Source organism: Oryctolagus cuniculus, chromosome 18, assembly GCF_051225735.1.
Source record: "Oryctolagus cuniculus isolate XC-2025 breed Fujian yellow rabbit chromosome 18, ASM5122573v1, whole genome shotgun sequence".
NCBI lineage: Eukaryota > Metazoa > Chordata > Mammalia > Lagomorpha > Leporidae > Oryctolagus > Oryctolagus cuniculus.
The window spans coordinates 51,452,093-51,588,137 of record NC_142884.1 but is presented as its reverse complement, the minus strand read 5'-3'; the positions used below and the strand labels follow the sequence as shown (position 1 = coordinate 51,588,137).

General features: G+C 58.7%; 5 protein-coding genes and 1 long non-coding RNA gene across 10 annotated transcripts in view; 3 read left to right on the top strand and 3 right to left on the bottom strand.

Moving 5' to 3' along the window:
• The window catches only part of MMP15 (matrix metallopeptidase 15), a 16,826-nt gene extending 4,206 nt beyond the window's left edge, over positions 1-12,620 (bottom strand). Inside the window, exons 1-6 of the mRNA XM_002711548.6 lie at positions 11,887-12,620; positions 3,627-3,775; positions 2,960-3,088; positions 1,670-1,977; positions 1,186-1,347; positions 185-438 (exon numbers count right to left, since the gene is read on the bottom strand). Coding sequence (XP_002711594.1) covers positions 185-438; positions 1,186-1,347; positions 1,670-1,977; positions 2,960-3,088; positions 3,627-3,775; positions 11,887-12,027 — 1,143 coding nt within the window. The 5' untranslated portion in view covers positions 12,028-12,620. The remainder of the gene's footprint in view (positions 1-184; positions 439-1,185; positions 1,348-1,669; positions 1,978-2,959; positions 3,089-3,626; positions 3,776-11,886) is intronic.
• Positions 12,621-17,801: 5,181 nt separating this feature from the next.
• Positions 17,802-33,075, bottom strand: USB1 (U6 snRNA biogenesis phosphodiesterase 1). Of its 2 annotated transcripts, none has more exons than XM_008257349.5 (7): positions 32,855-33,075; positions 31,939-32,117; positions 26,622-26,805; positions 23,641-23,694; positions 21,736-21,841; positions 19,636-19,719; positions 17,802-18,798 (listed from the first exon to the last, which is right to left on the bottom strand). In XM_008257349.5, exons 1-7 carry the CDS (start codon positions 32,956-32,958, stop codon positions 18,694-18,696), a joined length of 816 nt encoding a protein of 271 aa, XP_008255571.4. In that variant the 5' UTR covers positions 32,959-33,075; the 3' UTR covers positions 17,802-18,693. The 2 variants fall into 2 exon arrangements, with proteins under 2 accessions (XP_008255571.4, XP_002711593.4); XM_002711547.6 differs by having other exon boundaries at positions 31,957-32,117; positions 32,855-33,067.
• A 459-nt stretch (positions 33,076-33,534) lies between these two features.
• ZNF319 (zinc finger protein 319) lies at positions 33,535-39,309 on the top strand. The gene is made up of 2 exons (XM_051846820.3): positions 33,535-33,857; positions 35,597-39,309. Exon 2 carries the CDS (start codon positions 35,835-35,837, stop codon positions 37,569-37,571), a length of 1,737 nt encoding a protein of 578 aa, XP_051702780.1. The 5' UTR covers positions 33,535-33,857; positions 35,597-35,834; the 3' UTR covers positions 37,572-39,309.
• Positions 39,310-46,418: 7,109 nt separating this feature from the next.
• On the bottom strand, positions 46,419-54,750 carry SPMIP8 (sperm microtubule inner protein 8). The gene is made up of 7 exons (XM_002711545.6): positions 54,387-54,750; positions 48,841-48,902; positions 48,434-48,608; positions 48,097-48,158; positions 47,826-47,890; positions 47,552-47,584; positions 46,419-46,666 (listed from the first exon to the last, which is right to left on the bottom strand). The coding sequence occupies exons 1-7, from the start codon at positions 54,607-54,609 to the stop codon at positions 46,636-46,638; spliced, it is 651 nt and encodes a 216-aa protein (XP_002711591.3). The 5' UTR covers positions 54,610-54,750; the 3' UTR covers positions 46,419-46,635.
• Positions 54,751-60,736: 5,986 nt separating this feature from the next.
• On the top strand, positions 60,737-126,084 carry CNGB1 (cyclic nucleotide gated channel subunit beta 1). 4 transcript variants are annotated; one of them, XM_051846819.3, is made up of 32 exons: positions 60,737-62,345; positions 64,328-64,397; positions 64,644-64,716; positions 65,375-65,477; positions 65,576-65,618; positions 65,813-65,858; positions 67,646-67,721; positions 67,969-68,014; positions 68,312-68,471; positions 69,087-69,162; positions 70,796-70,832; positions 75,921-76,080; positions 76,970-77,059; positions 82,973-83,060; positions 83,624-83,660; positions 90,680-90,866; positions 96,786-96,893; positions 99,507-99,664; positions 100,658-100,813; positions 101,699-101,907; positions 102,713-102,763; positions 103,196-103,282; positions 104,946-105,010; positions 105,818-105,940; positions 109,697-109,838; positions 110,387-110,546; positions 111,671-111,768; positions 111,844-111,927; positions 114,616-114,734; positions 114,835-114,981; positions 120,596-120,812; positions 122,689-126,084. In XM_051846819.3, exons 1-32 carry the CDS (start codon positions 62,193-62,195, stop codon positions 122,965-122,967), a joined length of 3,648 nt encoding a protein of 1,215 aa, XP_051702779.3. In that variant the 5' UTR covers positions 60,737-62,192; the 3' UTR covers positions 122,968-126,084. The 4 variants fall into 4 exon arrangements, with proteins under 4 accessions (XP_051702779.3, XP_089175847.1, XP_089175848.1 ...); XM_089319721.1 differs by lacking the exons at positions 60,737-62,345; positions 64,328-64,397; positions 64,644-64,716; ... (8 more) ...; positions 75,921-76,080; positions 76,970-77,059 and adding exons at positions 80,055-80,286; positions 85,591-85,858; XM_089319722.1 differs by lacking the exons at positions 60,737-62,345; positions 64,328-64,397; positions 64,644-64,716; ... (10 more) ...; positions 120,596-120,812; positions 122,689-126,084 and adding exons at positions 80,055-80,286; positions 85,591-85,858 and having other exon boundaries at positions 114,835-114,985.
• Positions 126,085-129,483: 3,399 nt separating this feature from the next.
• On the top strand, positions 129,484-134,810 carry LOC149120964 (uncharacterized). Its single transcript, XR_016224630.1, has 2 exons — positions 129,484-129,777; positions 134,050-134,810. It is a non-coding gene; the product is annotated as an uncharacterized LOC149120964 (long non-coding RNA).
• Positions 134,811-136,045: the final 1,235 nt, after the last annotated feature.

Here is a 136,045-nt window from a genome sequence, read left to right as displayed (position 1 = left end):
GAGACAGATGGACAGTAGCAGGGGGATAGCCCTGGGCTGGGGGTAGGCTCCTGGGCTTGCTGTGGGACCCTGAGCCGGGCCCTGGCTTGCTTCTTCTGGGTCCAGGGTCTGCTCTGAGAGGGAGGTACAGGGTGCCCAGCAGGCGCTGGGGGTTGGGGGAGGCCAGGGCAGGGCAGGGCCAGACCTTGAACACGAACATCTCCCCGCGAAGCATGGCCACCGTGTCAAAGTCGCCATCGCAGATGTTGGGGCCATACTGGTCGGGCCGCTCTGTGGCTCGGGGCTGCGCTGGGGGCCCTGGCTTTGGGGGCCGCTCTGGCTTCCCCCGTGGAGGTGATGGCTGGGGGGGCCTAGGAGGCCGGTGGTCTGGACGGCCTGGTCGCCGGGCTGTCACAGTGGGGAGAGGCCGGGTGGGCTGCGGTTGACCGTCTGGGGTGCCTGCAGAGAGGTGGGGAACAAGAAGAGAGGGGGCAGCTCAGGGACCTGGCCAGGATGGCTGGTGCCCCACTCAGAACCCTGGGACCCCCAGCCTGGAGAGACCTGTGCCCAGTGGCAGGCCTGATTGTCCATGATGCTCAGGGGACCTAAGTGCTGCTCCACACACAGCCTGTCCACGGCCTCCCCTCACTGGGCCTGGGTTACTCTGCCTCTCAGGGACACGCCCTAAGGGGACGCCACCTGCTCAGGGCTCTGGCACCTCACGTCTCCAACTTGGCCCCAGGTATTAGCACAGAGAGGGGTGTCTGCCAAGGGCCCAGCTGGGTGGGCACTGCTAGCCCCTGGGAGGGCCTGGTCACAGCACAGGCCCCCTCGACACCTCAACTGGGGGCTTTCTCGGGTGGGGCCTGGCCCAGGGGAGTGACCTGCCTGAAAGTCACTGGGAAGTGAAAAACCAGACAGGGAAGAGCCCGTGACAGGCGGGGGCTTGGAGGAGATGGGTCCTGGGTCCCCCAGGGTCCCCTTGGTCTGAAGAGAAAGGAGGGCCCCAGGCTGTTCCAATGAGGGCTGAGTTCGGGGTGCGTCAGCCAGCCCTGGGTTTGACTTCTAGCAACAATGGTGTGGGCAAGTCACTGGGCCTCCGTGGGCCTCAGTTTCCGCATCTGGAGAATGGGGCTGCATCGAACCCTGCCTGGTCCTGCTGAGTCCAGAGCAGGCAGGCGGGGCGCGCTGGGGCAGCCCACTCACCATACAGCTGCTGGATGCCGCGGAGGTCGTCCTCGGGCAGCTGGAAGTTGTCCGTGTCCATCCACTGGTAGAACGGCGCCATGATGGCACTGGGGTTGCTCGAGTGCTCCAGCCCCAGTGCGTGGCCCAGCTCGTGCACTGCCACCAAGAACAGGCTGTTCCCTGCAGTGGGGGTCGGGCAGCGGGGTCAGCACTGGCTGGTCCCGAGATCCAGCCACCAAACAGCCTGCTCCTGCTTCATTCTTGGAAGAAGAGGCTGAACTGCGCTGACTTCTGGCCTCCATTTTCCCATCTGAGAAATGGGTACGGCGACCCCTTCCCTTTCAAGTGCCCTTAGAGATGGGGAGACAACAGACAGAGGGCAAGTGCTATCCTCTGGAGACCTGCGCAGGGAAGCTGTCCCCTGCCAACTCAGCTGCATGGATGGGGTACACCCGGCTCCGGGTCTGCCTGCCCCACCTCCACCCTGGCTGGCCGTTCTCACCATGCAGGTCAGTGCTGGAGGAGGTCCAGGGCTCATCGGCGTCGAAGTGGGTGTCCCCGCCCAGGCCGGGGCCGGGGAAGTACGCGTGGGCCAGGAAGCCCCCAGTGCCATCGAAGGGTGAGCTGTCACCATGGAAGCCGGAGGCGAACAGCACCATGATGTCGGCCTCCCTCTGGCGCCGCAGCCGGATGTCCTCGTAGGGCACCTCCTGGAAGACCAGGGGCGTGGCCTGCTCCCACACGCGGAAGGCCCTGCGCACGGCCTCCATCGAGTGGTACCAGCCCAGCTTCTCTGTGTAGTTCTGGATGCTGCGGGATGGGACGGGAGACAGACAAGTGAGTGGGCTCCCGGCAGGATGCACTGTTAGCGCACTCTGGTGCCGTGAGGACTTCGGCTGGGCAAACCCAGGGAGGTGCTAAGGTACCGAGAACTGGGCTGGCCTTGTGGTTTTAAGAAAGACACCAGGTCAGTAACGGTGCAGGTGCTGCGTGGCTGGCGGACGGCCCAGGACGTGGGACGTAAATAGCTGAGGGCCGGGAAACATGGGCCACGCACTTCTGAGCCCTGGGGCCAGGGTCGGGAAGACCCGAGGTCAAGTTGCTTGATCTTGGGCAAATGACTTAGTCTCTCCAGATTTGTTTCTCCATCTGCAAAGTGGGAAAACGGGGGGAGGGGTGGGACTTTCTTCCGGGGTCCTACGATGCTCGCATGGAGTAAATCAGGAGGAACACACAGCCCAGAGGCTGCACCTGCTCTGGTGCCCTGGGCCTGCAGTCACCCATACAGATCGGACAAAGCCAGGACTGGCTCCCAGGGGCTGGGTGGACCAGGGGTTCACTCCGGGGACTCAGGGCTAAGCCATCATGGGAGCTGCACTTCCTTGGCAGACGGCGCTTCTCCATGTAGTTCTGAAGGGGAGCCCTTGGAGACCGCCACACAGCTCCAGGGGTCCCACTAAAGGCGTCAGCGGGGAGGAAGGTGCCCAGACTATGGTTTCTGCGGGCCACTTGCTGCCTTCCTGCACCCCAGACCTGCTCTGCCCTTGACCTTGATGGTGTAGGAGCCCATCTGGACTGGGTGAGGCCGGCCCTGGGTGCCTGGCGGGTGGGAGGCAGGAAGAACAGAGTGGAAGCAGCTCGAAGGGGCCCGACCCTGTCTAGAGGGAGACTGGCTGGAGCGTGTGCGGTCCCATCAGCCAGGGAGCAGGTGGGGGTGTCCAGGCTGGGACAGGAAGCCTGAGGGGCTGAGCCGGTAGAGAGAGGGGAGTCGCCTCCCCCCGCAGCCGCCTACCTGAACGTCAGGTGGTTGTTGCTCCACTTCCTGCCGGTGAGGGCGTAGCGTTTCCGCCTCCGCCGCAGGTTGGCTTTCACGTGCACCCCGAACTGGTCCGGCACCCCACAGCGGGGCCGCTTCATCCACCTGGGGTGCGGGCACCAAAGGACGAGCTCAGGGCTTCCTGCTGCTTCTTCCAGGCAGCCCCTCTTGGCCCCTGCCTCCCAGCTGCCCCTCCTATGGAAGGCTCTCGGCTTTGGTTTCTGGTAAAACAGGCAGAGCGAGCCTGCACGGGATGAGAGCCAGCAAGTGGCTCGGCAAAGGCGAGGGCTCAGCTCACCAGCCAGCGCCCCGGAGGCCTCCAGCCCTTGCCATGTCAGGCCCCCTCGCCTCTGTAACATTCAAGGCAAGGCCTCCTTGCTAGGAATCCCATCCCGGGCTTGTGCATGCACCTCCCGTGGCAGACATCACCAATCAATCCCTAAGTCAAGCCTGGGTTCGTCCTCAGCAGCTTTCTTAACACAAGGCACAGGCAGCCACTCCGACCAATCAGAGCTGGCACGGAGGGCCAAACCGCTGGCCAGCTCTTCTCTAGGCCACTCTGTCCTGGGAGCACCATGTCCCATGCCCTCCTGAGAGCAGGCTGGGAGGCAGGCGCCCCTGGCGTCTAGGAGGGGGGACTCACGCCTTAGTCTCTTCGTCAAGCACCCCGGTGACGGGGATCCCGTAGAAGCGCTGCATCTCCGCGAGGGCCGAGGCCAGGATCTGGGCGGAGCGCAGGGTGGACATGTGGCGGCTAGGCTGGGGCAGGTAGCCGTAGAGCCGCAGCCAGTTCTGCAAAGAGGCGTGACCCTGTTAGCAGTGCAGGCACTGTGACGTCCAAACATGCCCAGCCTGCACCCGACCACTTCTCACCGCCTGGACCACCATCACCCTGCCCAGCAGCCACCACATCCTGCGGGGTGATGGGGGGGTGGGGCCTGCACCCGCACCCCTGCTTCCATCTTCCTTATTATCTGTTCTCAGCCAAGAGGCTGCCAGGACCCCAGGGCGGCTGGGCATGCTTCTGCCTCAGGGCCTTTGCACATGCTGGTTCTGCCTCACACTGTGCTCCGCCTGGGGTCTCTGCTTCAGCAGCCCCTTCCTCGAGTGCTCTGACAACATCGTGGGAGGTCCTGCTGTCTCCCATGTGGAGCCCCAACTCTTCCAAGGCCTCACAAACAGAAACACCAGCTGTTAGGACAAGAGCTGCAGATTCGTGCCCCCTCACACGGGACACCAAAATGTTAGGGAAAAAGTTGTAGAACAGAGAGGAGGCAGTGCACGAATTTACAGCCAGACCGAATTTATTCAAAGAAAATCAATCCGCAGAGGTGGGTGACCAACTGCCTGTGTGTGCAAGATGGAACACGTGGCGGAAGGTGCCGACCCCCAGGTCAGGACGGCGAGGGCGAGGGCTGGGGTGGGGGTCGGGGGCAGCAGGCGGAGGGGAATTCCAGCAACTGGGAGGGGGCATGGGAACCTGGAAAATAATGCAGGGTGGGGTATGAAGGCAATAGAGTGTGAGACCCAATTGAGTTTCAAGGGCAAGGAATACGTTCCAGTTTATCTCCTTTGGGCAATGAGGGAGGATGGCTGAGGCTTATGTCCCTGTTCCATCACCAGCCCCTTGGCACTGCCCGTAAAGACCCTAAACCTCCCGGAAGGAGTGGGTGGACGCAGGCACCCTCCCTGCTCCGAGCGCTCTGCCGCCAACTCTGGGCCTCGGAACAGAGAGCGGGGTGCTGCTGGGGTGAGATGTGAGGGTGTGCACCCTGGGACAAGCGTTTCGTTTTCCCCACCCCCAGCACTTGCCAGGCAATCTTCCCGTCTGTCCGTCCGCTTGCGGACCCTCTGCGAGCCAGGTGGGGGCCGCAGGATGTCACCTGAGGTGCCCTGACCTGCAGGGGCTCCCCCTCCTGTGCTCTTGCTGGGAGGCCCGGGGCATGCACAGAGCACAGACTTCACGTGCAGGACAGCGTGGCGGCCCCAGGCAGAGGGAGGCAGGGCTGAGTCATGGCAGTTAGGGAGACTCCACCCTGCGCACCCCATGTCCGCAGGGCCACACGGTGAGGTGGCTTCCCCCCCTTCAGGAAGGCAGTGAGCAGAGTGAGCAGAGGCCGGCGCTGCCGTGAGTCTTGGCCATACACACCTGCACCCTTCCCACATTCCTAGCCCACCCCTGCGTCTCTGCTCTCAGAGCAGCTTTGCAAGGGGAGGGCTGCACCCGAGGGCCCACGAGGCAGCGAGGCAGACGGACCCCCTGGTTGCTCTGGACTGACAGCCACATGTCAGCTGGCCAAGTCTCATCCAAGTCCCCAGACACCCGTGCACTGCCCTGGCACCCGGCCAGGCCCTCGGCGCGCACAGCTGGGAAGGTAGCTTCCCGAAGCCGCCGTGTTGCAGACTGAGACCGGGCCCCAGCTTCCAGGCGTCTGGGGACCCTGGGAAACAGCCACTGAGCAGCACGGCAGAGGTCCAGGGCTCAGAAACAAATGTCGGCTCCGGTGGCAGACAGGGCTGGGGCAGATCCAGGCCTGCCCCGTGAGGTGTGACCCGGCATGCGTGCCTGCGCCCCAGGCTGCATCAGTATGGGCGGAGACTGCACAGGAGCACCTGCCGTGCCTCACGGGGCCCTGCAGGGCTTAGTGGGAAAGTGCCCAACGAATACACAGTGACAGAGACCACAGGGGCCTGGGTGGCTGTCCCTGGAGAGGGCAGCCGGCCCTTTGCTTGACCAAAGCCGAAGAGACCTAGCTTCCCGTGTCTGCTGATCATCCAGATCCCAAAGGGGACCCAGCACAGGGCAGCTGGGGGGCCCGGGCTCCTCCCCTCAGCTCCAGCAGACCCTGGTAATGCGCTGGGCACCACCCCTGCTCTCCCCCTGGCCTCCCGCATGGAAACCTCCCCAGCAGCCGCCGTAGGAGATGGGAGGCGTGGACCCAGCACCTTTACTGGATGTGGCTTTTCCTGCAGATGCTGGGTGAGGTGGGAAGGGCGAGGCCCTGGGCTCCAACAGCTCTACTGGGAGAGGGGCCCTTGGAGGTAGGGGTGCGGCTGGGCAGGCAGGGACAGCGAGGGCACCTCTACATCGCCTATTTGCATAAGGTAAAAATATCTCAGCCAGAGTTCGCAATCAGAGGCCTCCAGGGCTGATTAGCAGCGTCTGCAGAGGCTGGGAGGGCGGGCGCGGCGGGGGCCCGGGAAGGGAGGGGGCGCCTGCCTGCAGTGAGGGTCCCAAGGGTGCCTGTGGACCCGCCCTTCACTGCCTCATCCTCTCTGCCTCCTGGTGACAAGACCCTCACAGCCACCGCTGGGTGGAGAGCCGTGGGTTGCACACTGGGGGCAGCCCTAGGGCAGTGCGGGAGAGGTAAGCAAAGCCATGGCCTTGGCTCTGACCCCAGCTCTGGATGACAAGGCGCCGCCAACCAGGCCTCCTGCCTCACTCTGGCACACACGTGCTCAGGGTGGCTGAATGCCAAGTGCCATTAAATTTGCCGGGGCAGCGGCAGCCACCACCCACAGGGCCTTGGGCTTTGTCCTTTCCCCTGGGGCCCGGAAGAAGTTCCCTGTCACCTCACTGCTGTGAGCTGCGCCAGGCTGGGGGTGGGAAAAGAGCACAGGACAGGGGGCACAGGTGGGGCTTAGGTGGCAGTGACCAAGGTCGCGACCTGCTGCTCCCCCAGTGGGGGAGGGGCTGTGTCCCAGCCCCCGCAGTGCCTACTGGTGACTCTAAGGGCTGTCCTTTCCCTCCCTGTCACCTAGTCTCCCAGGAGGGTGAGCCACACAGGGCAAGTTTATTTCTTAGGCTGGGGACCGAGGCTCAGGTTGCTAAGTGGCCGCGCAGGGCCCAGATTAGAACCAAGGCTGCTTCCTCTTGTTTGACGCCCCCGGCACCTGCAGCCCAGGGTTAGGGGGCTGCTGCAGGAGACTGCCCACTGTGGCTCTCTCAGCCACTTCTCCCTGGGCTTCAGACAAGCAGATGCGGGGGCCCAGGGAGTCAGAAACCTTCTGGCCCTCAGGACAGACACGGAAGCTAGGTCTGGCCTGGGCCAAGCTGTCCATTCCCATCTCATTTAATGCTTACAACCATGTCTGATAAAGCCATGACCATCCCCAACTCGGTTCAGAGAGGGTGAGCGGCCAGCCCGAGGCCACACGGCTGATCTGCACTAGAACCAGGGCTTGTAGGCAGTGCTACCGGGCCAGCCCGTTTCTGAACTAGCACAGGCCCCTCCTGGCCTGAGGCTGGGGACGCTGGGCTCTGGCCCTTTCCAGGAAGGGTGCCCAGCGCAGCACCAGGGGAATGTCATGCGCCCACGTCTCCGGCTGTGTCTGAGCGCCAAGCAGAGCCTCCGCTCGCCCTCCCCGGGGACTGCAGAGACAATCCCAGACAGGCAGGCCAGCGGGGAGGAGCAGCCGCCAGATCAATACTGTGCAGGCCGTGAGGGTGCGGGGGATGGGCGCAAGCCCTTATCAAACTCTGGGTCGGGCAATCTCCACTGGGCTGTTTTGCCTCTGTCACCCAAGTTCTCTGCAATCCGAGCAGCACTGGGCAGCTTTGCCCGACAAGGCACAAAAGACGTCTTGTCAGGGCCACTGGGAGGCACCCAGCCCCAGGCCTCTCAGGACTGTGGGAGGGAGGGCTCACACATCACCAGCAGCAGGGCCGTGGCCAGAGCAGGTGCTCAACGGGACGAGGTCCACGGGGGCAGAAGACCCCGCGAGAGGCAGAGCTTGGACTGTCCAGGTGCCCACCCACCAGGTGGCCCTCGGTGCCATCAGCCACCACAGCTGGGAAGGACCCAGGGGGCTGGCACCCCTGCAGCCCATCCCGCCTTGGGCAGCAGCAACAGCAAGGGCTTCCCGGGCTTGCCTGGGGCCCATCCACTGCAGATGGCTAAGGCGACCTCTCGGCCTCAGCTCGGCTCTTTCCTGTTCCCTACTCTGCAAATGGAATGACGGGACAGGCCACGCCCCCAAGCCGGACAAGGAAGCAGGGCCGGAGCAGGCCCTCCACACCATTAGACAGCATTCCTAAGACACACCTGCTTATCTGGAGCTTAGCTCTGCCTCCCACCATGGGTCTTAAAAAGACAGGGTCAGGCGGGGGCGGGGACTCGGAGGCAGGAAGGAGGCGGGTGTCCTGGGTTCCTGCCACTTCTTTACAAGGAGGTGGCTGTCCTACCCGCCCCCACACTCCTTAACCTGCAGGAAAAAACAAAGGGTCTCTTGGTCAGTGGGCGGGGTGAAAGGAGGCCTCTGTTTGCCCTGAGTTTCAGGGTTGGCCGAGGGCCAGGCCTTGGGGCCTTACCTGGAAAGTGCATGCCGATGCCAACCTGGGGCAGCCTGCAGGGCAGGCCCTCAGGGGCAATTCTGGCCCCACCCCTAACCTGCCACCTGGCTCAACCCAGCCAGGAGGCCTTTAACCCAGCGTGGGGGCGGGGAGCTTGAACTCCAGCTCTGCAACTCCCAGGCTGGGGAATCGGGTAATTCCCGTCACCCTCTTCTATCCCATGGGACGGCAGCACCTACACTCTGGGAGGTCCAAACTAGGGTTCACGGGCTCTGCTCCCGACTCCAGCTTCCTGCGAAAGCTCAAGTCAGTCGGCCGGGAGACCTGGATTGAGTTCCCGGCTCCTCCCTCTGCCTAAGGCTGGGCCTGCTGCAGGCCTCTGCTGGGAGTGATAAGAGCTCTTTCGAATAACGAACGCCCTCTCTGTCCCGGACAAAGGCTAAGCAGATCCCCACCCGCGGAACACATCTCCACGCTCCAAGGCAGAGCTGGCTGGGGCTTTGCCCCGCCACACAAGTTTTGGGATGATGTTGATGCCAACTTTGATCTGAGCTGAAAAAGCACTGAGGCCCCACAGCAAGCGCCACAGCTGGCCTCTGGCTGCAGCCAAGCTCCCAGCCGGGCAGAGGGAACACCGGATCATGGAGGAGCAGCCAGAACCCCTCGCCATGCGGGCAGGGGCTCTTCCATGCCTGTGCTGTCACCATTCTGAGTCGCCATCTGTGATCTGGGCAGGGGAGGAGGGTCTTCCCTGGGGAGGGCGGGGGTCTGGAGAGTTTCTATGTCCTTTCCTCTCCACTTGCAGGGCTGTTTTGTAAAAAGCCCCGACCTTCTTTGGGGTGGGGACAAGGAAGGTGTTTGCGTCCAGGGGTCTGGCCGAAACCTGGCTTAGACACGCAGCGTGCACAGGGCTGCTCTCTGAAAGGCGGCTGACTGGCTGGACCCCAGGGCAGCCCACACACAGGGACCTGGCAGGGGCTGGTGTGAAAGGCACGGACCAAGCAGATCCCGAGCGGACCAGCCCCGTCTGGGTCTTAATAGAGGGCCCAGAGATGCAGAGTGTAAGCAGCAAGAGGGGAACAGGAAGGAGAGAGGATTCACTCCTGTAGGTTCCGGGTGACAAGGCCCTGACATTGGCCCCCTTTTCCTCCCATGGCCGCCTCCCTCTCCAAGGAAGTGTGAGTAGAGATGGAAGCCCAGGAGACCGGGGGGTGGGGCCCAACAGTCAGACCTGCAGGTCAGGAAGAATTCAGGTTAAAAACCCCCTCACTCTGCTCAGCTGGGAACAAGGGACAAGGAAGACACGAGTCTGTTCAGGGAAGACAGGTGACGGAGCAGTGGCAGCACACCTGTGAACTCCGAGCCACCTGCACAGGGCCTGCGTGTGGAGGGGGTAGAGACAGCGGGACAGAGACCAGAAAGGGGCCGGGGCCTGTGCAGTGGCTCCAGTCCAGGATGGCTGGAGACAGGGCCAGGGCATAGTAGCTCAGCGGTGGCTGCCTCAAAGGAGAGCCCTCTCCGGGCCCAGGCCTGGCGGGTTGCAGAGGTCTGTAGGCTCCTGGCGTGTGTCAAGCTCCCCAATTCCTTAGCTTGGTGAGACCTCTGTGCTTTGCATGATGGGAGGGAGAGAGGGAGGGGAGGGGCTGGCTTCTGCTCAGTGCCAAGCTCTTGGGTGCAGTCCCAGCCAGGACCTGACCAGAGGCCTGGAGCTGCAGGGATGCCGGGGCAAATCTAGGGGAGGGAGGCTCTGACACAGGGTGCAGGCCAGCTCCAGCGGTCTCTGAGGCTGGAACGTGCAGACCCCAGACTGGGGACAGTTCTCCCACAGCCCCTTGGCAGGCAGGCTGAGGTCGCTAGTGTCTTTAGGTCCAGAGCTGGCCAGACCTGCTGAGACTCCAGCCTGTACCCCAAAGCCAGCTCCAGGAGCAAGAAGAGTTTACCTATCTCTAGCCCTGTCTCCGCTCCGGCCTCCAACACGTTCCAGAATCTCTCCCAGCCACAGCCTCACCGGAGTGTCCTCCGGGAGCAGCAGCACAGGTGCATCACAGACTCCGGAGCCGGGACACCCTGTCTGCAGCCTCGGTGCCACCGGGCTCGCTCTTCTCCCTGGAGGGTGGCGCGCAGGTGGGGTGTGTGTGACAGGACTGCAGAAACAGAGGGGGGACAGCAGGAAGCCACAGTTCCCAGAGCCCCAGCTCCAGCCAGCCAGGATGGTCCATTGATTGCTCCCGTGCAGCACCACCTTCCCTAGGCAGATTACACATGCAGGGGTGGGTCTGTGACTCGCAATTCTTGGGTATCCCGTGCCAGAATGGCACGTGAGCCCCAGCACTCGGGTCACAGGCTGAGAGGCAATGACCATGACCACCAGCAGGAGCTGACCAGCCTGTGTGATGGGAGTGGGAGGGCAGCCTCCTGCCAGGGCCTGGCTCCCTGCAGCTTGCCCTGCTGGCCAGTGAGGGAGGGCAGAGCAGGTGGGGAATGGGCTGGGGGTGTAACTCGAGCCTGGGAGGAATTCCCTGCCCTTCCTCCACGCTTTTATTAAAGTAGGGCGGGGAAGGGGCAGGCTTCCATCGGAAAAATCTCCCAGGCAGATGGGAGAGGTGGGGGAAACCACGGGGGGGGGGGGGTTTGGGAGGCAGCTCCAGGGCTGCAAATAGCAACCGTGCTCAGGCCCGCGGCCACCGGGCAGGGGCGGCTCCAGGGGGGTTCTCGCTCCCCACTCCCAGCTCAATCCTCTCTCCTCTCCGGAGCAGGGGGCAGGGGCTTCGAAAGAGAAGTAATCGAGAAGATCCTGGGAGGCAACGAATTGGCGCTAGGGGACTCCACGGCGAAGGCTGCACCGGCTCTGCGCCGGGAGGCCGAGCTTGGTCACCCCCAGGACCAATCCGGGGGGGCGGAGGGCGGGCCTTAGGGACGCGAGACGCGCTTCCAGAGAAAAGAGGCGCGGAGTCCACCCTTGGATCCAGGCTTTAGCGGAGGAAGCGCCAGGGGACACAGGGTCTCTCCTTCGGACCCCAGCTCGGGGTGGAAAGGCTTCCGCGCCGGAGGGAGACAAAGTCGCCAAGCGCCCTGGCAGCCCCAGTCTGTCGCGGCGGCGGCTCGCTCCCCTCCCCCCTCGCCGCCGGCCGCACGGTGTCAGCCAGACCCAAGGCTGCCCAGGCAGGAGCGCAGCCCGGCTCCGGCTCCGCCAGTGGTTCCCCCAGAGCCGCCCCCTCCCCACTGCCAAGAGCGCCACGCGCGCCAGCCGGGCTCTCTAGGAATCAGCTGTGCGAGAGGGCAGGAAGGAGGGGAGGCAAGAGCAGGGGGCGGCGGAAGCGGCTCCCGGGACTCAGGCTGGGGCGCGTCGGTGCTCAGCGTAGGACGGTAGAGGTGCGAGCCCTAAGACCCCCAGGGTTGGGGCAGAGGTGCGCGCAAGGGACAGCCGACAAGGGGCAGCCTGCCGGGTCTCTTGTCTTCCTCCCCCTCCTTCCTCGTCACCCCCCTAGCACCTGGGGCGGGAGAAGGGCGCGTCTCCACTCCCCCGTCTCCAGGACTACGTCTGCGGGCCTGGCTCCCCCCTCGCCCAAGCCCCAGCTCCGCGGCAAAGAGGCAGGGCGGGGGTCCTTACCTCGGCATGGACTTCTGCGTCCTCCGCCGCCGCGCCGCGGCCCAGGCAGCCCAGGAGCGCCAGGAGCAGTGGCAGCAGCCGCGGGCGCGCCACCGCCTCCCTGCAGCCGGGCCGTCCGGGTGCGCCCCGGTCGCTGCCCATGCTGTCGGTGCACAGCCCCGCACCGAGGGCGGCACGGGAGGCTCGCTCTTCGCGGGCACTCGGAAACTTGCGAAGCTCCCTGGCTCCCGGCCCGGCGGGCGCGCGGCGGACCTCTGGCTCCTGGTCCCCGCCGGAGCGGCTGAGGTCCCCACGGCAAATTCTCAAGCCTGGGGAGAATTAGGCAGGACAGGTCCGGGCGCGCGGAGCCCGCCTGCGGGAAAGAGGTCCGGCCGGAGCTGCCCGCCGCGGAGTCAGTCCCGCAGGCTCGGCGCCTAGCGCCCGGGGCCCGGCTCCTGAGAGCAAGCGCAACTCCGGAGCCTTTGTCTGGCTCAGCGCTCCGGCCGCCCGGTCCCGCGGCGCCCCCTGCGCGCCCAGCTCCCTCTGTCCATGCCCGGGGCCGGGCGCTGCCCGGAGCCCGCGCCTCCTGCGCGGGGACTCGGCTCCGCGCCGCGACCAGCAGGGCCCGGGTCGTCACGCAGTCCCGGGAGGAGGCGCAGGGAGCCAGCCGGAGCGAGCGAGCCAGAGGGCGCCCGACGTCCCCGGCGAGTTCGGCGCGGCTCCGGGCGCTCCCAGCCCTCCTCCCGGCGCGCCGCGGCCGCCGCCGCTCTTAAAGGGCCAGTGCGCGCTCGGCGCACCGAGCCGGCGGGGGTCGGGGGCGGGACCCAAGCCCAAGGTTTCCCAGCAGCAGGTGCTAGCCGCGGAGCCCCGGCAGGTGGGCGGCTCCTTTACTCCTCCCCGCGGGCGGGAAACCTCCACAGCCCACCGCGCGCCGCTCGCATCCTGGCTTCCTGGGAGCGGGTTGATCTCCGAGGCGACACTCCGCGGAGCGAGAGCGCACGGAAGGCGGGTGGTCTGCCCGCGGGGAGAAGTGAGGACTCTTCCTCTCGCAGGGTGATGGGGGGCAGGGGTGGGGGGGATACAAGCCAGAGGGGGCGTGACAGAGGGTCGGGGGAGGGATCCAGAGGTCCTGTTTCAGAACAAACTGCAAATTGGTTTGTCCCGGATTTTTTTTCCCCTTCCCAAAAGCCCCAGGTGTATTTGGCCCTTTGGTGACTGCTCAGTCACCAAGTGAGGGGACGGGCGCCTCGAGTGCACGGTGCGGCGTCCAGGACCCAGCGGGATTACATAGACACGGTTCGAACCCCGCTTCTGCTTCTTACCTGCGGCGGGGGCGGGGGCACACGAATCTTTCTGGACCTCCATTTCCTCATCGGGAAGGAGGCGGAGAGAGGCTCCCGGTGCCTGGTCTGGCACACAGTAGGTGCCCAACCTTCGGCCGCCCTTGGCTGTCCCTGAGGTGGACCGTGAGGGCCGACCCTCCCTCGAAGCCTGGAGGGCTGGACGGAAGTCTGTTCTGGGGGAACCTTCGATCGGCTCCGGTGTGGATGCACCAGGCTCGCCGGGGGGTCTGGGCCGCGCGTGCAGACCAAGGGCAGCCCGGGGGGGGGGGGGGGGGGGCTGGGGCAGGAGGACCGCAGCCTCACAGCTTCTCTGCAGCCTAGGAAGTGAGCGCTTTCTTCCCAAGGGCTGTGCTCTCTGGGGCAGGCCTGGGTGCCCCGGAGGTGGGGAGACCTGGCAGCCACCCTGGAAATGGCCAGGTGGAGAAGAGCCCTAGCAGTGGGCCTTACCTGGCAGGGTAAGGGAGGAAAGCCTGGGGTGATTGCATTCCTTCGGGCTGCCTAATTACCCACCCCCACCCCCGGGGGGGAGTCCCTCATCTGGGGAACAAGTTTCTTTTTCTAAAAAAGATTTATTTATTTGAAAGGCAGAGTTACAGAGAGGTAGAGGCAGAGAGAGAGGCCTTGTTCACTCCCTAAATAGCCTCAACAGCTGGAGCTGTGCCGATCAGAAGCCAGGAGCCAGGAGCTTCTTCCGGGTCTCCCATGCGGGTACAGGGGCCCAAGGACTTGGGCCATCCTCTGCTGCCTTCCCAGCGCATTAGCAGGGAGCTGGATGGGAAGTAGAACCGGGACTTGAACCATAAGGGATGCTGGCACTGCAGGTGGCGGCTTTACTTGCTAGGTCACAGTGCCGGCCTTGGGAACTGGTTTCTTCATTCTCTACTTTGCAATTTCCTTTTGGGACAGTGGTCTTCAGGAATGGACAACAACAGGGCTGTCTCTGGGTAACTGCGTGTACTGGGGTCGGGGGAGCATTTGGCAGAGCTGTGAGGCTGCCACTTGGAATGCAAGCACCCAGAGTGCCTGGGTTCAAGTCCTGGTCCTGGCTCTGCTCCCACTTCCAGCTTCCTGGTAACGTACCCTTGGGGAGGTAGCAGGTGATGCTTCAAGTGTTTCGGTCCCTGTAACCCAAAGTGGGAGACCCCAAATGAATTCCCAGCTCTGGCCTGGGCCTGGACAAACCCCAGCTGTTCTTGCAGGCATTTGGAGAGTGAGCCTGTGGAAGATCTCTCTTTTCTGCTGTTTTGTTTACTTAAAAAAGTTTGGGGCCCATTGTTGTGGCTTAGTGGATGAAACTGCCACCTAAGATGCCATCATTCCCTATGTGTTTGTGTCCTGGCTGCTACACTTCTGATCCAGCTCCCTGCTAATGGCCTGGGGAAAGCAGTGGAAGATCAGTCAGGAGTTTGGCTCCTACCACCCATGTGGGAGACCCGGATGAAGTTCCTGATTTCAGCCTGGCCCAACTCCGGCCATTGCGGCCACCTGGGGAATGAACCAGCTCATGGAAGATCGAGCTGTCGATCTGCCTTTCAAATCAATCTATCTTTTTTTTTTTTTTTTTTTGACAGGCAGAGTGGACAGTGAGAGAGAGACAGAGAGAAAGGTCTTCTTTTTTCCGTTGGTTCACCCCCCAATGGCCGCTGCGGCCAGCGCGCATCGACCGGTGCACCACGCTGATCCGAAGCCAGAAGCCAGGTGCTTCTCCTGGTCTCCCATGCGGGTGCAGGGCCCAAGCACTTGGGCCATCCTCCACTGCTCTCCCGGGCCACAGCAGAGAACTGGACTGGAAGAGGAGCAACCGGGACAGAATCCAGCACCCCGACTGGGACTAGAACCAGGGGTGCCGGCGCCACAGGCGGAGGATTAGCCTAGTGAGCCACGGCGCTGGCCAAATCAATCTTTAAAAAAATTAAAAACAAATTTTAAAAAGTTTGGGTTTATGGGGCTACCTAATAAAATTAGACAGGAGCACTGGAACCCCATGGGCAACATTTAAAAATTTATTTATTTGAAAGGCAGAGTTATGGAGAGGGAAAGACAGTGATCTTCCATCTACTGGTTCACTTCCCAAGCGGGTACAGCACAAAGCCAGGAGCCTGGAACTTCATCCAGGTCTCCCAGGTGGATGGCAGAGCCCCAAGCATTGGGGCCACCCTCTGCTGCTTTCCCAGGCATTAGCAGGGAGTTGGATCGGAGGTGGAGCAGCCAGGACTCGAACTGCTCATATGGGATGCTAGTGGCTTAACCCACTGCACCACAATGCCCGGCTGCCATGGCCAGCAATTTAGAGTGGGGCCATCCTGCCTTGAGGAAATATCTTCTCTGATCGGATGTTGAGACTGCCCTACAGGTGCCGAGGGGCTGCAAGGAGGGGTTGTGTATTCATGTGTCACCAGGTAGGTTGCTACCAAGCTGGCCAGCAGCCAGGCCCAAGGGGACCAGTGGGACTGAGGTGTGCCTTTCCATCATCTGGCTTTAAACATGAGCCTCGTTCTGCCAACACCCCCCAACACACACTTTCTTTCCTGGGAGTCTTTTTTTGTTTGTTTGTTTTGACAGGCAGAGTGGACAGTGAGAGAGAGACAGACAGAGAAAGGTCTTCCTTTGCCGTTGGTTCACCTTCCAATGGCCACCGTGGCCGGCGTGCTGCGGCCGGTGCACCGTGCTGATCCGATGGCAGGAGCCAGGTACTTATCCTGGTCTCCCATGGGGTGCAGGGCCCAAGCACTTGGGCCATCCTCCACTGCACTCCCTGGCCAGAGAGCTGGCCTGGAAGAGGGGCAACCGGGACAGAATCTGGTGCCCCAACCGGGATTAGAACCCTGTGTGCCGGTGCCGCAAGGCAGAGGATTAGCCTAGTGAGCCGCGGCACCAGCCATTCCTGGGAGTCTTCTAATGGCAGCCCAGACATGGCCTTTCACAGGGCGGTTTCACTCTGAGACCCTGATGTGTCAGGGACTGTACAGAACGCTCTGCATTTGAAGCCGGGTCACTGGGTTCCTGTCCCAGCCTGATTTTTTTTGGCAATCTCCAGGGAGTTATTCTCCTCTTAGGGTTTGTAAAGGAGGGTGCCAAGCCAGGTAGTAGCCAGGGTCTCTTGTTCAGTGGCCTTGCTGTGGGCTGGAACTGGGCCCAGGAGCCTCCACCCCCAGCTGCTCCTACTCCGAGCCTGAGGGCCCCTCAGGCGTGCACCAGGCCCTCCATCAAAGGTGAGGCAGGCCTTGGGACTCCTGGTGCCAAGAGAAGGAATAAAGAAACAAGCCGAGGTGGTTTCCCTCTCCCTGGAGACAAAGCTGGGGTGGTCTGGAGAGGCGCTGGGAGAGTGGGGAGTGCCAGGGGGAAAGAGGCCAAGATGCTCACTCCCCCGCCCTGCGGGAACAGCGCAGGACACGGGGCCACATGTGTGGACTGTGCTCTCCCTGGTGGGAGAACACCCCTCCAGGCGCGTCTCCACCACGCCGGCCGCGCTGTCTCCTGGGTTCTGCGGCACATCTCCTCTTTTGGAAGCATCCTGGCGCTTGTGCACGGTCAGCGGGAGTCGTGCTGAGTGTGCTGGGTGCCCGCCAGGCCCCTCCCCTGAGTAGCTCCTGCTTCCTCCACCTCCATTGAAGAGCCCGTCGTTATTGATCTTGGCCCATTTCTCCAAGTTGCCGCTGCTCTAATTCCATCCGCAACCCAGAGGGAGGCCTGGAGCCACGTCCTCCCCCCAGCCCAGACTGGCCGGGTCAGTCTTCCTGGGCTTGCTCCGGAGGTCTCTTATCATATTTGCCCTTCCCCAGCAGACAGAGTGCCCGTGTTTCAGGGCGTGCAAAGCTGGGATGGCACTTGGTCTCCGTGTACCCTGCCCGCTTCCCAACAGCCAGAGCCAGGCCGATCCCCCTCCCCGTGCCCGGTTCAAGGCCAGGTCCGCAGTGGACCTCGGTAGCGTGGGCTGCACAGCCACAGCTGGCATGCTGCTTACAGGCCAGGAGGAAGCACAGTTTGGCTTCCTCTCCCTCTCCTGGGTGACCCCAAAAGCCAAAGAACCAACTGCTTGGCAGCAGGAGTCAGCCGACCCGCATGGTGGGGGTGGGGGAACAAGGCCCCAGAGCTATTTTCCATGTCAGGAAAGGCAGAGTTGTGGGGTCACAGCAGGAGTCAGAGCGACAGACTCCCTCTCCCCCAGCTTCTACCTCAGGTCCTGGAGAGCCCAGAGCCCAAGCCTGGCCAGGTGGCAGTGTGCAGGCTGTGTGTGGGCTGCACTTGGGCAGGGGCTGAGTCCGGGGCTCAGTAGGACCTGGTCTACGCTGAACACCTGGGATGAGGGGACACTGGGAGGAGGACACGAGATGTTCTGTAAAGGACTCAATGCTAGGGCGGGAGAGGGTCTGGGTGTCTGTGCTTGCTCTGATGAGGAGGGGGCTGCCGACCCCCGCCACGCGCCCAGCTCTGGGCTCCCCGTGACGCCCCAGGAGCAGGCCTGGTGGCCTGGGTGACCTCAGCAGGACTGAGGCATCACTGATTTCCCTCGAGGCTGCCGGGAGGGCCGTGCACTGACACACAGCTGGCGCGGGCGGGGCCGAGGAGAGGCAGAAGCAGGCCAGAGCAAGGTCCAGAGGAAGAAATCCCAGGTTTTATTTGCTGAACATAATCTAAAAGTACAACATAAAACTACTTCTTCACCTGGCACCAGAAATCCTTTGTCCTGGTGAGGGCTCCCCCCCACCTGCCCCTGGGCGCCACCTGGGCCTCCCTCCACCTGCCCCCCAGACATCTGAGGCCATGGGCAGGACAGCACCGACCTGCAGCGGCGCCTCGCGGCTGCTTTGGGAGAGCCAAGGGGAAAGCCAGAGGTCACTGAGCGTTGGAGGGCTGGCTTCCAGCCACAGCCAGGCCAAAATGAAACATCTGCTCTGCTTCCCAGGCACCTGGCTGAGCCACACATTAGCGCCTCGTACCTTGGCCCTGAAGTGGCCTCTGCAGGCACGGGAGGGGGTGAGATTAAAAGTAAATAAATACAAGTGATGGACTTCAAGGAAGGGGGGTGAGGGACCCAGCAGAGCCTGCCTTGTCCAGGAATGAGCCGGTGCAGGACGGTTTTAAAAGCCCTGGTGTGAGGCCAATGGCATCAAAATGCAAACCGCTGAAGTGGGCTGGGGCAAGCTGGGAGGAACCACAATGGGGATTCTGGCAGAGTGTGGGTGGGTTGACCCAGTGACCCTCCAAATTTATTTATTTTTTTGGTATGAGCCACAGAGCAAGAATTGGGATGCTCAGGTTGCCCTCTACTGGTGATTTCTGGGAATGACCACGTACACAGCATCCAACCAGTACCCAAAAGGGCCAGGAGAGAATTGGTCCCGGCACATCTACACCTTCCGCCAGACCGGAGGCTGACTGGGGCCTCCCAGCGGGAGGCACAGAGCTCGTCCCCTGACTTCGGCCGGCTCCTTCGCCCACGGCGGCCTGCAGAGGGGCCGAGGACTCGCAAGGACACTGGGGCTCACTTCAAAGGCATCGAGAAGAACTTGTTCCCCGACTTGCAGCGCACCTGCTCGGTGAGCACACGCAGCGGCACCTCGGCGTCCTCAAACTCGTCCACGATCTCCTAAGGACAGTGAGGTGAGGGGCACCCTGGGCAGCAGGGCACTGCTCCCTCCCCCCCAGAGACCCAGGGCTCAGCAGCCCGCTGAGGGCACCCCGTCGTCTGTCTGCACAGGTGAGGACAGGGGAGCTCAGGGCCCCAAGTGACGGACAGCAGCAAGACCAGGGCAAGGACCCGGGTCTGCAGGGCCCAGAAACCGGGGCTCTTTGCCATCTCCCCCATGATCAGGCCAAGAGCGGGGTGGCTGCGTGATGGCCCACAGACTGTCTCTGGCCTTCACATGCTCTGTGTGGCTTGCAAAATGTGACAGCTGGGAGTTACACAATAGAACGTGCCTGTCTGGCTTCTCTCAGGAAACAGAAGTGCTGGCAAGGCCAGGCCCACATTCCTGTGTGGCGCGCTCCCCACTCCCTCCCCTGCCAGAGGTGGAGGATCAGTGCCACTCGCCCCTGCACACACACGGTTGGTTCTCCTCCAAGGGCACTGGTAGGAAAGCAAAACTCTCAACTACTTATCAAAATCTGACAGGCTCCGAGGGCAGGCTGTCCCTCACTTCCAAGCCCTGGGCCTGTGGGTGAGGGGCCGGGCCTGCAGGGGAGCCTGCAGCCTCCTCACAGGGCTCTAGAGCACGGCTTCTCAAACTGCACCGTGCACACCAATCCCCAGAGAGCTCGTTAACACGCACTCCAATCTGCTAGGTCTGGGGGCCGAGCCGTGCCCGTGAGGAGCTCCCACGTGATGCTGCCGGTCCAGGGCCCACACCTTGAGGAGCAAGGCAGGTGGCAGTCCAGACGTCTGGCCCACCCCTCGTGGGCCCAGGGCCCTCTCAGTCCTACCCACCTGCAGTTCCCGCAGGCACTGCCCTTCCAGCTGGACACGGGCGTCACCCACACACCAGGCCAGACTGATGTGGAAGGAAGGGTCCTGAGGAGGAAAAGTAGGGAGGCAGTGACCATCCGCATGCCATGGCCCACCCAGCTGTCACTGAGGCCAGGGGTCCCTGCCTGTAGGAGCCCAGACCTTCCACAGACCTTGGCTTGGATCTTGTAAGGGACCAAACTGTGCCCCCTGCCTCATGTGTTGAAGCCCTAAGTCCCACTGTGATAGTGTTTGGAGCTGGGCCTTGCTAGGTATGGGGGTTCGAGGAGGTCATGAAGATGCAGCTCTCGCGAGAGGATGAACCCCCTTAACAGAGGAGACAGCAGAGACTTGCACTCCCTCTCCTCCTCTTCCTCCCCCTCCCACCAGGGGAGGGCACAGCTAGAAGGGAGCTATTCACACTCAGGAAGGGCCCTCACCAGAAACCACCAGTGCTGGCAGCTTGATCTTGGACTCTGAGCTCCCAGTGTATAGACTGCTGTTGTTTAGACCACGTAGTGTGCGGCCAAAATTGACTAAGACAATGCAGTTCTCAGAGGCTCTCCTTTAACCAGCAGAGAGGGTGACTCAATCAGGATGTGGAGAACCCAGCCTCTGACTCTATTTTCTCATCTAGAACATTCCAGCAGATGCCATACTTTTCAAAACCCAAAAATGTCAAATTTTTAAGGAGTTAATAATTATCTCCATTCAAAGTCATATTTATATACATCAGCATGGTTTGAAAATCAATCAAGGGGCCAGAGTTGTGGCCTAGTGGATGAAGACACTACCTGCAATGCAGACAAGCCATATGGATGCCAGTTTGTGTCCTGGCTGCTCTACTTCTGATCCAGCTCTCTGCTAATGGGCTGGGAAAAGCAGTGGAAGATGGCCCAAGTACTTGGACCCCTGCCAGTCTCATGGGAGACCCAGAAGAAGCTCCTGGCTTTGGCCTGGCCCAGTGCTGGCCGTTGTGGCCATCTGGGGAGTGAACCAGTGGATGGAAGATCTCTGTCTCCCTCTCTGACTTTAAAACAAATATAAATCTTAAAAAATAATATCAAATAGGGCTGGCCTCGTGACACAGCTTAGGCTGCCACTTTTTTTTTTTTTGACAGGCAGAGTTAGACAATGAGAGAGAAAGACAGAGAGAAAGGTCTTCCTTCTGTTGGTTCACCCCCTAAATGGCCGCTACGGCCGGCATTGCGCCGGTCTGAGGCCGAGAGCCAGGAGTTTCTTCCTGGTCTCCCATGCAGGTGCAGGGCACAAAGACCTGGGCCATCCTCCACTGCACTCCTGGGCCACAGCAGAGCTGGATTGGAAGAGGAGCAACCGGGACAGAATCCGGCGCCCCAACCAGGACTAGAACCCGGTGTGCCGGCGCCGCAGGTGGAGGATTAGCCTAGTGAGCTGCGGCGCTGGCCTAAGCTGTCACTTGTAATGTCGGCATCCCATATCCAGGTGCCAGCCGAGTTCTGGCTGCTCCTCTTCCGATCCAGTCCCCCCTGTTGTGCCTAGGAAGGCCGTGGAAGATGGCCCGAGTAGCTGGGCCCTTGCACTCACATGGGAGACCTGGATGGAGCTCCAGGCTCCTGGCTTCAGCCTGGCCCCGCCTCAGCTGTTGAGACCATTGGGAAGTGAACCAGCAGATGGTTCTCTCTCTTTTGCTGTCTCTCTCTCCCCCTCTCTTTCACTCTTTCAAATAAATAAATCTTTTAAAAAAATCAAGTAAAACCAGTGACACCTGAAGTTCTTGTAGTGCCAGGGGGAGGGCAGTGAAGCCACCATCCTCCGGGAGTCAGTTTTACTGAGAAATAACAGGAACGGCAACTTTTAAAAAACACCAACCACAGACACCTCACGCAGAAGGCGCACACCTCGGGCACAGTTAGCTACGGCACAGATTTCCGGGGGCACTGGGCTGGGGTGGGCAGCAGCGGACCACACCTCCAATCGCTCGCCGCCCGGGCTGTGTGTGCTCGGCAGGTGCAGGTGCAGGCGGCCATTTGGGGCTTTGCTCTCCTGGGAGCTGCTAGAAGGATGGCTTCGTTCCCGTTACAGAGAAGAACCCGTCATTACCTGGTAGAAAGTGGTGAGGTCAAATTCCTCCATGACTCTGTCCACCTCGGACACCAGGTCCAGGAGCTGGGCGTGGCCCGAGGTGACCTCGAGCCCAACAAAGGTCCTGAGGAGAGGCAGACACGGAGTCAAAGGGACATGAGGAGCAGCTCTGGGACGCCAACCGCCTGCAGACAGAAACCTGGCGGCCCAGCGCTGGGCTCCCACCTCCCGGGACTCCCCCTGCCCTGCCAGCCATGCCACCTTGTGGGGAGCAACTTGGACTAGACTAAGTTACTGGAATTAAGACTTATTCTATGCATTTGCTCTCCCACAATATGGCGCTGAGAAGGGAGAAACAGCTTCTACACAGCTGCCTCCAGTTCAACCAATAAACTGTAGGACCTGCTCCTGATTGGAGGAGAGCAGCGTGCTCGGCGTGTGGGTAGCAGAGTTGGGATTGGTGGAAGAGGACTATAAAGGAGGAGAGAGACAACATGCACCAGGAACATCTAAGGGGAACATCTATCTGAAGGAACACCTGTGCAGCCCCCGAGAGAGCCGGCCGGCGGTGTGCCGCTCCCCCGCGGAAGTGGGGAATGTGGCAGGGGGAACCGCCCTTCCACGGAGGTGGAAGGGACGGTAGCCAACCCGGGAAGGACCAGCAGCCAACCCGGGAAGGACCGGTAGCCAACCCGGGAAGAACCAGCAGCAAACCGGGTAGGGCCGAGCAGACAAAAGAACAGCGCAGGGTCCTGTGTCGTTCCTCCACGAAGACGGGGAGCGACATAATGGTGCCGTGACTCGGATAGAAAACCTAGGCAGGGTTTAGTGTCGTTCCTCCATGAAGAGGGGGAGTGACACCACCTGTCTTCACGCTTCCTCCCCCACTCCCTTAGGGGATGCCTCCGTGCCCAGGGCCAAGAGTCCGGACCGCCCCTTGCCCGGCGCGCAGCCACGCTCGCTCTCAGCTTGAAGAACCCTCCCCTGGGCCCACGTGCTGAGGCAGCCCCCATCTCCTTCTTGGTAAACCCACGGACAAAGGTGACTCATCCAGCTGACTCTGCTTCCTCAGCACCAGGTTTAGCCTGGCCGGAAGTGCTCTTGTCAAAGCCCTCGAGGCCACGCGTGAGCTACCCTTGCTCCATCCCCAGGCGCTTGCTGGGCCCCTCGGTCACCCCAAACTCTTTGCTGCCTTGCAGTCACTTCCTCTGCCTGTCCTCTGCTCCAAGGCTCCCGCGTGGCTCCTTGCTGTGCTCAGGAAGCACGGCCATTGAATGCCGTCCCCAGGCTCTTCCCCGGCGCCCCCCGGGGCACCCACACTGATGACCTGTCGCTTCACACTGTAACTGTTAACACTCCATCTGCTTGCTCGAGATCCGGCTCCGCACACCACGTAAAGAGAACCATGCGGCCCCTTCCACTGTGAGTCTGGCAGTGAGCACCTGGCGCGAACACATCAGCTCGGCCCGCAGGGGGCGCCTGAGCCCTGGGCTTGGCGTGGCTCAGTGAGCAGATGAGACAAGGGCACTGGCTGTGAGGACTTGACAATGACAACTTCTTCCTGTATTCTAACACTCCAGTGTGTTTAGCTTTTCAAAGCCCGGTGGGGTCACACGAGCCTGAGAACCGGCCAGCGCCTGGTGAACGAGGGGAGGTGTGTAGTGGTGAGGACCTCGGGCTGCGGGCGGGCTCCGCGGGGCAGGTTTCCAACCTGCTCAGGCCTTTCCCCCATGCCAAGATGGCGCTCTCAGCTGCTGGGCCTCCCACTCCTCAGTTATTTCTTCTTAATGAAAGGTTCAGGTTTGGGAATGGCTGCCTTGAGTTGTTTCAAAACAAACAGAAAACTGGGACAAACAAGCCCCAAAGCAAAGCACCCCTTCATCTCTGCCCTGAAGAATCTTCTGGAAGGACTGGGGAACCTACCTGGTTTTCTCTTGATTGGTATAAATCTTTACCCGGTTGGCAGTAAAGAAGAATCTGAAATTTATTTAAAAAGATCACAGATCAGGAAAAATAAGAAAAAACATAGAGTTTATGTTGCTAGTATAACAACAATATAATTGACACATTTTGTTCTTACTATCATCACCCTATTAATCCAAGTGGGAAGTTGAATCTCAAAATATCCGTCTCAGAGCTGCACCAGACCCTGAAATCACCCTGCTCAGGCAACACAAGGCACCATCCTGAAGCCAGCGACCATCCTGCTTTAACAACGGGTTCCAATAAACAGTTGGAAACCACTTTACTGACAAGAACCAGGAAAGTCTTGTCCATCAAGCAGGCGACAACAGGTCATCTAAGGGCCAATTCATTCCTTTTGGGTTAAAAAAAGTCTAAGCGACACTTCCTGTGCTGAGGGCTGAGCTGAGCTCTGCACAAGTCAGCTGTGGAATCCTTCCACACCCTTGGGAGGCAGGAATGGCAACTGTGCCCATTTTACAGACAAAGAAACTGAGGCTTGCTGAGGCTGAACTGGGTGAACTAGGATCTAAACCTCAAGTCTGCCTGATTCCAAAGCCCTTGCTCTTACGTGTGCTTTCTAGCAAACAGAAGTGGGTTCTGTGGCTGTGAAGTTGGGGCAGGGTGGGGGGCATTTGGCACCGTGGTTAAGATGCCACATGGGATGCCTGGGTTTGAGTTCTAGCTCAGCTTCTCACTGAAGTAGACCCTGGGAAGCGGCAGACGATGGCTCAAGTGGCTGGGTCCCTGCCACCCGCGTGGGACGCCTGGACTGCGTCCCGGGCTCCCAGCCTCAGCCTGGGCGAACTGTGGCTTTTGAGAGCATTTGGGGAGTGAACTTGTGGATGGGAGAACTCTGTGTCTCTGCCTTTCAAACAAATTAAAATATGAAAAAGGGAGGTATTTATAACATAAAAAAACAGAAAAAGAGATTGGGGCAAACACACACACCCACCCACCCACCCACCTTCAGCTCAGGTACAGGCGCAGCCAGGTAAGTGCTGTGTCTAGGACACAAGAGATCTCGAGGGCCAGACCTCCCAGCCTCCAGGCCCAGGGGCCCAACTGTCCCACTGAAGAGGACTCCAGCCTGGCCACACTCAGGACACAGGGCAGGAAACACTGCACCAGCAGCTCTGCTCAGAGGGCACTGACCGGGGGCCTGGGTGAGCAAGGAAACAAGCCACATGTGTGCCCCATGGAACCAGCAGTTCTTGTAAGGGCCTTTGGGCAGGTTCCAGAGGGCTGGCAAGCACCAGCATGCAGGAAAGCCCAAAGCTGTGGCTTCCCACCAGGGTCCAAGTTCACTCATGGTCTTCTCAGTACTTGAGCAAGGAGCCTGTCGATCTTTCTTTTTTCTAAATTTTTATTTATTTGAAAGGCAGAGAGACAGAAAGAATCAGCCAGCCAGCCAGCGAGAGAACTTCCACCTGCTAGTTCACTCCCCAGTGCTCACAGCAGCGGGTGCTGGGCAGGAGCTTGCAACTCTGTCCAGTCTCCCACGTGAGTGGCAGGGCCCCAAGCACCCAAGTCAGCCCTGCTGCCTCCTCCAATGTGCATTGGCAGGGAGCTGGAATCAGAGGCAGAGCCGGGATCCAAACCCAGACACTGTGATATGGGATGTGGCTGTTCCAAGCAGCTTCTTAGCAGCTGTGCACCCCCCCCCCCTTATTCTGACCCTAAGTGATGCTGCTGCTAGTGCAGCTGCCGGTCCACCCGTCCAGGGCAGAGAGCCCCAGCAGGAGGCGGACAGTGGAGCAGGGTGGCTTCCCAGGCTTCTGGGAGGGACCACCACCACCGCCCAGAGGGCTCTAAGGAGGGTGCGCTCCGGGTGCCCTCGTTCCTGCTCGGTCCCTCCACAAGCATCCCCTGGATGCCTCCAGGGAGCAGAGCACCTGGAAGAAGCTGTGTGGTAACCCAGAGAACCACGGGTGTAGCCTGGAGGAACCTGGGCTCTGGAGGGGGCACAGGCACAGAGCGATGGGAGCGCAGGATGAGGGAAAGGCGCACCGGGGCCCCACAGCTGCAGGACCCATGGGGGCCGCCGGGGAGATGGCGCGTGGCAAGCCCAGCAGGAAAGGCATTTCTGGCGGGGCAGGAGGGGTGTGACCACGAGGAGGGGAAAGGAAATCCGGAAGTGCGGTCCAATTCTGACCTCCCCCACGCGCCCTCGCAAGCTCCGAGGCAGCCAGGACCCCACCAGGACCCCTATACCACCATGAAATAAGAAACACAGGTGCTGGTCCCCTGGGATCCTCACTAGAGCTCCTAGCACCCACTCGACTGCCTCAGCAGAAGGGGTGCTGGGAGCGCCTTTTGCTCTAGGACCGGGTCTTCGATGCTGGGCTCCTCTGGAATTTTCTGATTGATGGGGTGTCTTTTTTGTTTCAGGCCCAGCCCCCACTGCCATTCCCTGGAGACTGAGTCATAATTGTGTCTGTGTGACGAAGCTCGTTAGAAGTCCCTCAAGAACGGGTCTGAAGAGACTGCTGGCCACAAGAGTGCATGCGTGTGCTGGGAGGGGGGTGTGCCCCAAACTCCCCAGGGCAGAGCTCCTGTGCTCCACTCACACCCTTGGATATCCCTCTGCAGCAAACTGGGGACCTACAATCTGTCAGTCTGTCTCGCAAATGACAGGGCCTGAGGAGGCGCCACAGGAGCGTCTCCAGCAGAGCTGCTGGTGCACTAACTGAACCTTCAACCTGCCAGGTCCGTGGAAACTCTGGGTGTCAGCGTCAGAACTGGGCTGAACTGCAGGCCACCACTTGGTGTCTGGACCCCGCCTGGAAGTGCTGGAACCGCTGAGTGACAGCAGAGAGAAGCAACCAGAGGTGTTGAGAGCTGGCAGGGCACAAGCCAGGCCGCCCCAGGAGACGCCCAGGGCCCGTCCTTGAGGTCTGGCCTGCCTGCTGGGGGGCAGGGTGGCCCCGGGAGGCACTCACCGCTGGAAGGCGGCCAGGCGGTCCTTCAGAGCCTGCACGAACGGGAGGATCCAGTGGTGGCGCAGGACCACGCTGTGGGACAGGCTCAGGTGGAAGCCCTCCATCCCCACCAGCCGCGGCACACAGGCCTGCGCGCGGCGCAGCAGCACGTCCAGCAGATCCAGGAACTCCTCCCTGGCCGCATCTGCGGGGGAACAGTGCACAGGGCTGCCGGCCTTGGCCACAGCGTACGGCTGAATGATGCCCACACGGCACGGAGAAGCCCTTTTTACTCTGGGCTTTGGCAGCTATGTTGTGTATTCTAGTATTTTTATTTTTATAAATGTATTTTTAAAGATTTATTTATTTATTTGAAAGTCAGAGTTACAGAGAGACGGAGAAACACCTTGAGAATCTTCTATCTCCCCAGATGGCTGCAACGGCCAGGGCTCAGACCAAGGCCAGGACTTCTTCCAGGTCTCTCATGTGAGTAGCAGGGGCCCAAGCTCTTGAGCCATCTTCTGCTGCTTTTCCTAGGCCATTAGCAGGGAGCTGGATCGAAGTGGAGCAGCTGGGACACGAACTGGCACCCATAAGGGATGCCAGGTTGCAGGCAGTGGCTTTACCTGCCACGCCACAGTGCCCACCCCAAGTATTTTTAGTTGACACACAGTAACTACATAAATTTATGGTGTTTTCATATATATGTAATGATCAAATCAGGGTAATTGGCATATCCATCACTTAAAATATTTCTTTATTTTTTAAAAAATATTTATTTATTTATTTATTTGAAAGACAGAGTTTACAGAGAGAGAGAGAGAGAGAGAGAGATCGTCCATCTGCTGGTTCATTCCCCAAATGATCGCAATGGCTGCAACTGAGCCGGTCTGAAGCCAAGAGCCAGGAGCTCTTCCAGATCTCCCTAGTAGGTGCGGGTACAGGAGTCCAAGGACTTGGGCCACCTTCTGCTCCTTTCCCAGGCCATTAACAGGGAGCTGGATCAGTGGAGTAGCCGGGACTGGAACCAGCACTCATACAGGATGCTGGTGCAGTATCACCGGCAGCTGCCTGACCTGCTGCTCCCCGAGGCTGCCCACAATAAACTAGGGTTAACCAAAGTCACTGTTCTTACTCCTCCTATCTAACTGTATTTTTGTACTCAGTAAACAACCTTTCTCAGCTCCCTCCCCCTGTAGTCACATTTTACTATGCCTTTCTGTTACACAAGTAACACACGCTACTGTGAAGAATGCAAGTGAACAAGAAACAGGCACAACTTCTGGTTTTGGGTCCTGCAGGTGAGAAGCTCAGAGGCTGCCACCTCATCTAACAAGTAAACGAGGAACACCTGGGAGGCAACAAGGCTCGCTGGCTCTGCAGAAGGCTGACCGTGTGGGACTCAGCGGGGGAAAATCTGAGCTCTAGGAACTCCAGAGGACCCAGTCGGGGAGACCCCCACACTTTTGGGGGCTTATCTCCTGGAACCTTCAGAAAAGAGGCCCTGTGCGCATGGCGGGGGAAAGAACCGGTGGCAATCGTAGGAGCACTGTGCTTTCTGGGTAGGCCTGCCCCCTGCAGAAGCTGCTTGCCCACAGCCTAACCTGCTGGAGTTTGCTCAGATCCCACTTGACTCAGGGAGGGCAAAAACCCAACCGCAGGCCTCTGGCCAACCTGTCTCGCCTAAGGAGGGGAAAAACCCAAGAAGCTCCTGGAAGCTCACGGTCAGAGGCACCAGCTCCCCAGACCAAGACCTAATCACAGCACTACAGCTGCTTCCCCTCCACCAGCCCCGGTGCCGCACCACTAGAGGCTTCTTTATGGGGGTTCCCTCCACCTGTGACATCACGTCCAACTATGAAGTAAACAGTACAGGGTGGGTGTTCGGCACAGTGGTTAAGACACCAAGTGGGACACTCCCATCCCACACTGGAGTAACCTGGGTTCGAGTCCTGGCTCTGTTCCTGTTTCTAGCTTCCTGCCAATGCAGCAGGTGATGGTTCAAGAATTCAGGACGCTGCCACCCATGGGGGAGACCTGGGTTGAGCTCCCAGCTCTTGGCTTGGCTTGGCCTTTTCTAGGCACTTGGGGGATGAACCAGCAGATGGGCGTTCTCTGTCTCTGTCTCTCTCTAATAAAAAAAGAACTATAAGGCATACTAAAAGGCAAAAAAATACAAATTGAGGAGAAAGAGCAAGCATCAGAATCCCTCGACTAATTAAAATTGTATATACAATGTCTGATTTCAGGCTATAATGGAATTAAACTAGAAATCAATATGATAGCTGGAAAACCCCCAAACACACAGAGATTAAACAATACACAATGCACAGGTGAAATCGGAAGAGAAATGTACAGATATTTTGAAGTTGACGAAAATGAAAACACAACATCAAAACGGGGGTCCAGCAGAAGAGGCGAGTGGAAGAAGGGTCTCCAGTGCACTGAAGGCACACGTTAGAAAAGGGAACACGGAAGCAATCATCTAAGCTCCTGCCTTAGGAAACCAGAAGAAGAGCAAATTACAGCCAATGTAAGAAGAAAAGAGATCATAAAAATCAGAGCAAAAAAAAATCAATAAAGGGTAGGACATCTGGGCTCCTGCCTGACTCCAGTTAAGACACCTGCATCCCATGGGTACCCGAACTTTTATTTGACAGATAGAGTTAGTTAGAGAGAGAGACAGAGAGAAAGGTCTTCCTTCCATTGGTTCACCTCCCAAATGGCCGCTACCGCCGGTGCTGTGCCAATCTGAAGCCAGGAGCCAGGTGCTTCTTCCTGGTCTCCCATGCGGGTGCAGGGGCCCAAGCACTTGGGCCATCCTCCACTGCCTTCCCGGGCCACAGCAGAGAGCTGGACTGGAAGAGGAGCAAATAGGACTAGAACCCAGCACCCATATGGGATGCCAGCACTGCAGGCGGATGATTAACCAAATGAGCCATGGCGCCGGCCCTCTGGGTACCAGATCTTGATTCTTGACTTGGGCTTTTGAGTCCAGCTTGTTAATGCAGACCTTGGGAGACCTGGATTTCGGTACTGGTTCCCAGTGCTGGCCTAGACCTACCCTACCCCACCCTGGCAATTTCAGTAGATGGGAGATGGGAGCATTTGTTATTCTTTCTCTCTCTCTGGTCTCTTTGTATTTCAAAAAACTAAATAAACATTTTTAAGAACACACCAAAAAAATTAAATTGAAATAGGAGGTGAATAGAGAAAACCAACAGAAGCAAAAGTGGGTCCTTTGACAAAATCAATAAGCCTGTAGCCAGGCTAACAAAGAAAAAGAGAGAGGATATATTACTAACAGCAGGAATGAAAGGGACATAGGTACAGATCCTACTGACATTACAAGGCTCATCAAGGAATACAAAGAACAGCTCTGTACCCACAAATGGGACAGCCTCAGTGAACTGGGCCAACTTCTGAAAACACATCACTGGCCAGACTCACAGGACACAGACATCTGCTGAACTGAATCAATAATTACCTTTCAAGGCAGAAGGCGCCGGGCCCAGATGGGTGCACTGGGGAATTACATCAAACATGGAAGGATGAAATTAAACCAATTCTCTACAATCTGTTTCATAAGCTAGATGCAGAGAGAACACTTCCTAACTCATACTAGCATCACTCTAACAACAAAACCAGACAATGGGGGCCGGCACTGTGGTGCAGCAGGTTAACGTCCTGGCCTGAAGTGCCAGCATCCCATATGGGCGCCAATTCTAGTCCCGGCTGCTCCACTTCTGACCCAGCTCTCTGCTATGGCCTGGAAAAGCAGTAGAAGATGGCCCAAGTCTTTGGGCCCCAGCACCCGCATGGGAGACCCGGAAGAAGCTCCTGGCTTTGGATTGGTGCAGCTCCGGCTGTTGTGGCCAACTGGGGAGTGAACCATCGGATGGAGGATCCCTCTCTCTCTCTCTGCCTCTCCTCTCTCTCTGTGTAACTCTGACTTTCAAATAAATAAATAAATCTTTTAAAAAAACCCCAACAAACAAAAAACTGCAGACCAAAATTTCTCACAGATATAGATACAAAATCCTCAACATCATCTTTGCAAATCCAATCTAATCATAGATAAGAAGAAGAATATACTATGAGCAAGGGGGATTTATCCCAGGTATGCAAGGTGCTTCAACATTCAAGAATCAATTAATGTAACGCAGTACATCAATAGGATAAAAAAGAAAAAATCACAGACCACAGCAACAGATGCAGAAAAAGCATTCAACAAAATTCAATACCCATTTAGGATAAAAACTCTAAGTATACCAGGAATACAGGGGAACTTCATCCAGTTGCTAAAGAATTCCCCAAAAATGCTTTTTAAAAGATGAGATAAAAACAAATAAGACAAGTTCCAGTACTTTCCTTCCCATACCCTAACGGCTCATCTTACCCCCACCCCCCAGGGACACTGTTCCACGTCCGAGACCACTGCCCCCAGGACTGGGGGGCTTTGGTGCCATTTCCCCAGCTCCTTTTCAGTGCACACGCGGATACGTATATTTCATTTGGTAAAAGAAATGAGAGGGCACTATAAAAAGCTGCTCTGTAACCAGCCATCTGCAGTAATCTTCCTGTTGCCCATCTTTCCCCTCGCAGAGGCCAAGCTCACCATCGCAATCTGTAGCAAAGCACGGAGCAGAAAGGCGGCGTCTGCCACTCAGTCTCCTTTGCCAGACACCCAGCAGGAGCCCAGCTTTTCACAAGGAGAAAGAACACTGCAGCCACTGCTCGTGCAGCTTTGCTTTTTTTTTTTTTTAACCCAACATGTAGCTGGAACTGCTTGGTTCCGGTCTTCTTGCATCCTGCACCCCACTCGGTTTGCCCAAATGCCCTGGCGAGGATGTAAGTGGTCACCACGTCCGCATTCTGCATTTGGGAAAAGGGACCGAAGCAGGGAGAGCCACCTCTCACTCCCGCAGCGGCGGGAATGAATCTTCCTGGGAGAGAGATATCATTATTATCATCCCCATTTTAGACTTCAGAAAACTGAGACCCTGAGAAACCCAATAACTTACTATTGGGCACCCGGCATCCTAAGAGGCAGAGTGAGGCCTCCCTGTGAAGCCCGGGCGTGTCATGCCTGCAGACTGCTCACCAGGGCTGAGGTGCACCCTGGGACAGCTGAGGTGCACCCAGCTGCACCCTGGGACGCCCTCCACACCTTCCCCAGAACCTCCTCGTGAGCTGGGGGTGCAACATCCTACCCACAGCTAAAAACCTACGTCAGGCGCTGAATTCAAGGTTACGGAAAAGCTCCCAATCCCTGAGGCTTGCTCGCTCTCTCCTCCCCTCAAAAGGCACCCGTCGGGTTTATGGTTTAGCCTCCCACCTTGCACACACCACTCACAAGGGATGTAGACGTGGGTGGCCCAGTTGCCACGCTCATGCGGGAAGCTGCGCACACGACCCCCGTGCTTTGCACTGTCGTCCTGGGGCCCCTCCTCCAGGCCTGGGAACATGTTCAGGACACTTTCGGGTACTGGGAATCTCTCACTGGGCCGGGGGCCGCTGTGGGAGGAAAAAGAAAGCACGATTATCCTAGCACTCTGGCCCTGGGTCCACAGAGCCCCTGAGATGTGGCGATGTCAGCAGCAGCTCCCAAGGAGCCACGAAGCTCCTTCCTCAGCGCTGTTTCGCTGGGCTCTTGCAACAGCTCCAGGTGGCCAAAGGGAGCAGGGCGCGTGGTCCCCACGGAAGACAACTAGGCAGGCAGCGACGTGTGTGGCTGGCGGTCACATGCGCTGGCTGGACTGGCCTGAGCCACAGCAGCTCTTCCCAGCTCTGTGACACCGGGCCTGAGTTTCCTCACCTGTAAAGTGCATTTCTGCCTGGCAGAATTATTCTAAGATCAACTGAGATAACTCGGGTGAAGCCCTCGCCCAGGATAAGCATCTACGGACCACGCGGGCAAAGACTGACGGATCTGTTCCTTGTTGGTTACTCGCTGAATATTGATGGCATGAATGAAAAAGCTCCCCAAACGCTTCAGCTGTGATTATTATTATTATAGGGTTCAAATGGTCCAGTAACGAGTGCCGGGAGCCAAAGCGGGCCAGCGGGGGAGCGGGGATCCGAACCCCTGGCCTGCCTCCCAACCTTGCCCTGGCCTGGCGGGTGGGGGGGGGCACTCGGGAGCCCTAGGTCTTCCTCTCCGGAAGCAGCCCCGCATCCTCCCCTTAGCCGCTTGGGGCCGGTGGGCTCTCAGAGTCCGCGCCCCACGTAAAGAAGACTTCCTCGTTCCTCACCCAGGGCGGCCCCCAGCCCCAGGGCTGGTCGTCGTCGCGGCCGCGGCCTCGGCCTCATCCTCCGAACCGCTGCTGCTGTAGCCCACCAGGGGCGCCGCACTCATGGGGCCGCGTCCGAGACCCGGGAACGGTCCGCCGGCAACCTCGGCGCTCTCCCGGAGTTCCGCCGCACCGGAAGTTCCCCCGGGGGCGGAGCCTGGGCGAGCTCCGCCTCGGGGCGGGGCCGCGAGGGCGGGACCCAGCCTTGGCGTGTCCCGGCTCCACGCTCGCCGTCCGCTGGCTGCCCGTGCAGGGCTACCTGGGGTCTCCAGGAGCACCCTCCCAAGCTTCGTGTGCCCATGTCACAGGTCCCGGAGTGCCCCCTTCAAACCCGCCCAAAGTCCGAGCCCCGGGGGCCCTCCCCCGAAAGGACAAGCTGAGTGGTTGGAGGCAGGTCAATTCCAGAGGCCAGAGAGTCCACAGAGACCCTTCGCTGCCCCGTGCAGGGGTCTGGCCAGGGGCGGACCCCCGGAGCCGAGTGGTCAGGAGCCGGTGCGCGACGGTCCTGGGCCTTCAGAGCCGCCCTGAACACTTGGAGTGTGCGACCCGGCCGGACCGCTGGGTCCCCGGCAGGGGGCGGCCTCGCTCCGCGCCGCCCGCTCCTCCCGCAGCCGCCGCCGCCCGGGCTGCAGCTCCTCCCCGGGCCCCGCCTCCTTGGCCCCCGCGCCGCCAGCCCGTCCGCCGGTCTCCGCAAGGCCATCCGTCCGTCCGCCCGCCCGCCCTCCTGGCGCTCCTCCGCCTCGGCCCCGCTACCCCGGCTGCACGGTCGCCTTTTCTGTTCGGGCCGCCGCAGGCCCGCCCCTCGCCCCCGGGCCGGCCGCCGCCGCTACGCGAGGCCGGGGATCGGTAGCGCGCGTAGGCCGCGCCACCGCTGATGGAGCCGGAATAAAGGGGCGGCCGAGAGAGCAGCTGGTCGCCGCTCGCCGCTCGCCCCGCGCCGGGCCCCGCCGGCGGCCTGGAGCAGGTGAGCGGTGCTGCGCCAGGGGCCGCGACGAGGGGCCACTCCCGCGCCCCCCACCCCCGCACCCCTTCCCCAGCCAGCCTCGGCGCCCCCCGCCCCGCCCCGGCGGCCTCCTGAGCGCCTGGGCCGCCCAGGCCGGGCCACGACGCGCAGCTGCTTCCCGGCCCGGTTTGCGGCCCTGGGGCCTTCCTCTAGCCTGGCTGCAAGCCGCTCTCTGGCCGCGGCGTCCGGGCCAGCGCGGGCCAGGGCTGACAGGAGGCCGCCCAGCTGGGCTGGCGGGCAGGGCCGCTCGGTGGGGCGGGGGTGGGGCTGGGGGGGTGATCGGCTCTCATTCGGTTTCCCAGGGAGGAAGAAGGAAGGGCTGTGGTGGGGGCGCAGGTGGGGGCCTCCCGCCCCTTGTCTCTGCTCCTCTCTGCAGAGTAGTCAGGAGGCTTCCTGGCTGCAACCTTCCCGGAGGAGGGCCTGGGTGGGCAGTAGGGCTGTGGGCACAGCCCTGGGAGCCCTGAAGCTGGCAGCCATGCGGCCCATCTGCCTCTCTGTGCCCTGGAAAGTCTTCAATGGCCGAGTGGTACCTGCTTGCTCCTGCAACCTGCTGCCTGCACCCAGAGCAGCGGCCCCGCTGCCTCCTTCCGGGAAGATGCTGAGGTTGGCAGCTCCGGGCTTGACTCATGTCTCGGTGGTGGAACAGTTAGAGGCCAGGCAGGCCAGGGAAGGCGGCCTCTCCCTCCTTCCTTCACTCGAGGAAAACCTTAAAAACTGTTCAATGCAAGAGGCAGAGGAGCTGGGATCCTGGAGGTAGGTTGCAGCCCATGCGGGGAGTTCCTCTCCCTGGCTGCCATTGCCTATGCTGCCACAAAGTGGTGAGTTAGAGGTTCTCCTGGGCTGGGGGCGTGGAAGGGGGCTCTCCCTTCCGCTGACTGCCCAGAAGGTTGCAGACTTGGAGCACGGGGGCAGGGCTGTCTCTGGAATGCAGCGCTCGGTGGTTAGCAAGCTGCATCCTGCGTCGCCGAGGCAGACCAGGGCTGTTTCTAACGTTTTCCTGCAAACCTTGACCCTGTCAGAGAGATGCAGAGGATTTAGGCCGCCTTTTGGGAGGAAGGAGGCTGTTGGTGCAGATGGTTGGTCTGAGGGGTTTCTGCCGGGTGGGTTTGCGGACCTGTCTTGTGATGGCTCAGGTCCTTCTAAGACCATCCCTCTGGTTATGCGGAGAGAGAACCAGGCGTGTGGCCAGGGCGGAGGGCCTGGGGGAGAGGGAGTGCAGGCCAGCCCCGCTCAGGAGAGCACCGTTGAGACAGTCCTGGGTTCCCTGGAGCTGACCTGACTCTCGAGCCTAGTGGCCATTTGGCCCAGGTAGGCAGACATGGGAGGTCGGCTTCTTGTGTCAGCAGGCTGTGCCTCTGGGCAGTGCTGTTCCCCGTGGAGACTGAGCATGGCCGCAGGAAGGGAGCTGGCAGGCTCTGCACGGTGGGCAGCTCCCCCCTGACTCAGTGGCTCCCCCTGACTCGCAGCTGCAGGAGGCCGGCCTAGGGCTGCGGGGTTGCAGGTGAGCGCTGTGGCCACCCTGCTCGCCCGGAGGAGCCGAGCTGCCAGCAGGTTCTCTGGCCGTGTGTTCAGGGAGCAGCTGTCTTCCCAGGGTCAGCCTCCTGTGATGTGGGTGTATGTCCAGGTGCTGGGTGCAGAGAGGGCCCGGAGCCTGGCTGCTCGTTCCTGCCCCAAGCTCACAGTTTCTTTCTTCCCTACAGAACCGAACACTGGGGAAGGCAGAGCCTCCCTGGCGTTGCTGGGACCCCGTTCTGTAGACAGAGCTGTGCAGTCTGTCTTCTCAGTGAATGACTTGGGCTTCTGACCAGACCCCGTTCCGTGCCTTGCCTGGGGTTCCCGTCCACCTCTGAGGTCCTGCAGCTCCTCTCCCTGGGTTGGGTCACCTTACGCAGGACACTGAAGCCATTACTCTCCAAACCCTGTTTCATCTTCTCAAGCATGTCGGAGAGCTGGCAGCAGCCGCCGCAGACGCAGCCCCAGCAACCACAGCCCCCGCAGCCTCAGCACCACGCAGAGCCGCCGCCGGCCCTGGCCGAGCACACGCTGCCCCCGGGCACCGCTGAGAACCCACTGGGCTGTGCTGTCTACGGCATCCTCCTGCAGCCCGACCCAGGCTTGCAGCCCTCCCAGCACGCACCCCTGCAGGCGGCAGGGGAGCCGGGCCCCAAATGCGGTGTGTGCGGGCACGACCTGGGACACCTGTCCAGCCCGCACGAGCACCAGTGCCTGGCAGGCCACGACCGCTCGTTCCAGTGCACGCAGTGTCTCAAGCTCTTCCACCAGGCCACTGACCTGCTGGAGCACCAGTGTGTGCAGGCCGAACAGAAGCCGTTCGTCTGTGGCGTGTGCAAGATGGGCTTCTCGCTGCTCACCTCCCTGGCCCAGCACCACAGCTCGCACACCGGCCTGGTGAAATGCTCCATCTGTGAGAAGACCTACAAGCATGCCGAGGCCTCCGAGCCGACCACCACCACGGCGCCGTCGCTTCCCGCGGCACACGCGCCAGCTGCAGAACAGGCTGAGAAGCCCTACAGCTGCCCCATCTGCCAGAAGCCCTTCAAGCACCTGTCGGAGCTGTCCCGGCACGAGCGGATCCACACGGGGGAGAAGCCGTACAAGTGCACGCTGTGCGACAAGAGCTTCAGCCAGTCCTCCCACCTGGTGCACCACAAGCGCACGCACAGCTCGGAGCGGCCCTACAAGTGCGCGGTCTGCGAGAAGACCTTCAAGCACCGCTCGCACCTGGTGCGCCACATGTATGCACACTCGGGCGAGCACCACCTCTTCCGCTGCAACGTGTGCGAGCTGCACTTCAAGGAGTCCTCGGAGCTGCTGCAGCACCCGTGCACGCCAAGCGGCGAGCGGCCCTTCCGCTGCGGCGAGTGCCAGAAGGCCTTCAAGCGGCCCTCGGACCTGCGGCAGCACGAGCGCACGCACAGCGCCGAGCGGCCCTTCAAGTGCGACCTGTGCCCCATGGGCTTCAAGCAGCAGTACGCGCTGATGCGGCACCGGCGCACGCACAAGACCGAGGAGCCCTTCAAGTGCGGCCTGTGCGAGAAGGGCTTCGGGCAGCCCAGCCACCTGCTCTACCACCAGCACGTGCACACGCTCGAGACTCTCTTCAAGTGCCCCGTGTGCCAGAAGGGCTTCGACCAGTCGGCCGAGCTGCTCCGGCACAAGTGCCTGCCGGGCGCGGCCGAGCGGCCCTTCAAGTGCCCCGTGTGCAACAAGGCCTACAAGCGGGCGTCGGCCCTGCAGAAGCACCAGCTGGCCCACTGCGCCGCCGCCGAGAAGCCCCTGCGCTGCACCCTGTGCGAGCGCCGCTTCTTCTCCTCCTCCGAGTTCGTGCAGCACCGCTGCGACCCGGCCCGCGAGAAGCCGCTCAAGTGCCCGGACTGCGAGAAGCGCTTCAAGTACGCGTCCGACCTGCAGCGGCACCGGCGCGTGCACACGGGCGAGAAGCCCTACAAGTGCCCCAACTGCGACAAGGCCTTCAAGCAGCGGGAGCACCTCAACAAGCACCAGGGCGTGCACGCCCGCGAGCAGCAGTTCAAGTGCGTGTGGTGTGGGGAGCGCTTCCTGGACGTGGCCCTGCTGCAGGAGCACAGCGCGCAGCACAGCGCCGCCGCCGCGGCCGCCGAGGGCGCCTACCAGGTCGCCGCGTGCCTGCCCTGAGCGCACACCGCGGCCCCCTTACAGCTGCCTTGCACCCTGCCCTGCCCCTCCCACCCCCCCACCCCTCCAGCTCAGGGTTCTGAGCCCCTGCGAGTGAAGACAAAAGGTGGAGGGCGCCGGTGCTCAGCACTCCTGGCGCCAGCCTGGCAGCGGGGGAGCTGCCATAGACCACAAACCTTCACCCGCCACAGGATTTGCTTTCCTGAGAGCCAGCAGCCGCTGCACGGCTCTGGGAGGCCACACGCAGACTGGATGTCACCTGGCCTCTCCCTGCTCAAGGATGGGGCAACGCCAGCCCAACCCTCCCAGATCTTGCAGCCTAATTTGCAACCGGAAAGGTTGGAAAGAGGCGGCTCATGGTAGGGCCTGGGAGACCTCTCCCCAGAGGTGGGCTGGGTGTAGGGCTTGCCCCCAAGTTGCTGTCTTGGGGAGAAGGCCCACTTTGTGACATGGCCTAGAGACAGGGGGCAGACCCTGGACTGCAGCTCCCCCCCCCCGCTCCAGCCAGGTGTCTATCAGGTGACACGTGTGGGTGGGGGTCCTTGGCCAGGGTCTGCCTGGGGAAGTTCTTGTGGCACCCTCAGCCAGGGACAGTGCCACCCACGGGGAAAAGAGGACAGGCGACCTGTGGTGCCAAGGGCTGGCCCTGTGTCTGTGGAAGCCGCCCCCACTTTGCAGTGTGGTTTTGAGTTGTGCTGGGGAGGGTGCGCTTGCCAGGAAGATCTGGGAGGGAGGGAAGAAGCCGGGCCAAGCTCATGCTCTCCCCAGCACGCGCGGAGCAATGTCCTCCCCCGAACTCTGTGAACCAAAGCATCGGGCACTCGGGGCACAGCCCCAGTCAGCTCGCCCCAGCCCTGCCTCAGGGCCAAGACCAGGCCTGGGTACCCAGGATGGGAGAACGGCTTCTGACCCTACAGTGCCCTCCCAGACCACGGGCATACCACGTACGCCCGTGTGCCCGCTGGCCTGCACTACAGGGATCTTCTGTTGCCAAGATGCCCTGGACAACACCCGGCCACTTCAAGACCGGCGTGTTCTCCTTCGGGTCATTCAGGAGTGCCCCAGGGTCTCTGGCTGCCACAGGGCTCATGGAGCAGAGGGTGTCCAGGCAGGGGGAGGGGGAGAGGGGACAAGCAGGTTACAGGAAGCAGTAGGCAGCGTTTCTGGCAGGTGCATGGAGTTGCTGACCCTGCTGGACGGCCACGGCTGTCCTTGGGAGCCCAGAAGGACCTTGGTTAGCAACATTCTGAACCCAGCTCTGCCCCCTCCCCTCTGCCAGCCCCACCCTTCCCTGTTTGTGGCTCTTAAAAGAAGACTGAGCAGTGCACACATGAAGGGCCCAGGGGCAGGGGGCCGCCGCCTTGCTTCTTCCTCCCCTCTCGGAGTCTGAACAGTCACAGCTGCCTCCTCTCTGGCCGGGTTCCCTCCAGCGCCCGAGAGGGGCTGGTCCTTCCCCTGGGCAGACTCTCTGACAAAATCCCAACAGACATGGAACCTGGACTTACAATGTCCCAACTGCTAGTTTTCCCCTTTCATTTTGCTTTCTGAAAGCAGTTTGTAATACTATTCATAACACTGTATAGTTTAATTTCATGTCATTTTCAATCTTCTATAAAAATGTGTGAACTTGGATTTTTAAAACGAATGACTCCATTTTAGGTAGCCACTTTTGATGTTAATATATAGTGAGTCCAATGTATGCTTTAGAAGTAAAGACATTGACCGTCAGAGACCCAGAGCACTGCTTGTTTGGTCCTTCTTCCACCGGGGCACGAGTGGCGGGATGTGTAGAGGCAGAGAGGCTGTGCAGGCGGAAGTGGCAGGATGAGCCCCCTGGGCTCATAGAGCTGGGTTTCAGTCCTATGCTTTGAACGTCCTGGCTGTGTGGCCTTAGGCAGGTCCTTGTCGGGACTCAGTCATACCATCTGTGACATGGAGAGGTTAATCCTCATCTTGCGTGGTTGTTGAGAATTAAATGGAGTCACACGGGAGGCCCTCGTGGGGAAGCTGTGAAGACGCTGACAGCATCAGCTGCAGGACACCTGGGGCTCTTGGGTATGGGCCTGCAGCCTCTTGACCTTCCCCGAGTTAACTGCAACCCTGAGGGAGCCGGGCCTCACGAGAGCCCCGCAGCTCATGGACCGGCAGCCCCAGAGGCCAGGGCCTGGGGCTGGTAAGCAGGAGAGCCTACTCAGCCCCAGTGGAAAACCAGTGGCTTACCCAGAGCAGCCAGGAATCCAGACAACCAAGCCCTCCCCCAGGGCTGGTCTGCTGTCACCCCACTGCCTCCTGTGTCCCACAGTGACCCCCTGTGTGCCCGTAGGCCACCTCCCACCTCAGCACCTTTTCTCCTGCACCCCTTGAAGGGGAGGAGTGGGGAGAGTACAGCCCCCCAGTCTGGCTCTGCAGGAGGCCCGGGAGAGGTGAGGGTAGTGAGGGAGAAGGACCAGGGGTGCCCACACCACAGACTGGGTGCGGAAGGCTTAGTGAAAAGCGGGGAGCCCCTGTAGGAACGAATGCCACACTCTAGGCTGCGTGTGGCCACAATGGAAGCCGCCCCATAGAAGCCTCATGGCCTCTTCCGGTAGGCTCTACCTCACACTACGGGGACACCCAGAGTCCCTGCATCTGGGCCAGGCCCACCCAGTCCTGGCTTCCTGTCTAACCGTGTGTGACCTTAGGCAAAACCCACCCAGCCCATAGCCTCCTGGGAAGCGCTGGCTTGTGTTTGGTGCTTTCCAAGTACAGCTTGGAGTTGCCTTTCCTGCACATGCCAGGGGCAGAAGGAGCCCTGGCTGGACACGGCCTTTGCTTCCTTGGCCCCCTCTCCCCTTCCTCATCTCAAAGTAGGGTTCCCTCAGCTCCTGTCTGGCCCTCAGCCTCTGGGCTGTAGCCTGGGCCACCACCAGGGTGTGAACGGACAGATGTCCTAGGAGCCCAGATGCTCGGGTTCAAGTCCTGGAGCTTTGGTGACAAGTGACCTGACGCTGCCCTCTGCCCTCTTGGGGCCTCAGTTCTTAAGCAGCCGCTCGCTGCACATGGCCGTTACAGCCCCTGGTGCTTCTCCCCCAAGCCCGCCTGGAACCCAACCTGTCTCCCACGCCCTGTATCCCAGGAGAGCCTCCCTCTCAGAGCACAAGGGAACTGCAGATGTGGTGGCAAGGGCTATGAGTTAGTGCTGGAGTCTTTAGTCTCTGGCTGATAATATGGGATGAGGGTGTGCCTTGGGGTTCGGGGGACCCCTGGAGGGGAGGACCCAAAACTGCCTTGTGGGGGTCAGCAAGGTCAGGGAGGAGATCACTCTCCCAGGTCCTAGAAGTCAGTGTCCGGGTGGGCTGGGCCACCTAAGAGAATGTTCCTAAGGAGGAGGCCCAGCTTGGAGGCTGGGCTACGCAGGGGGATGGTATGGAGAGCCGTATGCCCCAGAGTCATGGTGGCAGTGGTCAGGCATCCAAGCTAAGGGGACCACATGCAGACCTTCCAGTCTTGCCTCCACCACCTGTTGGTTCCAAGGTTTTAGGGTGAGCCTCTCCTCGCCTGTGAAATGGAGTGGGTTATGCTCTCTGCAGAGGCATAGGGTGAGGGCACAGTGGAGGGACACACAGGGACATGCAGCACTGGGAGGTCACAGGCCAGAGGGAGCCGGCCCCACCTCGCATTGGACCTCCGCACCCAGACTGAGCCTCGTGCTGTCCCTAGGAGGCGGGCAGGTGCGCCTGGATGTTCCCTCCGTGCAGACCCTGGGAAGGCCCAGGAGTATTTCAGAGCTTCTGCATTAGTAATGAAAGTGGCCTGCAGTTGTGGGTCTGGCTGGGTGACCCTGGTGCCTGCACGCAGGTGGACAGGCAGTAGGGCCAGCACAGCTATAGGCTCTGAGCCATGTAGGCCTGGGGTCCAGCCTCCAACCCACCCTTAGCTGGCTGGAAGCTGAAACGGTGACTGGGGCTGGCCCGGCCACCAGATCTGGACAGGGGAGCGGGAAAGCTCCCCACCAGCAGGCAGAGAGGTGGCCAGCCCCTCCGGCCCTCTCTGAGCCCCATGAGGGATGGCAGCTGCTGTATTCTGTCTAGAAGTCGAGGCCTCCCCAGGCACCATGGTGAGGGACTTTCTGCCAGCCTCCAGGCCTCTGTCCAGATGCTGGAAATCTGTCCAAGGCCTCCCTGCCTGGGCCAGGCTCTGCTCTGACAGGCTCTGTGTCCCAACTCGGCCCAGGTGGTTTCTTTGTCATTGATACCTAAGAGTTGTCCACATGGAGTGTGGCATGATGATTCAATCGATGATTACAGCTGATCAAATCGGGGTGCCTGGCTTTTCCGTCTTCTTTCTCAAGTGGGGAGCCTCCAGGGCCCCTGCCTTCTGGTTCTTGCTGAGCTGGGTTGTTGGGTCCCGAGCTCCGCCCCCTGGTCCTCCTGTCTGCCTGCGTCTTGGTACCCTCTAGCCAGCCTCTAGAGCCCTTCTTCTCCCTGGCCTTCAATGACCACTGCTCTGTTCTCTTCTTCGAGATCAACTCGTGCAGCTTGTCTGATTAACATAAAGTGCTGCCAGCCCGTCCATTTCTAGGCAGGTGGTCTCTTTGTTCCTTGAAGGTCATGTGTGCTCCGAGAGAAAGCCTTGGCCACTCTGGATTCTCTCAAATCCACAAAGATTCCGGCTGCAACACTCAGTCCTCAGGGCTCTGAAAAGGAGGTCAAGGAGAGGGGCGGGGTGGGAGGGGGCTGTGGGGATCTCCCTCTTCACTGTGTGCGTCTCCATCCCCGGCCTGGGTCTGCTTCCTGCCTTTGTTCCGCCACAAGCACTACTGAGCACCTGCTGTTTGCCAGGCACTGAGCCGGCGCTCCCTACAGGGCACAAAGCAAGAGAGTTTTGAGGGTTTTGTGTATCAAAAGGTACTGTCAAAAAATGTCAAAACTGCTGATATCTGGTGCAACGTAGCATGTGCAAGAGTCCTCCCTCACCCTCGCCTCGCCCCATCCCGGAACCTCCCGCATTGCCAGCCCCAGGACCTGGTTAGGCTGTGTATTCTGCATGTGATTTTGTAATAAACGACTCTATGACTTTGTAGCAGTGACTTCATTTAGTCCAGATCGTGTGCTGGTTCTGGGAGCCCCCAGGCCCAATTCCTGAGACCCAGATCCAGTTAGAGGAGCAGACCAGTGAGCCCGAGACCCCTGTGGGCCCAAGGGCCTGGGTTAGTTCCAGGCAGCAGCTGCTGACCCTGCTGTCCTGGGCGTGGGGAAGAGCGGGAGGGGAGGGGGAGAGGGCGGCCTGAGGGAAGAGAGGGTGGGATTGGGGTAGGACCAGGTGGAACCACACTTTCGGTGGAAGGAAGGCTTGGAGTAAATCTGGAGGTGGACAAGAGCCTGGGATGTTAGGGACAGCAAGGAGGCCAAGTGGTGGGGTTTGTGTCCTGATAAAGCCCTAGGGGAATGGCCTAAGTTGAGGCCACAGAGGCTGGGCTGTCCCCAAAGCCACGTCTATAGTGAAAAATTATTTTTTAAATTTAATTTATTAAAGAGATATATCTTCCATCTACTTCCATCACCCGCTGTCTCCCAGGTGCTCATTAGCTGGAAGCCAGAATCAGAAGTGGAGCTGGGACTTGAACCCGGGCACTGTGACGTGGGACGCAGATGTCTTGACAGCTGTGCCAGATGCCCACCCCTGTACTGAAAATTCTGATGTGGTCTGTTTATGGTGTGCAAAGAGCCCCTGGGGCTCAGAGGAGGTCTCAGCTGGGGGTGGCGTTTTTCCTCCACCTCTGGCCTATCTCTGGCTTCTGGGGAGGATTCTCAGCTCCCAGAGAGCTTCCTGATGGGACATCCTATCCTCCCTCTAAGCCCTGAACAGCTGCCCCCTCCTCCAAGAAGCTCCCTCTGGTTTCCTCCCCAGTCTTGGCTTGCACCTCTGTCATAGGAAAGCAGTGCAGCATGGGTAGGGACCCTTTTTGTCTACCAGGGCCATTTGGATATTTATACCATCAGTCACAGCCCATACAAGAATATCGACTTAAAAATTAGCCTGCCCGAGATGTACTGAATTCCGAGTCCCATGTGCAGTTGCCTTGGCGGGGCCCGACCCAGTGATGTTGCAAGGCCTCACACGGCCTGTAGGCCTGCTGTTCCCCGTCTCTGCGGCACAGTGTGGTGGCTACAGGCCTGGGGAGTCCGGCAGGCTGGCTCCAGTTCCCAGTTCTGCTGGTCGCCAGCTGTGTGGTCCCGGACCAGTCACCCAACCTCTCCAAGTCCATTTTATCATCTGTAAAATGGGCCTACAAAGCACTTCATGTGTTTGTTGCCTTCCCCTTAAAGGTATCAAGTATTCAAGTCAGGCTCATTCATGCTCACGCGCATTGTATTTCCTTTATTCTTTGGCACACATCTTTTAAGTGAAATCAGGATTAAACCTACAACCGGTGGGCCGTAGCTCTTACCAGCATTGCTTGTGTGGGCTACACCATTCTCAGGGGCTTGGGCTGCCGGGTCACGGTCTGGACGTGTCCACACTGTCACCTTGCTTCCCCCCCATGGGACAGAAGTACCTCAAAGGCAGGGATGGCGTATTGTCTGTGTCCCCTCTGGCACCCAGCACAAGGCAGAGGCCTCAACTGTTTGCTCAGTCAATCTGGCAGGAACCTGGCCAGTCACCCAGAGCCAGGAAGCAGGGCCAGGAAACAGCCCTGCTGTCCGATTCCTCTCCACATCCTCCAGCTTGCTTGCCGGGCTCCCTGGCTGCCCCTCCTCGCCCGGGGCCAGGACTCTGGCCTCCCTGCTGGAGCGCTGGACAAATACACCTCTTCTCTGAGCTGTGATGTGGAGGGGACACTTGGGTCTACAGAATGTGACTCTGACACCCCTGCCAATGGCTCTCCAAGGTTCAAGCCAGCATGACTGCCCACTGGGCCTGCAGGAAAGGCTTCTCCCTGGGCAGTGGCCTCCTCTCCACACCCAGGAGGAAGACAGGCTGTGAATTTTGCCCGCTGCTTCCCTTCAGCTCTTCCCCAGGCTCCTGTCTCCTGCCCCTGTTCTCAGCAGAAACTGGTCAGCCTCAGTCTGCAAGGCACAACCCATCCTCTTGTTTATCACCCAAGGCTGAGCAGAAGGAGTGCCGTTCTGGGAATTGTTCTAAGAAAGTTGGACACAAACTGTACGTAGACCCTGTGGCCGAGTGCTGAGACCTAAGGCCATTTCTCTGATTGGAGGCTCAGTTTTCCCCTCTGTGAAATGGGCATTGGCTCTGCTCATTCCTAAAGTGCTGGTGAGGCCCAAGGGAAACAACAGATCAGACGAGAACGTGTTCTGAACAGTTTGGCACAGGGCCCAAAAGCGAGGGGCTGGGGTCCTTTAGACTCCTCCCACTTGAGACCTTGGCCATGCCTGCAACATGCCATATGCCGCACACACGCCATGTATGTTTTCACCGCTACACTGAAATACCTGCTGCAGGCTGCAGGTCGGGGAAAGAGGTTTATTTTAGCCGTGGTTTTGGAGGTTTACAATGCAAGTCAGGAAGCCGTTGGTCTGGGGTCTGATGGGGGAGGGGGTGGCAGAACTCTCCCATGGGTGAGCCAGGAAGCAGAGCGGGTGGCTGGGCCGGAGCCAACTTTTGTAGGGAATCCGCTGGCGAGAACCACTTTTGGAGGGCACACCCACCGTGACTGAAGGACCTCCCACGAGGCTCACTTGCTGACCATCATCACTGGATTAAGTTTTCACCCTCAGTACCGTTAACTGGGACCTTGGGGTTGAAACCTCCGATGAGTTGGGGAGCCAGCTCCTACTCAGACCTCGGCCTTCCACCCAGCTTCCTGAAGCTCACGTCTCACACTGAGCATGTACCGTCCCTGACCATGGTGGAGACGCCCTTCCCTAGCCCATCGCAGTGGGGGGGTCCTGGACCGGGCCCCCAGGACAGCAAGCCCTCCTGCAGCGGAGGGACTTAGGGTTGAGAGGGTAGATAAGCCTGGCTCAATAGGCTAATCCTCCGCCTAGCGGCGCCGGCACACCGGGTTCTAGTCCCGGTTGGGCGCCGGATTCTGTCCCGGTTGCCCCTCTTCCAGGCCAGCTCTCTGCTGTGGCCAGGGAGTGCAGTGGAGGATGGCCCAAGTGCTTGGGCCCTGCACCCCATGGGAGACCAGGAGAAGCACCTGGCTCCTGGCTTCGGATCAGCGCAGTGCGCCGGCCACGGCAGCCATTGGAGGGTGAACCAACAGCAAAAGGAAGACCTTTCTCTCTCTCACTGTCCTCTCTGCAAAAAAAAAAAAAAAAAAAAAAAGAGAGAGAGAGAGAAGATAAAGGAGGGGCCCAAATCACGTGGCTATAGCAGACCATTTTTACTTAGATGGTGTGGTTATGGGTGGGCCAGGAGAAGCAAGGGACTCCATCCTGAGTGGCCTCAGCACCTCATCAAGTGTCTGTTCCACATTCTTGGTGCTTCCTGGGAGAGAGGCCATGGGCCTGGCCAGCCCCCAGAGCCTGCTTCTACCCCTTCAGGGGGTCCCCGGGCCCAGGGATGCCCCCCTCCCCAGCACACTGGTGTGCAGAAGGCTTCAGGAAGAGGCACCTGAAACCCCTTGCTAACCCCCTACATCTCAACTTGGGGTTCACGTTCAGGATCTGAGGAGCAGGCTTGGGCGTGTGGTTGCTAGCAGGGGACATGGGCACCAGGAAACACCCAGCTCCCAGGCAGGGCCTTGGACCTCACACTGGCTGGGCTTGGGGCTTAGACCCTGACCCCCTCCCTAAGGTCCTCAGATACTCTTCTACAGCCCTGCCCAGGAGCAGGCAGAGCAGTGACCATCATCCTATGGTCCTGACCCTCTGCGTCACTCACACACACACACACACACCCTGAGGGAGAGGTCAGTTTATTCTCCAGGATGGGTTCCTGAGGAGATGGGAGACATGCCACCACATGTCCTCTGTCCCACTGGGGGACGGGGAGTTGGAGACAGGGATGTGCAGGTGGTCACCAACTGCAGGAGGGGGAGCTGGCAGAGATGGGCAGGGGGCAGGGAACCCGAGGTGGCACGGCCCAGGAGCATGGGGGTCAGCCTCCTTTTCACAGGTCAATGCCAGGGGGTCACATAGTTGACACGACTGAGGAGAGAAAACCGTGGGAGGAAGCATTGTCCAGAGAGTCCTGGGGAAAACTCAAGCTGTCCCCCAAGCCCAGCTGCCCTGCTCCGGGCTCTGAGAAGTCAGCTTCCGTTCAGCTGTGGGCTCAGGAGCCGTCCAGGGCTCCCTATTGCCTTCTGTATATTTTCAGCTGCTCTTCCAACCCTCATCGCCCACCGACCCCTAGCCAGGCAGGCTCCCAGCATTCCCCAGCCGCATGGTACCCACGGTGCTGGGCATCACACAGTGCTAAGAACCAGAAACTTCCCAGCCTGTGCACGCGAGAGCTCCCCATCCGTGCTGCCAGAGCCCTGGTCTGGGCGCCCTGAGGCCCTGGGAGGGGCTGGGCAGGTGGTGACCTACTGGAGAAGGGGGAGCTGGTGGGGAGAGGCAGACAGACTGCCCAGCTGAGCTCAGCACAGCCGAGGTGTGGGTGAGCGGCTGGCCGTCCCAGGGAGGGGTAGGTGCGGCACGACCCGAGTCTGGGAAACCTGAGGGTAGGGGGGAGGGAGGGGCTGGGAGGCCGGAGGCGGCCATGCTATGAGGACGCGCAGTTACCAGGTACCACTCCCCGCCCTCGTTCCCACTTGGGACACGTCACTCGCGGGTGACCCTGCTGGGAGCTCTAGTGCCCTCTGCCCCGTCCACACCCCCCGGGGCAGATTCTGGCTCTTCCCCTCTGCTCCCAGGAAACGCCCTCCCTCGCCCGCCCCACCCTCTGCGATCCCCACTTCTGCCGGGGGCGGGTCTCAGGAGTCGGGCCCCCTGCACGTGGCTCGGGGTCTCGCTGTGGAAAGCGGGGCCTGGAATCCGCGGAGCCCGAGCGCCGCCCCCGCACCTGGCGCCCGGGGGCGGGGCCGTCCCTACCTGTAGTGGGAGCCGAAGCGTCGGAAGGCGTTGCTAGGGAAGAAGGCGCGGCGTGAGTGGGAGAGGAGCGGGCGCGCCCGCATACCCGCTGCACCCTTCCACTCGGAGCGGCTGGAGCTGCCGGGGACCGGACGACCAGGTGTGTGGGAGGGGCCCGTTTTCCCCAGGGCTCGCCTTCTCAAGGGCCATTAGGAAGGTGGGTGCTGGGAGCGCCACCCAAACCCCGCCCTCCCTCCTCCGCGGGTGGGGTCCCGGGGCTCGGGGCATCACTCACAGGGAGTCGAAAGGCAGGGGCTTCTGTCCGTAGCGGTCCAGGCTGGGGTTCTGGTTGAGGCAGTACTGGGGCGGGCCACAGGGATGGGGGCCGGTGAGCTGGGGGCGGGGGTGCGGGCACGGACCCCTGCCCTCGGCCCCCCCCCCCCCCCCAGCCTCCGGGCTGGAGATGCAGGTCCTGGGGACCCGGAGACCCTCTCTCCCACGCGCCATTTCAGCTGCTCCCCACTGCCAAGACCCTCGGAAACCCGGCGGCGCCCAGCCTTCCCTACCCGCCAGTTTTGGGTCATTTCCGGCTTCAAGTACCGCACCGCGTAGCCGCTGAACCCCTCCACTGCGGACAAAAACCCTACTTACGCTCCAGAGCAGGCCCCGCCCCAGCCCCGCCCCCACATCCCCTTCTCCCCAGCCCCTCGCCGGTACAAAGCCCCGCCCCTCCAGGTCCACACCTGGCTCCTACCCTGACCCTCACCTGTCCCGCTCCCGCCCGCGACAGGTGGCCCAGCGCTCTCCAGGTCGCGCGCCCGCTCCCAGCCAGAGCCCGCCCTCCGCCCCTGACTCTCGCCTGCAGCTGTGGTGGCCCGGCGACCCCGCTGCTGGTGCACTGACCTCTCTTGTTCAGGCATGGCAGCCTGAACTCTCCGGCCGAGGACACGAAACGGGACCAGTCCTCGATGGCGCGGGTGAAGCAGGGCCAGTCCACCCGGTTGATGCCCGGCGCGATGGGCGCCAGCTTTCCCTCCCGGCACCTGTCGTGGATCTTGTGGCCGGTGGCCGTGATGTCCTGCCAGGGCAATGGGGGTCAGGCGCGGCGGCAGATGTGCAGCCTGGGCGCCATCCCAGCCCACTGAGCTGACACTTGGCCTCCGTGACCGAGGGGTGCCTCAAGATGGGGTCCGGTGTACAGCATTGGGGGCGGGTCCCCAGCGGGCAACTGGGGAGGTGCCTGGAAGGGGCGACCAGGACAGGAGGGGCTTGCGCCTGGGTGCAGCCTGCCCGGGGCCAGCGGCACTCACCAAGCACTGCAGGGGTTTGTTGGGGACCCCCAGCAGTGTGAAGTGGGCGTTGTCAAACTCATCTGTGGAGAGAAGAGAGGGAAAGGAGGTGTCTCCGCCTCCAGACCAGACGGTCAAGGCCACACTCAGAGAAAGGTGTGGCCACACTCTACTTGGAAAAATGTTTCAGGGGGCTGGCGTCGTGGTGCAGAGGGTTAAGCCTGGGCTTGGGACCGCTGCGTCCCTTCTCGGAGTGTGGGTTCAAGTCCCGGCTCCTCTGATTTCTACTTAAGTATGGGGTGGGCAACAGGAGCTGGCTCAAGTACTTGGGTCCCTGTCACCCACGTGAGAGACCCAGATGGATTTCTGGGCTCCTGTCTTCAACCTGGCCCAGGCCCAGCTGTTGTGGGCATTTGGGCAGTGAGCCAGTGGATGGAAGATATTCTCTCTCTTTCTCTCTCCCCTACAAATAGATTAAATTTAACTACTTAATTTAAAAATTAGATTTTTTAAAGATATTTGGTGACTTAAAAAATATAATATAAAATGATATCCGTATTTCATCTCTTACAGGAGAATAAGCCCCACATATATTAAACTCCTCAATGTAAAAAAATGAGAAATTATAAAAGTATTAGAAGAAAACTTAGAAATTTCTTTATCATCTTAGGGTAGGAAAGGCTTTTTTTTTTTTTTTTTTTTTGGACAGGCAGAGTGGACAGTGAGAGAGAGAGAGAGACAGAGAGAAAGGTCTTCCTTTTTGCCGTTGGTTCACCCTCCAATGGTCGCCGCGGCTGGCGCGCTGCGGCCGGCGCACCGCGCTGATCCGATGGCAGGAGCCAGGAGCCAGGTGCTTTTCCTGGTCTCCCATGGGGTGCAGGGCCCAAGCACCTGGGCCATCCTCCACTGCACTCCCGGGCCACAGCAGAGGGCTGGCCTGGAAGAGGGGCAACCGGGACAGAATCCGGCGCCCCGACTGGGACTAGAACCCGGTGTGCCGGCGCCGCTAAGCGGAGGATTAGGGAAAGGCTTTTTTTAAAAGTTTTTATTTTATTTATTTGAAAGAGTTTGAAAGAGTTACAGAGAGAGAGAGAGAAATCTTCCATCTGCTGGTTCACTCCCCAAATGACTGCAATGGCCAGAGCTGAGCTGATCCGAAGCCAGGAGCCAGAAGCTTCTTCCGGGTCTCCCTTGTGGGCCCAGGGGCCCAAGGACTTGGGCCATCTTCTACTGCTTTCCCAGGCCATAGCAGAGAGCTGGATCGGAAGCGGAGCAGCCAGGAATCGAACCAGTGCTGCCTACATGGGATGCCGGCACTGCAGGCAGTGGCTTTAACCCGCTGAGCCACAGCGCCAGCCCAGAAAGACTTTTTAACTCTGATGAACAACACAGGACGTTTAAACTAAAGAGAATAACCTTGACCACGTGGAAACGCATTTCTGGGGCTGGCGCTGCAGCACACCTGGTTCAGGTGCGGCTTTGGGTGCCGGCTCTGAATCAGGGTTCTGCTTGGAGTTCTGCTACTCTGTGCTTCCGCTTCCCATCCAGCTTCCTGCTAACGTGTGCAGGACAGCCCAAGATCGTGGGTTCTGTCACCCACGTGGAAGAGCTGGATGGAGTTCTAGGCCTCGACGTGTGGCCTGGCCCAGCCCCAGCTGTTTCGGGGATTTGGTGAGTGAACCAACCGATGGAAGATCTCTCTCTCTCTTTCTCTGTCCCTGTTTCAAATAAATAAATCTTTTAAAAAAGCTGCATAAAAAATCAAAAGACAGATGGGAAAATATATTTCCACTTATTTAACAGATGAGAGGCATTTTTCCTGATATTCAAAGAACTTCTAGAAATCAAGACAAAAAGAAAAAAGAAAAAAAAAGAAAGATGGGTAAGCCCATGATGCGAAGGTAGCTCACACACATAAAAATAGTACCAAAAAAAAAAAAATAACCAAACATAGGAACAGACACTGAGCCTCATCTGTAATAAGATGTGTGCATATTCAAACTACAGTGGGATGTCGAATTTCCCTGATCAGACTGGGAACAATTCAGAGATTGGTGCGCTTATCAGAAAGAGAACCTTTGTCATACACCGCCAGAGGGGGTTGATGGGAGCCTGCAGAGAGCAGTGGGCATTATCCATCAGCACCTTTGACCCCACAGACCCACTTCTGTGAACTGATCCCACTTTACAGCTGCCTAAGGGCACCCTTTTCAGTGTTGTTTGTACCAGTGAGGGTTGAAACAGCTCAGGTTAACTTAGCTATACTATACTCTCACCAGGCAACATGTTAAAATAATAAAAATAAATTGAAGGGTGGGTGTTTGGCCCAACCTCTGGGTGGGATGCCCATATCCCATACAGGAGTGCCTGGGTTTCACTCCCAGCTCTGCTCCCAATTCCAGCCTCCTGCAGATGCACACCCTGGGAGGCAGCAGGTGAGGGCTCAAGTACTTGGGTTCCTACCACCCACGGGAGAAACCTGCATTGAGCTCCCAGCTCCTGGCTTCAGCTTCAGTCTGGCCCAGTGCTGGAGTGAGCCAGGGATGGGAGATTTGTCTGTCTGTCTCTGACTCTCAAATAAATTGATAAATTTTAAAAGATAATTTGAAGAAATTCACTATACAAGAACTCTAAGGTGCTATCATTTGCTTTAGAGCTAAACTTTAGGCGACTGGAGGCAGAGAAGAGTCTGCATTCCAGTCGCCACCTTAAGGAACTCATCAGACTCAGCGGCGTGGGGAGTGGGGTCATTCCAGCCTGCTGCCGCCCCGCACCTGTGAGAGCTCCCTGCCAGCAATGCTGAGCCTGGCTAATCCTGCCTGCACCTGGCTTCCAGGGTAAGGAAACTGCACTAACAAGGGGTCCAACACAGCTCATTGGAACTTTGAAAAAATCAGGGGTGGCATTTGGTACAGTGGTTAAGATACCACTTGGGGCACCCACGTGCCGTATCGAGTCCTACTGCTCCTCTTTCCGGCTGCCTGTACTGCACATCTTGGGAGGCAAATGGTGATGGCTCCTGTGCGTGGTCCCTGCCACCCATGTGGAGACTTGGGTTGAGTTCCCTGCTCCTAGCTTTGGCCTGGTCCAGCCCTGGGCAGTGCAGGTGTTTGGGAAGTGAACTAGCAGATGGGAGATTCCTTTCTCTATCTTTCAAACAAATTAAGATAAAAACAAAGGTTACAAAGTACTTGAGAAAAAGAGGAAATGCTACCTGTCATCACATAAAATGATATTGTGGGAGGAAAATGGACGTGACTGGTTTATTTGAGTCCAGTACTAGAGACACAGAAATATCTGTGATGCAGCGTGCCACAGTGAATCCTGGTTCCCCTGAAATTCTCTGAAGCTGTTAACACATCTTGGGGGAGACTGGGAAAATGTTAATATGCACTGAATAGTAGATGTTATGGAATTACCATTAACTTTCCTAGGTGTGATAGTGGTATTGTGTCACAGAGGAGGCTGTTCTTGGCATTGGGCGCTGTCTACTGAAAGAGAGAGAGAGAGAGAGCGAGCGAGCGCATCAGCTGCAGCAGGCAGAAGGTAATGGGTGGTGCTCTTCACGATGTTTTCAACTGTTCTCTGAGAATGTTCCTAGGCAGGCCTGGGGGATGTGTGTGCATGCGCATTGGTGAGCCCTGGAAAGATGCACTGAAGCCAAGAGCAGCCACCTGTGAGCGTGCGGGGCGAGAGCTCCCGTGTGCGCGTTGTCTCAGCATTTTGAGTTTTGGAATTGCGACTGTGCTGCGTGTTTACGATGAAGTGCACACCCAAATCAGAGCCCTCGCTGGAAGCCTAGGTGCCTGGCCTCTCCGGAAGCAGGAAATTGGAAGGATTGCTGACCTCGCTGACCCTTGCCACACTGCCCTGTCTGATGAGGCCGCGCCCCTGTAGGCCCTTCCCTCCCCACCCACTTCCCGTGTTTGTGGTTCCCATCCTGGCCTGCGGGGGGTCTGGATGGGGGCCTCCCATGATCCACATGCAGGCTCTGAGCCCCTCACCCACCTGCCACTCGGACGGAACCCAGGTATGGCTCTGACTTCCCTCGCGCCCCTCCTGCTCACCCTGGCACCGCATGCTATGGACGTCGCCTGCTAGTGTTCAACACCCCCACGCCCCGAATGACATGTCCCTCTGGGCCCCCTTCATGCTGAAAGCCATCAGAGGCTCCTGTTCCTTTCCAGAACAAGTCAGGCCCCTGGGCCTGCAGCAGGGCCCTCCCTGAGCTCCGCCCTGGTCTCTGGCCACAGCCCAGCCCCCCCCTCCCGCCCCCGCTGCTGAACCAAACCTCTCGTGGTGGCCCAAAGTCCCATGTCACCTCCTCCCCGTCCCAGGCCTCTGCCAGGCTCTTCTCTTCAGCCAGGCTGCCCCTCATTCCCCAGGTGATCCAGCCCGGGGTCGGGCACAAAACAGGTGCTTCATAAAGGTCTGAGATGAACAGGTGTGCGAGTCGGGGTGGCACTCCCCCCCACACCCATCTGCTTAATCTGTGCAAAGCTATTCCGTGGGCCCAGGGGGCTCTTTGACCCCAGGCTCTCGGGTCCTCTTCTTGTTTCTGGGAGATGTGGGGAGGGGTCTCTCTCCCTTCCCCAGGGTGGGAGATGGGCCGGCAGCGCTTGCTACTGTAAACACCCTCGCTCGGCCCAGTTCTCCCTCCAGGCACAATCACATGTTACAGGCCAGGCGTCACTCTAAGTGCCTTTCCTGACCATCTCATTTTATTGTTATGTGAAAATTATTTAAGAGACAGAGAGGGACTGGCGCTGTGGCGCAGCAGGTTAAAGCTCTTGCCTGAAGTGCCAGCATCCCATATGGGCACCGGTTCTAGTCCCGGCTATTCCTCTTCTGATCCAGCTCTCTGCTATGGCCTGGGAAAGCAGTAGAAGATGGCCCAAGTCCTTGGGCCCCTGCACCCACGTGGGAGACCCGAAAGAAGCTCCTGGCTCCTGGCTTCGGATGGCGCAGCTCCGGCTGTTGCGGCCATCTGGGGAATGAACCAGCTGATGGAAGACCTCTCTCTCTCTCTCTCTCTCTCTCTCTCTCTCTCTCTGGCTCTACCTCTCTCTGTAACTCTTTTAAATAAAATAAATTAAAAGAGAGAGAGAGACAGAGAGAGAGACAGAGAAAGAGAGAAACGGACAGAGTTCCCATTTCCTGGTTCACTGCCCGAATGCCCAGGCGTTGGGAACTCAGTCTAAGTCTCCTGAGTACTTTGAGTCATTGGCACTGCCTCCCAGGGTCTGCGTTAGCAGAAAGCTCGAGTCAGGAGCTAGAGGTGGGAATCGGACCCAGGTGGTCTGATGTGGGACGCAGGTGTGTTAGCCAGACTCCAGCTTCAGCAGACTCCTGCCCCCAATCTCAGTTTTGACCTCACAGCAGCACGGTGAGGCAGGCCCCATCGTCATCCCCTCCTGTGGGCTTCCTGGCAGGCGTGTAGAGCAGGGAGCAGCCCTCTCACCTGCACCTGCCACTCACTGCCCTGCCCTTCAAGGTCCTTCCCTGAAACCGCCCACCCCTTCCCTCCCCCCAGGGCCCCAAGGCGCCCGGACACAGGAGGGCCTGACCTTTTCGGCAGTAGGTGGAGGACTGGCAGTGCTCCTCTGGGAGGCAGGCCCTGACTGTGTCCATGTCCATGCGGCGCAGCGTGGGCAGGGCCGGGTGGTAGAGCTGCTGCTTCACCCCGGCCAGCGGCTGGCGCTGCCGCTCCATGGGCAGCAGGATGGCCGGGGAGGCGTATACGTGGGTGGAACCATCGTCCCAGGGTACCAGGTCAATGATGCGGGCCATGGCTGGGGAGCAGAGGGCCCCAAGGGCCTCACCCTGGGCTCCTGCCAGCCAGCCCTTCTCCTTTGTAGCAGCGCAGCCTGGCCCAGTACGGTTGTGTCTGCGTGCCGAGCATTTATTAAGCACCTACTGTGTTCCTGGCTGTTCTTTCAGGAGCTCTGCATATGGCAGCAGGGACCCTCAGATAACAGAGGCCACTCTACCCTCTAACACACCCTGGGATGCACTAAGTGTGCAGGTCAGTTCTGGGGGTGCGTGTCTAGAGGGGCTGGGGCTGGGACGTGCACAGAATGGTCTATAAGAGGGGCCATCTGAGTCTGTTCTAAAATGATGGGCATATACCTCAGGGTGACCAATGTCCGAGTGTGCCTTAGCTAAGGTAGCTGACAGTTATCCAAAATCTTACAAAGAGACGCGGAACTAAATTTTTAAAAGGGGAAAGCCTTGCTAGGTCTGCAATGGGATAACCTGGCTGGCTAGCAGGTGCCCCCCTTGCTAAAACAGACATTCCCCCCGGGGCCTGGCGTCAGTGGCACTTCAGTGAGAAGCTGTGGCCTCAGCTTGGAGTTGCAGGTGAGAGGTGGGGGGGGGACTTCAGACCGTGGGGAGGGGGTGCAGGGGAGGGCAGGATGACAGGGAGGGCAGGCAAGTGGAACACCGAGAGGAAGGGCGAGAGCGCACCCTGCCTCTCTCCCCCTCTCTCCCGTGGGCAGCGGGCAGCGGCTACCTCATCTGCAGGGCAGGAGCCAGGTGCGCGGGCTTGTGAGGACTTGCCGCTCTCCCCACAGCTCTGAGAGCAGAAGAGGAAGGCAGGTGGGCGGGCCTGAGGGCCGGGCGCTGGAGAATAAAGGAGCATTGTGCAGAGACAGTGCCGGCTGCTGCCTGATTGTGAGGGCGCCGCTCCCGGGCTACCTGGCAACTGCAGGCTCGCGCTCAGCCTCCTGGGCGCGGGCGGGAGCTCGGGCTCCCCAAAGGTCGCCAGGCCAGGGGCCAGGGATGGCTGCTGAGCTCTCTCCAGGCTGTGTGACCCTGCATTAGTTTCTGTCTCTCTCTGGGCCTCAAGGCCCCCATCTGTGTTAGGCAAAGGCTCTTGGCTGAGCCATTTGGGGGCGTCTGGGAACTGGGAGAGCGCGTCCCTTTCTGCGTGCTCAGGAAAGAGGTCACTGCTGGCCTCTGGGGGGGCGGGGAGGGGGGAGATTAGCCATGGCCAGGATCCCGGGTCAGTGTGCGGATCAGAGAGTGGTGGCCTCAGCAGGCCGGGGATTAGCAGGTGATACTGCGCCCAGCCTCCCCAGGACCGCAGCTGCCTCCCTCCCAGGAAAGTCAGGCTGGGAGTGCCGAGTCCTGGGGCTGTCCCACCGCCCTAACCCCCCACCCCCACCCCCAGCTGAGGAGACTCTTGGGAGAGTAGGTTCATTTGCATGTAATTGGCATCTGCTTTGCATACACCTGCCCTGGGGCTGAGCCTGGTGGGTCCTGAAGTCCCTACTGTGAGACACTACAGGATTTTCTTCCCCAGTTGCTCCCTCTCCTGTGCTCCAAGCAGCCCCCAGAGCAGCATCCCCAAGTCCTGCCCCTTACAGAGAACCTGCTCAGGGTGGCCTCCACTCATCACCCACACCCCCAATTTACTCTTTTTTTATTTTAAGATTTTTTAAAAAATTTATTTGAAGGACAGAGTTACAGAGAGAGAGGTAGAGCCAGAGAGGTCTTCCATCTGCTGGTTCACTCCCCAAATGGCCACAGGCAGAGGCTTAGCCAACCACACCTCAGTGCCAGCCCCAGGTCCCACCTCTTAATACACTTGCTTTGGACATGAGGTTTCAACACAGACATTTTGGGGGGACATCAGCTTTCCGAGCACAGCACCCATGATGGTGCCGAATAGGTGCTGGACGTGACATGTGGCTGATGTGCAGCGGGCAAGTGTGGAGGCAGGAGCTGGTCAGGAGACTGCAGAGGGCCAAGCCAGCTTGTGACTGGGTGGCCCTGGGCTCTTCCTCCACTGCTGGACCCCCAGACCTGTGATACGCTGCAAGGTGGAACCCCAGTGGCAAAGCCCTTCTCTGTGAGTGTGCCAGGCTGCAGAGGTCACAGCTCCTCCCCATGGCACCTCCAGCCCATCCCCCACAGGTCACAGGAGGCTCTTGGGCTCTCCTGGGCCTGTAGAGGTGGCCTGTGTCACCAGTGGTGCACTGACCCTTGTCTTGGTCCTGATGGACAGAGATGGCAGGGCTTGGCTCAGGCTGGTGGGGGGGCACTCAGAGTACTCAGCTTGGGTAGCTGGGGGCGGGTGACCCTTCGTGGAAGAGGAGAGGCCTGGGTTGGGGGCGGAAGGCAGAGTTTTAGGGGGAAACATGAATGCTGGTTCAAGACGTCTGACAGATGGCTGCGTGGAGACGTGCAGCTGGCAGCGAGGGGCGTGTGTGTGTAGCTCAGGGAGATGCGGCCTGGGCATGGGTTTTTAGAGGCATTGGCTTGTGGGTGACAGTTAAAGTCACGAGACTGTGGGAGCTCCCGGGGCGGGGGGGATGCAGCGACAGGGGACCAAAGATGGCGCCTGGAACGCCCTGAGTCTGGGGAAGAGGAAGCACTAGGAGAGAAGACCGCCAGCCGGGGCGGAAGAGAACCAGGAACGGGTGGTGTGGCGAAGGCCAAGAGGAGTGGGGGGACCCTGGTTTGAGCCACAGTTTAGGACGGGCAACTTGGGGGCAGTAGGGGCCTCTGGGCCTGGGGGAAGGAGGTGAGGTAAGACGGGCCTGGGGGAAGAGGGAGGGGCTCTCTGGTGAGAAAGAGGAGAAAGCCACAACCACCCCCATGGTCTGGGTGAAGCTCCTGGGCTTACCTCCGGGGGAAAGAAGCCAGACTCAAAAGTGGCCCCTCTTACCAAGTCCAAGTTAACCCACCGTGCCTGTGGCTATGAACACAGGCAGCCACGCCGCTAAGCCAAGCAGTGCTTTTACCATGGGCGGGGGCGGAGGTTACCCGTCGGTTGCTTTCTTTCATTAAGTTACTTGGCATCTGTTCTTTGCTTGTTTGCTGGAAGGTTTATTTATTTGAAAGGCAGAGTGACAGAGACAGAGAGAGAGACAGAGAAAGAGGGATCTCCCTTTGATGGCTCACAACACCCAGGACTGGGCCAGGCCAGTGCCAGGAGCTGGGAACTCAATTGGGTCTCTCACGTGGGTGACAGGGACCCAAGTAGTTGAGCCATCACCTTCTCCCTCAAGGGGTGCTCGTCAATAGGAAGCTGAGCCAGACTCGAACCCGGGCCCTTCAGTATGGACTGTGGGCACGGCAAGCAGTTTCTTAGTGGCTGCGCCAAACGTCCACCCCACGACCAGAGTTCTCGAAGATTCCCACCTGCTCACGAAGCTCCTTCCTGCTGACTTGCAGTCACTATCCAGCCCTGCCCCTCAGCCCGGGCAATCACTGATCTGCTTTTCCTAACTATGGACTCGCCTTTTCTGTGCATTTTATAGAAATAGATCGTAAACTAGATCCGTGGGGGGCTCCTGTCTGGCTCATTCTGCGTAGTGATGTTTCTTTCTTTGAACCTTAAATATCCTATGACCGTTGTTTATTATAAAGCTGGACCCAGACGGGTGGGGTATCTGGCCGGGGTCACAGGCTCCAGGCCCTCCAAAAGCTCTGGGTGGGTCACCCTGGAGGGGGATGTCTTTGATCTCCTTGGAAGCCTCAGCCACCTGTTTCTGGTATTTGCCGGCAGGGTTTTGGAGATGGGCTGGCGGACAGCACAGCTCTGAGCCACAGGCCACCCACAGACATGTCAGACGGGACATCCACGCAGCAAACTGCTCCTCACCCAGAAGCAAGTTCCGGCGGCCTGTCTGGCAGCAGGCACGGCTCCATCATCTCCTGGCCCGCGTGTTCACCCTGACGACGTGGAGCACTCTGGCTGTGGCTCTCTTCTTGCCCGCGAAGACCTGCACGGGCTGTAGCGGGGCCTTGGACCACGCGGCTGTGGACAGAGAACCAAGCTCCTCGCTGGGAGGCGCCACCACCCAAAACGCGTGGTAATGTTTCCGGGGTTCATCGCCTTGCAGCCTGTGTCAGCACTGGGTTGCTAAGGGGTGCCGGCCAGTGCGCCGTGTGCGGGGCGCACCGCTTGTTTATCCCCTGGCCGGCAGACACGGGGTGGCTTCCACTTTGGCCTGAAGGCTTTGTGTGGGCTCACAGTGTCATTCCTCTTGGGAAGACTCAAGGGGAAAGGTGTGCTTTCCTTCTCACCAAAGCGCTAAGCTGTTTCGCAAAGTACTGCCCCGTGCCTTGGCCTGGTTGGTAGCTACACAGGGTATTGGCTATATTATGTGCTACTGTTCAGACACTTTCTGTGCGTTCCAGGTCTCCCCCGGGGGTGGTGGGAGCCCAAGTTCTTGAGCCATCCCCGCTGCCTTCTACGGTCTGCAGTGGGAGGAAGTCGCAGTCAGGAGCCGGAGCTGGGAGTCCAACCCTGGTGCTCAGATACGGCCTGCTGGAGCCGGTAGTTAACATCTCGTCTTACCAAGGGTTTTCTGTTTTTGTTTTCAACCAGCCCCAAAGGACTGGGCTTCCATAGTCCACCAACTAAAATCCAGACTCCTCACTGTGGCTCAGAGGCATATGGATCTGATGCCACCCCCCTGTCAACCTCACCCCGCCAGCTGTCCCCTTCACCTCCTACGCTCTAGGTTCCCCCCCCCCCCCCCCCCCCCAGTCTGTGCCCCAAGGCTCATTCCAGCCTCAGAGCTTTCACTTGTGGTCTCCTCTGATCTTTTCAGGGCTAAGTCCTTATTGCTTTCTGTGTTGCAACTCAAATAGACCCGGGTACCTACTTCTTCCTGGAGGCCCCTCCCACCCCTTCCTCTCCCTCACACACGTCTTGTTTCTTTCTGCTTGTCTCTTTCATGGCTGTTAGCATCCTCTGCAATGCCGCTGCAGTTGTCATGCATCGTCTCCATTTTCACCTCCCCAGCTGGCAGGTTCCGTGTCTGTCTTGTTCCATGCACCAGGCCTGGCCCACTGCCACACACAGAAGAGCTCTAGAATGATTGCAGAGGAACAAGGCAAGCCCCACCCCCTTGCTGAACATCCCTGCACCCCATGCCCTGTCCAGGTCCTGACCCTCCACTGCGCTTCTCTCCCCTGGGGCTTTTGTGCCTTGCAACCATTCTGCCTGGGTCTCTGTCTCCTTTCTAAGGTCCAGCGTTGGTTTGCAGGGCAGCAGGCCAGACTCCGTCCTCGCCGATCCTCAGTCCTAAAGGCCCAGCTCTGGAACCATGGCCACTGGCAGTAGAGCCCAAGCTACGAAGACTCCTATCCAGAGAGAAGCTGCCTGGGCCCTGGTGTTGGGGCAGGGAGCAGATGTGTGCCTCCTGCCCCTGCTGGCTGCCACCTTGAGGAATCTCCCGGGAGCCACTCTGTGGCTTGGCCAGGGTGTGTGGGAAACCAGGCCCCTTGTACCTGGGTGGGTTCTCCAACCACCCCTAGTGCCCCGAGTGAGAGCCACACAGGATCCCTTCTGTGGGGCCTGGAGGGTTGCTGCTGGTTCCCTGGACATCAACCACCTCTTTTCCACCCCACCCCCATCCCGCACCTGCTAATCCTTTGTGCACAGCCAGCTACTGCCAGTTAATCCCCGATCCGTGTCTGAAAGGCCAGCTGCGAGAAGGCAGTTCCCGGCTGGAGGTTGGCATCTGAGCAGGTAATTCAGAGGGGACCCGGGATGGAATTCTAGAGAGGCGTTCAAGCAGGTGCGGCCAAATAGACGGGGCAGCAGCCTGCGGCTTCTGTTTCCTCCGTGGGGTTCAGAGCGTGGTGTGCGTCAGAATCTTTGGGCAGCTGGTGAAGTGCAGACATAGGCACCCCAGAGGGTTTGGAGGGCGCCGGGCTCTGCATTTTCAGCGGCTCCCTGGAGGATTTTGAAAACGCAGGTGGTCTACACCATGGTTCCCTGGGCTGCTGGAGGGCTCCCAGCTCCCCCTTCCTGCCTGAGCCTCCCTCGTCCAAGTGGACTCAGAAAGATGGGCAGGAGCGACAAAAATCTCTGACCAGGAGGAAACAGCTGAGTCTGGGGAAGGGGAAAGCGTGGGGAATGGGGAGGGGGCTCCCTTAGTCCTTTCTAGAACGTTCAGAAATGTAAGCCAGAACTGCTGCCCACTGGGCAAGGCCCTACAGGTCTGGCCTGCAGTAGGGACGAGCATTGGACCAGCATCAGCCCCACCAGAGTGGGTGCGGGGCGGCTGGGATTGAGTTGTCCCGAGTGTGGACTCGGCTTAGCCTTGCACTGGCCGTGCCCCTTGGGCCAGGCTGTCGGCCTGTGTGTGCTCCGTCACGGACAGCTTTGACTTTCTGGGGGCGGGGGCACGGGGTGCACCTGATTATGGACAGAGACTCTTGGCTCCATTCTGGCTCTTGGGGCTGCCGGCTGAGGCCCCTGGGATCTGCCACGCCCAGTGCTTGACTTTGGGCTGTCCCCACCTGGGAAGTCATTCGCACTGCCACGTCCAACAGGGAAACAGAAGATGAGAAGGGTCCCGTTTAGCTCTGATTCACTTTCCAGGACTGAGCCTGGGTTCTGACTCCCCGCGCAGCGTCTGCCCCCGCCACAGCTGCTCATGGCGGACACATGGCTGCGGGGACGAGGGCTGGGGACGGAAGGCCAGGCTGCCTGGCCGGGGCTCTGGGGAGCTGGGCACTGGGGCAGGATTGTCTTCAGCCTGGCCAGAGGGGTTCTTGGTCAGCTTCTTGGCTGCCTGTGGCTGGGAGAGGGCTGGGCACACCGGGTCCTGTATTGTTCCACAGGGCCCAGCCGGGGCTAGGAGTTTGCATACAGGGGCCTGTATGGTGCCTATAGGACCCACGGCTAAATAAACTAGAAACTAAACCCATATACAATGGAACTAAAATATCACAGTAAACCACGCAAAAGGAGTTTAACCGGCATTTTATCTAAAAATTGAAAACGTTATGAACATACACTACTTATCTTCAAACATTTTCCGTTCATATGTTCCTCATAATGGATGTTTAAAATTTATCATGGGATTGTACAGTGTGCAGTGAGTTAATGTTTTCACTTAATGTCACCGATAGTCACAGCCAACATTTGGGAAGCCCTCGGCCTAATGCTGGCGCCGTGTGGGTGTGCTGCAGCTATCCGTTCATTTCACCTTCCTAACTGACCTGCGAGAGAGGTGCCATTTGCACCCATTATACAGACAGGCAAGCTAAGGCACAGAGCGCTTCACATCCCTGCTCCTGACTTGATTCCAGAGCACGTAGGTCCCGATGGATTTGCTTCTTTCGTTTTAATGGTTCCGTGACGTTCCATTACCGAGTGGATCTTTGCTTAGTCATGTGCCTCTTACGGATGAACGTTCAAGTCCTTGCCAGTACTCAGCCTCCTCTTAGGGTCTTCAGGTGCTCTCCGTCGTCTTCTGCAACTAACCCCTGCGCGCATGTTTACGGCTTAGAGTAGTTCTACAGTGGACACCTGGGGCACCGTGGCAGCCGTGCGTACCGCGCGAAGTGGCCCTCCCGCAGCGGAGCCGGAGTGAGCACTCTGTCCCTCCCAGGCTGTCGGGATGCTGGGCTGGGTCCAGAAGGTGCTGCCGCAGCCTCCAGGGACTCAGAGGACCAAGGTGGAGGAGGAAGAGGAAGCAGAGGAGGCGGAACCGGAACCGGAACCAGAGCCCGAGACAGCCCCCGAGGAGGCCGAGCCGGAGGACCAGGCCCTGGTGAGAGGAGGCGGGGTGACCAGGGACGGGCTGGCCTTGCTGCTCGGGGACAGCCCAGCGTGGGCCACCCGCGCCCCGTGGACTGTCCACATCAGAGAAGCACAGCCAGAGGAGCCGTGGCAGTGTCCACCCCAGTGAGGACAGGCAGGCCCAGGCTGTGGAGCGAGCTCCCGGGCCAGCTGCCCTGTAAAAGGGTAACCAGCAAGCGTTTGAAGTGCTGTGGGCCAGGCCACCGGGAGCCTCTCAGCTCTGCCGTGCCAGTGTGGACACGGCTGTGGATGAGGATACACACACCAGTGCGGCTGTGTGCCCGTCAAAGGGGATTTAGAAAAGCAAGCAACCCGCTGGGTCTGACCCGTGGACCGCGCTTTGTCAAGCTCTGGAGTCTAGGACAGAGCTAGTCACAGCCGCGAGCGCGGGTTGTTGCCGGTCCCGGATGAGACCCGGAGCTTGCACCGGTGGGACTCTCCCGTCTGGTTCGGTGCTGTCTGCTTCCTGGCGAGACTTCCCCGCCAAAGGAAGCAGTCCGTTGATAATGCGTTCTGCTGCGAGCTGCTTCGTCGCCATGGGCTGGCGACAGTTTGCACGTTGGCCCTGCTCCACGGAGCGCCCCTTGGGGAACTTTTCCCCAGAGCTTTTTTTCTTTCTTTTCTTCTTCTTCTTTTTTTTTGGGGGGGGGGGTAAAGATTTATTTATTTACTTGAAAGGCAGAGTTAGAGAGAGGCAGAGGCAGAGACAAAGAGATCCATGCGTTGGTTCACTCCCCAAATTCTGCAACGGCCACATGTGAGCCGGTCCGAAGCCAGGAGTCAGGAGCTTCCAGGCCCCCCACGTTGGTGCAGGGCTTGCATGCATTCCTAGTGTGTGGTTCCCTGTGTACGTGTGGCACGTCGGTGTGTATCATGCGTGCACGCACGCTCTTAATTGAATGTTTTCCTGGATATGTAGGAGGCTGCACATGCTTGCAAGTCTGTAAGCACACATGAGCATTTCCCCACGTGTGTTTTTATATACATTTTATGTTTGAGCATGTATGCTCACAAATATGTTTAGATGCAGAAGTGTATATATATGCATGTGTGTACATATGCCTGTTACGTGACTGAACATAAGTGTATGCATATGTACGTGCACATGTTTCTGTGTCTGTACATGTGTAAGCAGTTGCATCTGTGTACAAATGCATGCGTTCATACGTCTATGTTCACGTCATGCTTTTACATATGTGTGCGTGTGTGCATATGTGTGTATTAGGGCATGCGTGCTTGTGTATGTGCAACTGTACACGCACATGCATTTTGTGTCGAGCCCTGTGTGCACATGCACTTCCTTCTCTCAGTGCACGTGTGTTCATACATGTGTCTGTGTGTCACAATATACAGGAAATGTGTGTACACATTCATATTTGTGTGTGGACACGTGACTGTGTGCACATCTCAGTATCTGTGTACGCACGCCTGTTTGGACGCACAGGTGTGCATGCAGTGGCATGAGGCACTGAGACAGTGGCAGAAGCAGCTGAGACGGTGCAGAGGCTGAACCCCACCCAGCCGCTAGAGAGGGGGATGGGCAGTCCTGGCTGCTTGAGGGGTGGGCGCCTCGGCCTCCCGCTTCCCCTCGGCTTGCCCTGCGCCTCCCTGAGTCTCCAACCACGCTTCCTCCTCCTTGGGCCACTGCAGCAGGCAGCTTCCTGGGAGGCTGGGAGGCTGCACGGTGGGGTGGGGGTGGGGGTCTGGCTGAGGAGCCCCTGGGGCCAGGAGGCTGCACACCGGGGTGGGGGGGTCTGGGGGCCCCCTGGGGCTGGGAGGAGGAGGGAATGTCCCAGGCAGAAGGTCAGGTTGTCAGGAGTTAGAGATGAGCACAAGGACAGAGCTGTTCAACCCTTTGGCGGGTGCAGGTCCCTGCTGGGTGAATCGGGCCGGCTTGGCCCCAACCAGGCCGGTCTCGCCTAGGGCTTACATGGTCCCCTTTGACTCCTTCAGCCACCTGAAGAGACACCTGCAGGGCCATTGGAGGGGCAGGAAGTGGCTGCAGCTGACCCAAGCCTTCAAGGTGAGTGCGGACGCCTGGCTGGCAGGGCCGGCAGCTGAGAGCTCTGTGGGCTGATGGTCCCATTTCACAGATAAGAAAACTGAGGCCGGGGGGGGCAGTGCAGGGTGGGCTCCAGAGATGCCAGCATCTGGTCCACCAGCCGCCGGGCTCCTCCTCTGTCCTCTGCCCTGACTTGCTGTCCCCAGCAGGGCGGCAGTGGGCCCCTGCTGAGGCCCTGGAGCTAAAGAATGAGAAACTGTTTTCCAGAGACGCAGGAGGCTGCCTCCATTCCGCCCGCATCCCTCCAGGCCCAGGGCACGGGGGTCCTGGCAGTGAACAGGTACGGCACCTCCCTCCCTCCGCTCAGGGCCATCGTCCCCCCACCCCTCCCCCTGGGCATATACTCAGACCTGTGTTCATTCTGGAAGGGGCAGGGGCATCCTGGGAATTGGCTGCAGGGTGTGCCAAGCAGGGGTGGGGACCACCTTAACAGGTGTCCCCTCTATGGGGGGTGGGGTGAAAGGTAGGTCCAATGTGGCCAGAGCTTCGGATTTGCCCGGTGGATCCAGAAGTCCGGACTTTCTCGTGGAATCTCCCAGTTAGCGCAAATGTTTCGGATGATGCTGCTGGTCCAGCCGGGCGGGGCCAGGGCCTGCACACTTGGCCGGTCGGCCTCAGCTGCAGGGGAAGCCACCTCCCAGCCAGTGTGCCGTGGGGCACGGGGCTGTGGAGCCCGCCTCGCGGCAGAGCAGGTGACGGAGACTCGGCTGCACTGTCCTGAGCAGCAGATGGGGGTGGGCTCGGGGTGGCACCGGCCCTGCCTGGCCTCGGGAGGATGGGTGCCCCAACGAGGGGCAGAGGGCGGTGTCACGTCTGACACCCGACAGTGGGCAGACAGTGGTGTGGGACGCCAGCCGCGGTCTTGAGGACACTGTGGATGCCGCTCGGCCTGGGGAAGGCTGGGGTTGAAGGCAGGTGGCTCTCACTGTCCCCCACAGTCCCAGCGGCTGGGTGCTGACGTGGCTCAGGAGAGGCATGGAGAAGGTGGTCCCGCAGCCTGCCTGCAGTGCCAGGGCAGCCCAGCAGGAGGACCCAGATCAGGTATTGGTGGGCTGGAGGCCGAGGAGGGCTCGCGTGGGGCAAGGGCGCTGGGGGAGGCCGCCTGGGGCTCCCTGCCCATGGCTGTCTGTCCCTGGCAGGCTGGAGCACAGATCCTTGGGCCCTGCAGCGCTGGGGACGCAGGTGAGACCGGGGGCAGGGTGGGGTGGCTTTTCAGGGGAGGAGGCGGAGGGACTGTTGGGGCGGGCCTCGCCCCTGGGGAGCTTCTCAATGGGCCGGCCTTGGGTTCGGGTCTAGGTCTGAGCTGGGCTCTCGGTGACTGCGCTGGGCAGCAGGTCTCTGCTGCTGACTGCCTTTGTCTATTCCTCACCCTGCAGGGTGCCCAGATGAGCCCAGCGACGCCCTCAGGGCCCAGGACGCCGGGTGAGTCCCTGTCTCGAGCTGTGGTCGTCTGCAGTGTGTGTGACAGGAGGTGCAGCGTGCCCAGAGCTGAAGGCCTTGGGTTCAGGAGCAGGGTGTGTTACCAAATTGTAGCACTTAGTGTGCGGCCTTGAATGTGCCTCTTGTCTCCTCTGGGCTTCACTTGCCCATCCACGGAACAGGGACAATAGACCATATGCTGCCTGTGGTTGGTTGTGGTTATTACTGGGAGATCCCTGGGGGCCAAGGAAGCAGTGTGAGATCGACATGGAGCCTGGCGGTGTGGCTTAGACAGCCATGGGGCACACAGGTGTGCCCAGGTTGGCCTCACGGTTGGCAGCAGCGTCTGACTTCTTAGGGCTGACTTATGGGGGCTGGTGGGGAGGTGACTCCTCCCCAGTGAAGGGTGGCAGGTTGGGCCGGGTGGGGACTGTGGCAAACTGGGGAGTCTATGTCCTCCCTGCTCAGTTCTGACTTTCTCTGCCTCGCAGTGCAGCCAGATCCTTGTTTCTCAAGCAAAACTATGAGGAAAAAATCTAGTTTTTTTTTTTTTTAATTTATTTATTTGAGAGGTAGAGTTACAGGCAGAGAGAGAGGGAGAGACAGAGAGAGAGAAAGGCCTTCCATCCACTGGTTCACTCCCCAAATGGCTGTAACAGCTGCAGCTGGGCCAGACCAGAGCCAGGAGCCAGGAGCTTCTTCCAGGTCTCCCATGTGGGTGCAGGGGCCCAAGCACTTGGGCCATCTTCCACTGCTTTCCTAGGCCATAGCAGAGAGCTGGATTGGAAGTAGAGCAGCTGGGACTCGAACCAGCACCCATATGGGATGCCGGCACTGCAGGCAGTGGCTTTACCGCTACGCCATGGTGCTGGCCCTCAAAAATCTAGGTTTTAGGACACTGCATCCCCAAAGTAAGCCTCAGTTTCCAGGGTGCAGATTTCTGCTGGAAACCCAGCATCACACATTCCTCACCGTTCACCTCATTCATTCACTCCTTCACCTATTCATTTGCTAGACTGTTGGCTCCGTGAGGGCAGGGACACCTGTCTGGGTCACTGCCGAACCTCCGGTGCCCACATGGTGCTTAGCACCCCTGGGGCGCAGGAAGGGAGGGAGCGAGGGGGAGACAGGCACGGCACCCCCGTGTGTTGGCTGCTCCAGTGCTCTCAGTTTCCTTCGTCCCCATTTCTCTCTGGGGGCTGCTCGCCGGACTCCTGGCACCGCCGCAGTGACGTAGGACCAAGGCACCCGGAGGGCTTCCGGCTTGCTTTTGGGCCAGGCCTGGTGGGGGTGGGAGAGGGGGTACGGGTTGCCCTGGGAACACAGAGCTCCCCTGAAAGGGTGGGGCTTGCCCAGCCCAGAGGCATCTGGGGTCCACGGCACAATGAAAATGCAAGGCCTCTGTTAACCAGTTTTAAGGATTTTCAGAGTGAGACAGCAGAGTGTTAAACCCCAAACAGGTCCCTCTGGGGGTGGGTCCCTGTGAGATTGCCCGGGTCCCACAGTCACACGGCCAGCCCGTGTGTCCCTGTCATGGGGAGCCCCACATGCATCATTCAGACCCCCAGGGGCCAAAGCCGGGTCCAGTGCAGGCTCAGAATGCGAGGTTTTCAAGTTTCCCACTGCCCTGCGGCCCTTTGGGGGACCGAGTACAGGTCTCCCCACCCCCAGCACAGACCAGAAGCCTAAGCGAGGAAGCGCTGAGGGCTGGACCCCCGGTGGGGAGTCGGGCGGTGTGGTGGGTCCCTTCCTCCAGGCCGCTCACCTGGGTGACCCCGGGTCCCCCGCAGGCCTGGGCCGTGGCTGCTCAGATGGCTGGAGCAAAATCTGGAGAAAGTGCTGCCTCAGCCGCCCAAAGCCTCCGAGGTGAGTGGAGGCAGCAGACCCCCGGGGGACTGGGTGGGGGCAGAAGGTCCCGCCTGCTCCGCCTGCTCCGGCCGCCAAGCCCCAGGCCTGGATCTCGGTGGTGTTGGGCGATGATCCCCTCCTCGGATGGTTGGCGATGGGGGGACTGCTGAGTGCTGGGGGGCAGGGGATTCTGAGCAGATGGAGCCCCCTCAGGGGCCTGGGGCCAGGGTGGGAGTGCTCAGGGCTTGCTTTGATCTGTTTGCAGACCCAGGGCTGGAGGGAGGAGCCTGCTGATGCTGCCGTGGACCCAGGTACAGGGAGAGGCCTGGGAGAGGGATGTCTGGGATGCTCATAGGCTGCACGGGGTGCGGGAGGCCCTTGGTCCTCACCCAGGCTAGGGAGGGCTCAGGGCTTGCTGGGGGCAGACCCTTTGCGGACACCACTGGAACCCTCACCCCTAGTGCAGCCTGGGTTATGCCTGTGGGCTCTTGGGCAAGCCCCTCCCCTCCCTGGGCCTGGTCTGTTTGGGAGCAGGGCTGGTTGGGCTGGTCCTGGGGGCGCCCCGTGCCCTGCTGTGGTCTGAAGCGCCTGCTCTCCCTGCTGCTCAGAGCCTCCCGCATGTCCCCTGGGGCCAGAGCCCAGGATGCAGGCCCAGGAGAGCGCCTCCCTGCCCACGCCCAGCGGCCCGGAGCCCCAGGAGGAGCCGGCTCCAGAGCCCCAGCCTGGGTTCCAGGCTTCCTCCCTGCCGCCCCCCGGGGACCCTGCCAGGTGAGCCCCCTGAAATGCTTCGCCTTCCCTGGGGAGCAGCCCAACACCCAACGCTGACAAAACTAGTTTCTTAAGTTATAAAAGGCACCTCCAGCCCCTTCCTCCCCACACCCCCTGTGAGTACCTTTCCCTGTAAACACAGGCCCGACCAATGCAAACCACGCCCAATGCCTGCCCCTTCCCTCTGCTTGCTGTGTCCTGGAGGCGGGTTTAGCGACAGGGTCTGTTTTACGCCCCCAGCAGCTGCCCACTACTCCTGTGTGTGGTGAACCGATTTTAGGTGACCACCCGGTGGACATTTAGGCTTGCGTTCCCTCTTCTGCTGTGACCAGCAGCCTCATCCATGAGCAGGATAAGTGAGTGGAAGTGGAGCTGCTGGGCTCGGGTGTTGCCAAAAGCTCCCACCTGGTGCTGTGTGCCAGGCCAGAAATGCACTTAGGGGGAGGGGCGGCCAATACAGGGAGTCTGCCTAGAGAGGGTGAGGAGGGGGCGAAAGGGTCTCAGACTGCAACCCTGGGCTCTGCTTTCTGTGTCAGGAGGGAGTGGACTCTGGCCTCGGTTTCCCCCTGAGCAGTCCCAGGAAGACACAGCCCACTCTCTCTCTCTCACCTGCAGGTTGTTAGCATGGCTCCTGCACAGGCTGGAGATGGCCCTGCCGCAGCCAGTGCTCCACCAGAAAGCTGGGGGCCAGGTCAGTGCTGGGCCCAGGGAGCGGGGCCTTGAAACTTGGGTGAGGGTAGAATGTTGGCCTGTATCCCCAGGGATGGGACTGAGCAGGGAGCAGGAAGAAGGGAGCCTGCAGTGGGCACCCCGCCCCCATCTGCTTGGTGCACATCATCCCAGAAAGCCCCCGGAGCACCCTGGCTGCAGGGCTGAGAAGCGCTGGCCCAGCTGCACTGCAGGAGCTCATGGTCTAAGGGGGGAGGAGGTAGAGCCCCTGGGAGCATCAGGGAGGGCTTCCCAGCGGAGGTGGCCTCAGCAAAGGCCCCCCAAACAAGGGAGACTGGAAATGGTCTGGGAAGAAGCAGGGCTCACAGGAAGCGGCCTACAACCTAGGGTTCCCACGCAGGTGAGCGGGGGCAGTAGGGCCTCCATCTCCCCTTCCTCTCCTGTCCCTAGAACCTGGGCCCTGGCCCTTTAGGGACAATGGGACATTCTCATAGTGTCACTAGTTAAAATTCGCCCCAGGCTGCTTGCCGCTGGCCAGTGAGTATGCTGGAAGAGAGGACAGGATGTGTTTTAGTCTGGTGCCCCCTGGGGAAAGGTGCTCCCTGTGGCCCCAAGTCTGCTCTCCCCAGCCAGCGAGGCAGCCGGGGGAGGGGCGGGAAGATGAGGGGTCCAGGTGACTGACAGCCAGGCAGGGTTCCAGGGTCGGCTGCATGGTCCCTGAGGCCAGCGAGGTGCAGGCTTCTTGGGTGAGAGCTTGGACGTTTGCAGCTGATGGTCCTAGTCCTCCTCCTCGGAGGGCTGCCATCCTCACCGTTTCCCTGCAGGGAGCCCCGAGGTCCTTAGGCAAACAGGATTCATCTGTTGAACGAACAGTCTGATGGTCACAAGATGAGCAGTTAGCTCTTGCTGATTAGAAGGCGAAAGGGAGAGGAAGATGTATTCAGTACAGCCCAGTAGAAGCACCTGGGACTGAGAGGCAGGCAGTCCTGGCTGTGGCCCTCGTGGAACCTCAGCGGTGCCACCTGAGCAATGGGCCAGTGACCCCTGTCACCAGCCAGGGCTGTGAGAATGCAGGAAAAGGTTCCTGTCGGTGCTGATGCCCAGGCCCAGAAGACAGGGAGGCCTGGCCAGGTCCTTGCTCCTCTGGGCAGGTGCACCTGCTGTGGCTGGATGGGAGGCCCCCACCTTGTCTCACTTCAGCCAAAACTCGGGCTCTCCAAGCCCCCTCCCTCAATTCCTTCACTGGCCCTGGGCACAGCAGGAGCCCTCTCCTCCACTTCCTGGCACTCCTTAGGCCCAGTGGGGTGGGTCAAGGTCACGTGGCTGGGCATCTGGGCTGCACATGGGCTATCCCAGCCTGTCCCACCCTCCCTTTCCCAGCATGGGCTCCTGCTAGACAGGGGCTGCGCAGGAAGCCTGCGAGCATCTCTGTGCGGGTGGGGAGGGGTGGGGTTCAGTCTCCCAAGGGGAGAGGAGGCCTCATGGTGGGGGCAGTCTGACAGAGAGGCCTTCATGGAGCAGGAGTGGGACGCAGCGGAGAGGACGGGGGGAGGGCTTTGAGGCGGAGGCTGGAGGGTCGGGGCGAGGGAGACCCCTGGCTCCACATGTGGCAGGAGGTGGTCACAGTGGTATCTCCCCCTTCCCTCCCCATGCAGGAGCCTGACTCCCCTGGGACGTGTGACGTGCAGACCAGTGAGTGACACACGAGTGGGTCCCCGTGGGTGTCTCTGGGAGGGTGGCTTGGCATCCTGGGGCTGAGTGGGTGGCACAGTTGTGGCCTCCTGACCTGCAGCTGAGACAAGCAGAGATGGGGAGGGGGTGGAGTCCCTGAAGAGTGGGCAAGTGCCTTCACTTGTGGCTGGCTTGGGGGGAGGGGGATTTGGGGGCTTTTTATCCCAGCTCCGCCAGGCTCAGGGACCAGGGCAGAGGCCAGGGGGCTGCGTCTGCTCGCGCATCACCTCCTCTTGAAGGCATGCACAGGACAGGCCTTCATTCAGTCACCCACTCATTCGCCACATTGTCACGGGCGGCGTCTAAAGAGCAAGGCGGCATTCAGGGCTCATGGGCGGTGGCAGCCCCTGCTCCCTCCTGGACACGGGACTGCGGTCAGGGCGTCCCACGCCACTGCCCACTCTGAAGGCTGTGTCTGGTGTCTGGCCGTGGGTCTCACGAGCTTATTGATGCTGGGGTGACCACCGCGGCCTGGGACCCAGACAGGCAGCCGATTGTGGGTCTGAGAGAGGGCTGCAGACTCGACTGCGGTATAGCCGTCTTGGTGACCAGAGGGAGGAGGAGGCCCGCTGGCCTCAAGGCAGGGCACTGGCAGTCTCTCTGGGAGCTCAGGCCCTGGCGGAGCGTGCGGTGCTAGGGCTGCTGGGGCGGGCTGGGGGCAGAGTTCAGAGAAGGCACCTTCCGCGGGTCCTGTGCACACCTTGTGGAGCAGTGACTGTGCACCTCTTGGCCTGGCCAGAGCGGGTCAGGCAGGCGAGGGCTGATGGAGCTGCGGATGTTTCCTGGGTACAGAGCCCCTCCTCGTCCTCTCTGCTCTCTGGCAGGAGGGGCAGCACTGGGCACTGTAGTCAGGGCCGCCTCTCGGTTCCTGAGCACGTGCGTCACGGGTGGGTGTCGAGGGCGGCATGGGGGGCTGGCTCAGCGTGGTGTCCCCCACGACTATGCTCAGCTCCCTGTCTGTCTCAGCGGAGCCCCAAGGGTCCATCTCCAGGGCAGCCACCCACAGAGCACATAGCCCAGGACCTCAGGGATCTCGCAGTGTGGGCACCCAAAGCGTGGAGTCGGGGTGTCCACAGGTCCACTCCTTCCGAGCCCCCTGGGAGAGAGCGGCCCTCCTGGCTCCAGCTGCTGGCAAGCCCTGGCCTTCCTGGCCTGCCCGGGGCTGTCCCTCCTCTGCCTGGGCCGGGTCCCTCCTCCTGGATCTTAAGCGGATGTCCATCATTGGATTTAGGGCCCCCCCTAAGTCCAGGCTGATCTCATCCCGATATCATTAACCTGATCACATGGGCCAAGAGCCCATTTCCCAGTAAGGTCACAGGCACACGGCCAGGACTGGGACGCATCCTTCCTGGGTTGGGTGGGGGGAGCAGGCCCTCCTCGCTCAGCCCCCTGGCCTCACCCCTCCACTCGTGCATTCATTCGTTCATTCCATCATTCATTCCCTCCACCTGTCCAGCAGCCGCCCACCCTCTGTCTTCTCCTTTGTTCCAGGGGCGGTGGCAGCTGGAGGCCTCTGAAACAAGGGAGAAGGGGATCTGGGCGAGTGCGGACGGACAGACGGACGGATGGATGGCAGGAGAGGAGGCCGCTCTGAAGAGAAGACCCTCGGGGAGGGGGTGGCTACTGACCCCCGGCCCTGCTTGGCCCGTGAACCCTGCCCCTCCCTGCACTCCCAGGCAGGACAGGGGAGCCACACCAGCCCCAGCTTGGCAGGGGACAGTTAGGCCAGACCACAGGAGGACATCCCCCAGGGGCTCTGCCCGCTGCGAGCCCAGTTCTCGGTGCAGCTCAGCAGATACAGTTTTTCCCGAGAGAGTTCTCCTTAGTCCTGGCCACACTCTCCCCTCCAGAGGGCTGGGGACCACCAGTGGGCAGGGACGGACACTGAAGTGGACATTAAATGAGCATGGATTAGCCTCTGAAGTCTGCGATTGCCAGTCATTGCTTATGAGAGGGCCACGGGGCACGCTGGGGCTGTCGACGTGAGTGGACAGTCTGGGAACTGGGGTTTCAGTGAGCCAGGTGCTCTGGGTCCCGGCCGGCTCTCCTCTCCCCAACCCCGCCATGTCTTTGTTTGTCCCAAGGAGTCATTCTAGAAATTAGAATGAATGGCCAGCATCGGAAACACAGCTCGTGTGACATATACATGTTGGCATCTCTCAAACCCTGGGAAGATGTGGCTGTCCTGGCCTCCGCTGCGCTCATAAGGACAGTCCAGGGGCGGAGGCATGGGCCCCTTCATGGTGTTCACCTTCTCCCTTGAGCTGGGGTTTGAGAGCCCTGAGGTCCCAAACTGGCAGTGAGGGGAGGGGCAGTCCCAGCACGGGATTTGAAGTGACAGAAGCCCGGAGGTGAGGGACGGAGGGGCGGAGGGGGAGATTAGCGCTGGCTCAGCTCATCTGTCCATCCATCCGGAGCCCAGAGTCCTGGATGCGGAAGATGAAACCAGCAAGGGCGGGGCCTGGCTTTCGGGGACCAGGCTGCAGGCAAGGGGAGCCACTGAAGGTGGTGGAGCAGGGAGCGGCTTCACCGAGAGCCCTCAGGAGCCGATCACGCAGTGGGTGTGGGCACAGCCATCGCAGCAAGAAGGAGATGTGGGCCTGCCCAGCGAGGGGGTGTCAGGAGTCAGGCCTGCTGGAGGGCACAGTGTGGAGCCAGGGCTGGGGCTTTGCCAGAGATCTGGGGTCCAGGTGGGAACCTTGGCCCAGAGCCTGCGTACCTGGGCTCTCAGTCTGCTGGCCCTGGGTGCGGCAGCTTCTCCCCTAGGCGTGGCTGCTCGTACTCCCTGGCTGGGGTCAGAACTGGACTGGATGGCCCTGAAAACGAGAGACCCCTGAGCAGGAGGCGGCGTGCCCAGCAGGGGCTCCAGGGGCGAAGCTGAGGCCCTGGATGAGGCAATGATGTCCACGGGAGTGGGAGCCCAGCTCCCAGGCACCTGGGATGGGGAGAGCTGGGGATCGGATGCCTCGGAGGGGGCCGGGGCTCCAGGGCGGCACGGGGCCTGTTCCCCCAGGCCTGCTGAGCCCTACCTTGGGGGCCGGGGGCAGAGCACCCCACCCCTGCCCTTCCTGAACTGTTCCTTTCTCAGAGCTCTAAACCTTTGAAATGCTGCTCACCAAATAAGACCCACAGAGCAAAAGTTAATAAAAAGCAGTGCTAACACTTAAGCACCACACCCATTACAGAGTGGCCACGCTGCCAGTGAGCCACCCACGGGGTGCATTCACCCCCTAGGGTTGTGCACCAGGAAAACAGGAGTCCCGGCTCTGCCTCCAACCCCCTGTGTGGCCCCGGACAGCCGCTCAGCCTCTCGGAGCTGGCTCTTGGGCCTCTATGGTGGGAGGAGCACTAAGTCTTGCTCTTCAGGGCTTCTGTGAGAGCCAGTGCACTCGCAATGTTCCGGCCCCTGCTGTGCCCAGGCAGGAACCTTTGCAACCCAAGGGGCTGCTTGGGGCGGAGATGACCAGGGGCAGTGACACAAGAGCAGACGCAGCCTCCTGGCCTCTGTCCCAGTCCCTGAGATGACACCAATGCTGGACAGTGACGTGGAGTGGTACCTACAGCACGCCCCACTTCTGGAATGGGGGGCACACTTGGGGGAGCCTTGCAGCTCAACCCCCAGGGATGTTGGTAGAGCCCGAGGGGCCAGAGCTGCTGCAGAAAGAGCCACGCTGGGATCCATGTGGGGGCTTCCCTGGAGGCAGGCAGGAGGACGGGGTAATGACTGGGCCAGGCACATAAGGGCCCCCCGGAAGAAGGCGTTTGCCTGTGTCTCAGGTTGCTCACCTATAAAATGGGGAATAAAATGCATATATGAGGGAAAATGGGGATAATGTTTCTATCAGAATACTGAGGTGCAAGCTCGTCACTTAGCACAGGGCCTGGCACATAGTAAGTGCTCAGTGAACCTAGCTGTTGTCACCGTAAGAATAATTATTTTTAAAGCATTTATTTGAAAGGCAGCGTGACAGAGAAGGAGGGACACAAAGACATATTTCATCTGTTGGCTCAGCCCCCAAATGGCTACAACAGCTGGGGCTGGTCCAGGCTGAAGCCAGGTCCCTGACGTGGGTGGCCGGGGCCCAAGTCCTTGGGTCATCTTCACATTAGCAGAGAGCGTCATTGGAGTGGGAGCAGCCAGGACTCGAACCTGTGCTTCCGTACGGGATGCTGGTGTCGCAAGTGGCGGCTCAACCTGCTGCACCACAGGACAGGCCCCTCTGATTATTATGCTACAACAGCTTCCAAAGTCAAAGATGAGACCATGTAGCTGCCACTCAATGTCACTGTTACTAATATGTGCAGTTTGTATTTAACAGTCCAGTGCTAAACATTAAGTCACTGTTATCAACTCCTGCTTGGCTTGAGGGCCACCAAGCCCCCTGATGCTTCCTGGGGGTGCACTCAGGCTCCCAATGAGTCTGCCCTGCACCCCTGCTGCCAGGCTCGCAGGCCCACGGTTTCGAAACTGCCCGGGGCCAGGGGAGAAATGTCGAAAGGCGCAGACCCCTTCCGAAGGTGGGACAACCCCCTGAGCAAGCTGAATTCCCTTGGAAGGAGGGGCCTTGAGGCCCTGGAGGGGAGGAGGGGTGCCCAGGAACCAGTGCTGGCCTTCCGAGTGTGCTGTTCCCAGGAGGTGGCCGCTGGCGCCCCAGCCTGCAGCCCCGGGACAATCCAGCCACTTGGCTCCTGGTTGTGCAAAGTAATCTCTGTAGCTGGTTGTTTTTCTTTTTCTTTTTTTCTTTTCTTTTTTTTTTTTTTTTTGCATCACTCTGATGATGTGCACAACCCTCCAGGAAGGTGTCAATGAGAACTGAGCTCGATTCACAGCAAGAAGGCTCTGTCTCAAGAGGAACAGGTGGATGGTGTGGGCTTCACGCGTTGCTTGGGTGCCGATCTGGTCGTTAATGGTCCCTGATACTGGTGCCGATTCCTCACTGCTTGGCTAAGGATCAACGCTGCTGGTGATCGCCAGGGGTCCCTGGGATGCAGGGCTTCAAGCCTCCCCTCCCCCACACCCACCAATGGCTCCCCCGATGCTCCCTGCAGTCAGCATCCTCCCTGGAGAGCAAGTGGAGCCTGACCTTGTCCTGGAAGAGGTTGACCCGCACTGGGAGGACACCCAGCAGGACAGCAGCGGCAGCCCGCAGGGCACAGAGGAGGTGCCGGCTTACGGAGAAGAGGACAGTGCCGTGGAGGAGGTGCCCAGGTAAGGGGGTAGAGAAGGCCCTGGACAGATGGGTTTTCGTGTCTGAGAAGGTGACAGGCGTGTGGTATGGAATCCAGAGGTGTGAAGGGGCACAGAGCAGGAGCCAAACCTCCTTCCCGCCCCTCCTTCTCCTACAGTAGCCGCCAGGTTCTCATGCACCACCCAGAGGCGGCTGGGCACAGACAAGCGGGCTCCCCGTCTCTGGTCTGCAAACACGACTGCACACTTCGTGTCTGCCATGGTTGTCCATCAGCCCCCCGGAGGCCTTTCCCTGTCTGTACTCAGAGGCCGGCCTTGCTGCCCACAGCCGTGTAGTATTCCATGGTGTGGGTGAGCCATGGTTTATTTAACGTATCCACTCTTGATGGGCATTTAGGTTGATTCCAGAGTTGGGTTATGAACAGGGCTGCAACACACACTGTTGTGTGTGTCTTGGCACACACGCAAAGGATAGGCTCCCAGAGTGGGCCGGCTGGGCCAGCAGGCGTGGGCTTGGGGCTGGAAGAGGTGATGCGCAAATCGCCCTCCCTAGGAATAGTGCCCTCTGCTTTCCTGCCTTGGTGCCTGGCGATATCCACTTCAGCCAGGAGGCTGCTGGCCTTCAAGTTCATGACCAACCTTGCTGCAAACGGGAAACAGGCCCAGAGAGAGTGCGGGGCTGACCTGGGGTCACCACCAGGCCCAGGGGGGCTGGGCCAGGCCCCGCAGGCAGTGAAGCGGGCTTGCTGCTAGAGCCCACGGCTGCCCTGGTGGGGCTCCCAGGGCCGAGCTTTGATGGGGAGCAGGTGCTGTCTTAGGAGTCGTGGGAGAGCCTGCAGGAGACGGCACCCGAGGCCGACTCCGAGGGTGGTTCTGGGAGGACTGACCGCCTGCCGCTGCCCCAATTTAGGCCGCTGTCCCAGATTCAAGAGGAGAAAGAGGAGGAGGAAGAGGAAGAGGATGGAGAGCAGGAAGAGGAGGAGGAGGAAGAGGAGGCTGAGTAAGTCCTTGTCCACCTGGAGGGGGGACGTCCCAGGGAAGCCGGGTTTTGGCCCTGACCACTGGGGTCCTGGGGTGGGGGCTCTTGGGGGTTCCTGGGAGCTCCTTGGTGCTACGCCGTGCAGAGGCTGGGGTCCCCACTGTGCTCAGAATGACCCAGGAGTCGTAGCCCCCTCCACTCAGCAGCCCCCTAACACGCACAGACTGGCGTGCAACCCCTGAGAGTGGGGACTTCTGCCTGTTGTTTTCACTGGCCTGTCCCCAGAGCCTAGAAAGGTGCCAGGTACACAGTAGGCACCAAATAAATGGCTAAATGCATGGATGGATGCATGGATGGATGACAAGTTGGGCTCCCAGTTCTCTGCTCTTGTTAACAAAGTCATGGCTGCTTCCCCCACCATGCACTGCCCCAATGACCCCTGGGTCACCTTCGGCACCTCCAAGGGCCTTCCCAAATGGTCCTCTGTCGCCCAGTAACAGTTGAGCCCACTGTGATCTTGAAGAGCTCAGCATCAAAACTCAGAGGAGCAGTCAGTTCAAATAAAGCTTTGAAAAATGGAGACCAGAAGCCGTTAAGGGAAGACTGCTAGCACTTGGCTGGGGGCAGGGAGGTGGTGCACGCAGGTGATTGCGGATGGGGTTTAGGAGGCTGTGGTGGGCACCCCTGCGCCTGGGCTTAGGTGGGGAGTTGGGGGCAGGTCAGTGGATGGCCCTGAGAGCTGTGGGGCTGCAGGTGATGCCTGCAGGTGGGGTGGAGGTGAGGCCCGAAGACCAGAGCAGAGGCTCAGCAGTGAGGAGGAACCAGGAAGGCCTGAGGAGCAGGTGCTAGGGAGGCCGAGTGGGATAGTGGAAGAGGATGGCCTCAAAGACAGGCTGTAGAGCCCTTGAACTTGACTCCCCAAGGGCACTGGGAGGCACTGCAGGTTTGGGAGCGGGAGGGAGACGTGACCTGGCAGCTCTGCCGGGGAGAGGTTGAGGCAGGAAGGCCAGCGAGGGGGCTGTGATCATGGGTCAGGTGAGAGAGAGTTCATCCAGCCCCGTGCTCCAGCCCCTGTCCCTGTCACTCTGCCCATACCCTTCCTCCCTGGCCTGTCCCTGCGGTCATGGCCGCAGACAGGGCGATGTCATGCCTTGGAGGAGTACAGGCTCCTTCCTGTTGGCACCGCGTCCTGGGCAAGTGACACGGCCCAGTGCTGTCCTCACATCTGTGAGACGGGGGTGGCAGCTGCGCCATGCACAGACAGGGCTGCTCAGGCCAGCTGTGGCGATGGATGTGGCGGGGCCCAGCCTGCAGTCAGCACCCATCCCTGGTCCCTGGAGAAGGTCACTTTCAGTCCCAGTGAAGAGACAGTTGAACAGAGACCAACACGGGATTTCAGAGACGGACACCAATGCAGGGCCATGTGCTGAGTCCACACTCACTCGGTTCAACCATGACGTCCTTGGCAGGAGGCCAAACAGCCTCTACTTGCTTACCTCCAATGACAGGGAGCTCACAACCTCTCAGTGGCTGTCATCTTATGCACACGCACCTTTGACTTGGGAAGCTATTTCTTATGCCGAAATGCAGCTTGCTTCCTCGTGGCTTTGGCGACTCAGTCCCAGCTCTGCCCTCTGGGCCTCTACCCCTTGAGTAAGCTGAAGACCCCAGCTGCGCCTCGCTTTGTGGGTGCCTGTGTTTGCTCCCTGCTCTCTGCCTGCCTCTGTGTACAATGAGTAGCTCTGAGTTGTTCCCCTGCGTGACCTGTGCACCTGACACATCAGCCTGAACCCCTTAATTTGCCACCGCTCTCAGAGGCCAGTGATGGACTGTGCACACACGTGTGTACACACTGCCTACACACATGTTCTCAGCACACACAGGAGCACACGTGTACATCTGCACTGTGCACACACTGTGGCCATGCACATCCTGCGTATGCACTTGGACACATGCAACACACACATGTGTGCACACGGCACGTCTGTCCACATGTGAACCTGCCTGTACCATACCTGCACACACATGTACATGCAGGGCCACACAGAGGGCCCCACAGATGCTGCAGGCGTGTGCATTCACACAAATGCTCACCAGGGTTTTTTTTTTTATATAAGATTTTATTTATTTGAAAGTTAGAGTTACAGAGAAAGAAGAAAGAAAGATCTTCTGTCTATGGTCCACTCCCCAAATGACTGCCACAGCCAGGGCTGAGCAAGGCTGAAGCCTGGAGCCTGGGACTCCATCCTGGTCTCCCACGTGGGTGGCGGGGAGCCAGGCACTTGGGTCATCTTCCACTGCTTTCTCAGGAGTATTAGCAAGGAACTGAATTGGAAGCAGAGTAGCCAGTATGGATTGCCAGGGTCGTAGGTGGTGCCACAACATAGGCCCCTCATCCAGAGTTTTTTTTTTTTTTTTTTAAGATTTTTTTAAAAATTCACTTGAAAGGCAGAGTAACACACACACACACACACCCCTTCCCACTGCTGGTTCACTTCTCAAATGGCTGCAACAGCCATGGCTGGGCCAGGCCAAAGCCAGGAGCCTGGAACTCCATCTGGGTCTCCCAGGTGGGTGGCAGGGACCCAGACACCTAAGCCATCATCTGTTGCTTTCCCAGGTGCCTTAGCAGGAAGCTGGATCAGAAGTGGGGCAGCTGGGATTTGAACTGGTGCCCATATGGGATGCCAGTGTTGCAGGTTGTGGCTCAACCTGCTACAACACAGTGTCAGCCCAGTACCTAGAATTTTAAACTCAGGAAACTTTTAGGCCCAGCCCCAAGAAGGCATGAGGGTACCGTGGTGACTGCACCAGGCCTTCCAGGGCCAAGGAAGGAGGGTGAGGCCCAGGACGAGCAGAGCTGGGCCGTCACTGGCTGGGGGAGGAGGCTCTTGGCCAGCTTTGCAGAGGCCCAGGTTACTGATGACGCCAGGGCCCTGGTGATACAGACGGTCGCCTAGCAACCTGGTCTCTGCAGACAGCTGCAGGGCTTTCCCTAGCAACGGCTGCCTTTTGGTCCCCACCTGGCCTCCCTGGGGCCTCTCTGCAGAGTTCTCTGCACGTCCCCTCAGTCTGATTAGAAACAGGAAGGGTTGGTGTTCAGCGGCCAGCCGGGCCACACTGGCTGGGCAGCTGGACTCGTGGCTGGCCAGGGGCTCTCCGGGCCCTGGGCTTGGGATGGAGGCCACAGCCCCCAGCTGAAGTCCTACACCATGGACATCCTTGCTGGCCAAGACAGAGAGACCCAAGTAGGTGGCTGCTTCTGCCTGAGGGCTTTGCTCTGTCCTTCTCCCGGGGTTCAGGGGAGGAGTCTGTTGAAGGCCTTGGTGAGGACCTTGATTTGCTGGTGGTGGGGGCACCGCCTGTGGGGCCCAGGGGGAGGAGGAATGCACTGGTGAACCCTCAAGAGCTCACTGTGCCGCTGCTCTGGGGCCTTGAACCTGACAGCCGGGGTGCCCGGAAGCCCCCCTCAGCCTGTCTCTGCCTTTCTGCAGGGAAATCCCTGGGACCTGGGAACTTTCTGGAAGTTGATGGCCTGGCTGCTCTGGGCTGGGCAGGAGGGGGCAACAACATGGCTTTGGTGACCCCTGGTGATGCTGGCGGGGTCCCCCCGGGGCTCCCTGGGCACTCAGCGTCTCGATGGCTAGGGATGTTTGTGGGAAACGTTCCCCAGCCCTCGGCGGGGATTCCATCGCCCTGTCGATCGCTGCCTCCTCTGGGATTCATCGCGATCACAGGAACGACACTAGCAGGAGCTGCCCTAGGGTAGCACTGTTTCCCATGCTGGGCCCTGTGCTAAGGCAGCCTGAGTGGCCGCTTCTGAGATGAATCCCATTTCACAGATGAGAAAGCTGAGGCTCGGAGAGAGTGCCCTGCCAGGAAGTGCGGAGCTGGGACTCTGGTCCCTGAGCAAACTCTCGATGCTGCAGAGGAGGGAAGCGGCTGGGGGGAGTCGCCACAGCACCCGACAGTCCTTTCTCACTTCCACGGGGTCTTGTTGCCCCTCTGCCCTCACTCAGACAAGCCTGGCTGGGGCAGGGCAGTGGCGCAGCGGGTCAAGTTGCTGTTTAGTGTCCCCGCGGCCCGTAGAAGAGCGCTGGCTTGAGTCTTAGCTGCTCTGCTTCCAATCCAACGTCCTGCCAATGTGCCTGGGAGGCAGCTGATGATGGCTCAAGTGCGGGGGCCCCTGCCCCCCACATGCAGACCCTGCTGGAGTTCCTGGCTCCTGGCTTGGGCCTGGCCAAGTCCTGGTTGTTGCAGGCTTTGGAGGAGTGGCCAGTGGATGGAAGATTCCTTCTCTCTCACTCTGCCTTTCAAGAACATGGACATAAACAAACATTTAAAACCTACTAAGTCCTCAGCCCAGGCCAAGTCCTACCCTTGGACAAACAGGCAGCTGCAGGGCTTCTGGGTGACTGGCTTCAGGCCACATAGCCACATGGCCACTTCTGGACCCCAGGAAGCCTGGGCCAGGGCTGTGGGCCTTCGTTTCCCTGGGTCATTGTGCTGGAGGCGGGGAGCCCGGAGAGGCCCTGCCTGCCCCAGGCTTCTCTTGCAGAGAGTCCATCCTCAGCCTCTGTGCAGGGCTTACTGCTTGGCAGAGAAGGCATGGGGCCCAAAAGACTTTCAGTGGCCTGCGAGCGTGGTTTCATTTCTTTTAAACTCACACCCCAAAAAGGAGCTTTCAGAAAGAACATGAAAAAGAAGATTTATTTAAATATTTGCCGTGGGATTGGCCACAGCCTTGGTCACGACGGTTCAGGGAGGCATTGTGCGTGAGGAGCAGGGCCCAGCGCCGGGCCCATAGCCCCTGGGAGTGCAGTGGCAGCGTGGTTGTTGGCAGGTCCCTGTTGCCAGGCAGCTGGCTCCAGACTGACCGGTGACAGTCCCGACCCCACCAGGGGAGGCCTGAGACTTGGCCTCTGGGCTGAGGGTGGTGGATCTGGGATTTCTGGGTGAGGCACCCCGGAGTGGCCTCCGTAGGCCTACAGGGTCTGGGGTCTGAGGGGTGGGGTGGCTGTGAGGGTGCAGGAGCTCATGCTAAGTACACATACCCCCCTTGTCCTGTCCCAAGTCATCATTTTCACCCAGAGTTCCCAGGCAGGCATCCGAGGGCCCGGTCTTGCCTAGAGATGGGCAGGTGTGGCTATCTGCATGTGGGTATGGAGAGACCACTCAGTGTTAGATGCTGAGAAATCCCACCTGAAAAACAGAAGTGCAGGCTCCTCTTGGTAATCAGAAGAGCTGGTCACCCAGGGCCCCATCCCGAGCAGAGCGGGGCTGCGCCTTCAGGGTTCTCCTCTTTGCCACAGTCCTTCATACTCCCTATAGCCTCACCCCTGGCTCTGTCGCTCCTGTGTGCCTGCTGCCTGGGCCGAGCACCCTGGCACCTGCAGCATCTGCAGCGTCGCCTGGACAGAAGCAGGTCTGGCTTCCAGGCTTGGGTGGTTTGGGACAGTCTGCTGTGGGATTTTGGCCAGGTCTGTTCGCCTCGCTGGTCCTCACTGCCTGCTCTCCCTGCAGCACGGAGGTCGCCTGGAGGCGTGTGTCCGAACACCACTCAGGACTCCGGACTGCACCTCCACCCGTTCTCTGTGCTTGCTTTGCGTATGCTGTTCCCCCTTCCAGGATGCCCTTCCCGCCTGCTGCTTGTGGTCAAATCATCACCTAGTGGCCCAGCTCACAGGCCACCTCCTCTGGGCAGCCCTCCTTCCCAGCAGACTGGCAGCATGTCCTTTGCAGCCTATGGCAGACTGTGTGTCTCGGACAGGGTGACTGACAGCAGGACACTGCCCTGAGGGGCCCGGGAGGGCAAGGGCCCATTCTTGGCATCTCTGTGCCCCCGGCTTCCAGCCCGGCCCCAGCACTCAGCAAACACTGAAACACCAAACCCTCCTAACGCTAGCCCTTTCCTCCTGGCCCTCGGGCTCACAGTGTCCTGCTGGATAGCTACCTGGTGACGGAGGCAGATGACGACCCCAGTGAAGTAGGAGAAACCCAGGAGCTGAGGGAGTCGGACCAGGTACGGAGAACATGCTGCGCCGTGGGACCCTTGTGGGCGGGGGCCTTGCCCACAGGGTAGGCAAGGCGGTTTTCCGCAGGTGAGACGCCTGCAGGACGCGGGGTGCTGGGTTGTGTGCGTCGCTGCTCGTACCAAGGGTCAGGTGGTGTCGGGAATGGCCTTGGCCGTGGGTGGACGGTCACGTGGCCCTTTGTGACACAGCGATGGTGTGGAGTCAGGTGCACCCCAACTCAGGTCCTCACGTGGCTGCCTGGCTCTGGGCCAGTCACCTTCCCTCGCTGGACCTCCTTGCAGGAGGACCCGGAAGTGCTTATCCACTGTGGAGTGCAGTCCTGGGGTGGCGCGTCTCATGGCAGCGGCTTTAGTTGCTTTGTCCCCAGGGCTGCAAAGGGGCCGCACTGTGACAAGTCCTGCTGTCAAGGCCTGGGGCGCCTGTGCGTGCTGCCCTGGGTTGGCTGTAGGTCGCCTCCCTGGCGGGCTGGCTCGGCAGGGAGGAGCATCTGGCAGCAGGTCTCCCGGCAGGGGCTGCTGGTCACAGCTCCTTCCCACTGTGTGTTCTGCAGGAGCTGCAGGAGGAGGCCACGGCCGACAGCCCAGGAGGTAGGTGTGTGCGGCGACCGGGCGCTGGGCTTGCACGAGATGATCCGACACCCCTCCACCTCCTTCCTTCCTCTGCTGCCTCCTGCCCCAGCCTCCGGCAGAACCTATCCTCTGCATCTCAGGGCCACATTATGGCAGCCGGGGGAGTGTGAGGCCCCCGGGCCTCCCTGGGGGCTGGGGACCGACCCCTCCTGCTACAGCCTCCGGACGGGGAGGTAGCTCTTGGGTAACCTCAGGCTCATATATGGGGAGACAGAGCCTGCTGATGCTGGGCTCCAGGCCCCGCATCTGTGAGTTTTTTGGAGTTGCTAAGACCCCCAGGGTGGACCCGGCACACACACTCTGGCTGTTGTTCACCACCCACCCCCTCCTGCCGAGAATCCCAAGAACAGTGGGGAAGAGCGCAGGGGAACAGATCACCCGGAGCTCCGGCCTGTGGCTGTTGCATGACTTACCCGCCTCTGTGTTCCTCAAACCACTGGTGGTGTGGCAGCCAGACCCATTACACAGATGAGACGACTGAGGCCCATGTGCTAGATGTGGCCAAGAGGCCACGGCACAGCCCTGCGTCTCACTCCTGACTCCTTCTTCCTCAGTGTGTGATGTGGAGTCAGTTCTCTAAGCCACTCTCCCAAACCAAGAAAACCAGGGCCGCTGAGCAGAGTGGAAGGCTGTCAGCCCGGGGGCTGGCCTGGGGGAGGAGTCAGCGATGAGAGCGATGATGCTTGTGTCCCAGCCAGCAACCAAATGGGACTGGCCGGGGGGGGGGGGGGGTCGTAACCCTGGGGGCTCTCAGCGCGTTCAGCACATGGCTGTTGGAAGTGTTCTCTGGTGGCTCCCACACCCTGGAGGGGACCTCATTCCACGCCCAGTGCTGGACGAGCTCAGGGCCCAGTGGGGCAGACCCAGCCGATAACCGTGCCGAGACGCGCATGGGCATTTTTCCTATCGCTCCTCAAAAGTACAGGTGTCGGGGAAGGCATTAAGCCTGGTGCTTACGACGCCCTCCTCCCCCAGGGGAGTGCCCGGGTTTGACGCCCGACTCCAGTCCTGGTTCCAGCTTCCTGCTAGTGGAGCCCCTGGGAAGCGGCGATGAAGGCTCAAGTCAGTGAGTTCCTGCCGCCCGGGTCGCCTCCCAGCTCCTGCTCTCGGCCCCTTGCTGCAGGCATTATAGGAGTGAACCTGCGAATAGTTCTCTTTGCCTATCTCTCTGTCTCCTGCCTTTCAAACCAACAAATAAAATTAAAAAAAAAAAAAAAAGTGTGGACGGAGAACTGGTAGCTTTGGGATGAGCTAGTTAGAAATGCAGATTCCTGGGCCTGTGGCAGGCCTGCTGGACAGGAGTGTGCATCGTGACACCACCTCCTGCTGCTCTGTCTCCATGTCCGTGTCTGCGAGGCGGTGGCCTTGAACCCCTGGGTCTCAGGCTGACCGCACCGTGCAGTCACCGGGGGGAAGATTTAAACATTCCTGGTGCCAGGCCTCCCCTGGAGCAGTGAATCAGAATTGCTGGGGGTGCTCGGATCTCCCCAGGTGGCCCCAGTGCACAGCCCGGAGAAGTGGCTGCTTTGGGCTGAAAGGGGAAGTCGCCGGCCTGCAGGGTTTCTTCAGATAGAAAACTTCCCTCGGGTTAAGGATGCTTGGTCTGGGGCTCTGGGGCTCTGAGCCCGAGAGTCTCTGGGTTCTGGATCCTTCGATGCTGACTGGTTGGGGCACGTGATGAGAAGAGCTACTGGTGTCTGGAAGGGAGCGTGAGAAGTTGGGGGGCTCCGAGGGGGGGGTCCCTCAGAGCCATCAGGTGCGCTGCGTTGACTCAGTGATTCAATGAGCAGCCAAGAGTGACACTGCAGACCTCAGTGGGGCTGTGTCGGTGCCAGAGGCAGCACCCCTACCTCCCTGGCCTCCCCCCAACGCTGACTCCTGATTGCAGGCCCCAGGGTCCCACCTCTGCTGGGGACCTTCTGGCCCCAGCGCCACAGCAGAACAAGGCCAGGACATGGAGCTGACTCGCCTGGTCCAGGACCAGCCGCCTGGCCCTGTGGGCCCTGGGGCTGCCCCCCCCAACCTGGCGGAACACCTCCCCAATGTGCCCACCTACCGGCCCCCGCTCACCCGCATCCCTGTCCTCGTCTCCCGGAGAACTGCCCTGTCCAGCTCCAGCTTCGCCAGGGAGACCCGGAGCTCCGTTCGTCGCCTAGGTAGCGTGAGGTTGCTGCCCAGCGTGCGCGTGCCCGCGGTATGTGCTCTGCATGGCTTGGGCTGTCTCCTGGCCTGGGGGCCGCGGGCTTGCTGGGGGACTCCTAGCTGTGGTCGTGGAATACCAGCCCTTCTTCCTCTGCTGGTCACTGGCTCCAGCCTGCTTTGTGAGAGAGATCTGAGGGGTTCTAGTGGATTCTCCTTATGCCCCAAATTCCACAATTTGCAGTTCATTTCTTGGGGTTAAATATTACTTTCTGTAGATTACCATTGCTATATAAGTAGTCATTCACACCTTAGTCTAAACAAATCACTCAGATCTCCAGGCCAACAGGGTGAGCCAGGGATTCGGGGTGGTGGGAGGGGCTTTAAAAGGAGGAAAATTACGGAAATGTGGGATCCACTGCAGATAGCATCTCCTGATTCTGAGAGTTTGCTGGGAGCTGGGCTGTCTGAGGATGGTTGATCCCTGCTCAGCCAGTACGGCTTCGGAAAAGAAAGGAGGTGCTCCCAGCAGGTGCGGCAGGTGGCCCAGGAGGAGAGGTGTCATCAGAGGTCCCTGGGGCAGCACAGCCTGTCTGGATCCGTGTCTTTCTACCAAGATCCCTGCAGCCGCCTCCAGGCTCCTGCTGCTCACTGAGAGATGGCAGAGTGCTGGGGACAGACCGGTGGCCTGTCCTTTTCTGCCTTAGCTCAGGCCAGACCTGCCCGCTGTGCCTTTGGCCTTGTTGGTTTCGTTTTGGTTGACCCTGTGCAAAGTCATGCCTGGGATCGGCACAGGCAGGTGGGATTGAGCATGTCCCCCAGGGAGAGCCACTCCCCCGCCCCGGCTCGAGTGGGGTGAGGAGGCAGGGCTTAGAGCTGTTGCAAAGGACCCCTGGCTTCCAGCCCCACGCGTCCCCCTGACAGCTGTTTTGTGCAAACTCTAATTTATCTGAGTACTGTTTTTCTTTCCCTGGATTTTCTTTTCAATTTAATGGAGAGCATTTAAAACAAAAAAAATGGAAAACCAAAACAGCTTGCCATAAATAGAAGGCATCAACAGAAATAAGCGCACGTTCACTGAAAACAGAAGTCGTGCCGGCGGTTTCTAGTGAGCCGGGCGGCGCACTCCCTCCGCAAGGAGGAGAAGGGGCGGCGGCCATGCACAGGCAGTGAGGCGTGGCGCCAGGTCCCGGTGCGCTTCCCGCTGCCACAGCAAAGGGCCTGCGGCTGGGCCCTGCAGAAAGAGGGAATGTAGCTCACGGTTCTGAAGATTCAAGGGCACTTCGCCAGCGTCTCCCTGGGCTCCTTACATCACAGCATGACACATGGCCTCGTGATGGAGCGCGTGCGAGGAGCAGCTGCCCTGGAGGTCACACGGCAGGACCAGGAGCCAGAGAGCTTCCTTCTATCACGGCCCACTCGCGTGAGAACTCACTCCCTCCGGGAGACTGGCATTAATCTCTTCCAGGGGTGATGTCCATGACCTAATTACCTCCTCCTGGGCCCGTCCTCTTAAAGGTCCCGCCACCCCTTGGCACAGCCACACCGGGGTCAAGCTTCCAGCACCCTCGAACCGCAGCACACTGACAACCTGAACTCTCCCCTCTGCCCCCCACCCTCCACCCCTACCCCGGCGGCCTGGTGGGGCTGCAGCAAGGATCTGAACGTGGGTTACCCTTCGCCATATCCGGATCATCCCCAGGCATCTTGGGGCCTCCCTGGCCCCGGGAGCCTACATTTTGACGCACGGGAACAGTGGAGGGAGCTGGCTGCAGTATGACATGCAATGACTTCATGCTGCAGAGGACAAGGGAGAATGAGCAAGCATGGCGTCCTCGTTTCAGGGGGGCCACGGGCACCTCGCAAGGAGGCATTGCATTTCCGCAGAGGCCTCTGCACTCGGGCCAGCAGCCTGGGATGATTCTGAAGTTCAGCTTCTGCAGCTGGCTCCTCCACAGGTTTCTCAACCTCCCTGTGCCTCAGTTTCCATACCTACAGAGTGGGGACAAGGACACAAGCTACCTCGCTGGGCAGCTGGGAAGGTTAAAAGAGTTAACATAGGGGTGGGCACTTGGCAGTGAGATGCTGTCTAAGAAGCCCGTGTCCCACTCGCATGGGAGTGCTTGGGTGCACCCCTCACTCCAGCTTCCTGCCCAGACAGAGCCTGGGAGGCAGTGGTGATGGCTTAAGTACTGGATTGAATTCCTGGCTCCAGGCTTTGGCCTGGCCCAGTTCTGGCTGTTGTGGGTACTGGGGAATGAACCAACAGATGGCAACTTGCTCTGTATCTGTCTTTCAAATACGTGAATAAGAATGTACTAAAGACTTAATATATGTAGGGCACCTAGAGTTTAGTAAAACAAACACCTGGGGCATAGACAGTAAAGCCTCAGCCTTCAATGCCAGCATCCCATATAGGTACCGGTTCAAGTCCCGGCTGCTCCACTTCCGATCCAGCTCCCTGCTAATGCACCTGGGAAAGCAGTGGAAGATGGCCCAAGTGCTTGGGCCCCTGCACCCATATGAGAGACTGGAAGGAAGCTCCTGGCATTGGCCTAGCCTAGCCCTGGCCATTGCAGCTATCTAGGGAGTGAAGTAGCAGATAGAAGATCTCTTCCCCCCCTCTCTCCCCCTCCCTCCCTCCCCTCTCTCCCTCTCCCCCTTACCCTTTACCCCCTCTCCATTTCCCTCCCCCCTTACTCCTCCCTCCCATAACTCTGACTTTCAAGTGAAGTAAATAAATATTGCCTTATAAGGAATATTATTTAAAAATATAAAGAATAGTATTATGAATCATTTTAGAGAATCACATGTATTGTTAAGCACTTTCTAGCTGCCAGCCAGGTGTTTGTTTTAATTGATCTTTAAAAAAAGATTTTTAACATTTTTTATTTGAAAGTCTTGGCTGCTCCACTTCTGATCCAGCTGCCTGCTAATGGCCTGGGAATTCCAGGCAGCTGGCTCGGAAGTGGAGCAGCCAGGACTTGAACAGGCACCCATACAGGATGCCGGCACTGCAGGCGGCCATGGTGCTGGCCCAGGCAATGTGATTTCTGTTTTGAGTTCCCACTCCACCACGCTGGAGGGAAATGAGCCCCTGTCTGAAGGGTTTTCCCTCCTCTCCTGGGGGCGGAGGGTGCAGAGTCTTTCCCTGGGTGGGGCAGGGGGCATGGGTGGGGTCTGCTGCCACCCAGGCTCCCAGACATAGCCTCCTGGGAGCCCCCTGCTGCCCCGGGACACACGGGGGCCTGGGTGCGTCTGAGGGGTCGTGGCTGCCTCCAGCCCCATCCATGTGCTCACCCTCCTGTCTGCTGGGCAGTGGCTGAGGCCCGGCCGCCTCTCGCCTTCTTCCTCCCCAGAGCCCGGGAGTCTTGCTGATCTGGCCAAGCTTCTCTCTAATTTCCACAAACGTCTCCCATCCTGCTCATTTTCTGCCCGGGAAGGCTTGGGGTTCAATAAAACAGATGTTGGGGCGGGGCTGTCTCAGCTTGGGCAGTGAACCAGCAGACAGAGGAGCTCCCTCCTTCTCTCTCTCTCTCAAATAAAAACAAATCAAAGAGAGAAATGCCTGTGTCTTGAGGCCTCTTTGGGTTACCCCGGTAGCCTGGCCCATGCACTCGGGAGGTCACATAGCCAGCTGTTTGCAAACGCTGCTGTCTCCGTTCTGCCTCGCTGGTGCCCAGCCGTGCCTGGCTGCTGGGGGTCCCACAGGAGTGACAGGAAGCAGAGGCACCGTCGCAGCCCCTCAGCCTCCTCCCAGCCACTGGCCCTGAGGCGGGTGACAGAGCCCAAGGTCGGGCCACCTCCGGGCTCCCTAGGGAGGACGCGGTTCTCCTTAGGAGCGGGGAGATTCTGACTCGGGGAGGCTCCCGGCGTGTCGGGACCCAGGAAATGCCTCGGCAGAGAGCGCCCCTTGCCTCTTCTTTCCCGCCTTAGAGGACAGCTGGCGGGCGAGGGGGCACGTGGTGGTTGGAGCCGAGGGTGTCATCTTTGACCCACGTGATTCTATGCGAGCAACACAGCTGATGCAGAGGATGATGGGAGATGGAAAGCGCTAGGTCCTTGCCGATGTGGAGATTCTGAGCCAAGTCTGGAAGCATCTACGGCTGGACCTTGTCGGTCGGCGTTGGAGACCCCAGGGGTGGCAGTCCTCGTGGGAGCACGCCCTGTGCTGACCGGGGAGACGGCAGCTTGGCTGGAAAATCGCCACCTCAGGTTTTTGCTGGCTCACACCCCACATTTACCGCTTCCTGGTCATCGAACGTCTCTAACGTTTGCAAGGGAAATACCTAACTCCGTCCACGAAACACCAGGCTCATTTGCCGTTATGGGAAGTGGTGAAGACAGGTAAATGCCCTCACACTGAGAAGAAACAAGATGCAAACAACACTAAATGCAAAAAGCAGACAAAGGAAAACACAAGAAAGCTCCAACGCAGGGCCCCGGGAGGGGGTGACACGTGCCACAAAGGCTGTCCCTCACCTCTGCCTGGAGGACACCCCTGATGTCACTGTTTGCGATCCTTGGAGGCTGTGGGGCCTGAGGGAGAAGGAGCCGCCCCAGGCCCCAGGCCCACAGCCCGCCTGCTCTCTGCTCCCTCTCTGGGTGCTGCCGTCGCCACTGCGGGTCCCCGTGCCTTCCCAGGCTGGGCTTTCTGGGGTGCGGCTCCTGCTGGTAGCTGGGGCCCCAGGCACTGTGCATTGCACCCTGCATGCAGCTTTGTGTGGGCCCGGCCGGGCGGCCGGATGGCCCTGTAAGCCGCTTCCTGCCGGGCTGCAGCCAGCACCCTGGGACCTGGGCGTTCTCCTACTGACTTTCCTCTCCTTCCTCTTCCCAAGTGCCCGGCACGAGAGAGCACCCTGAAGTGCAGGTGGAAGATGCGGACACCGACAGCCACCCCCTCATCCCGGAGGAGGCCCCGCCCTCGGTGCCATCGCCCTCGCTGCCGTCGCCCTCGCTGCCCCCGCCCTCGCCCGCCAAGGCCGACACCCTCACGGTCCCAGGCTCTGCCTCGGCGGCCCCCAGGTCAGCTTCTCTACCTTTCTTGGGCCTTTCTCAGCACTGTGCTGCATGCCCATTTGGCAGATGAGGAGACTGAGGCCAGGGAGGGGAAGCTGTGGCCCACAGTCTCACAGCGAGTTGGTGTCAGAGCTGGGACCACAGCCCTCCTGCTGGCCGGAGTCTCCCCAGCCTTGTGTTGGGGTTCTCTGTAAGATGCCCTGTCCCAGTGCCCTCAGCTGTAGGTCACAAGGGCTGGCGGCATGATAAATGACAGGGTCACATGGCACAAGTGCAATGACTGATTTCTGCCCCCTCATTTTATTTTTTGACAGAATGCAGTTTATTCAAACCATATATGATTATAAGTTCCCAGGGACACCCCCCCCCTTTTTTTTTGAGAAGCAGAAAGACAGAGGGACAGTTCCCATCTGCTGATTCACTCTGCAAATGCCAACTGTCAAGGCTGGGCGGGCTGGCGCCTGGTCTCCCCTGTGGGTGGCAGGAGCCTAAGCACTTGAGCTGTCACCTTCTGCCTCCCCAGGTCTGCATTAGCAGGGAGCTGGAGCCAGGGCCTGGAGCCAGGGCCTTGTGGGTGTTTGAAGAAAAGGACTCAAGTCCTTTAACCACTTTTTTTTTGGTTGTTTTAGAAAAGGAGTCCTTTAAAAAAAAAAAAACAGATTTATTTATTTATTTATTTGGAAGGCAGAGTTCAGAGGCAGAGAGAGAGGTCTTCCATCGGCTGGTTTATTCCCCAGATGGCCGCAACAGCCGGAACTGCGCCGATCCGAAGCCAGGAGCCAGGAGCTTCCTCCGGGTCTCCCATGCAGGTGCAGGCCCTAGCACTTGGGCTATCTTCTGCTGCTTTCCCAGGCCTTAGCAGAGAGCTGGCTGGAAAGAGGAGCAGCAGGGACTGGAACCTGTGCCCATATGGGATGCTGGCACTGCAGGCAGCGGCTTTACCTGCTATGCCACAGCACCGCCTGCCACTTTCTAAGTAATTTGGGTTGATTGCTTTGTTTTGCTGTTGCATTGTAGGGGTTCCTTCTGTATTTTAGGCATTAACCCTTTATCAAATATATGCTTTCCAAATAGTTTTCTGTGGATTACCTTTTCACTCTGCTGTGGATGGTTTCCTTTGCTGTGCAGAGGTTCTTTTATTTTTATTTTAAAGGTTTTATCCATTTATTTGAAAGCCAGAGATACAGACAGAAAGCAAGAAACAGATCTTTCATCTGCTGGTTCATTTCCCATAGTGCTGCAATGGCCGGGGCTGGGCCAGACGGAAGCCAGGAGCCAGGAGCTTCATCTGGGTCTCCCATATGAGTGGCAGGAGCCCAAGCACTTGGCTCTTCCACTGCTTTTCCAGGCCATTAGTAAAGAGCTGGATTGGAAATGAAGCAGCCTGGACTTGAATCAATACCCATATGGCATTGCAGGCAGCAGCTTTACCAGCTATGCCACAACACCGGCTCCATGCAGAAGGTCCTAAATTTGACATTGTCGCACTTGCCAGTTTTGTTTGTTTGTTTTTTTGCTTTTGTGATCTGTGTTTTTGGTGTCATCCCCTCATTGTATTACTGGATACATAATGGAAGCACCAAAGAACATAAGAAAAATAACCATCTAGAACCCCACCACACTAGATTCAGTTTTGATTTCTCTGTGTTCTCTTTCATGCCATGTTTTTGTGTGGTTCTACTTGAAGGAGTGATCCTTTTGAGTTTTTTTTTTTTCTTTTTAAAAGATGTGTTTGTTTATTTGAAAGGCAGAGTAACAGAGAGGGAGGGAGAGAGGGAGAGGGAGAGGAAGAGGAAGAGGAAGAGGGAGAAGAAGAGAGAGAGAGGAGGGGACCTTTCACCTGCGGGTTCATTCTGCAAATGCCTGTCATACAGCCAGGACTAGGCCAGGCTGGGGCCAGGAGTCCAGAATTCCATCTGGGTCCCCCACATGGGTGGCAGGGACCCACGTGCTTAGACCAATCACCCTCTGCCTTCGCAGGCACATTAGCAGGGAGCTGGGTCAGAAGTGAAGTAGCTGGGACGTGAACCAGGCACTCAGGTGTGGGATGCAGGTGCCCAGGTGGCAGCTTAACTCCCCTTTGCCACACTCACTTATCCCATGGACCCTGTTCCAGATGGCTGCTGTCCCCTTAGCACCCACGTATGCTGCTGCATGATAGCCCTCTGGCTCCAGGCGCCAGAACGAACTGGACACATCCCCTCCTGTGGGCACCATCCAAAGTGGCACTGTGACCACCTAGTGTCCTTTCTGTCCTTGGGTTCCTCTCCCAAGAATCGGGTTCCTCATCACAGCTGGCTCCATACTTAATGCTTCCTGAGATGAATTTGCGGCTGAGTGGTTGGAGGTGCCCTTGAACACCTGAGCCAGGTACCTGGGAGCGTGCCCTGCATGGTGTCGTAGGTGCACTGCAGTCATGGACAGCACTGCACCAGTGACTGTGAAAGCCAGGGAGGAGCTGTCAGTGCCCCCTGCCCTGGCTGCACGGACAGACAGATGCTGCTTTCTCCTTAGTTAGTTGTTGCTATCATTCATGGGCACACAGTCATGGCTCAGCTGAGGCCAGGAGCCTGCTAGAATGGAGACTGCTGGGTGCCACCAGCTGAGTGCTGTCAGCTTTTAATATGGACAAGAGGGCCAGCGCCGCGGCTCACTAGGCTAATCCTCCGCCTGCGGTGCCGGCACCCCAGGTTCTAGTCCCGGTTGGGGTGCCAGTTCTGTCCCGGTTGCTCCTCTTCCAGTCCAGCTCTCTGCTATGGCCCGGGAGTGCAGTGGAGGATGGCCCAGGTGCTTGGGCCCTGCACCCCATGGGAGACCAGGAGGAAGCACCTGGCTCCTGGCTTCGGATTGGCACAGCGCGCCAGCCATAGTGGCCATTTTGGGGGTGAACCAATGGAAGGAAGACCTTTCTCTCTGTCTTTCTCTCTCTCTCACTGTCTAACTCTGCCTGTCCGGAAAAAAAAAAATATGGACAAGAGAGCTAATCTCATCGGGCCTAGGCACATAGCGGCAGCTCCATGAGTCTCCACTCTTGCTCCCTGGATGACACACAGACTACCTTAAAGGACCCAGCAGGGGCGCTGCCATGGTTGTTGACATCTGGTCCACCTACCTCTGTTCCCTTTACATGGGCAGAGAAGCTACATTGACAACACTGGGGGCTTCTTTAGGGGCAGGGAGGGGACTAAGCACACGTGGGACTGGGTGGAATCCAAGCTTGGGAACAGGGTCAGGGGGCTCCTCTTGCCCCTGTCACCCATAGCTATGTGCTGGGCTCTGCTCCAGGTGCTGGGGGTGTAGCAAGGGGAGGCCTGGCAGGGGCCCGCCCTGGGGGAGCTGGAGTTCTAGTGGGGCCAGGACAGAATCGAGCAGGCAGCCACCCAGACGGTGTGGGCTGTTTGTGCTCCGGGACAGAACGAGCACGAGATACACTGATGGGAGCCACAGGTCCTGGCAAGGGGCACCCCGGCGGGGCCCTGCTGGCAGCCCAAGGGCACGGTGTGGAGTGAACCCAGCTCCCGGCTTACAGATGGGGGCCTTAAGGCAAGGCAGGCATCTGTCCTAGGGCTCCGTTTCCCCGGCGTGAGACAGGGATGGAAGCACCAGTGCCGGTGAGTACTACAGTGAGGGCTCGCTGAGTTGCTGCCCGGGGTACGCTTAGCCCAGGGCCAGGCCAGCGGCAGAGCCGGGGAAGCAGAGGCTTGGTTTGACTGCAGAGCAGCAGAGTCAGGAGAGGGCCCTGGGCCGGCGCAGGAGGACTGGATGTGGGTCCCAGTGGTGGGACTCGTGGCCCCCGTCTCCTTGTGTGTGGCTGCCCTGTCCTTTTCATTAGGGTGTGCAGGAGGCGAGTGCTTGCATTTTTGCCATCCTGAGCGGGTTGGGATGAGGTGAGAGGATGGTTTCAGAGCCTTCTTGGAAGCAAGGTGGGTGCCCCATGTCTCTTCTCAAACGACGGAAGTTTGAATCCCGGTGGTTGAGGCTGGGGACCAGGATTGGCCTGGAGGCCTGGCAAGAAGACTCAGGTTTGAGTCCCAGGAGAGCTGCACCTGCGGTGAGGCCCCTCGGCTCAGTGAGCCCTGCCCCACCGCCTGCCTGCCTGGGGCCTGGGGCCTGGGGCCTTCGCTGATGGGAACAGGAACCTTCAACAGCTTCTGGCAGCTCGGGCCTCGGTCCCGGGGTGTGTCCCTGGAGGAGGGGCCAGGGGAGGCTCCTCCTCTGAGTCTCCAAGTGGGGAGCAGCGGGGGATGGGGAGTAGGCTGGGGTGTCGGGGACAACGGCGTCAACGGCGTGGTAGTGGGAGAGCTTCACCAGGCTCCTGTCCCAAGTGAGGTCCCCGCCTTGTGGGCTCCATTTCTGATCGAATGTCACCCAAGGGTGGCCCCAGGAGGCAGAAGAGAAGTCACCACGGGATTTTCTTGGGGGTCTGGGGGCCCAGGACCAGTCTCCTAGAACTCAGCTGCATCATTTTACTTTCTCAGCATCACAGCAAAGGCCACGGCCAGGCCGTCCTGGGCTCCCCAAGTCCACGTCGGAGCAGTTGAGTTCAGTGTGCTACATCCCGAGCCTCACGGCGGGGACCCAGCCTCTGTAACCATTTTCTAGTCCTGGCACTCCCTGTTGGCATTTTATTTTCATGTCCCCAAAGCTGACTCCTTGTGCCGATCCAGCTGTGTGGGTGTTACCGCATTATGCCCATTTTTAGAATGCTCAGGTTCAAGTCTGAAATTCTCACCTTCACGTTAGTCTGCGCTCTCGTTTGTCTTGATGAGGTAACACACTTGCTTTCATGTGCTAATACTCATGTCTACTGTGCAGACTCCTGGTTTCATGTGCTAACACTTGTTCTCATGGGCTAACACTTGGCATTTTGTATGGTATATGCTAATACAGGTCACTAAGAAATGCTGTTCTCCGCCAGCACTTGCATTGCCTTATAAAATACTGTTCTTTAATAACAGCTGTTGCCCTGCGCTAGGTCCTCCAGATGCAGTCTTTGGGTTTCCACATTGCTTGGTTCTACTCCATCCTAAACAGGATTCATGCTCTCAACTGGAGTTGGCTTTCTTGGTGGTGGTCAGACGTTTTTCCTTCCTCCTGTCTTTTCTTCTTTCCCAGGCTTTGTGTTGTGCCGTAAAGCAGTTCACTGTCATTGTTGAGACGGAGGCTGGGAAAACCCAGACAGTTAAACCCACAGATGCTAATGTACAATAGTGTGCTCGGGGCCGCCCCCACCAAGGCAGCCCTCCCAGGCTCCCACCTGGTGACCCAAGGCCAAGGGCAGGCTGGGCAAGAACCTTCTTGGCCCTGAAATCCAAGTGGATTTCAGACCGGGATGCTACCAAGTGCACCTCAGAGCCAGGGCAGTGGTGGCTCCTGGACGCAGCCTTCTTGGGTTTCGGGAATGACGGCGCCTGAAACTCAGGTGGGGACGGCATTTGCCCGAGATCCCCCAATGAACCGGCGACGACTGCGCAGCCTCTCTGGAGGCAGCAGAGAAGCGGGCGGGGGCGGGGAGGAAGGCGAAGCGGAGACCTGAGTGATACGGAGCTCGTGTAGTTGGGTAGCCTGTGCTCCGTTTTACAGAAGGGAAAACTGAGGTGGCTCGAGAGTCATTCCGTGACAGTAAGTACCTTTCCAGGGTCATGAAATAACAGTAAGAGGCAGGACTGAGATGCAGGTCCAGTGCCTGATTCCAAGTCCCTTTTCTTTGTTCTGGGCCCTTGAGCAGATCCAGAGCTCGAGGCCCAGGCCATGCTGTACCCTGTCTTCTCCTTTTTCGCCTCCCTCCAGACAAATGAGGCCCCTGTGGCGACACCATCCCCTGTACCCTCTGGGTGATCTTGGGGGGTCAGTGGTCAGTGTCGTCTCGCCTCCCCTGGGCCCCCACTGTCGCTGAAGTCCCCTTGTGTGTCTGTGCCCTTGCAGGAAGAGGCTGCCCTCTCCGGACAATGAGGCTGAAGAGCTCAGGGCGCTGTCACCTGCCGAGTCCCCGGTGGTGGCCTGGTTGGCCTCTCCCACCCCACAGGACACTGAGTGAGTAGGGCAACCTGTGGCGTCTCAGAGAGCTGGAAAGCTGGGTGGGGAGGGGTGTGAGGGGGGGGGCTGGGTATCCTCAGAATCCCCCCGCCCCAAGGCAGCACTTGCCGGGGGCTTCCGAGCAGTAAGAGGGGGCTGGGTGGCCTGCCCAGGCTGCTTCCGGTTGGCCCAGGGATGCTGCAGAATCTGCAGCCCAGTGCCCAGCTGCACCGGGGCTGGCAGTGCTCAGATGTGGAAGTGTCCCCAGACAGAGAGCCCCTGTGAAGGAGGGACTGGGGCAGTCCCTCCCCCCCGACCCTTCCCACCTTGGCAGGCCTCCAGCACCCCTGAAGGGCCAGTGAGTAGGGGGAGAAATACAAGGAGCCCCAGGGGTCCTGCCCCAGGGAGCTTGTTAAAAACACAGCTTCCAGGTGGGTGTCTGACCGAGTGGTCAAGATGCCTGCATGCCGCATCCCAGAGCCTCGGTTGAGTCCCGGCCCCTGCTCCTGACTCCAGCTCCCCGCTGATGCAGACCCCAGGAGGCGGCAATGATCACTCAGGGAGTGGGGTCCCTGCCATCCACAGGGGAGACCTGGGCTGCATTCCCAGATCCTGGCTTTGGCTTGGTTCATTAGGTCCTAGTCTTCCTGGGCATTTGGGGAGCCAGCCCACGGATGAGAGCCCTCTGTCTTTCTCTGTCACTCAAATAAACGCATTAAAAAAATTTTAAATTGGAGAGTCCCAGGCCACACTCAGCTCTGCTGGGTCAGACCCTCAGCCAGCTGCCATGAGGCATCCACAGGCTCCCCGTGGTCGTGACACAGCCAGTCTGGGAACACCGCTTGTCACGGCTGTGATGGCACTGGGGACCTGGGTCGCACACCTGCAGCCGTCCCAAGGACTGGGCCAGTGGGAGGAGTTCTGTAAAGTCCATGTAGCCCTGGATGGTGGCGAGTGCCGGCCCTGGGCTGTGACTGGGGTCCCCGTCCTGCTCCCCAGCCCCACCTCCTGTGGCTGCCCCGGGTACACTGGGCTCCCCTTCTCCTGCTAGGCTGTTTCTCCATCCATAACTTTGTGCAGTTTATGCTTAGGAGAACTGTGGATAGTTCAGAAAAGCTGAAAAATTAGGGGGGAAAAACCTATGCCACCCACAGTCCCGGTGGTGTCACATTGTATGCAGTTGGTAAGGAGAGGGTTAAGGTTTCATTTAGAAAATAAGGCAGAAATGAGGCCTAATAATAACAGTCACCAAAACCCTTAAGGAGGGCCACATGGAGCCAGGGGCGCTAAGCTGCTGTGACAGTTCCCAGAACAAGCAGGTGCCTCCTATGCCATAGGCGTGTCACTGCCGGCACGCTGCAGGTTGCGGGAGGCTCTGCCCCAGGCCATCATGTGGAGGCCCTGCTGCCAGGGCCCTGCCACCTTCTCCACTGGTCACCGCTAGGAAGGGAGGCCTGAAGCTGCATGGGCCACATCTGCTCACACTCAGTAGTGAGCGCGCCCACGACCTCCCCTGGGAAGTGCAGTCCCCTGGCAGGGTGGCAGCACCCAGCCCCGGCATAGCATGGAGACGACAGATCCAGGGGAGCAGCTCGTGGTTCTCCCCCCGACATCTGCACAACCTCTTAAAAAAAGGTTTGTTTATTAGAAGAGCAGAGTGACAGAGAACTCAGAGATCTTTCACCCACTAGTTCACTCCCCCAATGGCTGCAATGGCAGAGGCTGAGCCAGGCCAGAGCCAGGACCCTGGAATTCCATCCGGGTCTCCTGTATGGGTGGCAGGGACCGGAGCACTTAGGCTGTCTTCTGCTGTCTTCCCAGGTGCATTAGCAGGAAGCTAGATAGGAACTGGGGCAGGCGGGACTCGACTGGCAGTCATATGGGATGCTGGCGTTACAGGTGCTGGCTTAACCCATGCACTACAACACCGGCCCCTGCGTGCCCTCTTTCATTTAGACCCCTACGCTGGTTGTCTCCAGCCTGGCTCCCTCAGTTAGACACGAGTTGTCTTGCGTTTCAAGGCCTTGCTGTGTGGAGATAGAACAGATCTGTAAACACTAGCAGAATGGCTCGGCGAGATGAACCCAGGAGACTGCTCACGGTTCTCAGTCCTCTCAACCCACACAGGCGCGGGCTGGTGCTGAGTGCCGGGCTGGGCAGGCACATGCGCATGCGCATGCGCATGCGCATTCGCCTTCTGACCTGTGTGTCTCTCGCAGCCAGCGCGTAGGCGGTCATCCCCATTCCAGCAGGAACGGCTGCGTCAGATCTCAGTTGCTTTTTCCACCAGCTGTTTCCTAAAGCCCAGCTCAGCAGCCCTGTGGCCCCTTTCTGCCGCCCTGGAAGTTCATTCTGGGAACCACAGCCCGACCTGAGCTCTGCATTGAGCTCCCTGACCTGGGCTGGAGCCTGCAGGGCCCAGCGGCCAGCAGCGGCCAGCGCCCCAGGCACCGCTCCCGCGCTGAGTTCCGTCCTGGGAGATGGCAGGTCCGAGGCCGCTGCTGTTAGGGAGAAGTAGGGACAGCACGTCCGCCCTGCAGGCCCCGGGAGGAGGTGGGACGCAGGCCTGGCCGGGGGGCACGGGGTCTCCCGCCCCGCCCTCCCGGCTCAGCGGTGGCGCTGTTCCCGCAGTGCCCAGGACCGCGCGGCCTCCGCCGCCAGCCAGAACAGCGCCATCATCAACGACCGGCTCCAGGAGCTGGTGAGGCTCTTCAAGGAGCGCACGGAGATGGTGAAGGAGAAGCTCATCGACCCTGACGTCACCTCCGAGGAGGAGAGCCCGCAGCCCTGTGAGCCACCCGCCCCTCGTTCACCGGCAGTGAGGGCGGCAGAGAAAGGCTGGGGTGCAGGAGAGAGGACTGATCTCCACTCTCTGGATGTGGGGTCCTGTGTGTCCGGGCTCCGAATCCCCGGGGCGAGAAGATGATGAGAGTCTGGCCTGGTCCCTTCTCCCACGGGGCGAGTCCCTTCACTGACCCCTCTGCCAGTTTCCCGCCGGTAATGGGCGGTGCCAGTCTGGGACCGGTCTCATGGCCCGGCGCTCAGATGGTGTCCACGGCCGACTCCGGAACCCAGCTTCTTTATCGGCGGCCTCACTGCCTTGAGAGCTCTTAGGTGCTGCTCTGGCTTGAGGGTTTCCTTCCTGGCAGACGAAATAAGAATCATGCTTTTGTCAGGGAGATTTCCCAGGTCTCTCCGGAGGGGCACTGTGCATTGGAGCTCACGGTGCCCGCAAGAGACCCAGGAGAGCCTGGCTGTGCACTCCTGAAGCCAGAGCCGTGGCTGTACTGAACCTCCAGGCCCCAAGGCCCAGGTCACTGAGAGCACCAGAGACACACAGAGGCTGTGAGCCTGCCCAATCTCTCTCTAGAGACGAAGGAGCTGACGGTTCTGCTCTGAGAAGCCCGGAGCCACAGATCCCTGACCATTAGGCGCTCCAGCCGCTCACCCTGCATGGGGGCACATTGAGTACAGAACGCCCCCAGCTCATCACGGGGCCCCCTGGGGACTCAGACACACAAGCAGAGGCCGGGCTCCAGCATCCACCTGGCCCAGAAGCACCTTGTCCCGGACAGCTCCAGGGAGGCAGCTGCAGAGGTGGGGCAGGTTAGGGTTCCTGGGTGGGCACCAGGTTGCTAGTGAGGAGGAAGCGGTGGGGTTCACACAGGGCTTGGAGCAGGATGGCGCTGGCGTCCCCTCAGCTTCTGCAGGTGGGGTCTTCTCTCTGCATCCCCTGCCTGTGCCTAGAGCTGGGTCAGGTGGTCACCAATGTCATCCCGTAGCCCCAGCCAAAAAGGCCCCGGAGCCGGCCCCAGAAGCCAAGCCCGCGGAGGCGCAGCAGGCCGAGGAGGAGCACTATTGTGACATGCTGTGCTGCAAGTTCAAACGCCGCCCCTGGAAGAAGTACCAGTTTCCCCAGAGCATCGACCCGCTGACCAGTGAGTCCGCGGCCGTGCGCCTTCCCAGTGTAACAGGAGCGGGCGGGCGGCTGGGGCAATGTGGCTTGCGTGCTTCCTTGCCCAACTCTTAAAACAGTAGCAACAGTAGACATCATGGAATAGCAACATAAGATCACACCCATTTTACAGATGAGGAAATGGAGGCATGTAGAAGCTAAACAGCCTGAAGACTCAACTAGTAGTATAGTCTCAGAGACTCCTGATTCCTGGCCAAGTCCTCCCCCTCCTCTGGGCAGGCCGGCTCTTTGTGGGACCTCCTGCTCTGAGCGCAGAGCCGGAAGTGCATCCAGTGTCTGCAGTAGTTCCTCTCTCTTCCCCCCAAGCCCACCCCTGTTCCCCATCCCATCCCTTCTTCTTTCCCGTGTGCCCAGCACTTTGCAGCTCATCACAGGCCCCCGGCTCTCATGGAACATTTCCTTGTCATTCTCTGAGACGGGCATGCTAGGGGCCAGCGGGGGGTCTTTCTCCAGGTGTGGCAGGGCGGGGGCAGGACCCTGGTGACGACCAGGTGATTACAGAGCCCACCCACCCACCTGCCTGTCCATCATCTGTGATCCAGAATTGACTAAGACAGGAGATACATTGTTTCAGAATAATTTCTACAAGAATGAAAGCAAAGGGGTTTTCTAGGAAGCTGCCTGTTTCAGAACCGCCCTGTCTGCCACACAGTGCTCTGTCTGGGGCCTACCAGGGACTGACTTTAAAAGCAGAGGCAGTTTTACACCCCCCCCCCCCCCCCAGTTCTAGAAGTGGCTCCCACTGTACTAGCAGGGAAGCGTAGAAGAAAGCAGGCCCCGCCCGCGGCTCCCTGGGGCTGTCAGCACAGCACAGCACAGCCGCCCTCGCTCTCCCCAACCCCCGCAGACCTGATGTACATCCTGTGGCTGTTCTTCGTGGTGCTGGCCTGGAACTGGAACTGCTGGCTGATCCCCGTGCGCTGGGCCTTCCCCTACCAGACGCCCGCCAACATCCACCTGTGGCTGCTGACGGATTACCTGTGCGACCTCATCTACTTCCTGGACATCACGGTGTTTCAGATGCGCCTGCAGTTTGTCAAAGGCGGGGACATCATTGTGAGTCCCCGGCAGGTGGATGGGCTGACCGGGGGCAGAGCGTCCAGGGAGCTGACCCTTGAGGTTGTGGTAGACGTCAAAATAAAGGAACGTGGAAACCCTAGGGGCAGGGCCTGTGCGTCCACAACAGCATGACTGCTTATGGGGCATACCCTGCGTCCATTCCCTGTCAAATACCACTCTGAGGCCAAGTGGTTCCTGGACCGCCTGGTGGAACTGGAGACAGAGAAGCGGTCCAGAGAATGGCCGTTAGTGCAGGTGCAACTGACTGAAATCCCAGCTTCCCCACAACTACCTGAGTCCCTCCTACCCAGACTCTGTTTCCCTATCTGTAAAATGGGCATAGAAATAGCTCCCTCCTGATGCACTGCTGTGAAGACTGAGATAACGGACGCAGAGTGCTGAGCCCAAGTAAGCACGTATTGTGGTTCCTGCAAAGGACCCGTGGACGCTCCGCTCCTTGGATCAGTTTGAGACCTCCTGCCCTGGTGCAGCCCCCACTCTCCCAGGAGAAAACTGAGGCCTGACCATGGCTCCCACAGCAGACCAGTCCCCATCTCCCCGTGCTGGTCGCGTGCCATGCTGGCGCCGCTTACTGCAGGGTGCAGGCAAACTGAACTTTGACCTCTGAAACAACCTGGAGGAAAGAGAGCTCCCTGCCCAGGTCCTGGGTAAATCAAGTGCTCGTGGTCCCATTAAGACGGATGTGTTGGCCACGGGCCTCCCACCAGGGGCTCAGCGCCCCACGGAGCTCACCCGCGGGGAGGGGTCAGGGCCTCACTGTCACTATTCCGCTCTCCCGCAGACGGACCCAAAGGAGATGAGGAACAACTACCTGAAGTCCCGCCGCTTTAAGGTCTGTGCCCAGGAGGGACGCGTGGTGCCTGTGGGCTCTTGGAAGGAGCCATGGCACAGGGCCTGGGAGCCACGTGCTTCCTGGAGGGTTGGGGGTTGGGCCCAGCTCCCGTGGGAGAGTCCTCTAGGCCACAAGCCCCAGGAGACCCGCTGAGGCTGAGAGGTCATCGGAAGCCAGCTCTCCCCATATCTGTTTCTCGCCAGTCCCCGCTGTGCAGCTCAGCGGCCCCTGTGCACTGCGCAGCAGCTGCCCTTGGCCTTGGGCGAGGTGGCAGGGTGCCTTCTGCCCTCAGCCTTAGGGACTTCCGCTCTGCATTGAAGGGAGCAGCTGCCCTCGGTCCCCTCACCCCCAGCCTGGGGCGACCCGGTAAACACACCGCGTGTCCCAGCACACCGCGTGTCCCAGCACACCGCGTGTCCCGTTGAATTCCAGATGGACGTGCTCTGCCTCCTGCCCTTGGATTTCCTCTACTTGAAGTTCGGCGTGAACCCCCTCCTTCGCTTGCCCCGTTGCTTAAAGGTAGGACGGGGAGGGGTCCCCACCCCCAGCCCTCAGTTCCCCCTCACCCTGCACCAGCCCTGGCGTCTTAGTGCCCACCTGAGCGGCCTGGGGTCGGGGAGGTGACCTAGGTGAGGAGATGGATTCCCCGGCCTAACATTCACACAGTTCTCTGAGTCTCAGGTGAGGGGTCGGAGCCCACAGTCCCGCGTCCGACTAACTCTGGAGGGGAAGGAGATTGAGAGACAGGTGGCAGAACCCCGAGGGCAGCACTGTAAATGCTATTTTCAAATATCAGAAAGTCTGGCTGGCGCCGCAGCTCACTGGGCTAATCCTCCGCCTTGCGGCGCCGGCACACCAGGTTCTAGTCCCGCTCGGGGTGCCAGATTCTGTCCCGGTTGCCCCTCTTCCAGGCCAGCTCTCTGCTGTGGCCCAGGAGTGCAGGGGAGGATGGCCCAAGTGCTTGGGCCCTGCACCCCATGGGAGACCAGGAGAAGCACCTGGTTCCTGCCATGGGATCAGCGCGGTGCGCCGGCCGCAGTACGCCGGCCGCGGCGGCCATTGGAGGGTGAACCAACGGCAAAGGAAGACCTTTCTCTCTGTCTCTCTCTCTCACTGTCCACTCTGCCTGTCAACAAATAAAAAAAATATATATCAGAAAGTCAATGGGGACAGAGCTCTCAGGGTGGCGTGGCGTGTGCGGAGCGCTTGCAGCTCTGGGTCCACTCTGGGTCCCAGTGCCGACTCCGTCCCGCACCAGCGTGGGCTCTGGACAGGTTGCTGGCTTCCTACAGAGGCAGTTTCTGCTCTGTGCAGGGAGAGATGACACAGACCTCATACGTAGATGATGTAGACGACGCCTGGAAAGTACTGCTCAGGTGACAGGTGCTCAGTCAGGATGAGCAGCTACTGCTATTCCTTTAGTGTCATAAATAGGCCTGTGACGGATGTGAGAGAGAGGGGTTAGGGATGCCCTTCTCGATAGAATTGTTTTGTTTGTGGGTGAGTATTCAAAGCAGGCTCCCTAACCCGGGACACTGGACCCCTAAACATTTTGTGATAGGATCTAGAAAGTCTTGGAATCTCCTGAAATTATATGCAAATCGTGAGAATGTGATTCTATGACTTTTTGAAAGATTTATTTTTACTTATTTGAAAGGCAGAGTTACAGAGGGACACACACACACACACACACATACACACACACAGGTCTCCTACTCACTCGTTCACTCCACAAATGGCCACAACAGCTGGGGCTGTGCCAGGTTGAAGCCAGGAGCTCAGATTTTCTTCCGGGTCTCCCATGTGGGTGCAGGGACCCAAGGACTTGGCTGATCTTTCGCTGCTTTCCCAGGTGCGTTAGCAGGGAGCTGGATTGGAAGTGGAGCAGCCAGGACTCGAACTGGTGCCATATAGGATGCTGGTGCTGCAGGCAGCAGCTTAACCAGCTGCATGACAACTCCGCCCCAGATTCTGTAATTCCTGTAGGAAGATGGGCTCTGGCTTTCGTCAGACTCCTGGACCCCGTCCTGCATAGGGCTGAGGGCCTCGATTCTGAATGCTCACCGTCCGGTCCCCTCCCAGACCCTGGGTCTGCTGAAAGGTCCCTTGGTCCTGACTCGCGTGGGCAAAGGGCCAGGGCGACGAGGGCTGCGGCTCCCCTGACCCCAGCTCTTCTTCCCAGTACATGGCCTTCTTCGAGTTTAACGACCGCCTGGAAGCCATCCTCAGCAAAGCCTACGTTTACAGGTGAGATGGCCACATGCGTGCAGGTGCACCCACCACACGCACATACATGCACAGAGGTGAGAGGCCTGCGCCCACGCAGGCTCACACACCATGCATATGCATGTATGTGCGTGACACACACATGACGCACACATGCCAAGTCGGGCTGCACTTCCTCTAGCCTGTTGCTTTCCCTTTCAAGTGGCCTCCAGCCCCCACTGCATCGGAAGCCAGCCCTTCCTGGCCCCACCTCCTATTCTCAGAAGGTCTGCTTGCTTTTGGAGACCCAGGAATGTCCCATTTCCTCCCATTGTGATGAGGGCCACGCGGGGCTCCCATAGTGTTTCCAACAGCTGGGCCTCACTCTGGTCCCAGCACAGGGACCTTGAGTCCCCACCGCACTCTTACAGAATGGGAATGGTTACAAGGACACAGTGGGCATCTCACAGGTGTCCGAGGATGGGATGCAAAACCAGCCAGGCCACACCTGGGGACTCCGTGTCTCCCATGGGGCGGCCTCATTGTCTTTCCTCTGCATGCACCTGCCCGCCGCCCATGGATATGTCTTCCCCTCTGGCCCATCCACTCCCCCAGAGCTGCACATAAGGTAGCCCGGCTTCCCCTGGCCAGTCCTGTCACTGCCGGCTCCCCTGCCAGGTGTCCCTCCTGCAGGTGGCTGGGCAGGACCCTGCGGCTCCACCAGGGGGAGCTGTGAGTGGGCATGGGTGCCAGGCGGGGTTGAGGACTGGCTGGTTCCCCTCAGTCCCGCCCCAGGCGAGCTGTCCCCACTGACCCTTTCCCGCTGTCCCCCTGCCTCCTCACCTGCAGGGTCATCAGGACCACAGCCTACCTGCTCTACAGCCTGCACTTGAACTCCTGTCTTTACTACTGGGCGTCCGCCTACCAGGGCATTGGCTCCACGCACTGGGTCTATGATGGCGTGGGAAACAGGTGAGCCCGCCTCCCTGCTGGGCCCACGCCTGGGTGATGCTCCTGCTCCGAGTCCCAGCACAAAGGCCCCAAGAGAGGCATCTCATTGCCGCCGTGTTGTGGGGTCACCTTGTTCCTAAGGAGTCACTGACGTGCTAAGGCTCAGGGCCAGGTGTTCTTGTCACTAAGCCAAGGTTTCCTGAGCGCCTGCTGCCGGCCAGGCTGGGGGCCGGGGAGACACACGGATGAGACTGCTAGAAAGATGCTCCCAGTGTCCAAGAATCTCTCAGGGTTGGCAAATATGGGGGTATGTCCAAAGCCCGTGGAAAAGTAGAATCAAGAGGTGAGTTAATTTTGGTGCAAAAATTGTTTAAAATCCATGCTTAGTTTTTTCACAAAGCATTTTCATGAACTTTTTGAATATCCCTCTATGCATGGATTTTAAAATTATTTTGCACCCAAATAAGCTTATATAATTCCATTTTCCATGAACTTAAAAATATTTAATATTTTATTTGAAAGGCAGAGAAAGATCCATCTAGGTCTCCCATGTGGGTGTCAAGGACCCAAGTACTTGAGCCACCCACCACCTGCTGCCTCCCAGGGTGCACAGTGGCAGGAAATTGGAATCGAAAGCAGAGCAAGGACTTGCATCAGGCACTCTGATAGGGGCTACAGGCATCCCGAGTGTTTTGTTGTGTTTTTTTTTTTTTTTTTAAAGATTTGTTTATTTATTTGAAAGTCAGAGTCAGAGTTAGAGAGAGAGAGAGAGAAAGAGAGAGAGAGGTGGGGGTAGACAGAGAGATCATCCATCCGCTGGTTCACTCCTCAGATGGACATGATGATCATGATGGCCATGATGGTCAGGACTGGGCCAAACCAAAGCCAGGAACCAGGAGCTTCTTCCAGGTGTCCCACATGGGTGCAGGGGCCCAAATACTGGGGCCATCTCTGCTGCTTTCCCAGGCCATTAGCAGGGAGCTGGATCAGAAGAAGAGCAGCTGGGGCTTGAACCAGAGCCCATATGGGATGCCTGCACCACAGGCAGCGGCTCTGCCCACTGCGCCACAGCGCCGGCCACCAAGTGGTGTCCTAACTGCTGCAGCCAACACCTGCCCCGGTGAATGACGTCACGCATACACCATGCGTGTGCACCCCTCCTCCGCCCCACAGGCCTGTGTAGGGGGAAGCAGCCAGAGAATGTGTCCCAGTGTTGCCCCCAGGTGTGGGGCACGTCCAGGAGTTAGTAAGGCGACATCCGCTTGCCAACCTTGCTATCCGTTATAGGACATGCTACAGTGATGGTGATGACAATGGCAGTTACAACGGTGGCAGCAAGCCTTGTAAAACACTAAGTCAAAGCGCGGGAGCTGGGTGCTGTCGACACCGAGGCAGCAGATGTGGATCCCTGGGTCATACATTCCGCGAGAGCTGAGATTCGGACCCAGCCAGCACGGACGGCCACAGGCTCTTAGCTGCTGTGCCATCACCTCCATGGGCAAAGATGAGGGCCAGCCCGATTCCAGGGTGGGTGTGGGAGGCAGACACGGGCGTGGGCGGTCCCCCTGAGTGTCATCGAGAGGAAACTTCAGGGGCCAGCCTTGTTCTTGCGATGCCGACATTTCATCCCCGAGTGCCACTTCCTGCGCCGGCTGCTCTGCTTCTGAACTGGCTCCCTGCTGATGAGTCTGGGAGGCAGCAGCTGATGGCCAAGTATTTGGGCCCCTGCCACCCGTGTGCAGGTGTGGATGTTTGCATTTGGCGAGTGAACCAGCAGATGAAAGATCTCTCTCTGTGTCTCTCTCCTTCCGTCTTTCAAATAAATCTTTTTGAAAGATGTGAAGTTTGATCTTGACCTTGACAGTTGGGAGACAGGATAGAGAACCCCAGAAGAGGACACAGCATGAAAAAAAGGCAGGGAATTGCAAGATAATAGTCAAGGGCCTGGGACCTTGGAGGGGGCGGGGCCTGTGGAAGTTTCTGGAAAGGTGGGTGGGGCCAGGTTGCCAAGCAGCCTCCCCTAGGAGTTTGTCCAGGGCAGCAGCCCCCTCACACATGGGACTTCCGAGGGCTTGACACTCAGCTAGTGTGACAGACATGTGCTGTGGGTGTGAAGCACACGAGACTTGGAAGCCTTGGGACAAAGCGTGTCAGCTGTGACGCGTTTTAGAACAGTGGTGACCTGGAGGTGATCATGGCTTCCACATCTGGAGTTCACTGAACGGCACGACTGAGATCAAGTTCACCTGTTTCTTCTTGTTAACCATGTGGCTACTAGAAAATTTAAAACTACACATCTACGTGGGTCACATCAAATTTTTATTGGGCGGCATTGCTAGAGGCACAGGGGACCCAGCCACAATTTTGTGTTTGCCATCCTTTGTCCCCAGCTGTCTGCTGCTGTGGGGGATTGGTTCCGGGGGTCCCCACAGATACCAACGTCCTTCAAACAGAATCTACGCAATCCTCCCATAAACTTTACTTTTTTAAGACTTATTTATTTATTTTAAAAGATTTATTTATTTATTTGAAAGATAGAGTTACCCAGAGAGAGGAAAGGCAGAGAGAGAGAGAGAGAGGTCTTCCATCCACTGGTTCCTCAACTGGCCACAATGGCCCGGAGCTGCACTGATCCAAAGCCAGGAGCCAGGAGCTTCTTCTGGGTCTCCCACACAGGTGCAGGGGCCCAAGGACTTGGGCCATCTTCTACTGTTTTCCCAGGCCATAGCAGAGAGCTGGATCAGAAGTGGAGCAGCTGGGACTCGAACCAGCACCTAAACAGGATGCCAGCACTGCTGGTGGTGGCTTTACCCACTGTGCCACAGCACCAGCCCCTCCTACCATCAGCTTTAAATGATCTCAGAATCACTCACAATATCTAACACAATGTAAATACAATATGAATCGCTGTTACACTGCGTTAGTTAGGGGAAAAGAAGAAAAAGTCTGTACCCTCAATGTGGACGCACATTTTCCCCCAAGTATTTTCCACCTGTGGCTGAGCAAATCCATGGAAACAGAACCCGTGAGTACTGAGCGCCACGTACCGGGGACTTCAAGAAGTCCGTGGAAAATGCAATTGAAATGCAAGTTTAGACAAAATGTGAAACCCACGCGCATGGGGGTCTTCAGTATAGGAAATGCGTGCTATGGGAAAGCAGACGCAGTCAGGGGAGCACGGAGGCCCTCAGGGCACTAGCTAAAGCGCGCCAAGCCGGGGCTGGGACCTCAGGGAAGGCGCGCAGACGTGGCTCCTCTGTCTTCCATTGCGCGTCCAGGGCCTCTGCCCAGGTCCCTGCTCCTTCTCCTGAGAGGTGGCTCCGTGCGCCCTCTGGTGGCCAGGCTCGGTATGACGGGGCTGGAGCCTGGAGGCCCCCTCTCCTACTGTCTGAGCCTTCCAGGCACCAAGAGACAATGAGGCGTGGGGGAGATCGGGACCACAGTCCGCCTCCTGTGCAGGCTGCTGCAGCGTCGCCAGCCAGGGCCGCCCGGTGTCCAGGCCCTCCCGATCTGCCCGTTGTTGGCGCTGGGAGGACTTGGCCAGAAGGTGTGCTGGCTCAGGTGTATGGAGAGCTCTTGCTGATCTGGATGCTAGCACAGCCTTGGGGTTTGAGTCTGCAAGCGTGGAAAACAGAATTCAAAGGTAAGTTTAGGAGCGGGCGTTTGGCGCACTAGTTGAGCCGCCTGTAAAGGGTTCGTGCATCTGAGCCAGGCCACCCAGGGTTGGCCCGCCAGGGGGCCCCTGATGCCTGTGGTCACCTTTTGTCCTCTCTGCAGTTACATCCGCTGCTACTACTTTGCCGTGAAGACCCTCATCACCATTGGCGGGCTGCCCGACCCCCAGACGCTCTTCGAGATTGTCTTCCAGCTGCTGAATTACTTCACTGGGGTCTTCGCTTTCTCTGTGATGATTGGACAGGTAGCCGGCGCGCCCCCAGATGCCCGCCCGCTGCTGCGGCAGTCCCCCTCTGTGCGGGTCTTTCTGGACTGAGCCTGGCAGACAGCACTGGAGTGGGAGTCAGGCGCCCGAACACTGGGCCCTGCTGGGCGGAGGGGAGTGGGCCGGGTCCCCATATTTGAGACGCACGTCCCCTCGGGACACCCAGGAGAGCTGGGCTGGTGCTTCCTGCACAGCCTGAGGATTTGGGCTGTGTGACATGCGGGGGAGAGTATCTTGTATCCGGTCAGTGCATGAGCCTGCCCCGAGGTCAGGACCCTGGGCACAGACGGGACAGCGGCTGCAGCCACTAGGGGGTTGGGGGTCTGCACCGTGCTCCCCCCATGCGTGGTCCCAGGGCCTGCAGCCTCCCACGTGCAGCAAGAGGCAGACCTCTGGCTGGGTACCACCCCTCTCCCACTCGCACGAGCAGGTGCCTGGGACTGTGTACAGCGACAGGTCCCCAGCAGGTGCCCGGAGAGCCGCGCAGTGACCGCCGGCTTCCGTGCCGACTTCCTCCCTCCCCCCAGATGAGAGACGTGGTGGGCGCCGCCACGGCGGGGCAGACCTACTACCGCAGCTGCATGGACAGCACAGTGAAGTACATGAACTTCTACAAGATCCCCAGGGCCGTGCAGAACCGCGTCAAGACCTGGTACGAGTACACCTGGCACTCGCAAGGCATGCTGGGTAAGCCCTGGGCCCCTGCTTCTCCTGCGGGTCTCTGTGGCCCCGGAGACCCCGTGAGAGGGCCCTGAGGACTCGGAGGGGCGGGGAGCTTCTGCGTGGCCCCGGCCTCACCCTACCACCCTGAAGTGACGGTTTCCTGCGTCTCCGTGCAGGCTGGAATCACAGCTCGCCTGTCTCCCTCTTCCGTCCTCTCTCTGGCGCGCTGCAGACGCCGCGGTGGGCGGTGGGCGGTGGGCGGTGGGCGCAGGAGGCCTGGTCCCGCTCCCCCGCAGGAGATCCGCCCCCGCACAGCCTGGGTGGGGCCCTGAGCCCGCCCCGCCCCAGTCCGGGCTATGTCTGCTCTCCCTCCCAGCAGTGGGCCGCAGCAGTGGGCCCTCTCGCGATGCTGACAGGGTTGACTAGAATAACCTTGGCACTCTGTAGAAAAGCCCAGCGGCCGTGCTAGGTGGCCCTTCGTTCTTGCTAAGGTTCTTCCAGGGCGAGTGGAGCAAACAGATCCTAAACACTTAGAGGGTGTGGCAGGTGCTGCAGCACAGGGGCTGCTCAGGGTAGCTGGGGGGAGGGGAGGTCATCAAGCGAAGACTGGGAGGCTTCCTGGAAGAAGTGACCTAGCCACTGAGGTCTGAAGAATGAGCAGGAGTTCCTAAGGGATGTGCAGGTGGTGTGGCAGGCAGAGAATGGTATTGGCGAGGGCCTAGAGGTGGGAAAAGGTGCTCTCTACATCCATCTTGGTTTTTTAAAAAGATTTGTTTGTTTGAAAGGTAGAGTTACAGAGAGAGAGAGCGAGAGACACAGGGGTCTGCCGTCTGTTGACTCCCCAAATGGGCCAGGAGCCCGGCTGCTTCCAGGTCTCTCCTGGCTGCAGGGGTCCAGGCACTTGCGCCATCCTCCACTGCATTCCCAGGCGAATTAAGCAGAGAGCTGGGTCGGAAGTGGAGCAGCCGGGACTGGAACTGGTGCCCATATGGGATGTGGGTGTTGCAGGAGGGAACTGTACCAGGCCATTGCCTGCTCCCCTGTCCAGGGTGGTCTTCTGTGCTGGGTGGCCCTGGCAGTGGACTTGGCCTGGAGATGTGGGGGGAGGGGCCTGGCTTTGCCTCTGACCCCTGCCACGCGGCTTGCAGATGAGTCAGAGCTGATGGTGCAGCTCCCGGACAAGATGCGGCTGGACCTGGCCATCGACGTGAACTACAGCATTGTCAGCAAGGTGGCGCTCTTTCAGGTACCACCCCCACCCCCGGGGCCCTGGGAGACCCCAGCCCCAACCTTCCTCTCACCGCGGCTCCTGTCTGCGCAGGGCTGCGACCGGCAGATGATCTTCGACATGCTGAAGAGGCTTCGCTCCGTCGTCTACCTGCCCAACGACTACGTGTGCAAGAAGGTGAGCTGTGTGGCGAGGGAGGGGGCGGGGGCCGGCCTGGGAGCGCCCGGGCTGCCATGTCCACAGCTTTCGCCCGGGTGCAGGCAATGGCCACAGATGTGCCTAGGCTTTACCTGACCCCCAGGGGCCAGGGCGGGGAACCCCCATCTCACAGAGAGAGCAGCAAGGAGCCTGCAGAGGGCGCCATTCCCAGGCTCTCAATCTTCCAACAAGGAGGTGGGCAGGAGGTGCCTGGGTCAAGGTCAGAGGCCGCCCTTGGGTAAGATCCAGCCCACTGGTATTTCATGGATTTTTTTTTTCAAAGTTGAGTTAGTTTCTAACATTTAAAAGTGGGAAGAGTTTATGTTAAAACCCATGTCTCTGGCTGAAAACAGACAATCTGCTCACCCTGGGGCTCACTTTCCCAAATAGCCAGAGTCAGCTGGGGCCAAGGAGGCACTGCCCCTACAGGGGGACCCCGTGTGCCTTCCCAAGCCACAGGCCCCACCACTCCCCACTGCCCCACACCAGGCCCCTTCACCGCTGTGCCTCCCCTACCTGACCCCAGGGCACATGGGGTGTGAGCCTGGGCTGGACGGTGCCCAGGGCCCTTTCTGCTGCTGTCTTTGGGGTTCAAGATCAGTGAGTGAGGGGGGGGAGAGGGGCAGGAGCCCTGAATGCAGTTCACTTGTGCAGCACTGTTAATTAGGCTGGGAGTGTTCCAGGGTGAAAACATTGATCAGGCAGCCCTTTAAGACTTGGGAATCCCCATCCCCTAAAGGCTTCGGTCTATGCAGCAACGAAGGTTCTGGAAGCAAAGAATCAAGGGAAGAGGGGGAAAGGGCATCAGATGGCTGCCGCCTTGGGGTCCAGGGAGTGGTTTGTCTGACACTGGAGCTGCTTCCCAGCTGGGCAGCCTTGGGCAGGTGCCTTGCCCTCTCTGAGCCTGTCCTCTAACGGGGATAGCGAGGCTGTTGGTGGGAGCTCACTGGGCGGCTGTGAGGACAGGACAGGATGTGCGTGGAGCTGGCATGGGAAGGTGCGGTCGCTGCTGCCTTTTTCTGGGTGGAGAATACAGAGGCAAACAGAGCTGGGACGTGGCACCTGCAGATTAAACCGCGCACTTGTGAGCAGCGCCCTCTGCTGTCCGGTTTTGCCCTGTGCCCATCTCCCTGAGACACTCCTTGGGCTGGTGAGTGAGGAGAAGGTGAGCCGTTTAGACCCTCTGTGCCTCCGCCCAGGTCAAACTGAACCCAGAAACAGGGCGACCAAGTTCCCTGCGTTTTGGAAAGAGGGCGGTGCCGATGTGAGATGCACAGGAACTGTTGGATGAATTAATCAAACGTGTAAGCAGGCTACTGTCCTTGGTCCTTCCCCTTCCAAACCCGCAGCGGGGGGACTAGCAGGTAGCAGGCCAGGGCAGGGGCCTGTGAGGGCGTGAGGCTTGGAAGGTGCAGGAAGACGGGACCTTCCTGACTGCAGTCTGAAGCAGGCTGCCCACCTGCCACTCGCCTCCCAGCCAGCCAGCCGGCCAGCCGTCTGTTTGGTTTAATTTGGGATCAAGGCCCTCGTGTTAGTTTGCTAGGGCCACTGGGCACAGCCTGGTTGCAGCACAAACTGAGTGGTCCCTGCCCTGGCCTCGCAGGTACCTGTCTTCTCATGTCCCTTCATACCATCTCCCCTCCAGGCCTGTCTCTGTCTCCAAATTTCTCTTCTTTTTAAAAAAGAGTTGTTTATACTTATTTGCGAGGCAGAGTTGGGGGTGGTGGTGGACAGATCTTCCATCCACTGATTCACTCCCCATATAGCCATAATGGCCGGGGCTGGGCCAGGCCAAGGCCAAGAGTCAGAAATTCCCTAATTCCATCTAGGTCTTCCAGGCGGGTGCAGGGCCCAAGCACTTGGGCCATTTTCCACTGTCTTAGTCCCGTCAGCAGGGAGCTGGAGTAGAAGTGGAGCAGCCAGGACTCAAACCAGTGCCCATAGGGGATGCAACATCGCAGGCAGTGGCTTAGCCTGCTGCACCACAGTGCTGGCCCCTAAATTTCCCTTCTTGTAGGGACACCGGTCCTATTGGATGAGGGACCCACCCCACCCCCACTGTGACCTCATCTTCACTTAGCCCAATGGGTCTGCGAGGACCTTTGGCTGAAAGGTCATGATTGTGAGCTCCCGGGGATTAGGGCTTCAACACATACTTCACCGGATAACACCTACGAACCCTGGAGCCAGACTGGGTTCAGATCCCGGCTCTGCCTCGCCCTGGCTTTGTTTAGGCAGAGAGTCCTCCCATTCCAGAAATGGCTGAGGACTAAGGTCTAACTACACTGCAGGAAAACGTGGCGGGCACGCCAGACGCTATTGCTGCTGTCACCATTCCCATTCCAGTTGCAGACGCTTGCCTGGCTCCTGGTATGGGCGGGCATCGATTCCCCGAGCCTCCACCCTCCACCCATGGCTGCAGTGGAGAATTTGCAGGGTGCAGGTGCACCTGCGCCTCCCTCGCTTGCTTGCACTTGGTTCTGCGACTCTGCTACGCACCACCCTGTACCCTGTCAGTTAGCCAGGGGCGGGGCACTCTCCCCAGTCCACAGATGAGGGGACCAAGACCTCTGAGGGAGTGATGGACTCCACACCACACACCCGGCTTCCTCCCTGCAGCCTGTGGGCCCAGCCCTTGCTGCCTCTTCCATCCCGTCTCTGTTGCAGGGGGAGATCGGCCGTGAGATGTACATCATCCAGGCGGGGCAGGTGCAGGTGCTGGGCGGCCCGGATGGGAAGGCTGTCCTGGTGACACTGAAAGCTGGATCCGTGTTTGGAGAGATAAGGTCCGAGGGCGCTGGGGGAAGATGAGGCATTGTGGGCCAAGGGGGGCGGGCCCAGGGAGATCTGAGCATGACCTCTCACCCCGCCCCGTCTCTGCCCCAGCTTGCTGGCCGTCGGGGGCGGGAATCGGCGCACGGCCAACGTGGTGGCCCACGGGTTCACCAACCTCTTCATCCTGGACAAGAAGGACCTGAATGAGATCTTGGTGCACTATCCCGAGTCTCAGAAGTTGCTCCGGAAGAAGGCCAGGTAGGTATTTTTTTGTTCATTAGAAAAATTTGCTGTGGACCAGCCCTGTTAGAAATCACAGCGCCTTTGTCAGCATCAGGGAAGCGGGTATTGGAGTGCTCCTGTCACCTCCCCAGAACCCCACGCACTCACATTAGGGGCACTGTCCCCAGGCGTGGCGAGGCTGGGCTTGCTTGTCGTGTCCTTTTTTTTTTTTTTTTAAAGATTTATTTATTTATTTGAAAGTCAGAGTTACACAGAGAGAGGAGAGGCAGAGAGAGAGAGAGACACAGAGAGAGGTCTTCCATCCACTTGTTCACTCCCCAATTGGCTGCAACAGCCGGAGCTGCGCCGATCTGAAGCCAGGAGCCAGGAGCTTCTTCCGGGTCTCCCACATGGGTGCAGGGGCCCAAGGACTTGGGCCATCTTCCACTGTTTTCCCAGGCCATAGCAGAGAGCTGGATCAGAAGTAGAGCAGCCAGGTCTCGAACCGGCGCCCATATGGGATGCTGGCGCTTCAGGCCAGGGAGTTAACCCACTGCGCCACAGCGCTGGCCCCTGTTGCATCCTTTATTCAGATGCTTTCTCAGCCTTTCCCGTCCTCGGCGACCTTGCCTGCTGTAGAGCGTGCAGCCCAGTGCATCCCTGGAGCGTCCTTGGTTTGGGCTTGTCGCTTGTTTTCTCGAGGTTTCCCTCAGGCTTAGCCGTCTTGGCAGCAATGGCTGGAAAGTGGCGTTGGTGCTCCCACTGCCCACGCAGCGGCATGGCACGGGGTGCTGGCTTCCTCGACCATTTCCTCTTCCTGAGCGGCTGGGGAGGAGCCGCTCTGAGCGGCTGTGGGCAGAGGTGTGGTGTTTCCGTCACACTTCCCTCTGCTTTTGGCAGCCTCTGGCGGCGCCGTCATGAATGCGAGGAAGGTTGCCAAGTGGGAGTTTCCCAACACGTTCGTCCTGCTGTGGGGGGAGCTTTGCCTTCCCTCCCCTGCATGGCTGCAGTCACTTCTTCGCCCGTGCAGGGGTGGACGGAACTTCGCCGCGGCTGTGCTGTTACAGCACGAGCCCCGCTGCTCTCCGCGCCCTCCTGTTAGGCCGGTGGGCACCTTTCCCGGCTGGCCCTTGGGGCCCTTTGTGACGATCCCAGGGTGCTGCAGCACCTGCGTGCTGTCCTGAGGAGCAGGGAGTTCACAGCTTTGCAGGTTCAAGTCCAGGACGGGGCAGCCCCGTGGTGCAGCGCCTGCTGACCCCGGAAGGGGCGGGGGCCCGGCTGTTATAACTCTTCTGGGACAGCTGCCTGTCTCTGCGACCTCAGAGCCTCCCACACCTCTGACTGGCCTTTAAGTGTCTGCGCGAGTCTGGGGACTGAATCAAGTTTAAACTGTAGCAGTGGGGCGTGGTTTTAGAAACCCAGACCCGAGTCCTAGGTGCACTCATGGCTACTGGGGTGCCACTGGCCTCCTCAGTGGGCAGAGCCGAGAACACAAAACCACTGTGTATATTACACATGCGTACACGTACAAGTACAACGTACACACAGCTGTCAACTCGCCCGTCTGCGCCTGTCCGTCAGCCCAGCGGGGAGACAAGTCGGCCCCCAGCACGGAGTTCATCCCGAGCGCTTCCCTCTCCGTGCGTGCGCATCTTCTCTCCAGCACTGGGAGACGCCCCTGCCTTTATCCTCACTGCGCTCGCTCACGCGGTCAGTCCCACGACACAAAGCAGTGGCAGGATTGCTGGTCCACGCTCTGCCCGAAGCAGGAACGGCAGAGACCAGTCTGCTGCAGCCCTTTAGCCTGAGCGGGTGTGCGGTTAGGGTCTGCGTCCCAGGTTGGTCTGGATTCGTTCTCTCTGCTCTCCCGTGTGATTGTTTTATTCATTTGCAGTACAGGGAGGTGTGTGTGCTTCACCGTTTGACCTCCCGACCCCTGACCCTTGTTGAGTGTTTTTTTTTCCACAGTGTGTAAAACAGTAACATCTTTCCCAAAGTCAGAACTTTCCAACACAGTGAACTCAGAACCGTGTCCCGCCCCCCACCCCACCCCCACTGCTGCCCAGCCCTGTGCGCAACAACGTCATTTCTTTCTGCTTTTCCTTCCTGTGTAGGCTTCTGCAAAACCAGACTCATGCTTATTTTCCTTTTTCGATTTATTTATTTTATTTGAAAGGCAGAGTTACAGAGAGGCAGAGAGAGGTCTTCCATCCACTAGTTCACTCCTCAGTTGGCCACAATGGCCAGAGCTGTGCTGATCCAAAGCCAGGAGCTTCTTCTGGGTCTCCCACGCAGGCGCAGGAGCCCAAGGACTTGAGCCATTCTCTGCTGCCCTCCCAGGCACATTAGCAGGGAGCTGGATCGGAAGTGGAGCAGCCGGGACCAGTGCCCATATGGGATGCCAACACTGCAGGTGGCAGCTTTATCCGCTATGCCGCAGTGTTGACCCCCCCCCCCCATTTTCTAATTTCCCTTCTGTCTTAGGCCACAGGGAGCATAGGGCAGATCGCTTTTTCCTCTTTGATTTTTTTATGCATGACAACAAATCCTCGAAACGCCACTCTGAGTCCGCAGACAGCTCCCTCGTGGGTGCCTCTGCCTGCTCGTGGGGTGTCCTTGTAATGGGCATTTAGTGCATTTCCATGGTGTGATGGTACCTGTGGGCACCCGTGTTTTGTGTTGCTGAGGGGAATGGGCAACTTTTTTTTTTTTTTTAATAAAAGCAGGTTTTGCTTTCAAACCCCCAAAGCCAGGTTTCAACTTGGGCACAGGTGGGGACTCAACTCCTTCCCCGGGAGGTGGCGCTGGCGGGCTTGGTTCAGGCGCGAGTGACAGTGTCGGTGGCCATGTATGGAACATGGATGAATCAACAATGCGTACTGAATCAGATGTGTTTAAACAGAAACATGGAAGACCCGGTTAGGTAGTGGTGGGCTCCTGAGGGTTTCAGGGAGAGGCTGGCCGGAACCTAAGCCTGCACTTGCCCTGGGAGTGACGTTTTAGTTTTTTCAAATTCTGCATTTGTGGAGAGCTTGTAGAATGCATTGAGGGGGTGCCGGATTCTGTCCCTGTTGCTCCTCTTCCAGTCCAGCTCTCTGATGTGGCCCGGGAAGGCAGTGGAGGATGGCCCAAGTGCTTGGGCCCTGCACCCACATGGGAGACCAGGAGGAGGCACCTGGCTCCTGGTTTTGGATCAGCACAGCGCCGGCCATAGCGGCCATTAGGGGGGGTGAACGAACGGAGGGAAGACCTTTCTCTCTGTCTCTCTCACTGTCTAACTCTGCCTGTCAAAAAAAAAAAAAAGAAACACATTGAGGCTGACCTGGCACCAGGTCCTCTCTCTTTCTGACCCCTCTGCAAAGGGAACAAAGCTCAGGAAAGCCCACGCTTGGAGCTGTCATCATGTCCCCTGGGTGGGTGTTTGCTGCTGGAGCCCCCTCCCCACCATGCCCATGAGCCTGTGCCTATGCTGTTGAGGGCGCGGCAGCCCAAGGAGGAGAGGCGGTGAGTCAGGGCCTGGGGCCAGCCCTGGTCCATCAGACTGGTGGTTCTCTGGACAGGTGACCCTGGTGGGAGACAGGGGGTCATATATGAGCACTGCCCAGACGAGGAGAGCCACTGAGAGCCACAGGCCCTTGGGATACCCGAGAGTGGTGAGCACCAGATACAAGATTCTCTCCAAGCCTTGGGGAGCCTGAGCCCCCAAGGAAGTGGGCTCGGCCCTTGCAAGAGAGGGGCCGCACGGGACTCGCCTGCTGCTTTGTGCAGAGGCGAGTGCTCCATCCTGGCTGTAGGGAGGCAGAGGCCCTCAGAGGATAAGGGTAGATGTCCTTAATCGGCAAATGCCCCAGAAGACAGCTCATGCTTCAGAACAGAGACAGCCATTAGCCATGAGCCGAGGTCCCGGAGACAGTTCTTTTGTGTCGTGTTAGCATCGCCCTGCGCCCCTTGTCACTGTCACGCTGTGACTGATGGACTCCAGTGGCGCAGGTGACAGTGCCCGGCTGCTGCCGAAGGGGCTGCTGATGAATTATCATGTTTGCGTTCTCCTGGAGGGGCCCTGGCCAGAAATGCAAATCTTGGGCAATTAATATCAATACCCACAAGTGAGACCTATTGTCTCTGATTAGATAAGCAGCCTGTAATGGCCTCATTTTTAAACAAACAAGTCTTGCTGGAGCCCTGATGAATGAATTCGCCAATTAGTAGTCTGAGCCCAGTAGATTGCAGGCAAACATCATTTGTTCTGGAGCCAAGTCACTCCGCACGTATTTGGAGTGTGGACGATTCCTTGTAAGAAGCTGAGGCCATTTGACGGAAAATTCCATCCTTGTTTAGAGAATCAGGGTGGCACATGGCTTTAGATCCGGGTTGGAATTCTGCCTCTGCCACCTCCTGGTGTCATTGGCCGTGTCACTGTGCCACGCCGAGGCTCGGTGTCCCCAGTTTTCGGGTGCACAGTAGTCCCCACCCATTCCATGTCACAGAATGGGCATGTCATCTGTGTCCACGAAGACAGTGGTGGTGCTGTTGCTTTGTAGTCATTGTGATCTGGAGAGGCAGAGATGTGGGTTTGAATTCCAGCTATGCCATTCCTAGCTGTGTGGCCTTGGAAAAGTTACTCACCCTCTCTGGACTTCCAGGTCCTTCTTTGGACCTGAGGGAGAATTTAGTGAGACCTACCTGGGAGCATTATTGTGAGATGCATGAGGGTGTGGTGTGCTCTCGTGCTATGCTGTTTAACAGTGTGAGTGCACGTGTGGTGCTTTCAAAGCCCACACGTCAGTTCTCGCTGTTTCTGTGGACTTGACCATCTAGGGATGCCCAGGCCGGGTCCTTCTACAAGGCCATGAGCAAGGTGTTGGCCATAAGCCTGGTGACGTCACACAGAGAGGTCCCCTCGCCCTGGCTGAAGTCCATGGTTGGAAGCAAGTCACACGCCCCCTTCCTCCAGGGGAGGGGGTCACGAAAGAGTACCCGTAAAGGACTGGGCACAGGGTCTCACCCACACACACTCAGCTGTGCACAGGACCTGACACACACGGACACACTCAGCTATGCACAGGGTTTCACACCCACACAGATGTGCACAGGGTTTCACACCCACACAGATGTGCACAGGCCTCACACACAGATGTGCACAGGCCTCACACACAGATGTGCACAGGGCCTCACACAACTTAGATGTGCACAGGGCCTCACACAGAGATATGCACAGACCTCTCACACACACACTCACATGTACACAGGGCCTCACACGTGTGGACACTCAGTGTTGGCGGCGTTGACGGCGTCGCAGGTCAATGACAGTGAAGTGGAAAGAGAAGGCAGACCCTGGGTTTTTCCACCTGCATGGCCTGTTTCCTATTCCGTGTGTCCCCGTGTCCTTCAGTGTCCCCTAGCCATGTGAGCCCAGGCGAGTTCCTCCGCCTCTCCGAGCCAGGGCCCTCCGGTGGGAGGTGTGGACGGCCAGACGCCCAGTACAGTGCGCTGGACGTTCAGTGGGGCGCCACGCGCGGTGGCCCAGCCCCGCCACGGCTCCGACCTGGGGCCGCCTGCCCCGCGCGCGCGCACACGCATCACTGCCCGCCGCGTCGGAGCCGCCTCCCCGTGCCGGCGCGCGGGGTGAGCGGAGGCCGCTGTCTTTCAGGCGCATGTTGAGGAGCAACAACAAGCCCAAGGAGGAGAAGAGCGTGCTCATCCTGCCCCCCCGGGCGGGCACCCCCAAGCTCTTCAACGCCGCCCTGGCCGCGGCGGGCAAGATGGGCAAGGCGGGGAAGGGCGGCAAGCTCGCCCACCTGCGGGCCCGCCTCAAGGAGCTGGCTGCGCTGGAGGCGGCCGCCAGGCAGCAGCAGCTGCTGGAGCAGGTGAGGAAGCCACGCCCAGCCTGGGGGGGGTCTCAGTGCGCGCGGGGGAGGGGCTGGGCGACTGAGAGTGGCACGCAGAGGGAAGATGGAATCGAAGAATACCTGGGGGTCAGATTATTGAAAACTCCAGGCCAGGCTGGGTCCAGCAGCTCAAAGGAGGCCCAAGGGACTCCTTTTCCCATTCTGTCATCTCTGCTTTCGTTGGCAATGGCTTCACGTCCAGGCAGCCCTCCAGGGTTTCTTAGAAACAGACCCATCTCCCAGTGATTCTAGCAAAAGTCCCAGGGCTGACGGTCTCTCACTGGACAGGACTGTGTCCACTCCGAAGCCACTCGATGTGGGAGGGGACTGCGGTGCTCTGGAGAGGCCTGGGGCACACGCCCGCCTGCGGCCCTGGAGTGAGAGCAGCTACGGAGCGGAGAGTGGGCAGGGACTGCCCCTCCCCGACCACGGAGCTGTTCTCACGTGTGATGCTGAGCCCGGGACAGCGCAGAACATCTGAAGGGAAACCCCCAGAAAAGTTTTCACGGGAACGGGTCTCCTGCTCCCTGGTCTCAGCTTCTCACCTGGGCAGTCTTGAGATCCGCGTTACAGGTCCATGTGTCTGTTAGTACAAGCCAGAGCAAAGGACCTCTTCATGAGAAGTCTAGGGCCATGGGTCCAAACCCCAGCCCTGTCACCTGCTGGCTCCAGGACCCCTGGGCAGCCACCCAAGCTTTCTGAGACCCCGATTACTCGCAGCTGCCCGCTGGGCTTGTCAGGACCCAGCGGGGTAACTTGGATGCCTTCTATCAAAGTATCTTGAACGTGGCAAAGCACTTCGCTAGCCTTCCTGTGCCTCTTGCGGTTCCGTCTGTAGCTTGATGCTTCAGAAAGTCCCACTATGGTCGCCATGTGAGCATCCTGCCCCAGAGGTGCATTATTAGGAGTTTAGGGTGGACAGAGACAGAAGCAAGTGAACCTGACCACGCAGAAATACCAAGACAGAAGGAGCAGCAGGTGCCCAGAGTTGCCTTGGGTTCCTGGAGCATCTTGGCTCCCCCATGCCTTGAGCAAGCCTGGGGGGGGGGGTTGGGTAGAGGGGTCTCTCTTCCCCGACCCCCCCATGCCGACTGTGCTCCCTTTACCCTCACCACCACCACCTCAAGTTGTCCCGGGCAGCGGAGGACCACCCCGGCCTTCTCCTCTGGGGGCTGCTCCCTCTCCAGCTGCCTCCGATGCAGAGAAGGGGTCGGTCAGAGCAGGAGGGGTCACAGGCATCCACATCAAGTTTGGTTTTTTACTCAGTTCCCTGCTGATACATGGGCCACGGCCGACATCTCTGGCTGGAGGTTGGAGGTCAGAGGTCCCCACCAGCTCCCCCAACAGGAGCTCAGCTCAGCGCGGGGCAGCCATTGGTATCCAGCCCCGTTCTGCCTCTGAGCTCTAACCTTGACCGCACCACTGCCAAGCTCACCACCTTTCACCTTGTTTGCCTGCAGATGTCCTCACTCGCTGCGGGACCACGCAGCCCTGGAGCGGGGGTGAGGCAGGGCAGGACGGTTCAGTCCTTGAGAGGCCTCGATGGTGCTTGCCCATGGTTGCAGCCTCCCTTGCCTCAACAGCTCTGGGACAGGGCTCTGCCCTCCAACCGGTGACTTCTCCCACCCCCAGCTTCCAGCCCTGCAACTCAACAGAGATCAAAGACATCCCCCAAGACCTTCCGTGAAATCCAAATGCAACTTCATCCTAGCCCACCCCCATCGTGCGTCAGTTTCTCCTAAGTAACCCAGTGCACTAAATTTCACCTGCAGGGGACTGGGAAAGCGAGAACCGGGAGGAGTCCCAGTCACTGTGGCCACTGCACGACTCACTAGTCTTCCTTTCCGGATTGCAGGCCAAGAGCTCACAAGATGCCGCGGGGGGAGAGGCAGGTACCGCAGCCCCGGACCAGCCCGTGGCTCCCTCGGAGGCCGCCCCGGACCTGCCCTCAGCCCCAGAGCCCCACGCACCCCAGGCGCCCCCGGAATCCCCCGAGAAGCCCGAGGGAGGTGAAGAGGAAGCGGCCCGGCCGGAGGAGCCATCAGTGCAGATCCGCACGAGCCCAGGCCCGGAGTCCGGCGAGCAGATCCTGTCCGTGGAGGGGCCAGAGGAGAAGAAGGACGAGGCAGAGTGAGGCTGCGCCAGGCACGCAGTCCGGGCAGGGGCACCTGCTGCGCTCGGGAGTCTCCCGATGCCGCACAGCAGCGCCCCCGGGTGGAGACACCGATCAGCTTATGGAGGGGCTTGTAGTCAACAAACGTCCCCAAGTGTTCGTGCCCCCAAGCGCCCACCCTCACTCGAGAGCCTGACTTCTCTCTAAAGGGTGGCACTTTTAAGAATAAAGTTATCCCCCGCCCCGGAAAGTTCATTAGGCAAGGCGTAAAACAGAGCTCGGGCCCCTTGGGAAGCTTGGTTGGAGAAGTCAAGGGCTGGTGGATGAGTGGCTTTTCCCCAGGAAGGAGGGTGGCACGTGGTTGAACTGAGCAGGATTTAGGGCTGTCCCGACCCGAGCTTGGGGCTGCTGTCCGTCACCAAGGGGCGTGGTAGCCTTTGTCTTCCCTGGTCGGCTCTTCATGATCAGATACAGTGGAAATGGACTTCTGGCAAGAGGCTCTGCTGAGCCTGCAGGGCTACCCAGAAAAGCCCCATTTCTCAGCAGCAGGGGTGGGTCTTGCTTGGTCTGGGCACCCTGGTGACAGGGATGGTGGCAGCAATGTTCCTTAATCCAAGAAAATGAAACCTCGCAACCTCGCAGCTGACAACACCATTGAGTTCCCTGAAGTGTCTTGAATGAGGTCATGTGGCTTTTAGGATAAAAAAAAAGGGGGGGGGAAGGGCTCGCCAAGTCCATGAATATTTATGGAGAGGGCTTTTCTCTGCGTAGGGAATGGCTCATGGGGGAGGTGGGGATTCTGAGCAGGATCTAGTACCAAGTCGCGCGATTCCCCCAGTGACAGTGAACATGGGCTGGAACTCAGTGGGCACTGTGCCTCCCATATACAGTGATGGGAACAGGTGAGCTGCCGAAGGGGCCTCTGGGGGTTTGCATTGCATCTGGCTGTCCATCAACTACAAATGGCGTTCATTTCCACTGTGAAAAACATTAGACAATATGGGAGTTCCTGGGCTGATCTAAACACTTCCAAATCCCAGGATGATGGGTGGATTTTTCCAGTTGATGGCAGATCACACCACTGGGAGAATGGCACATGGAATGTGACGATGAGCGACATTGTCATTATACTTTAAAAATTATGTGTTTAAAAGGCTGGGGGGGGGGGGGATCTTCCATCTGCTGGTTCATTCCCCAGATAGCCACAACAGCCAGATCTGGGCCAGGCAGGAGCCAGGAGCCTGGATCTCCGTCCTTGTCTCCCATAACCACTTGGGCCACATTCCACTGCCTTCCAGAGCGCATTAGCAGAGAGCTGGATGGGAAGTGGAGCAGCCAGGACTCAAACCGGGGGCCTTACAGGATGCAGACATCACAGCGGCTGCTGAACCTGCTGCACCACAACGCCAGCCCCCATGCGAGTTTTTTAAAGCTTCCGTTAACTGATTTTCATAGGCAGTAACATTTCCATGGGGACAAAGGGTCCCCCGGAAAAACAGTCCGGGCAGCCGACTTCCCTGGACCCCTCCCTGGAAGTGACCTTGGCGGCAGACTCCTGCGCCCTCTCAGAGACCCGTTTGTGCTTCCACAAGGAAACACACAAATCCACTCTTGTTCCTCTCCTTTTGGTTATTTTTTAAACAGAAGTAGTGGCAAATACTAGAATCACTATTATTTTCTACTTATTTTTCTGGAGCTCGTTCCCCATTAGTATGTAAAGAGTATCCTCGTGTTTTTCCTGGCTGTGCGCAAGCCCGCGTGTGGGTGTGTCATCACATTTCTGCCACTCTCCCTTTGAGGGGCATTTGCGTTGTTCCCAGTCTGATGCTATGAAAAACAGCACTGCCTTCAGGGACAGGTGTTGGGCCTGACAATTAAGATGCCTGCGTCCATCCGCAGCAGAGGGCCTGGGCTGCTCCAGCTTCCTGCTAGTGCACACCCCCAAGACCTTCCATGAAATCCAGATGCAACTTCATCCTAGCCCATCCTCATCATGCGTCATTTCTCCTAAATAACCACTAAATTTCACCCGCAGGGGATTGAGAAAGCGAGAACGGGGAGGAGTCCCAGAGGCAGCAGGTGACAGCCCAAGTGCTGGAGCCCCTGCCGCCCCTGTGGGAGGCTTGGATTGAATTCCAGGCTCCTGACTTCAGCTGTGCTCACTGTGGCTCTCTGGAAGTAGACCAGCCAATGGGGGAGTCTCTCTCTCTCTCTCTCTCTCTCTCTCTCTCTCTCTCTCTCTCTCCCTCTCTCCCTCTCTCCCTCTCTCTCCCATTTTCTGTTTCTTAAATAAATCAGTAGAGCCTATTACAAAATCATGCTGCAATCAGTCTTACGCAGCCATCATTTCACTGGGAAACACTGTAAATGGGGGAGTCTGGTGGTTTAGGGAGACCTGTTTCTGTTCCACCTCGTATTGTCATTCCCACATTTACTCCATCTGTTCTAAGAGCCAAGCTTGGAGGAGCTTCTGTCTTAGCAAGCATTTCAAGCCTCCAGATAGGCTAGCAAACATGTTCTCCTCCGTGGATGTAGAATGTTCCAACAGCGCCTCACTGCGAGGTCCTATTTCTATTTATGTTGGCACTCGTTCTTTGAGATGTCAGACCTTGGACGTCTACCACTTGTTCTACAAGACAGGACACTCTTGAGGTCCCTAAGAATTGTCCTGGATAGAAAATTGATTTGGGAATGAGATGAGCAGTATCTTTCCTTCACTGGGATATCTCGCTAAACTCAACACTTTGATAAAATGTGGCTGTGAGGTCAACTGAATTTGAGGCTGGCGTTCTTCTCCAAATGGAATTGGCCTGCCTGGTTGTGGAGCTCTGACCGGTGCAGCTTGGAGGTGCTGTAGTTCCGCAGGAAAAATGGGACTTTTGGCTGTGCGTGTCGATTCTCTTCTGCTCTGTTAAAATGTCTCAGCGTGCCCTGCATCTCGGTAGGAAATGAATAGCAAGTTAATTTTTTAACTACATAAATATTTTAAGTAAAAACCAGGGAGCTGTTTAAAAATTCATTATCAAAATGTGTTCAGCTACCTGGAATTTTTAATCCCTTTTCTTAGCCAACATGAATATTTTATGTACGCTCTGGCTTTCGTATTATAAGGCATTTTAATTAAAGTATTTAGACAAACATTCCTGGCTAGTGGATTCACTTCAAAAACCGGCCATGTGTGACAACACCTTTGTGTGAAAAACTAAGTGAATTTCCTGGCTGCAGGCTCCCTGGTGGAGCTCCCACCACGGGACGGTGCTGCTGCAGTGACGCCAGTGACGCCCTCATCAAACCCCCAAGAGCCCTCAGTCTTCCTCTCGCCCCAGGACCCTGCCTCCACATGGAACATCTCCTTTGGGTCATGGATGGTGCCTCAAACACAGTGACCCATGCGAGCCAGTCCCGTTGGCTCTGTCTGCAGGAGAGGGCAGTTTGAGAGCTGTTCCCCTCTTCCTCCTTGCTGACAGAGCCCGGGTTTAGTTGGGGGCAGCAACACACTCACTCCCGGGAGATGAAGGCTTGGTATTGGACTTTGCTTCAAGAAGGAATCCAGGAGTGAGCCAGGAAATAGTGGCAAGTGTTATATTGAAGAGCAAAGATCCGTGCCGGCGCTGCGGCTCACTAGGCTAATCCTCCGCCTTGCGGCGCCCGCACACCGGGTTCTAGTCCCGGTAGGGGCGCCGGATTCTGTCCCGGTTGCCCCTCTTCCAGGCCAGCTCTCTGCTGTGGCCAGGGAGTGCAGTGGAGGATGGCCCAAGTACTTGGGCCCTGCACCCCATGGGAGACCAGGATAAGTACCTGGCTCCTGCCATCGGATCAGCATGGTGCGCTGGCCGCAGCGCGCCAGCCACGGTGGCCATTGGAGGGTGAACCAACGGCAAAGGAAGACCTTTCTCTCTCTCTCTCTCACTGTCCACTCTGCCTGTCAAAAAAAAAAAAAAAAAAAAAAAAAAAAAAAAGGCAAAGATCCAGACTCCCTGGAGCAGAGCCTCCTGGGAGGGCATGGCCCCAGCTCTGGGCCGTGCTTGAGAGTATACGGGCCCTTTAATGAAAGGGGAGGCGTATTCATGGTTTTTCTGGGAAGTCGGTGGAGATGTCCTGGAATCCAGCGTCCACTCCGTTTTCTTCCTTATGTGGTGGAATGTCACCATCATGGTGGCTGGCAGCTGTGATATTTAGTATACTAAGGTGTGCCAAAGAGTGTATGATGAGCTGAAGGTCAATCTAGGTCAGCCTTGAGCCCTACGCTGCTCTAATCCTGGTCTAGGCAGGGAGTGTTTATCTTCAGAGCAAGGGGAAGGCCCTGAGACCACAGGAACTCTTAACTCCAGGGGGCTGCACTGTGCTTGCCCCCTCCCTGTCCCCAGGTAAGCCAGTGACCATTCTCTGCCGCCTCGCTGGCCTCCCCACACCAGGTGGCCAGTTTCAATCAGTGAGCTATAAATGGAAGGATGACGGGAGACCCCTTGATAAAAAAGAAAGTCCACCATTGCGGCGTTCCCCCTTCTTCTTTCTCTTCCTCGCCACACTGATGTGAGGATATATTTGGGGCCTCAGGCACCGTCTTACGACTGAAGAGCCAGGAATCGGAGACACGCAGGCTGTGAAATGCTTGAATCGCCAAGCCAACCCCTGACCACTCATTGCTGGACTGCTTGTTACATGAGACAGCAGCACAGCTTTATTATTATTTTAAGGAGTATTTATTGGAGAGAGAGAATTTTCCATCCACTGGAAGTGCCACCCTTCCATCCACTGGGGAGTGAGCCAGCAAACAGAAGACCTCTCTCTGTGTCTCTTCCTCTCTCTGTAACGCTGCCTCTCAAATAAGTAAATAAATCTTTAGAGTAAAAAAGAAAGAAAGAAAAAAAAAAAGAGACAGGGATAAAGAGAGAGGGAGCTGTTTCGACCAAGACCAAGTTCATTTGCGGATGGTCAGTCCAGTGTGAGAGAGCGCTTTGCCCAGCGAGGGAAACTCGGGCAGCCAGGCTCATTTCCCATCATTCCTAGCTCTCTCCCTGTCCTAAAGAGAAACTCAATAGCAAAAGCCCCAAGGCAGAACCCTGGTCCTGGGTGATCCTTGAGAAGGACCCTCTTCTCCGTCTGTATGACAGGCTGCACTTAGCGGCTTCGGAGAGCTCTCTCATCCCATCAGTCCTGTCCACCATGCTGCTGCCAGGTGGCCAGGATGGCGCGATCAGACCCCAATCATAACAGGCGATTCACCCTGACCACTGGCAGAGTCCTCGGGGAATCAGAACCTTGGCCAGCGACAGGAAGACCCGCCCCCGAGATCCCAGGGGCCAATGTCCTGCCTCAGCCGCCAACACCCTTCACCGTGACCCTGGCTGGCTAACTTTCATTCTCGCATTATATACTTTTAAAAATTCTGTCTTGGGGCTGGCCCAGCGCAGTGGGTTAAGCCACTGCCTACAACACCGGCATCCCATACCGGAGCGCCCTTTCAAGTTTCAGCTGCTCTTTCAATCCTGCTCCCTGCTGAGGTGCCTGGGAGAGCAGTGAAGATGGCCCAAGAGCCTGGACACCTGCCACCCACGTGGGAGACCTGGATGGAACTCATGGCGCCTGGCTTCAGCTTGGGCTAGGTCTGGATTTTGGAAGATTCTCTCTCTCTCTTAAATGAATAAGTAAGTAAATCTTTAAAGAAAAAAGAAAAAAAAAGATGCTCAGTTCATTGGACGTTCAGATAAATAACACATGTTTGATTTTTTTTAAGCATAGGCATGTCTCATGCAATATTTAGGATATACTTGTACTGAAGCTTTTATTTGCTGTTTCTCTGACATTCAACTTCAACTCCGCGGCCTGCATTCTATCCGAAGCTCCACAGGACGGGAACCAACGCCTCCCACACCTCAGAATCCAGGCACCGCCCAGTCCAGGAGGGTGGGACAAGGCTTTTGATTGGACATCTCTTCCGCGGCTTCTCCAGAGCCAGTCATGATTGGTGAAGGAAAGAACAGCCCTGCCCCTATTAGTGTTTGGGGTTTATAATTTATCCTTATTTATTTATTTATTTATTTATTTTTGACAAGCAGAATTAGACAGTGAGAGAGAGACAGAGAGAAAGGTCTTCCTTTGCCGTTGGTTCACCCTCCAATGGCTGCCGCGGCCGGCGCACCACTGATCCGAAGCCAGGAGCCAGGTGCTTCCTCCTGGTCTTCCATGAGGGTGCAGGACCCAAGGACTTGTGCCATCTTCCACTGCACTCCCGGGCCACAGCAGAGAGCTGGACTGGAAGAGGGGCAACCGTGACAGAATTTGGCACCCCGACCGGGACTAGAACCCGGTGTGCCGGCGCCGCAAGGCGGAGGATTAGCCTAGTGAGCCATGGCGCAGGCCAATTTATCCTTATTAATTTTATCCTGAACACATACGCAGATGTGCTGTGGATCAGGGATGGGATTTCTTACTAAGTGCCTTAAAGTAAATAATAAGTACCCCGTCCTCGCTCCCATGCTCCTCCGGGGCCGCACTCTGCCTGGGTACCCTCCGCTGGGAGAGCACAGGGGGAGATGATGGTTCTTGGCCTCGAAACCCGAGGGAGGTGGCTACGCCCTCCCCTCCCGAAAGGGTCTTCTGGGAACCTTAACAGGGGTGGACGGGTCCTATAGCTGCAGCCAGGCTCTCTGCAGGTGAGGGTCGCCGCAGGTGCTGCCCTTTGGCCACCTCGGGGAGTCTTCAGGGTCTGACACTCTAGCGTTTGGAGGTGGGAATACCAGGGAGACAGCGCCAGGGTCTTCCCAACACCTTGGAGCTTAACCTACAGACCCAAGTCCAGCGGTCGCCTCAGGGCCCTCTCTCTAGGAGGTAAGCAGAGTTTTGTTAACCACCCCCACCTCCTCTCGCCCCCAGACAAAAGCAATGAACCAGGCAAATGGCTACAGAGCTAATTATCCGGGGTGGGGGAGGGGCCTTTCACATTTCCAAGTCTGGGAGACCAAAGGTGTTTTGCGTCTTTCTTTTTTATTTTTTAAGATTTATTTATTTATTTGAAAGGCAGAATTACAGACAGAAAGAAAGAATCTTCCATCTGCTGGTTCACTCCCCAAATGGCTGCAACAGCCGGGGCTGGGCCAGGCTGAAGCCAGGAGCTTTATCCAGTCTCCCATGCCAGTGCAGGGGCCCAAACACCTGGGCCGTCCTCTGCTGCTTTTTCCAGGTCATTACCAGAGAGCCGGTTCAGAAGAGGAGCAGCCGGGACCTGAACCAGCGCCCATATGGGATGCCAGCGCTGCAGGCTGTGGCTTAGTCCGCTGTGCCGCCAGTGTTTTGCTTCTTAAAGAAAGAGGGGGCAGGAGGCTTGGGCTGTTCCCACGCAGGTCCAAAAAATTATTATTAATATTCAGATAACACTGAAAACTTCCATATGGAAGTCTAAAACAAGTTTTAAAATCAGACTGGGCTCACTTCCACGGTTCAGTCTGGCGAGCGGCTTTGGCGGATGAGTCATGTGCACTCGGAAGCTGCCGGCTGCCGGCAGGACGTATGAGCCGGGACCTGTGCCAGGGAGCCAGCCTCTGTGCCGGGACATAATCTACACGGGCTTGAGTTTCTGGTAGCGCCGAGGATGTGGGTAGATCCTTTATTGCCGATTACTTCTCGGGAACAATGTGTAATGACTATGGGGAAGGAGTTTTCGGGGCCTAGAAGGGGGAGATGAGAAACTTGGTGTGATTCAGCTGTGCATTAATCCATCGGAGTCTGGAGTTTTCCGTCCAGATCTGAGTCATGCCTCTGAAGACAGCAAACCGAAACAAAGAATAATGGTGGCTGAATCACAGAATTTCCCAGACATGCGAGAAGGAAATCAAAGGGCACCCACCCAGTGCCAATGAGTAGGATCCTAAATATAGCAGCAGAAGCCTAATAGAGAAAATGAGAAAATGCCTCTTGTTAATTCGTCAGCCAACGCTGATGCTGAATCGATTGCTGGGCTCCAGCGCTCTGCGTTAGGCACGTCCGAGAACTGGGAGTTGCTTTCCTTAGCAGTTTCTCTGGGTGTTTGTGGAGTCAGCGCGGGGTCATCAGAGGCAACCTTCGAGGGTGAAATAGCAAAATGGGGAGTGGGCAGCTGTGCAGGCTCTGCACATGCCTTGTTTCATTATACACGTTGGTCTGAGCTCAGGGCTGGCTTACATTTGCGCCTGCGTGTTCTGTGCACGTTTCTGGTTTTGTCCATGGGCCTTCTCCTAGTGCGTTCAGCCGAGGGTCAGCGTGGACCGCTGGTCTCACCGCCGCTGGGGAGTCCGTGGGTGCTATCTTGTTTCTTGATGGGTCTCTGACCTCCAGTCCTGATGCTGCTCTGAGTGCTGTGGGCTGAGTGCTCCCCCCGGAACGCAGGTTTAAGTGTGATTGCCATGGTCACCGTGTAGCCAGGCCAGGCCTGCAGGAGGCCGCAGGGCTCCACCTCCGCTGGTGGATTCACGTTGTGACCTTGGGAGTGGGTTTGTTCTTGGGCAAGTTCAAGTACCCTTTTTTTTTTTTTTTTTTAAAGATTTATTTATTTGAAAGGCAGAATTGGAAAGAGAGAGAGAAAGAGAGAGAGATCTTCCATCTGCTGGTTCATTCCCCAGACGGCTGCAATGGCCAGGGCTTGGCCAGGCTGAAGCCAGGAACCAGGAACTTCATTGAGTCTCCCGCATGCGTGCAGGGGCCCAAGCACTTGGGCCATCTTCTACTGCTTTCCCAGCCTCCAGAACCACGAGAAAGAAATCCCTTCCCTTGGTAAAGTACCCAGTCCGCGGTATTCTGTTGTAGCAACGCCAAATGGGTGAAGCCTGGTTGTGACCTGGGCTCTCCGCCTTCGGGAGCTGGGGCTTGGCCTGGTCCATCCCACCTCCTCCCAGCCCTGGGAGAGCCATGTCCCTCTCCCCACTGGGTGCTGTGTCCAGTGTGCATGGCTGTTGGTTTATGTTCCCTTTCTTGTATACGTTTTAGACTTTTTAAAAAAATATATTTATTTACTTATTTATTTGAAAGTTAGAGTTACACAGAGAGAGGAGAGGCAGAGAGAAAGGTCTTCCATCCACTGGTTCACTCCCCAATTGGCTGCAACAGCCAGAGCTGCACCAATCCGAAGCTAGGAGCTTCCTCTGGGTCTCCCACGTGGGTGCAGGTGCCTAAGGACTTGGGCCATCTTCTACTGCTTTCCCAGGCCATAGCGGAGAGCTGGATCTGAAGAGGAGCAGCTGGGAATTGAACCAGCGCCCATATGGGATGTTGGCGCTTCAGGCCAGGGCATTAACCCGCTGGGTCATAGCGCTGGTCCGGAATATTTTTCTTTATTTACTTTATGGAACACATTCTAAGGGGTGGTCCGTTGTTTTGACTTTGAGATGATCCCTGTACATTTATTCTGTCCAGTGGTTACACAATCTTTCCAGAATGTTCTCAGGGCAGGCACTTCGCCAGGTGGTTAAGACGCTGGGTGAGAAGCTGCATATCCCACATCAGAGGGCTTGGGCTGAACACCTGGCTCTGGCTCCTGACTCCAGCTTCCTGCTAATGCAGACCCAGGGGGGCAGCAGGGGACCCCCGAGTTCCTGCCGCCCATGTGGGAGACCTGGATTGGGTTCCCGGCTCCTGGCTTCAGTGTGCACCAGTCCCACTCTCTAAGGAGGGAACCAGCAAATAGGAGTTTCTCTTTTTCTCTCCCCCCCCGCCCCCGTCCTCCTCTTCCCTCCTGCCCTCTCAAATAAATAAATAAATAAAGTTTTCAAGAATACTTTCTATCCAGAAGCTTGGACGAGCCCCTGAGCCTGCTCACTTCCAGTCTGAGTTCCGGTTCTTCGGCTGAATTGGAGCCTCGCCGCTCCCTGAAAAGTGTGAACACCGCAGTGACGTCACTCAGCCTCGCCTTCCACTTCGGCTCCCCTGGCTTCGACTTAGTGGAGCAAAGGGTTTCAGTCAATGATTTTATTTTTTTCCCTTTTAAACAGCTCTGTTGTTCCAGGGCATTCTCTCCAGGCAGAATCTAGGAAAACCCAATGTTTATATTGATCTAGAAATTGATTAAAATGGTTGGGCAGCAGCTTAGCCGACAGGCGTGAAAAATAGTGGGGAAAATGCCTATCTTATGAAGCACATTATTTGAACAAAAGAAATTAATTCTGCTGCATTACATAATTCAGTCATCGGCTAGGATGTAACTGGCCTGATTATTAACAAAACCCCAGATGAAACCCCGGGCCCATCTGGAAGGCACACAGAGCTCATAAGACAGGAGTGCGTGGGCAACCAGGATAAGAAGTGACCTTCTAGGGGCTCAGCCTCTGCGGGGCGATAGCAGCTCATCGAGCTGGCAGGTCCATTAATCAAGGAGGCGCGGCCTTGTGCAAGCTGGGCGGCCGCGTGCTCCGCGCAGGAGAGACCGGCTCCACCTCCGCGCAGAGCGAGCTATTCCGCGGGAAGAGGGAAAGTCTCAGTCATCTCTGGGCAGAGAGAATTTCCAAGTGGGATGGGGGAGCTTGAAGAACAGGAGAACATTTGCATTGCAATGGGTATGAATGCAGAAAGTAATTTTGCTTTTCTTTAGAAAAGATCTATTTAGTTATGTGAAAGGCAGAGTGACAGGGAGGGAGGCAAGAGAGAGGTCTTCCACCTGCTGGTTCACACAGAGAGGAGAGGCGCGTTGTGGAGGGGCGCCAGAAACTCCCTCAGGGTCTCCTATGTGGGTGGCAGGGACCCAAGCACTTGCGCAGTCTTCCACTGCTTTCCCAGACACAGCACCAGGGAGCTGGGTCAGAGGCAGAGCAGCTGGGACTGGAACTGGCTCTTGGAGACGGGAGGCGGTCACGGCCATGGCTGCTTACCCCACTGCGTGGTGACGCCGGCCCCCGGAGGTGACAGTCCACGTGAAGCTAATATATTTCCGAGTCGCAAGCCATGAAATGAATTGCAGGTGTTTTCTTTGAGTTTTGCTGCAAAGCTGATGGCTGTGCCCTGCACTAAAGGACTTTCTGCTGAAGTGCTTGGATTACCTATTTAAGCCTTATTCAAGTTTAGAAATTTCATTGAAGGTTTTGTTGAAACTCTGTATGTTTGAAATTCTTTTTTTTTTTTTTTTTTCACATCTGTCAGCTAGAATGCGAAGGGAACCTATCGTCTATGTAGCCGTGGTAGGCACAGGAAGCTCACAGGAGAGGCTCACGCTGAGCGGAGGTCAAGTCCAGCTCGGGCACGGAGCTGCCCCAGCGCTCGCTCTGTCCCTTCGGGTCGCTCGTCCGTCACGCCTGTGCCCAGTGACACATTCCTGCCCTTCAGAGCTGTCTCCAGGACCTGCCCAAGGGAGTCTGACTCACTCCCTCTGGAAGATGCTGATTGGGTTTTCCATCTGCAGTTTTTCCTTCTTCAAGCACTTCTAGGTCATGTGGTTTGGAAAACACGGCGCTGCCGCGAAAGTCCCCTTTCAACGCCGCGCTGCACCATTTAGAAACTCACGCCCGCTAGGAGTTCACAGAGGCTGTGGGAAACCCAGGTGGACTCAAAGTCAAGTTTGGGGTGGGCATTTGGCACAGTGGTTAAAATGCTGCTTGTGGGGGCCGGTGCTGTGATGTAGCAGGTAAAGCCGCCGCCTTCAGCGCAGGCATCCCATATGGGCACCGGTTCGCATCCCGGCTGCTCCACTTCTGATCCCACTCTCGCTATGGCCTGGGAAAGCATTGGAAGATGGTCCAAGTCCTTGGGCCCCTGCCCTCACGTAGGAGACCTGGCAGAAGCTCCTGGCTTTGGATTGGCACAGCGCCGGCCATTGTGGCCATCTGGGGTGTGAACCAGCAGATGGAAGACTTCTGTCTCTCTAACTCTGAATTTCAAATAAATAAATAAATCTTTAAAAAAAATTGCTTGTGATAGTCTGAATGCCTGGCTGTCAGTCCGGGTTCCACGTCCTATTCCAACCACTGCTCATGCGCACCCTGAGAGACAGTGGGTGAGGGCTCCGGCACCTGGGTCCCTGCCACCCACATGAAAGAGCTGGATTTAGAGCCCAGGTGTTGGCTGTGGCCTGGTGCAGCCCCACTGTTGTAGCACTGGGGAGTGAACCAACAGACGGGAGATCTCTCCTCCCTCCATCTCTCCCTAATACATACATACATAAATAGCATTTGAAAATAAGGTTATCTTGGTGCTAGAAATTTCGAAAGCCACACATATCTTTTTCAAATGCATATTTCCTGTGAAATGTGAGAAGATTTCGATGTTTTTGGTGCCGTAATAGACATACGATGTAGCGCCGGTTTCCACCAGCTTTCTGAAGTACGCTCCTACGTGTTTCTGGCGCTATGCCCTAATAATGAACACGCAGACAAGAGACCACTGAATGTGTCATTGCTGGGGTTCCCTCGCCGGGAGACGGATGGGCGAGGACACATTTAAAGGCAGCAGGCTGCAGTGTTGTTTGCAAACATAGCTGGGCGCGGTAATGGGGCTCACCGGGATGGCTGAGGATTTGTCCTGCGCTCCGTGGAAGGGGCCTTCTCTACCCAAGGGTGGACAAAGTTCCTCCCTCCCCACTTCCGCTTTGCCCTGAGAGGGTCTCGGAGGTGGCCTTGGGGACAGAGCCTGGGAAAGCCTCACTTCAGCTGCATTTGTTTGGTTGGCTGCTTGAGTCTTGATTTTGGCCACCAGAAAGTAATTTACAAAGCAAACATTCAGCTAATAAAAGCTTTCAGGCGAGTTGTAATGAAGCTCACTCCTGAGCACTGATACTTGTGTCTTACTGTTTCATCGCCTCTCAGAATCGTCCTCAATATTTTCTCTGGGGTAGATGGATCATATTTGGATTTTGATGTTTCTTATCCCATTACAATGAAGGTAAAGAAAATTTCAAAATACAGATCCATTCTTTTTTAAAAATTTATTTATTTTACTTGAAAATCAGAGTTACAAAGAAGGGGAAAGAGAGAGAGAGGTCTCCCATCTGCTAGTTCACTCTCCTAATGGCTGCAACGGCCGGAGCTGTGCTGATCCAAAGCCAGGAGCCAGGAGTTTCTTCCAGGTCTCCCACATGGGTGCAGGGGCCCAAGGACTTGGGCCATCTTCTACTGCTTTCCCAGGCCATAGCAGAGAGAAAGAT

Coding starts and splice junctions, on each gene's coding strand:
- ZNF319 (XM_051846820.3), top strand. CDS start 35,835: ATGTCGGAGAGCTGGCAGCAGCCGCCGCAGACGCAGCCCCAGCAACCA.
- USB1 (XM_008257349.5), bottom strand. CDS start 32,958: ATGAGTGCGGCGCCCCTGGTGGGCTACAGCAGCAGCGGTTCGGAGGAT. Junction 19,720..21,735: donor ACCTCACCACTTTCTACCAG/GTAATGACGGGT, acceptor TTTCCTCCTCAG/GACCCTTCCTTCCACATCAG. Junction 18,799..19,635: donor AGTGCCTGCGGGAACTGCAG/GTGGGTAGGACT, acceptor CACTGTCCTTAG/GAGATCGTGGACGAGTTTGA.
- SPMIP8 (XM_002711545.6), bottom strand. CDS start 54,609: ATGGCCCGCATCATTGACCTGGTACCCTGGGACGATGGTTCCACCCAC. Junction 48,903..54,386: donor CTCCACCTACTGCCGAAAAG/GTCAGGCCCTCC, acceptor TTCTCTCCACAG/ATGAGTTTGACAACGCCCAC. Junction 47,891..48,096: donor AAATGACCCAAAACTGGCGG/GTAGGGAAGGCT, acceptor GGCCCGCCCCAG/TACTGCCTCAACCAGAACCC.
- CNGB1 (XM_051846819.3), top strand. CDS start 62,193: ATGCTGGGCTGGGTCCAGAAGGTGCTGCCGCAGCCTCCAGGGACTCAG. Junction 105,941..109,696: donor TATGATGGCGTGGGAAACAG/GTGAGCCCGCCT, acceptor TCCTCTCTGCAG/TTACATCCGCTGCTACTACT. Junction 120,813..122,688: donor AGCAGCAGCTGCTGGAGCAG/GTGAGGAAGCCA, acceptor TCCGGATTGCAG/GCCAAGAGCTCACAAGATGC.